The sequence below is a fragment of the Durio zibethinus genome, chromosome 7, assembly GCF_047325235.1.
Source record: "Durio zibethinus cultivar Kanyao isolate XHJ-2024 chromosome 7, ASM4732523v1, whole genome shotgun sequence".
Lineage (NCBI taxonomy): Eukaryota > Viridiplantae > Streptophyta > Magnoliopsida > Malvales > Malvaceae > Durio > Durio zibethinus.
The window spans coordinates 1,159,448-1,303,626 of NC_143168.1; positions in this window are offsets into that span (position 1 = coordinate 1,159,448).

Below are 144,179 nucleotides of genomic sequence, written 5' to 3' on the forward strand. Positions count from 1 at the left end.
GGCAGCACGCAGAGGGGGATCAGGTTTATCCTCGGCTTACGCATTATGCCTCTCCGGTGGACTGAGCACCCATAAGCTCGTTTCCTGTGTTGACTTAGGCATACGATGTTCATCCCCAATCTAAGCATACAAAGTTCATTCCCAGTCTAAGATCGGATCGGATCGAGGGTTGCGGTAGCAGGGTCGGAAGCACGCAAGAGGGATCGGGCCTATCCTCAGCTTGCGCATTTTGCCTCTCCGACCGGCTGAGCACCCGCACGCCCGTTTCATGGGTTGGCTTAGGCATTGGGAGTTCATTCCTTGTCTAAGCCCTAGCCAAATCGAGGGTTGTGGCAGCGGGATCAGCAGCACGTAGAGGGGGACCAGGCCGATCCCCGGCTTGCTCATTATGCCTCTTCGGCCGGCTCAGCGCCCGCACGCTCATTTTGTGGGTTGACTTATGCATACAAAGCTCATTCCCAGTCTAAGATCAAACCGGACAGAGGGTTGCGGTAGCAGAATCGGCAGCACGTAGGGGGGATCGGGCTGATCCCTCGCTTGTGCATACTGCCTCTCCGATCGACTGAGTGCCGCACGCTCGTTTCATGGGTTGGCTTAGGCATACGGAGTTCATTCCATGTCTAAGCATACAGAGTTCATTCCCAGTCTAAGATCAGACCGGACCAAGGTTTGCAGTAGTAGGACCAGCAGTAGGATCGGTAGCACACAGGGGGGACCAGACCGGTCCCCAACTTGCTCATTCTGCCTCTCCGACCAGCTGAGCGCCTGCTCGCTCGTTGCGTAGGTTGGCTTAGGCATACGGAGTTCATTCCATGTCTAAACCCCAACCGGATCGAGGGTTGTGGCAGTAGGACCGATAGCGGGATCGAGAGCATGCAGAGGGAGATCGGGCTGATCCCAGGCTTGCACATTATGCCTCTCCGGTCGGCTGAGCGCCCGCATGCTTGTTTGATGGGTTGACTTAGGCATACGGAGTTCATCCCCAGTCTAAGCATACGGAGTTCATTCCTAGTCTAAGATCGGATCGGACCGAGGGTTGTCGCAGTAGGATCGACATCATGCAGGGGGGACCGGGCCGATCCCTGGCTTACGCATTCTGCCTCTCCGATTGGTTGTACGCCCATACGCCCGTTTCGTGGGTTACCTTAGGCATAGGGAGTTCATTCCATGTCCAAGCCCAAGCCGAACTGATGGTTGTGGCAGCGGGACCGACAGCATGCAAAGGGGGACCAAGCTGATCATCGACTTTTGCAATATGCCTCTTCGGCCAGCTCAGCGCCTGTACACTCATTTCGTGGGTTGACTTAAGCATACGGAATTCATTCCCGGTCTAAGATTGGAACAGACCAAGGGTTGTAGCGGCAGGATTTGTAGCACGTAGGGGGGATCGGGCCGATCCCTGGCTTGCACATTTTGCCTCTCCGGCTGACTGAGCACCCGCTCGCTTGTTTTGTGGGTTGGCTTAGGCATACGGAGTTCATTCCATGTCTAAGCCCCAATCGGATCGAGGGTTGTGATAGCAGGACTGACAGCAGGATTGGCAGTGGGATCGACAGCACACAGAGAGAGATCAGACTGATCCCAGACTTACGCATTATGTCTCTCCGGCTGGCTAAACGCCTGCACGCTCATTTCGTGGGTTGACTTAGGCATACGGAGTTCATCCCCAGTCTAAGCATACAGAGTTCATTCCCAGTCTAAGATCGGACCGGACCGAGGGTTGTGGCAGCAGGATCGACAGGACGCAGGGGGCACCAGACCGATCCTTGGCTTGTGCATTCTGCCTCTCCGACCGATTGAGTGCCCGCACTCCCATTTCGTGGGTTGGCTTAGGCATAGGGAGTCATTCCATGTCTAAGCCCAAATCGGATCGATGGTTGTGGCAGCGGGATCGACAGTACGTAGAGGGGGACTGAGTCGATCCCTGGCTTGTGCATTATGCCTTTCTGGCCGACCTCTTTGGCCGACTGAGTGCCCGTACGCTTGTTCAAATCGAGGGTTGTGGCTGCAGGTCAAGCAGAGGGATCGACAGCATGCAGGGAGGGATCGAGCTGATCCCCGGCTTGCCCATTATGCCTCTTCGATTGGTTGAACGCCTGCATGCTCGTTTCGTGGGTTCACTTAGGCATACGGAGTTCATCCTAGTCTAATCATATGGAGTTCATTCCTAGTCTAAGATCGATCAGACCGAGGGTTGCAGCAGCAGGATCGACAGCACGTAGGGGGATCGGGCTGATCCCCAGCCTGCGTATTCTGCCTCTCCGACCGGTTGAGCACCCGCACACCTGTTTCGTGGGTTGGCTTAGGCATAGGGAGTTCATTCCATGTCTAAGCCCCAGTCGGACCGAGGGTTGTGGCAGCAGGACCGACAACACGCAGACTCCGATCGGCTGAGCACCCGCACGCTCGTCTCGTGGGTTGGCTTAGGCATACGGAGTTCATTCCATGTCTAATCATACGGAGTTAATTCTCAGTCTAAGATTTTGAGCCACGGTTCACATGCTGGGCTCGAGCATGTGCTGGTGTCCTATTTTTTTCACCCGGGGCACCATCTCCGAAGCATCACCGGAGAGCCTAACCGGTGGCATTGGGGGTTCTGACGATTAGGGGGCCGAGGGGTGTGTGCACATGATGTGCGATGGGTGCTGGTACTTGGCCCTTATATTGGTCTCCTATCCGTCATCAAAACTTGAGAACTCACACCCGTTTAAAGAGCATTTGAGAGTTTATAGGTTTGTTGCCAGTAGCCATTAAAGTGTCTGGAATGGGGACACTTTTTCAAATGGACATAAAATCTTCTCCACTTCGAGTTTTTAGCTTAATTGTTTTGTGCATGCCAACAAAAATACGAGGATCACCTCTACAAAATTTAGGGACAAAACTCTTTATAAAAAAATTTTAAAAAATCCCGAACTGCAAAAAATTTTGCAAATCGTGAAAAATAGAAAATGGGTCGTCTTGCCACAAAACTTCACATGAAGGCTTAGGGGACCATTGTATGAATTTACAAGCCATAAAAATGGCATTGGCATGGCAGAAATATGAAGATATGCTTGAACCCACCTACCATCCGTTCGATCCTCGGCTTACGCATCCTGCCTCTCTGGTCAGCTGAGCACCCGCACGCTCGTTTCGTGGGTTGACTTAGGCATACGGAGGTCATCCCCAGTCTAAGCATACGGAGTTCATTCCCAGTCTAAGATTGGACTGGACCGAGGGTTGCGGCAGTAGGATCGACAGCACGAAGGGGGGACCGGGTCGATCCCTGACTTACGCATTCTGCCTCTCCGGTCGGCTAAGTGCCCGCAGGCCCATTTTGTGGGTTGGCTTAGACATAGGGAGTTCATTCCATGTCTAAGCCCCAGTCGGATCGAGGGTTGTGGCAGTGGGATTGGCAGCACACAGAGGGGGACCGAGCCAATCCTCGGCTTGCGCATTATGCCTCTTCGACCGGTTAAACGCCCGCACGCTCATTTCGTGGGTTGGCTTAGGCGTACATAGTTCATTCCCAGTCTAAGATCAGATCAGACTGAGGGTTACGGCAGTAGGATCGACAGCACGTAGGGGGGACTGGGCCAGTCCCCAGCTTGTGCATTCTGCCTCTCTGGCCGGCTGAGCGCCCGTACGCTCGTTTTGTGGGTTGGATTAGGCATACGGAGTTTTTTCCATGTCTAAGCCCCAGCCGGACCGAGGGTTGTGGTAGCAAGATCGACAGCGGGATCGGCAGCACGCAAAGAGGGATCGGACTGATCCCCATCTTGCACATTTCCCTCTTCGGTCGACCTTTTCGGCCGGTTGAGTGCCCGCACGCTCGTTTCGTGGGTTGACTTAGGCATACTGAGTTCATCCCTAGACTAAGCATATGGAGTTCATTCCCAGTCTAAGATCAGACTGGATCGAGGGTTACGGCAGTAGGATCGGCAGCACGCAGGGTGGACCGAGCCGATCCCCGGCTTTTGCATTCTGCCCCTCTTACCAACTGAGCGCTCACACGTCTGTTTCATGGGTTGGCTTAGGCATAAGAAAGTCATTCCATGTCTGAGCCCCAGTCAGACCGAGGGTTGTAGCAATGGGACCGACAGCACATAGAGGGGGATCAGGCCGATCCTCGACTTGCACATTATGCCTCTTTGGCCAGCTTTGCGCCCGAACGCTCGTTTCGTGGGTTGACTTTGCATACGAAGTTCATTCCCAGTCTAAGACCAAACCGGACCGAGGGTTGTGATAGCAGGATTTATAGCATGCAGAGGGGACCGGGCCGATCTCCGACTTGCGTATTTTACCTTTCCGACTGGCTTAGCGCCTGCACGATCGTTTCATGGGTTGGCTTAGGCATACAGAGTTCATTCCATCTCTAAACATACGGAGTTCATTCCCGGTCTAAGATTTTGAGCCACAATGCACATGCTGGGCTCGGGCATGTGCTGGTGTCGTATTTTTTTCAGTCGGGGCACCATCGTCGGAGCATCATCAGAGAGCCTAATCGATAGCATTGGGGGTTTCGACGATTGGGGGGGCCGGAGGGGTGTGCACACATGATGTGCGATGGGTGCTGGTACTTGGCCCTTATATTGGCCCCCTATCTGTCATCAAAACTTGAGAACTCACACCCGCTTAAAGAGCATTTGAGAGTTTATAAGTTTACTGCCAATAGCCATTAAAGTGTCTGAAATGGGGACACTTTTTTCAAACGGTCACAAAATCCTCTCCGCTTCGAGTTTTTAGCTGAATTGTTTTGTGCATGCCAACAAAAATACAAGGATCACCTTTACAAAATTTAGGGACAAAAATCTTTCTAAGAAAATTTTAAAAAATCCCGAACCGTAAAAAGTTTTGAAAATCATGAAAAATAGAAAACGGGTCGTCTTGCCATGAAACTTCACATGAAGGCTTAGGGGACCATTGTATGAATTTACAAGCCATAAAAATGGCATTGGCACAGCAGAAATATGAAGATATGCTTGAACCCACCTACCATCCGTTCGATCCCCGACTTGCGCATCCTGCCTCTCCAGTCGATTAAGCGCCCGCACGCGTATTTCGTGGGTTGGCTTAGGCATACAGAGTTCACTCCATGTCTAAGCCCCAGCCGAACCGAGGGTTGTGGCAGCAGGACCGACAGCGGGATCAACAGCACGTAGAGGGGGACCAGGCTGGTCCTCGACTTATGCATCATGCCTCTCCGGGAGGCCTCTTCGGCCAACTGAGCACCCGCACGCTCGTTTCGTGGGTTGACTTAGGCATACGGAGTTCATCCCCAATCTAAGCTGGGTTCGGGCATGTGCTAGTGCCATATTTTTTTTGCCTGGGGCACCATCGCCAGAGCATCGCCAGAGAGCCTAATCGGCGGCATTAGGGGTTTCGACGATTGGGGGGGTCGGGGGGTGTGCGCACATGATATGTGATAGGTGCTGGTACTTGTTCCTTATATTGGCCCCCTATCCCTCGTCAAACCTTGAGAACTCACATCCCCTTAAAGAGCATTTGAGATTTTATAGGTTTGCTGCCAGTAGCCATTAAAGTGTCTGAAATGGGGACACTTTTTTCAAATGGTCACAAAATCTTCTTCACTTCGAATTTTTAGCTGAATTCTTTTATGCATGCCAAAGAAAATACAAGGACCTCCTCTACCAAATTTAGGGACATTGTATGAATTTACAAGCCATAAAAATGGCATTGGCACGGCAGAAATATGAAGTTGTGCTTGAGCCTACCTACCACCCGTTCGATCCTCAACTTGCACATCCTGCCTCTCTGGTCAGCTAAGTGCCCACACGTTCGTTTCGTGGGTTGACTTAGGCATATGGAGTTCATCCCCAGTATAAGCATAAGGAGTTCATTCCCAGTGTAAAATTGGACCGGACCGACGGTTGCGGCAGCAGGATCGGCAGCACGCAGAGAGGGATCGGGCTGATCCTTGGCTTGTGCATTATGCTTCTTCGACCAGCTGAGTGCCTGCACGCTCATTTCATGGGTTGACTTAAGCATACGAAATTCATCCCTAGTCTAAGCATACAGAGTTCATTCCCAGTCTAAGATCAGATCGGATCGAAGGTTGCGGTAGTAGGATCGGTAGCACGCAGGGGGGACCAGATCGATCCCTGGCTTGCGCATTCTGCCTCTCTGATCGACTGAGCGCCTGCACGTCCATTTCGTGGGTTGGCTTAGGGATAGGGAATTCATTCCATGTCTAAGCCCCAATCGGACTGAGGGCTGTGGTAGCGGGACTGGTAATACACAGAAGGGGACCAGGTCGATCCCCGGCTTGCGTATTATGCCTCTTCGATCGGCTCAACGCCCGTACACTCGTTTCATGGGTTGACTTATGCATACAAAGTTCATTCCAAGCTAAGATCGGATGGAACTATGGGTTACGGTAGTAGGATCAACAGCACGCAAGGGAGGACTGGGTTGATCCCCGGCTTGCGCATTCTGCCTCTCCGACCGACTGAGCGCCCGCATGCTCGTTTCGTGGGTTGGCTTAGGCATACGGAGTTCATTCCATGTCTAAGCATACAGAGTTCATTCCCAGTCTAAGATTTTGAGCCATGGTGCACATGCTGGGCTCGAGCATGTGCTGCTGCCATATTTTTTTTGCCCAGGGCACCATCGCTGGAGCATCGTCGGAGAGCCTAATAGGTGGCATTAGGGGTTCCGGCGATTGGGGGGGCCAGGGGGTGTGCGCACATGACGTGCGATGGGTGCTGGTACTTGGCCCTTATATTGGCCCCCTATTCCTTATCAAACCTTGAGAACTCACACCCCCTTAAAGAGCATTTGAGATTTTATAGGTTTGCTACCAGTAGCCATTAAAGTGTTTGAAATGGGGTCACTTTTTTCAAACGATCACAAAATCTTCTCCACTTAAAGTTTTTAGCTAAATTTTTTTGTGCATGCCAACAAAAATACAAGGATCATCTCTACCAAATTTGGGGACAAAACTCTTTCTAAAAAAATTTTAAAAAATCCCGAACAGTTAAAAGTTTCAAAAATCATGAAAAAAAGAAAACGGGTCGTCTTGCCACAAAACTTCACATGAAGGCTTAGAGGACCATTGTATGAATTTACAAGCCATTAAAATGGCATTGGCATGGTAGAAATATGAAGATGTGGTTGAAACCACCCCGACTTGGCCGATCCACGGCTTGCGCATTCTGCCTCTCCAACTGACTTGCGCATTACGCCTCTCCAGTCGGCCTCTTCGATCGGCTGAGTGCCCGCACGCTTGTTTCATGGGTTGACTTAGGCATACGGAGTTCATCCCCAGTCTAAGCATAAGAAGTTCATTCCCAGTCTAAGATCGGACCGAACCGAGGGTTGCGACAATAGGATCGACAGCACGCAGGGGGGACCGGGCCAATCCTCGACTTGCGCATTCTGCCTCTCCGGTCGGCTAAGTGTTGGCACGCTCGTTTTGTGCATTGGCTTATGCATACAGAGTACATTCCATGTCTAAGCCCCAGCCGAACCGAGTGTTGTGGCAACAAGACCGACAGCGGGATCGACAGCACTCAGAGGGGGAAAAGGCTGATCCCCGGCTTGCGCATTATGTCACTCCGGCAGACCTCTCCGGCCGACTGAGCATCTGCACACTCATTTCGTGGGTTAACTGAGGCATACATAGTTCATTCCCAGTCTAAGATCAGACCGGACTGAGGTTTGGAACACTAGGATCGACAACACGCAGGGGGGATCGGACCGATCCCCGGCTTATGTATTCTACCTCTCCGGCCGGTTGAGCGCCCACACACCCGTTTAGTGGGTTGGCTTAGGCATAGGGAGTTCATTCCATGTCTAAGCCCCAGCCGAACCGAGGGTTATGGCAGCGGGATCGGGCCGATCCTCGGCTTGTGCATTATGCCTCTTCGACTGGCTCAGCGCCCGCGTGATCGTTTTGTGGGTTGACTTATGCATACGAAGTTCATTCCCAGTCTAAGATCAAACTGGACTAAGGGTTGTGATAGTAGGATCGACAGCACACAGAAAGGGATCGGGTGGATCCCCGGCTTGCGCATTCTGCCTCTCCGACTGGCTAAGCGCTCGCACGTTCATTTCGTGGTTTGGCTTAGGCATACGGAGTTCATTCCATGTCTAAGTATACGGAGTTCATTCCATGTTTAAGCATACGGAGTTCATTCCAAGTCTAAGATTTTAAGCCACGGTGCACATGCTGGGCTCGGGCATGTGCTGCTGCCAAATTTTTTTTGCCCAATGCACCATCGCCAGAGTATCGTCGGAGAGCTTAATCGGCGGCATTGGGGGTTTCTGTGATTGGGGGGCCGGGGGGTGTACACGTAGGATCGGTAGCACGCAAAGGGGACCAGGCTGATCCTCGGGTTGCGTATTATGCCTCTCCGGCCGGCTCAGTGCCGGCACGCTCGTTTCATGGGTTAACTTAGGCATACGGAGTTCATTCCCAGTCTAAAATCGGATCAGACCAAGGGTTATGGCAGTAGGATTGACAGCATGCTGGGGAGGTCCCTGGGTTACGCATTCTACCTCTTCGGCTCATTGAGTGCCCGCACACTCATTTCACGGGTTGGCTTAGGCATACGGAGTTAATTCCATGTCTAAGCATATGGAGTTCATTCCCAATCTAAGATTGGACCGGACCGAGGGTTGTGGCAGTAGGACCAGCAGCAGGATCGACAGCACACAGGGGGGACCAGGTTGATCCCTGACTTGCATATTCTGCCTCTCCGACTGGCTGAGCGCCCGCACACTCATTTTGTGGGTTGGCTTAGGCATACGGAGTTCATCCCCAGTCTAAGCATACAGAGTTCATTCCCAGTCTAAGATCAGACCGGATCGAGGATTACGACAGCAGGATCGATAGGACGTAGGGGTGGATCGAGCCAATCCTTGATTTTTGCATTCTGCCTTTCCGACCAGCCGAGCAGTCGCACGCTCGTTTCATGGATTGGCTTAGGCATACGGAGTTTATTCCATGTCTAAGCATACAGAGTTCATTCCCAGTCTAAGATTGGATCGGACCGAGGGTTGTGGTAGCAGGACCAGCAGCAGGATCAATAGCACACAAGGGGGACCGAGTCGATCCTCAGCTTGCACATTCTACCTCTCGAGCTGGCTGAATGCCCGCACGCTCGTTTCGTGGGTTGGCTTAGGCATACGGAGTTCATCCCCAGTCTAAGCATACGGAGTTCATTCCGAGTCTAAGATCGAACCGGACTGAGCGTTGTGGTAGTAGGATCAACAGCATGTAGGGGGGACCGAGTCGATCCCCGGCTTGTGCATTCTGCCTCTCCGATCGGCTGGGTACTTGGCCCTTATATAGGTTTGCTACCAGTAGCCATTAAAGTGTCTGAAATGGGGACACTTTTTTCAAATGATCAGAAAATCTTCTCCACTACGAGTTTTTAGCTGAATTTTTTTGTGCATGCCAACAAAAATACAAGGATCACCTTTACCAAATTTGGTGACAAAACTCTTTCTAAAAAAATTTTAAAAAATCCTGAATCGCAAAAAGTTTTGAAAATCGTGAAAAATAGAAAACGGGTCGTCTTGCCATGAAACTTCACATGAAGGCTTAGGGGACCATTGTATGAATTTACAAGCCATAAAAATGGCTTTGGCATGGTAGAAATACGAAGATGTGCTTGAACCCACCTACCACCAGTTCGATCCTTGGCTTGCGCATCCTGCCTCTTTAGTCGGCACGCTCATTTCGTGGGTTGACTTAAGCATACAGAGTTCATCCCCAGTCTAAGCATACGAAGTTCATTCCCAGTCTAAGATCAGACAGACAGAGGGTTGCGATAGTAGGATCGACAGCACGCAGGAGGGACAGGACCAATCCCCAGCTTACGCATCCTGCCCCTCTGATCGGCTGAGCGTCTGCACGCTCGTTTCATGGGTTGACTTAGGCATACAGAGTTTATCCCCAGTCTAAGCATACGAAGTTCATTCCCAGTCTAAGATCGGATCGGACTGAGGGTTATGACAGCAAAATCGGTAGCACGCAGGGGGGACCGAGACGATCCTTGGCTTGCACATTCTGCCTTTCCGGCCGACTCAGCGCCCGTACGCCCGTTTCATGGGTTGGCTTAGGCATAGGGAGTTCATTCCATGTCTAAGCCCCAGTCGGACCGAGGGTTGTGGTAGCGGGACTGGCAGCACGCAAAGAGGGACTGGGTCGTCCCTAGCTTACGCATTATGCCTCTCTGACCGGCTCAGTGCCCACACGTTCGTTTCGTGGGTTGACTTAGGCATACGGAGTTCATTCCCAGTCTAAGATCAGATCGGGCTGAGGGTTGCGACAGTAGGATCGATAGCATGCAGGCGGGATCGGGTCGATCCCTAGCTTGCACATTTTGCCTCTCCGGTTGACTGAGCGATCGCACGCTCGTTTCATTGGTTGGCTTAGGCATACGGAGTTCATTCCATGTCTAAGCATACAGAGTTCATTCCCAGCCTAAGATCGGATCGGACTGAGGGTTGTGGTAGTAAGACCAGCAGCAGGATCGATAGCACACAGGGGGGACCAGGTCGATCCTTAACTTGTGCATTCTGCCTCTCCGATCGGTTGAGTGCCTGCACGCTCGTTTCATGGGTTGGCTTAGGCATAGAGAGTTCATTCCATGTCTAAGCCCCAGCCGGATTGAGGGTTGTGGCAGCAGGACCGACAGCGGGATTGGTAGCACGTAGAGTAGGATCAGGCTGATACCCAGCTTGCGTATTATGCCTCTCCGGTAGGCCTCTTCGGTCGACTGAGTGCCCGAACACTCGTTTCGTGGGTTATGGTTAGGCCGGATTGACAAGATCAGATCGGACCGAGGGTTGTGGTAGCGGGATCGATAGGACACAGGGGGGACCGGGCCGGTCCCCAGCTTGCGCATTTTGCCTCTCCGATCGACTGAGTGCCCGCACGCCCATTTCGTGGGTTGGCTTAGGCATAAGGAGTTCATTCCATGTCTAAGCCCTAGTCGAACCGAGGGTTGTGGCAGCAGGATTGGCAGCACGTAGAGGGGGATCGGGTCGATCCCCAGCTTGCGCATTATGCCTCTCTGACCGGCTCAGTGCCCGCACGCTCGTTTCGTGGGTTGATTTAGGCATACGGAGTTCACTCCCAATCTAAGATCAGACCGGATCGAGGGTTGCGGTAGTAGGATCGACAGCATGCAGGGGGGACCAGGTCGATCCCTGGCTTGTACATTCTACCTCTCCGGTCGGTTGAGTGCCCGTACGCTCGTTTCATGGGTTGGCTTAGGCATACGAAGTTCATTCCATGTCTAAGCATGCGGAGTTCATTCCCAGTCTAAGATCATATCAGACCAAGGGTTGCGGCAGTAGGACTAGCAGCAGGATCGGCAGCATGCAAGGGGGATCGGGTCGATCCCTGGCTTGCACATTCTACCTCTCTGGCCGACTGAGTGCCCGCACGCTCGTTTCGTGTGTTGGCTTAGGCATAGGGAGTTCATTCCATGTCTAAGCTCCAGCCGGATCAAGGGTTCTGGTAGCAGGATCGATAATGGGATCGGCAGAACGTAGAGGGGGACCGAGCTGATCCCCGACTTACGCATTATGCCTCTTTGGCCGACCTTTTCGGCTGGCTGAGCGCTCGCACGCTCATTTCGTAGGTTGACTTAGGCATATGGAGTTCATCCCCAGTCTAAGCAAACGGAGTTCATTCCCAATCTAAGGTCGGATTGGATTGAGTTTTGCGATAGCAGGATTGGCAGCACGCAGGGGGGATCGAGCTGATCCCCGGCTTATGCATTCTGCCTCTCCTATCGGCTGAGCGCACGCCCGCCCATTTCATTGGTTGGCTTAGGCATAGAGAGTTGATTCCATGTCTAAGCCCCAGCTGGGCAGAGGGTTGTGGCAACACACAGAGGGGGACCGGGTCGATCCCTGCTTGCGCATTATGCCTCTTCGTCCAGCTCAGTGCCCGTACGCTCGTTTTGTGGGTTGACTTATGCATACGGAGTTCATTCCCAGTCTTAGATTGGACCGAACTAAGGGCTGTGTCCGTAGGATCGACAGCACATAGGGTGAGACTGGGCGGATCCCCAGCTTGCGTATCCTGCCTCTCCGGTCGGCTGAGTGCTCGCACGCTTATTTTGTGTGTTAGCTTAGGCATATGGAGTTCATTCCATGTCTAAGCATACAGAATTCATTTACAGTCTAGGATTTTGAGCCACAGTGCACATGCTGGGCTCGGGCATGTGCTGGTGCCACATTTTTTTCGCCCAGGGAATCATCGTCGGAGCATCGTCGGAGAGCATAACAGGCGGCATTGGGGGTTCCAACGATTGGGGGTGCCGAAGGGGTGTGCGCACATGATGTGCGATGGGTGCTGGTACTTGGCCCTTGTATTGGCCCCCTATCCCTCATCAAATCTCGAGAACTTAGACCCCCTTAAAAAGCATTTGAGATTTTATAGGTTTGCTGCCAGTAGCCAATAAAGTGTCTAAAATGGGGACACTTTTTTCAAACGGTCACAAAATCTTCTCCATTTCGAGTTTTTAGCTGAATGTTTTTATGCATGCCAACAAAAATAAAAGGATCACCTCTACCAAATTTGGGGACAAAACTCTTTCTAAAAAATTTTTAAAAAATCTCAAACCGTAAAAAGTTTCAAAAATCATGAAAAATAGAAAACAGGTCGTCTTGCCACGAAACTTCACATGAAGGCTTAGGGGACCATTGTATGAATTTACAAGCCATAAAAATGGCATTGGCACAGCAAAAATATGAAGATGTGCTTGAACCCACCTACCACCTGTTCGATCTTCGGCTTGCGCATCCTGCCTCTCTAGTCGACTGAGCGCCCGCACACTCGTTTCGTGGGTTGACTTAGGCATACAAAGTTCATCCCTAGTCTAAGCATACGGAGTTCATTCCCAATCTAAGATCGAAATGGACCGAGGGTTGCGGTAGCAGGATCGGCAGCACGCAAGGGGGACCGGACCGATCTCCGTCTTATGCTTTCTGCCTCTTCGGTCGACTGAGCGGCCGCACACCCGTTTCATGGGTTAGCTTAGGCATAGGGAGTTCATTCCATGTCTAAGCCCCAGTCGGACCGAGGGTTGTGGTAACGCGACCGACAGCACGTAGAGGGGGACCGAACCGATCCCCGACTTGCGCATTATGCCTCTCCGACCGGTTCAACGCCCGTACGCTCATTTTGTGGGTTCACTTAGGCATACGAAGATCATTCCCAGTCTAAGATCGGACCAGACCGAAGGTTACGGTAGCAGGATCAATAGCACATAGGGGAGGATCGGGCCAATCCTCGGCTTGCACATTCTGCCTCTCAGGCCGGTTGAGCCCTCGCACACTCATTTCATGGGTTGGCTTAGGCATACGAAGTTCATTCCATGTCTAAGCATACGGAGTTCATTCCCAGTCTAAGATCAGATTGGACTGAGGGTTGCGGTAGTAGGACCAGCAGTAGGATCGACAGGACGCAGGAGGGATCGGGCTGATCCTCGGCTTGCGCATTCTACCTCTTTGATCGACTGAGTGCCCGCACGCTTGTTTTGTGGGTTTGCTTAGGCATACAGAGTTCATTCCATGTCTAAGCCCCAGTTAGACCGAGGGTTGTTGTAGTCGGACCGAGGGTTATGGCAGCCGAACTGAGGGTTGTGGTAGCAGGACCGGCAGTGGGATTGACAGCACGCAGAGGTAGATCAGGCTGATCCTCGGCTTGCGCATTATGCCTCTCCGACCGGCCTCTCCGGTCGACTGAGCACCCGCACGCTTGTTTCGTGGGTTGACTTAGGCATACGGAGTTCATTCCCAGTCTAAGATCAAACTGGACCGAGGGTTGCGACAGCAGGATCAGCAGCAAGTAGGGGGGACCGGACCGATCCCTAGCTTGTTCATTCTGCCTCTCCGACCGACTGAGCGCCCGCACGCCCGTTTCATGGGTTGGCTTAGGCATAGGGAGTTCATTCCATGTCTAAGCCCTGGTCGGACCGAGGGATGTGCCAGCGGGACTGGCAGCACGCAGAGGGGGACCGAGCCATTCCCTCGCTTGCGCATTATGCCTTTTCGGCCGGCTCAACGCCCGCACACTCGTTTCGTGGGTTGACTTATGCATACGGAGTTCATTCCTAGTCTAAGATCGAACCAGATCGAGGGTTGCAAAAGTAGGAATGACAGCACATGGGGGGGACCAGACCGATCCCCGGCTTGCGCATTCTGCCTCTCCGGTCGGCTGAGCGCCTGCACGCTCATTTCATGGGTTGGCTTAGGCATACGGAGTTCATTCCATGTCTAAGCATACAAAGTTCATTCCCAGTCTAAGATTTTGAGCCATGGTGCACATGCTGGGCTCGGGCATGTGCTGGTGCCACATTTTTTTCACCTGGGGCACCACCGGAGCATCATCGGAGAGCCTAACCGGTGGCACTAGAGGTTCTGACGATTGGGGGGCCGGGGGGTGTACGCACATGATGTGCGATGGGTGCTGGTACTTGGCCCTTATATTGGACCCCTATCCCTCATCAAACCTCGAGAACTCACACCCCCTTAAAGAGCATTTGAGATTTTATAGCCCGCACGCCCATTTCATGGGTTGGCTTAGGCATAGGGAGTTCATTCCATGTCTAAGCCCCAGTCGGACTGAGGGTTGAGGTAACAGGACCGACAGCACGCAGAGGGGGATCGGGTCGATCCTCGACTTGCGTATTATGCCTCTCCGATTGGCTCGATGCCCGTACGCTCATTTTGTGGGTTTACTTAGGCATACAGAGTTCATTCCTAGTCTAAGATCGGACTAGACCGGACCGAAGGTTACAGTAGGAGGACCAACGGTAGGATTGGCAGCACGCAGGGGGGATCGAGCCAATCACTGACTTCGCATTCTGCCTCTCCAACCGGTTGAGCACCCGCATGCTCGTTAAGTGGGTTGGCTTAGGCATACGGAGTTCATTCCATGTCTAAGCCCCAGTGAGATCGACAGCACGTAAAGGGGGAGTGGGCTGATCCCCGGCTTGTGCATTATGCCTCTCCGGCCGGCCTCTCCGACCAGCTGAGCGCCCATACGCTCATTTCGTGGGTTGACTTAGGCATACGGAGTTCATCCCTAGTGTAAGCATATGGAGTTCATTCCCAGTCTAAGATTGGACCAGACCGAGGGTTGCGACAGCAGGATCGGTAGCACACAGGGGGGACAGGGCCGATCCCCGACTTACGCATTCTACCTCTCCAGTCGGCTGAGCGCCTGCACGCTCGTTTCGTGGGTTGGCTTAGGTGTAAGGAGTTCATTCCATGTCTAAGCCCCAACCGGATCGAGGGTTGAGGTAGCGAGACTGACAACACACAGAGGGGGACTAGGTTGGTCCCCGACTTGTGCATTATGCCTCTCCGGCTGGCTCAGAGCTCGCATGCTCGTTTTATGGGTTAACTTAGGCGTACGGAGTTCATTCCTAGTCTAAGATCAAACCGGACCGAGGGTTACGACAGTCGGACCAGCAGCAGGATTGGTAACACGTAGGGGGGATCGAGCTGATCCTCGGCTTGCGTATTCTACCTCTTTGGCCGGCTAAGCGCCCGCACGCCCATTTCTTGGGTTAGCTTAGGTATAGGGAGTTCATTCCATGTCTAAGCCCCAGTCGGACTGAGGGTTGTGGCAGCGGGATCAGCAGCACGCAGAGTGGGACCGGGCTGATCCTCGGCTTGTGCATTATGCCTCTCCGGTCGGCTCAGTGCCCGTACGCCCGTTTCGTGGGTTGACTTATGCATACGGAATTCATTCCCCGTCTAAGATCGGACCAGACCGAGGGTTGCGGCAGCAGGATTGACAGCACGAAGGGTGGATCGGATCGATCCCCAGCTTGCTTTCTATCTCTCCGATCGATTGAGCATCCACACGCTCGTTTCGTGGGTTGGGTTAGGCATACAGAGTTCATTCCATGTCTAAGCATATGGTGTTGCATTTTTTTCGCCCAGGGCACCATCGTCGGAGCATCGCCGAGAGCCTAACCGGCGGCATTGGAGGTTCCGACAATTAGGGGGCCGGGGGGTGTGCGCTCATGATGTCGGATGGGTGCTGGTACTTGGCCATTATATTGGCCTCCTATCCCTCATCAAACCTCGAGAACTCACATCCCCTTAAAGAGCATTTGAGATTTTATAGGTTTGCTGCCAGTAGCCACTAAAGCGTCTGAAATGGGGACACTTTTTTCAAACGATCACAAAATCTTCTCCACTATGAGCTTTTAGCTGAATTGTTTTATGCATGCCAACAAAAATACAAGGATCACCTCTACCAAATTTGGGGACAAAACTCTTTCTAAAAAAATTTTTAAAAATCTCGAACTGCAAAAAATTTCAAAAATCATGAAAAATAGAAAATGGGTTGTCTTGCCACGAAACTTCACATGAACGCTTAGGGGACCATTGTATGAGTTTACAAGCCATAAAAATGGCATTGGCACGGTAGAAATATAAAGATGTGCTTGAACCCACCTACCACCCGTTCGATCCTCAGCTTGCGCATCCTGCCTCTCTGGTCGGGTTGAACGCCCGCACGCTCGTTTCGTGGGTTGACTTAGGCATAGGGAGTTTATCCCTAGTCCAAGCATATGGAGTTCATTCCCAGTCTAGGATCAGACCGGACCTAGGGTTGCGGCAGCAGGATCGACAGTATGCAGGAGGGACCGGGTCGATCCCTGGCTTGCGCATTTTGCCTCTCTGGTCGACTGAGCGCCTGCACAACAGCTTCCAGTTCAAACACAACAGCTTCCAATTCAAACACAACAGCTTTCAGTTCAAACACAACAGCTTTCAATTCAAACACAACAGCTTTCAACTCAAAAAATGTTGTCACAAAAGCACTTCTGGAAATATTAATATCTGATAAAAGTTTTTCTATCCAATCTTTTAGAGAACAACTTCTTTGCAATAAACTAATCATTTTGAGAATATTATTATTAAAAATGTTGTATTATTCTTAAAAAATATGAAAATAAATGAAGCTCATTTTAAACATTATCAAAAGAAGAATGCACACCATTTATTGTCCACTAAATAACAGAAATGCATGGACCGAGGGTTGGGGTAGTGGGACCGACAGCACGCAGAAGGGGACCGGGTTGATTCTCGGCTTGCGCTTTATGCCTCTCCGATCGACTCAGTGCCCGCATGCTCATTTCATGGGTTGACTTAGGCATACGGAGTTCATTCCTAGTCTAACATCGGATCGGACCGAGGGTTGTGGTAGCAGGATCGACAGCACGCAGCAGGGACCTGGTCGATCCCTAGCTTGTGCATTCTACCTCTCTGGCCTGCTGAGTGCCTGCACGCTCATTTCATGGGTTGGCTTAGGCATACAGAGTTCATTCCATGTCTGAGCCCCAGCCAAACAGAGGGTTGTGGTAGTAGGACCGACAACGGGATTGGTAGCACGCAAAAGGGGACCGAGCTAATCCCTAACTTACGCATTATGCCTCTCCGACTGGCTAAACGCCCGCACGTTCATTTCGTGGGTTGACTTAGGCATACGAAGTTCATTACCAATCTAAGATCAGACCGGACTGAGGGTTGCGGTAGCAGGACCAGCAGCAGGATTGGTAGCACATAGGGGGGATCGAGCCGATCCTCAGCTTACGCATTCTGCCTCCCCGGCCGGCTGAGCGTCTGCATGCTCATTTCGTGAGTTGGCTTAGGCATATGGAGTTCATTCCATGTCTAAGCATACAAAGTTCATTCCCAGTCTAAGATCAGACCAGACTGAGAGTTACGGCAGTAGGACCAACAGTAGGATTGGTAGCACGTAGGACGGGAGCAGGCCGATCCCCGGCTTGTGCATTCTGCCTCTCCGGTCAACTGAGTGCCCGTACGCTCGTTTCATGGGTTGGCTTAGGCATACGGAGTTCATTCCATGTCTAAGCCCCAGCTGAACCGAGGGTTGTGGCAGCAGGACCGGTAACGAGATCGGCAGCACGCAGAGGGGGACCGGGTTGATCTCCAGCTTGCGCATTATGCCTCTCCGACCGACTGAGCGCCCGCACGCTCGTTTCGTGGGTTGACTTAGGCATACGAAGTTCATCCCCAGTCTAAGCATACGGAGTTCACTCCCAGTCTATGCATATGGTGTTCACTCCCAGTCTAAGATCGGATCAAATCGAGGGTTGCGATAGCAGGATCGATAGCATGTAGGGGGGACCGGGCCGATCCCCGACTTGCGCATTCTACCTCTCTGATCGGTTGAGCACCCACACGCCTGTTTTGTGGGTTGGCTTAGGCATAGGGAGTTCATTCCATGTCTAAGCCCCAGCCGGACCGAGGGTTGTGGTAGTGGGACCGACAGCATGCAGACGGGGACTGGGCCGATCCCCGGCTTACGCATTATGTCTCTTCGATCGGCTCAGCGGCCACACGCTCGTTTCGTGGGTTGACTTATGCATCCGGAGTTCATTCCCAGTCTAAGATCAAACCAGACCGAGGGTTACAACAGCAGGATCGACAGCACGCAAGGGGGGACTGAGTCGATCCCTGGCTTGCGCATTTTGCCTCTCCGACCGGCTGAGCACCCGTACGCTCGTTTCGTGGGTTGGCTTAGGCATACGGAGTTCATTCCATGTCTAAGCATATGGAGTCCATTCAAAGTGTAAGATTTTGAGCCACGGTGCACATGCTGGGCTCAGGCATGTGCTGGTGCCGCATTTTTTTGCTCGGGGCACCATCGCCGGAGCATCGTCGGAGAGCCTAACCAACGGCATTGGAGGGTCCGGTGATTGGGGGGGCCAGGGGGTGTGCGAACATGATGTGAGATGAGTGCTGGTACTTGGCCCATATATTGGGCCCCTATCCCTCATCAAACCTCGAGAACTCGCACCCCCTAAAATAGCATTTGAGATTTTATAGGTTTGCTGCCAGTAACCATTAAAGTGTCCGAAATGGGGACACTTTTTTCAAACGATCACAAAATCTTCTCCACTTCGAGTTTTTAGCTGAATTTTTTTGTGCATGCCAAAAAAAATACAAGGATCAACTCTACCAAATTTGGGGACAAAACTCTTTCTAAAAAAATTTTAAAAAATCTCGAACCGTAAAAAGTTTCAAAAATCATGAAAAAAGAAAATGGGTCGTCTTGCAATGAAACTTCACATGAAGGCTTAGGGGACCATTGTATGAATTTGCAAGCCATAAAAATGGTTTTGGCATATCAAAAATATGAAGATGTCCTTGAACCCACCTACTACACGTTCGATCCCCGACTTGCACATCCTACCTCTCTGGTCGGCTGAGCGCCCGTATGCTCATTTCGTGGGTTGACTTAGGCATACAGAGTTCATCCCTAGTCTAAGCATACAGAGTTCATTACCAGTCTAAGACCAGACCGGATCGAGGGTTGCGACAGTAGGATCGGTAACACACAGGGGGGACCAGGCCGATCCCAGCTTACGCATTCTACCTCTCCAGTCGACTGAGCGTCCGTAAGCCCGTTTCGTGGGTTGGCTTAGGCATAGGGAGTTCATTCCATGTCTAAGCCCCAGTCAGACTGAGGGTTGTGGCAGCAGGACCGACAGCAGGTAAAGAGGGACCGAGCCTATCCCCGACTTGTGCATTATGCCTCTCCGACCTACTCAACGCCCGTACGCTCGTTTCATGGGTTCACTTAGGCATACGGAGTTCATTCCTAGTCTAAGATCGGACTGGACCGAGGGTTGCATAGCAGGATCGATAGCACGCAGGGGGACCAGGTCGATCCCCAACTTACGCATTCTACCTCTCCGGTCGGTTGAGCTCCCGCACGCTCGTTTCATGGGTTGGCTTAGGCATATGGAGTTCATTCCATGTCTAAGCATACGGAGTTCATTCGTAGTCTAAGATTGGACCAGACCGAGGGTTGCGACAGCAGGACCAGCAGCAGGATCGATAGCATACAGAGGGAGACCAAATCAATCCTTGGCTTGCGCATTCTGCCTCTCCAGCCAACTGAGCACCCACACACTCATTTCATGGGTTGGCTTAGGCATAAGGAGTTCATTCCATGTCTAAGCCCCAGTCGGACCGAGGGTTATGGCAGTAGGACGGACAGCAGGATCGACAGCACGTAGAGAGGGATCGGCCTGATCCTCGACTTGTGCATTATGCCTCTCCGATCGGCCTCTCCGACCGACTGAGCGCCCACACGCTCGTTTCATTGGTTGACTTAGGCATACGGAGTTCATCCCCAGTTTAAGCATATAGAGTTCATTCCCAGTCTAAGATCGGACTTGACTGAGGGTCGTGACAGCAGGATCGATAGCATGCTGGGGGGATCGAGTTGATCCCCGGCTTGCACATTCTGCCTCTCCGGCTGGCTGAGCGTCCGCACGCCCGTTTCATGGGTTGGCTTAGGCATAGGGAGTTCATTCCATGTCTAAGCCCCAATCGGACCGAGGTTTGTGCCAGTGGGATCGACTACACACAAAGGGGGACCGATCTGATCCTCGACTTACGCATTATGCCTCTTCGACTGGCTCAGCGCCCGTATGCTCATTTCGTGGGTTGACTTATGCATACGGAGTTCATTCCAGTCTAAGATCAGACTAGATCGAGGGTTACGACAGCAGGTAGGGGGACCGACTAATCCCCGGCTTACGTATTTGCCTTTTCGACTGGCTAAGCGCCCGAACGCTTGTTTAGTGGGTTGGATTAGACATACGGAGTTCATTCCATGTCTAAGCATACGGAGTTCATTCCCAATCTAAGATCAGACCAGAACGAGGGTTGCGACAGTAGGACCAGCAGCAGGATCGGCCACACGCCAGGGGGGACCGGGTCAATCCTCAGCTTATGGATTCTACCTCTTCCGTCGGTTGAGCGCCCGCAAGCCCATTTCATGGGTTGGCTTAGGCATAGGGAGTTCATTCCATGTCTAAGCCCCAGCTGGACTAAGGGTTGTGGCAGCGGGACTGGCAGCGCGCAGAGGGGGATCGGGTCGATCCCCGGCTTGTGCATTATGTCTCTTTGACCGGCTCAGCGCCCATACGTTCATTTCGTGGGCTGACTTATGCATCCTGAGTTCATTCCCAGTCTAAGATCGGACCAGACTGAGGGTTGTGGTAGTAGGATCGATAGCACACAAGAGGGGACTGAGCCGATCCCCAGCTTGCGCATTCTGCCTTTTCGATCGGCTGAGCGCCCGCACGCTCGTTTCATGGGTTGGCTTAGGCATACGAAGTTCATTCCATGTCTAAGCATACGGAGTTCATTCCCAGTCTAATATTTTGAGCCACGGTGCACATGATAGGCTCAGGCATGTGCTAGTGCTACATTTTTTTCGCCCGGGTCACCACCGTCGGAGCATCGCCGGAGAGCCTAACCAGCGACATTGAGGGTTCCAACAATTGGGGGGCCGGGGGGTGTGCGCACATGATGTGTGATGGGTGCTGGTACTTGGCCCTTATATTGGCCCCTTATCCCTCATCAAACCTCGAGAACTCACACCCCCTTAAAGAGCATTTGAGATTTTATAGGTTTGCTGCCAGTAGCCATTAAAGTGCCTGAAATGGGGACACTTTTTTCAAACGATCACAAAATCTTCTCCACTTCGAGTTTTTGGCTGAATTTTTTTGTGCATGCCAACAAAAATAAAAGGATCACCTCTACCAAATTTGGGGACAAAAATGTTACTAAAAAAATTTCAAAAGATCCCAAACCATAAAAAGTTTCAAAAATCATGAAAAATAGAAAACGGGTCGTCCTGCCACGAAACTTCACATGAAGGCTTAGGGGACCATTGTATGAATTTACAAGAGAATAAAAATTGCATTGGCATGGCAGAAATATGGAGATGTGCTTGAACTCACCTACCACCCAATCGATCCCTGGCTTGCACATCCTGCCTCTCTGGTCGACTGAGCGCCCGCACACTCGTTTCGTGGGTTGACTTAGGCATATGGAGTTCATCCCTAGTCTAAGCATACGGAGTTCATTCCGAGTCTAAGATCAGACCAGACCAAGGGTTGCGGTAGCAGGATCGATAGCACGCAGGGGGGACTGGGCCGATCCCCGGCTTGCGCATTCTGCCTCTCTGGTAGGCTGAGCATCGGTACGCTCATTTCGTGGGTTGGCTTAGGCATAGGGAGTTTATTCCATGTCTAAACCCCAGCTGGATCGAGGGTTGTGGCAACGGGATCGGCAGCACGTAGAGGGGGACCAGGCCGATCCCTATCTTGTGCATTATGACTCTCCGACCAGCTCAGCGTCCGCACGCTCGTTTCGTGGGTTGACTAGGCATACAGAGTTCATTCCCAGTTTAAGATCAGACCAGACTTACGGTTGAGGTAGCAAGATCGATAACTCGTAGGGGGAGATCGAGTCGATCCCCAGCTTGCGCATTCTGCCTCTTCGATCGGCTCAGCGCCCGCACGCTCGTTTCGTGGGTTGGCTTAGGCATACGGAGTTCATTCCATGTATAAGCATACGAAGTTCATTCCCAGTCTAAGATCGGACCAGACCGAGGGTTGTAGTAGCAGGACCAGTAGCAAGATTGGTACACACAGGGAAACCGGGCTGATCCCCTGCTTGCGCATTCTGCCTCTTCGACCGACTGAGCGCCTGCACGCTCGTTCCATGGGTTGGCTTAGGCATAGGGAGTTCATTCCATGTTTAAGCCCTAGTCGGATCGAGGGTTGTAGCAACAGGACCGACAACGATATCGATAGCACGCAGAGGGGAGCGGGCTGATCCTCGGCTTGCAATTATGCCTCTCCAGCCAGCCTTTTCAACCGACTGAGCGCCCGTACGCTCATTTTGTGGGTTGACTTAGGCATACGGAGTTCATCCCCAGTCTAAGCATACGGAGTTCATTCCCAGTCTAAGATCAGACTAGATCGAGGGTTACGACAGCAGGATCGACAGCATGCAAGGGGGACCGGGCCAATCCCCAACTTGCGCATTCTACCTCTCTAGCTAAGCGCCCGTAGGATTGTTTCGTGGTTTGGCTTAGGCATACGGAGTTCATTCCATGTCTAAGCATACAGAGTTCATTCCCAATCTAAGATTTTGAGCCACGGTGCACATGTTGGGCTCGGACATGTGCTGGTGTCGCATTTTTTTCGCCTGGGGCACCACTGCCGGAGCATTGCCGGAGAGCCTAACCGGCGGCATTGGGGGTTCCGGCGATTGGGGGGGCTGGGGGGTGTGCGCACATGATGTCTGATGGGTGCTGGTACTTGGCCCTTATATTGGCCCCCTATCCCTCATCAAACCTCAAGAACTCACACCCCCTTAAAGAGCATTTGAGATTTTATAGGTTTGCGGCCAGTAGCCATTAAAGTGTTTGAAATGGGGACACTTTTTTCAAACGGTCACAAAATCTTCTCCACTTCGAGTTTTTGGCTAAATTTTTTTATGCATGCAAAAAAAATACAAGGATCACCTCTACCAAATTTGGGGACAAAAATCTTTCTAAAAAAATTTTAAAAAATCCCGAACCAAAAAAAGTTTTGAAAATCGTGAAAAATAGAAAACGAGTCGTCTTGCCACGAAACTTCACATGAAGGCTTAGGGGACCATTGTATGAATTTACAAGCCATAAAAATGGCATTGGCATGGTAGAAATATGAAGATGTGCTTGAACCCACCTACCACCCGTTCGATCCCCGACTTACGCATCCTGCCTCTCTGGTCGGTTGAGCGCCCGCTCGCTTATTTTGTGGGTTGACTTAGGCATACGGAGTTCATCCCCAGTCTAAGCATATGGAGTTCATTCCCAGTCAAAGATTGGACCGGATCGAGGGTTGTGACAGCAGGATCGGCAGCACGCAGGGGGGATCGGACCGATCTCTGGCTTGTACAATTTGCCTTTCTGACTGGCTGAGCGCCCGTACGCCCATTTCGTGGGTTGGCTTAAGCATACGAAGTTCATTCCTAGTCTAAAGATCAGATCGGATTGAGGGTTGCAACAGTAGGATCGACAGCACGCAGAGGGGGATCGGGCCGATCCCCGATTTACGCATTTTGCCTCTCCGGTCGACTGAGCACCCACACGCTCGTTTCATGGGTTGGCTTAGGCATACGGAGTTCATTCCATGTCTAAGCCCAAGCCGGACCAAGGGTTATGGCAGCGGGACCGACAGCACACAATGGGGGACCGGGCCAATCCTCGACTTACGCATTATGCCTTTTCAATCGGCTCAGTGCCCGCACGCTCGCTTCGTGGGTTGACTTAGGCATACGGAGTTCATTCCCAGTCTAACATCAGACCAGACCGAGGGTTGCAGCAGTAGGATCGACAGCACGCATTGGGGACTTGGTCAGTCCCCGGCTTGAGCATCTGTCTTTCCAGTCATCTGAGTGCCTGCACGCTCATTTCGTGGGTTGGCTTAGGCATACAGAGTTCATTCCATGTCTAAGCATATGGAGTTCATTCCCAGTTTAAGATCGGATCAGACCGAAGGTTACGACAGTAGGACCAGCAACAGGATCGACAGCACGCAGGGGGGATCGGACCGATCCCCGACTTGCGTATTCTACCTTTTCAGCTGGTTGAGCACCCACACACTCGTTTATGGGTTGGCTTAGGCATACAGAGTTCATTCCATGTCAAGCCCCAGTCGGACCGAGGGTTGTGGCAGCAGGACCGGTAGCGAGATCGGCAGCACGCTGAGGGCAATCGGGCTGATCCCTGGCTTGCACATTATGCCTCTCCGATTGGCCTCTCGGGCTGGCTGAGTGCCCGCATGCTCGTTTCGTGGGTTGACTTAGGGATACAGAGTTCATACAGAGTTCATTCCCAGTCTGAGATCGGATCGGGTCGAGGGTTGTGGCAGCAGGATAGGCAGCACGTAGGGGGGACCAAGCCGATCCCCGGCCTACGCATTCTGCCTCTTTGGTCGGTTGAGTACCCGCATGCCCGTTTCGTGGGTTGGCTTAGGTATAGGGAGTTCATTCCATGTCTAAGCCCCAGCCGGACCAAGGGTTGTGGCAGAGGGACCGGTAACACGTAGAGGGGGACCGGGCTGATCCCGGCTTGCGCATTATGCCTCTTCGACTGGCTCAGTGCCCACATGCTTGTTTCATGGGTTGACTTATGCATACGGAGTTCATTCCCAGTCTAAGATCGGACCAGACCAAGAGTTGCGACAGTAGGATCGACAAGACACAAGAGAGACCAGATCGATCCCCGGTTGTGCATTCTGCCTCTCCGATCAGTTGAGCACCCGCACGCTCGTTTCATTGGTTGACTTAGGCATACGGAGTTCATTCCCAGTCTAAGATCAAACTAAATCGAGGGTTGCAGTTGCAGGATTGATAGCATGCAGGAGGAACTGGGTCAGTCCCCAGCTTACGCATTCTGCCTCTTTGGTCGGTTGAGCGCCCGTACGCTCGTTTCGTGGGTTGACTTAGGTATACAGAGTTCATTCCATTTCTAAGCATACGAAGTTCATTCCCAGTCTAAAATCAGACCGGACCGAAGGTTGTGGCAGCAGGACCAGCAACAGGATCGCCAGCACGCAAGGGGGAACCGGGTTGATCCCCGGCTTGTGCATTCTGCCTTTCGACCTGCTGAGCACCCGCACGCTCATTTCATGGGTTGGCTTAGGCATACGAAGTTCATTCCATGTCTAAGCCCCAGTCGGACCGAGGGTTATGGTAGCAGGACCGGCTGCGGGATCGGCAGCACGCAGAGGGGGACTGGGTTGGTCCCCGGCTTACGCATTATGCCTCTTCGATCTACCTCTCTGGCCGATTGAGTGCCCGCACACTCATTTCATGGGTTGAATTAGGCATACAGAGTTCATCCCCAGTCTAAGCATACGGAGTTCATTCCCAATCCAAGATCAGATCGGATCGAGGGTTGTGACAGCAAGATCGACAGCACACAGGGGGGACCAGGCTGAGCCCCCGACTTACGCATTCTGCCTCTTTGGCCGACTGAGCTCCCGCACGTCGGTTTCATGGGTTGGCTTAGGCATAGGGAGTTTATTCAATGTCTAAGCCCCAACCGGACTGAGGGTTGTGGCAACGGGATCGGCAGCACGTAGAGGGGACCGAGCCAATCCTCGACTTGTGCATTATGCCTCTCTGACCGGCTCAGCTCCCGAGCGTTCGTTTCATGGGTTGACTTAGGCATACGGAGTTCATTCCCAGTCTAAGATCGGACTAGATCAAGGGTTATACAGTAGGATCGATAGCACGCAAGGGGGATCGGGCCAGTCCTCGGCTTATGCATTCTACCTATCCGATCGGCTGAGTGCTCACACGCTTGTTTCGCGGGTTGGCTTAGGCATACAGAGTTCATTCCATGTCTAAGCATACAGAGTTCATTCCCAGTCTAAGATCAGATTGAATCGAGGGTTTCGATAGCAGGACCAGCAGCAGGATTGGCAGCACGTAAGGGGGGACTAGGTCGACCCCCGACTTGCGCATTCTACCTCTCCAATCGACCTCTTCGACCGACTGAGCGCCTGCACGCTCTTTTCGTGGGTTGACTTAGGCATATAGAGTTCATCCCTAGTCTAAGCATACGGAGTTCATTGCCAGTCTAAGATTGGACTGGATCGAGGGTTGCTACAGTAGGATCGGTAGCACGCAAGGTGGACTGGGCCGATCCCTGGCTTGCAAATTTTACATCTTCGATCGGCTGAGCGCCCGTACGCCCGTTTCGTGGGTTTGCCTAGACATAGGGAGTTCATTCCATGTCTAAGCCCCAGTTGGATCGAGGTTTGTGGTAGTAGGACCGGCAACACGCAGAGGGGGACCAGGTCAATCCCCGACCTGCGTATTTTGCCTTTCCGACCGGCTGAGCGCCCATACGCTCGTTTCATGGGTTAGCTTAAGCATACGGAGTTCATTCCATGTCTAAGCATACGGAGTTCATTCCCAGTCTAAGAGTTTGAGCCACGATGCACATGCTGGGCTCGGGCATTTGCTGGTGCCACATTTTTTTCGCACGGGGCACCATCGCTAGAGCATCATCGGAGCATCGTCGAAGAGCCTAACTGGCGGCATTAGGGGTTTCGATGATTGGGGGGCCGGGGGCTGTGCGCACATGATCTGTGATGGGTGTTGGTACTTGGCCCTTAGATTGGCCCCCTATCCCTCATCAAACCTCAAGAACTCACACCCCCTTAAAGAGCATTTGAGATTTTATAGGTTTGTTGCCAGTAGCCATTAAAGTGTTTAGAATGGGGACACTTTTTTCAAACGGTCACAAAATCTTTTCCACTTCTAGTTTTTAGCTAAATTTTTTTGTGCACGCCAACAAAAATACAAGGTTCACCTCTACCAAATTTGGGGACAAAACTCTTTCTAAAAAAATTTTAAAAAATCCCGAACCACAAAAAGTTTTAAAAATCGTGAAAAATAGAAAATGGGTCATCTTGCCATGAAACTTCACGTGAAGGCTTAGGGGACCATTTATGAATTTACAAGCCATAAAAATGGCATTGGCATGGTAGAAATATGAAGATGTGCTTGAACCCACCTACCACTCGTTTGATCCCCGGCTTGCGATCCGGCCTCTCTGGTGGGCTGAGCATTCGCACGTTCATTTCATGGGTTGACTTAGGCATACAGAGTTCATCCCCAGTCTAAAGCATATGGAGTTCATTCTCAGTCTAAGATCGGATCAGATTGAGGGTTGCAGCAGCAGGATTGATAGCACGTAAGGGGGATCGAGTCGATCCCCGGCTTGCGTATTCTGCCTCTCCAACCGGCTGAGCACCTGCACGCCTATTTCGTGGGTTAGCTTAGGCATACGGAGTTCATTCCATGTCTAAGCCCTAGCTAGACCGATGGTTGTGGCAGCCATACTGATAGCACGTAGATGGGGACTGGGTCGATCTTCGGCTTGCGCATTCTGCCTCTCTGGCCAGCTGAGCACCCGCACGCTTGTTTCGTGGGTTGGCTTAGGTATACAGAGTTCAATCCATGTCTAAGCCCCAGTCAGACCGAGGGTTGTGGCAGCGGGACCGGCAGCACGTAGAGGGGGATCGGGTCGATCGTCGGCTTGCGCATTATGCCTCTCCGGCCGACTCAGGGCCTGCACGCTCATTTCATGGGTTGAGTTAGGCATACGAAGTTCATTCCCAGTCTAAGATCAGACCAGATTGAGGGTTACGATAGTAGGATCGACAGCATGTAGGGGGGACCGGGTCGGTCCCCGGCTTACGCATTCTGCCTCTCCGACCGGTTGAGCGCCCGCACGCTCGTTTCGTGGGTTGGCTTAGGCATACGGAGTTCATTCCATGTCTAAGCATACGGAGTTCATTCCCAGTCTAAGATTGGACCAGACCGAGGGTTATGGTAGCAGGATCAACAGCATGCAGGAGGGATCAGGCCGATCCCCAGCTTGCGCATTCTGCCTCTTCGGCCGGTTGAGCGCCCGTACACCCGTTTCATGGGTTGGCTTAGGCATAGGGAGTTCATTCCATGTCTAAGCCCCAGTCGGATCGAGGGCTGTGGCAGTGGGACCGAAGCATGTAGAGAGGGACCAGGTCGATCCCCGGCTTACGCATTCTACCTCTCCGGTCGGTTGAGTGCTCATACGCTTGTTTCGTGGGTTGACTTAGGCATACGGAGTTCATATCCAGTCTAATCATACAGAGTTCATTTGCAGTCTAAGATTAGACCGGATAGAGGGTTACAGCAGCAGGATCGGTGGCATGCAGGGGGGATCGAGCTGATCCTCGGCTTGCGCATTCTACCTCTTCGACCGACTGAGCACCTACATGCACATTTCATGGGTTGCCTTAGGCATAGGGAGTTCATTCCATTCCCCAACGAGATTGAGGGTTATGGTAGTGAGACCGACAGCATGCAGAGGGGGACCAGGCTGATCCCCGAGTTGCTCATTCTACCTCTCCGATCGGCTGAACGTCCATACACTCATTTCGTGGGTTGACTTAGGCATACAGAGTTCATCCCCAGTCTAAGCATACGGAGTTCATTCCCAGTCTAAGATCAGACCAGACCGAGGGTTACGGTAGCAGGATCAGTAGCACGCATAAGGGACAGGGCCGATCCCTGACTTGTGCATTCTGCCTCTCCGGTCGGCTGAGCGCCTGTACGCTCATTTCATGAGTTGGCTTAGGCATACGGAGTTCATTCCATGTCTAAGCATACGGAGTTCATTTGCAATCTAAGATTTTGAGCCACGGTGGACATGTTGGGTTCGGGCATGTGCTCGTGCCACAGTTTTTTGGTCTAGGACACCATCGTCGGAGCATCACCGGAGAGCCTAACCGACGGCATTGGGGGTTCGACGATTGGGTGGCTGGGGGGTGCACGCACATGATGTGCGATAGGTGCTGGTACTTGGCCCTTATATTGGCCCCCTATCCCTCATCAAACCTCAAGGACTCACACCCCCTTAAAGAGCATTTGAGATTTTATAGGTTTACTGCCAGTAGCCATTAAAGTGTCTGAAATGGGGATACTTTTTTGAAACAGTCACAAAATCTTCTCCACTTCGATTGTTTAGCTGAATTTTTTTGTGCATGCCAACAAAAATAAAAGGATCACCTCTACCAAATTTGGGGACAAAACTCTTTCTGAAAAAATTTTAAAAAATCTCGAACTGCAAAAAGTTTCAAAAATCGTGAAAAATAGAAAACGGGTCGTCTTGCCACGAAACTTTGCATGAAGGCTTAGGGGACTATTGTATGAATTTACAAGCCATAAAATGGCATTGGCATGGTAGAAATATGAAGATGTGCCTGAACCCACCTACCACCCGTTCGATCCCTAGCTTGCGCATCCTGCCTCTCTGGTCGACTGAACGCCCGCACGTTCGTTTCCTGGGTTGACTTAGGCATACGGAGTTCATCCCCAGTCTAAGGATACGGAGTTCATTCCCAGTATAAGATCAAACTAGATCGAGGGTTGCGACAGCAGGATCGACAGCACGCAAGGGGGATCGGGTCGATCCCCGGCTTACGCATTCTGCCTCTTCGGCCGATTGAACGCCCGCATAACCATTTCACGGGTTGACTTAGGCATAGGGAGTTCATTCCATGTCTAAGCCCCAATTAGACCGAGGGTTGTGCTAGCGGGACCGACAGCACGCAGAAGGGGATCGGGTCGATCCTCGCCTTGCGTATTATGCCTCTTCGGCTGGCTCAGCGTCGACACGCTCGTTCCATGGGTTGGCTTAGGCATACGGAGTTCATTCCATGTCTAAGCATACGAAGTTCATTCCCAGTCTAAGATTGGACTAGATCGAGGGTTGCGGTAGCAGGACCAGCAGCAGGATCGACAGCATATAGGAGGGACAGGGTCGATCCTCGGCTTAGGCATTCTGACTCTCCGGCTGGCTGAATGCCCGTATGCTCGTTTCATGGGTTGGCTTAGGCATACGAAGTTCATTCCATGTCTAGGCCCCAGCCGAACCGAGGGTTGTGGTAGTAGGACCCACAACGAGATTGATAGCACGTAGAAGGGGACTGGGCTGATCCCTGGCTTGTGCATTTTGCCTCTCCGTCCGGCCTCTCCGACCGGCTGAGCGCCTGCACGCTCATTTCGTGGGTTGACTTAGGCATACGGAGTTCATCCTCAGTCTAAGCATACGAAGTTCATTCTCAGTCTAAGATCAGACCAGACCAAGGGTTGCAGCAGCAGGATCGACAACACGTAAGGGGGACTGGGCCAATCCCCGGTTTACGCATTCTGCCTCTCCGATCGGCTGGCACCCGGACGCCTGTTTCGTGGGTTGGCTTAGGCATAGGGAGTTCATTCCATGTCTAAGCCCTAGCCAGACCGAGGGTTGTGGTAGCGGGACTGACAGCACGCAGAGGAGGATCGGGTCGATCTCTGGCTTGTGCATTATGCCTCTCCGACTGGCTCAACACCTGTACGCTCGTTTCATGGGTTGACTTAGGCATACGGAGTTTATTCCCAATCTAAGATTGGACCAGATCGAGGGTTGCGGCGGTATGATCAGCAGCATGCGGGGGGGACCGAGCCGATCTGTGGCTTGCACATTCTACCTCTCCGGCCAACTGAGCACCCGCACGCTCGTTTCGTGGGTTGGCTTAGGCATACGAAGTCTATTCCATGTCTAAGCCCTAGCCGAACCGAGGGTTGTGGCAACAGGACCGACAGCAGGATCGGCAGCACGTAAAGGGGGATCGGGCTGATCCCCGGCTTGCGCATTATGCCTCTCCGTTCGGCCTCTCCAACCGACTGAGCACCCGCACGCTCGTTTCGTGGGTTGACTTAGGCATACGGAGTTCATCCCTAGTCAAAGCATACGGAGTTCATTCCCAGTCTAAGATCGGACCGGATCGAGGGTTGCAGCAGCAAGATCGGTAGCACGCAAAGGGGATCGGGTCGATTCCCAGCTTACGCATTCTGCCTCTCCGACCGGCTGAGTGCCAGTACGCCTATTTCTTGGGTTGGCTTAGGCATAGGGAGTTCATTGCATGTCAAAGCCCCAGCTGGATTGAGGGTTGTGGCTACGAGATCGGTAGCACGTAGAGGGGGATCGGGCCAATCCCCTGCTTGCGCATTATGCCTCTCCATCTAGCCCAACACCCGCACGCTCGTTTCGTGGGTTGACTTAGGCATACGAAGTTCATTCCTAGTCTAAGATCGGACCAGACCGAGGGTTGCAGTAGCAGGATCGACAACACGTAGGGGGGATCGGGTTGATCCCCGACTTGCACATTCTGCCTCTCCGATCGACTGAGCGCCCGCACACTCGTTTCGTGGGTTGGCTTAGGCATACAGAGTTCATTCCATGTCTAAGCATACGGAGTTCATTCCCAGTCTAAGATTTTGAGCCACGATGCACATGCTGGGCTCGGGCATGTGCTGGTGCCACATTTTTGTTGCCCAGGGCACCATCGTCGAAGCATCACTGAAGCATCGTCGGAGAGCCTAACCGGCGGCATTGGGGTTTCCGACGATTGGGGGGCCGGGGGGTGTGCGCACATGATGTGCGATGGGTGCTGGTACTTGTGTCACGGGCTCCGACCTTAGACATAGAAACCGTGCAATCTTAGGCTTGGAATCTCCTCCTTTATGCCTAAGTCAGCCTAAAACACAAGCGTACGGGCACAAGAACAACGGAAAGGACTGATTACGCAAGTTAAAGAGAAATAGGATAAGAAGGTAGAATTCTAGAAATGCTCTTGTACTCACTGAAACAGAAGTGTTTGATGGTGTACAAATGAGGGAGGAGCAGCCCTCTATTTATAGTTGAGGCTCCAGCTTACACTTAATGGCAATATCCCTAGAATAAAGGCTAAAATCATGGGATTATATATAAAGGCTAAAATCATGGGCTGGCCTGCAAGTTGGGCGGGCGTTCTGAACTCGTTTGCTAGGCTTTCCGTGTAGATACCCACCAGCACGCTTGGTCTACGGGCCTCAACCTTTGGCTCACCTGTTGGCTTGCCTGATGTGCCTGGTGCACCCGCCTAGGGCATGACATTCTCCCCTACCTGATTGCGTAACACCCTCTTTACGTCTTCTGCATGGTACTGCCTGATCTGGTCCCCGAATTGCCATAAGTCATCTGCTAGTTCCCAGCTCACCTCACTGTCTGAAAGTCCCTTCTAGCGCACCAAGTACTCTTGTCTTGGCTGATAGTTCTTCTGTCTCACCTCTCGGTCAGCTATGATGCTATAGACCTCCTTTTCATATGAGGCCCTTGCTCTCAATGGCGCACGCTTTGACTCTGCCCATCCTGGATCTCCTTCACCCTCATGGAATGGCTTGATCATGCTCAGATGGAACACCGGGTGTACCCTCAGCTTGGGTGGCATATCCAGCTTGTAGGCAACCTTGCCTACCCTCTTGACTACTCGAAAAGATCCCTCATACCTATGGACTAGGCCTTTGTGCAGCCCCCTATGGCGTACAATGGGATGTAGCTTCACCAACACCAAGTCTCTAACCTGGAACTGCACGTCCCGTCTATTCTGGTCTGCCTACTTCTTCGACCTCTTGGTCGCCTTATGTAGACAAACTCTGGCCAAGTCAGTTTGCTCTTGCCATGCCTTGGCAAACTTGTATGCTACTGGATTTGACCCTGTATAACCTGCAGTAATCGAACTGGGTGTTAGTGGTTGTTGCCTTGTCACAACCTCAAATGGGCTCTGGTTCGTTGCCTCGCTCCTTTGCAAGTTGTAGGAAAACTGCACAATATCTAGTAGCTTTGGCCAGTCCCTTTGTGTGGCACTCACATAGTGCCTGAGGTAGACCTCCAATAGTCCATTCACTCATTCTATCTGCCCATCGGTCTGCAGATGCATGCTGGTGGAAAAGTTCAAGTCTGACCCCAATAGCTTGAACTACTCAGTCCAGAACCTGCTCGTGAAATGCCCGTCTCGATCACTAACAATGGTCCTCGGCACTCCCCAGTACTTAACCATGTTCTTCAAGAACAATCGAGCTGCCTCCTCGGCTGGGCACTCCTTGGTTGCTAGAATGAAGATTTCATACTTGGAAAACCTGTCCACCACTACCATGATGCTTCCAAACCCTTCTACTTTGGGTAGACCGACTATAAAGTCCAAAGAAACACTCTCCCATGGTCGCTCTGGCACTGGCAATGGCTCCAAGAGACCGCCTGGTTTCTTGAGCTCCACCTTGTCCTATTGGCACACAAGATAAGTCTTCACATAGGCCTCCACATCGTCCCTCATGTGCGGCCAGTAGTACCAGTCCTCGATCAGCACCAAGGTACGGCTCACTTCGGGGTGTCCAGCCCACCTTGAATCATGGCATTCTTGCAAAACTTCCTTACGGAGCTTTCCGTGCTGTGACACAAATAGTCTACTGCCCCTGGTGTACAGCAAGCCATCATGTAACCAAAACCACCTAGTCTTACCTTGCTGGGTGTACTCCATCAAAGCCTTGGCTGTAGGATCATGCGTAAGTCCCTTCTTGATGCATGACACCAGTGACCCCTCTGGTTGGCTAATGGTAGCAAGGTTAGCCTTCCTGCTCAGGGCATCTGCCACTAGGTTCGCCTGCCTCTACTTGTACTCCATCTGGAAATCAAATTTCGTAAGAAAATCTTGCCATCTCACTTGCTTGGGGGATAGCTTTTTCTGTGTTTGGAAGTAGCTGGTTGCCACATTGTCCATCCTAACCACGAACCTCGACCCCAACAAGTAATGGTGTGAAGTGCCCAAGTAGTGCACCACTACAATCATCTCTTTCTCTTGGACTGTGTACTTGCACTCAGTCTCATTCAGCTTCCTGCTCTTAAACGCGACTGGACGTCCCTTCTGCATCAACATGCCCCCTATGGCAAAGTCTGATGCATCCGTATGCACCTCATACGGCTTGGCATGGTCTGGCAAGGCCAAGACTGGCTCCTCAGTCACAGCCCGCTTCAACCTATCAAAGGCTTCCTGGCACCCTGCGCTTCACTCCCATGCTTTCCCTTTCTTGAGCAAGTCAGTCAATGGCGTGGCTATTGCTGAGTGACCTTTGATGAAGTGCTTGTAGTAATTGACCAGCCCAAGGAATGATCTCAACTCAGTGACCTTGGCTGGCGGTTGCCACTCCAGGATGGTGTGTATCTTGCCTTCATCCATGCGTATCCTGCCACCTCCCACTATGTGGCCAAGGAACGGGATCTCCTGCTGGGCGAATGAGCACTTCTCCCTCTTCACAAACAGCTTGTGCACCCACAACACCTCGAACACCTGTCTCAAGTGGTCTACATGCTCTCCCAAAGTCTGGCTGTAGATCACAATGTATCCAAATAAACCACAAAAAACCGATCAAGGAATGACTAAAGTACCTTGTTCATAAGGGTGCAAAATGTTGCTGGGGCATTCGTGAGTCCGAAAGGCATCACCAAGAACTCATACGAACTATACCAAGTGACACATGCTGTCTTTGGCTCATCTCCCTTCACGATCCTGACTTGATAGTATCCTGACCTCAAATCCAGCTTGGTGAACCACCTTACGCTCCCAAGTTGATCGAACAAGTCCGCAATGAGTGGGATGGGGTATTTGTTCTTGATGGTTAGCTTGTTCAAAGCTCGATAGTCTATGCACAACCACAACGACCCATCACGCTTGCGCTGAAATAGAACCGGTGCACCATTGGGTGCCTTCGATGGCCTGATGAAGCCAGCATCAACTAACTCTTTGAGTTACTTCCTTAACTCTTCCAACTCTGGTGGAGACATTCGGTAAGGGGCTCTAGCTGGTGGCTTGGCCTCGGACATCAGCTCGATCTTGTGGTCCACTTCCTTCTTAGGTGGTAGCTTGCTAGGTAGCTTTACGGGCATCACATCACTAAAGGTCTTCAGCACCTTTAGCACCTTCAAGGGTGACTCGATCTCTTTCTCCCTTGGCCCATCATATTTTAGGGCTGCCAAGAAGGTGTCTTCTTATCTGCTTACCACCTTGGCAAATTGGATGGCTGACACCACCCGTGACCCAACTCCAGACCCTCTCCTCAATGGCACTAGGCATTGGCACCGTGCATCCAAGATGCAAAACACAATCAGCAAAAGGCACAAGGAGGGCATTAATCAGAACAAGGAAATCCAACCCAATCACAAACTCATAGTCGTCAAAGGGTATTACCTCAATGGTCTTCTTACTTTTCCAGTCTCCAAGCTGTAACTCCACTCCCCGCGCTACTCCAATGGCTGGAACTTCCTTGGAGTTCACCATTTTGATGGTACCAGTCCCTTTCTGCACCTTTAGTCCGAGCTTCCAGGCTCCATCACCTGAAATAAAAAGATGTAAGGCACCTGTGTCCACTAGTGCACTCACCTTCTAACTCGCAACCATCAGATCCGCAAACATCAAGCCCTTTGGCTTACGGCTCCCCTTACTCTGTACAGTATTGAGCACCAACGACCCAAGCTTTGCTGCCCCTGACTCTAGCTCCTCATCAGATTCCTTGTCTACAGCAACCAGCTTGCCCTTCTGTGGGCAATTGCATGCTATGTGGCTCCCTCCACATAGGTAGCATGCTAGTGGCTCTCGGCCCCTTTGCTTTCCACTTGCCTACTAGTGGCTTCCTCTTGCCATTCTTGGTTGAATGGTCTCAGTCTCTATCCTTGGACTCCCGATCATGGTCTTTCCCCTTGGACTGCTTCTTTCGATCCCTATCGTCCCTGTCCTTACCCTTGTGCTTGGTAAACTCGAACTTGTTCAAAGGCTTGAACTCTATCAAGGCCTCGACAGTAGTCATAGCTTTAGCCAAGTCATGAACTCCTCTCCTTTGTAGCTCATGCTTCACCCACAGCTTCAGCCCATCCATGAAAGCAAATAAGGCATCCTTCTCGCCTAGATCTGAGATCTGTAGCATCAGTTTAGAGAATTTCTGGACATACTCCCTTATGTCCCCTTGCTGGCTCAGCTTGTGCAACTTTGCCCGCGCCTCATCATCGACATACTTCGGGTAAAATTATTCTCTGAACTCTTTTCGAAACTCTACCCAGGTTTTAATCTTGGTGCTCCCACACCTGACATCATCACACCTGCTCCTCCACCACAATAAGGCTACATCAGTGAGATACATAGCAGCGGTGCTTACCTTTATCGCCTCGTCTTGCATGCCCATGGCCTGGAAGTACTGCTCCATACCCCAAAGGTAGTTATCTACTTCCTTGGCCACCCTAGTCCCCTTGAACTCCTTAGGCTTGGGGACATCCAATCTGGACTTGGACACTCCAGCAAACATGCCATTCCCAATGGCAGTCTTGCAAGCAACGAGCTCACTGGTAAGCTCCTCCATCCGTGGCGCATCGCCTCCATGCCATCGTGCAAGGTCAGCACTTCAGCCTCCAAGGTCTGATTCTTTTGGGTGAACACGTCCAAGCCTTTGTTGAGAGCAGCTTGCAGCTCACTTTGGATCTCCTCCCCCATGGAGTCTAGTGATGCAATGTGAGTCTTTACCCCTTCAAACTTCTCCCCCATGTCACCCATGGTCGCCTCCACCTTGGCCAGCCTACCATCCATGGTAGACTAGATATTTTTAGAACTGGCTTTCTTTCTTTTTCCATGCCCATGCTCCTGGGCCTCTGGTAGTTGGGTAGCAGTGTCACTTTGGGATGCCATCTCCTCTAACCTGCACAGCACAAACACGTAGAATCAAACTTGCTCTAATACCAACTGTCACAGGCTCCGACCTTAGACTCAGAAACCATCCGGCCTTAGGCTTGGAATCTCCTCCTTTATGCCTAAGTCAACCTAAAACACAAGCGTACGAGCACTAGAACAACGGGAAGGGCTGATTACGCAAGTTAAAGAGAAATAGGATAAGAAGGCAGAATTCTGGAAATGCTCTTGTATTCACTGAAACAGAAGTGTTTGATGGTGTACAAATGAGGGAGGAGCTGCCCTCCATTTATAGTTAAGGCTCCAGCTTACACTTAATGGCAATATCCCTAGAATAAAGGCTAAAATCATGGGATTATACAGATTACAATCCATCAGGATGCTAACTCCTGATTTTCAGGGTCAACCAAATCTGCCAAGATGCTGCTGCTGATCCTACCTGCTTCTAGAAGCTTCCATTCCGTGTCCAGCACCTTGGGCCCTTTTGGATGTGGTGCGGGCAGCTTGTATGCCAGGCCTTGGTCTCACGGGCTGGCCTGCAAGTTGGGCGGGGGTTCTAAACTCGTTTGCTAGGCTTTCCGCGTAGATACCCGCTAGCACGCCTTGTCTGTGGGCTGGCCTGCTGGTGCGCCTGATGCATCGGGCATGCCCCCTTAGGGAATGACACTTGGCCCTTATATTGGTCCCCTATCCCACATCAAACCTCAAGAACTTACACCCCCTTAAAGAGCATTTGAGATTTTATAGGTTTGCTGTCAGTAGCCATTAAAGTGTCTGGAATGCGGACACTTTTTTCAAACGGTCACAAAATCTTCTCCACTTCAAGTTTTTAGCTGAATTTTTTTGTGCATGCCAAAAAATATACAAGGATCATCTCTACCAAATTTGGGGACAAAACCCTTTCTAAAAAATTTTAAAAAATCCCGAACTGTAAAAAGTTTTGAAAATCATGAAAAATAGAAAACGGATCGTCTTGCCACGAAACTTCACATGAAGGCTTAGGGGACCATTGTATGAATTTACAAGCTATAAAAACGGCATTGGCATGGCAGAAATATAAAGATGTACTTGAACCCACCTACCACCCGTTCGATCCCCGGGTTGTACATCCTACCTCTCTAGTCGACTGAGTGCCTGTACGCTCGTTTCATGGGTTGACTTCGGCATACGGAGTTCATCCCCAGTCTAAGCACACGAAGTTCATTCCCAGTCTAAGATCGAACCAGATCGAGGGTTGCGGCAGTAGGATCGATAGCACGCAGGGGGGATTGGGTCGATCCCCAGCTTGCGCATTCTGCCTTTTCGGCTGGCTGAGCGCCCGTACGCTTGTTTCGTGGGTTGGCTGAGGCATACGAAGTTCATTCCATGTCTAAGCCCCAGCTAGACCGAGGGTTGTGGCAGCGGGACCGACAGCACATAGAGGGGGATCGGGCCGATCCCCAGCTTGTACATTATGCCTCTCCATCCGACTCAGCGCCTGCATGCTCGTTTCGGGGTTTGGCTTAGGCTTACGGAGTTCATTCCATGTCTAAGCCCCAGCCGGACCGAGGGTTGTGGTAGCAGGACTGGTAGCAAGATCGGCAGCATGCAGAGGAGGACTGGGTTGATCCCTGACTTGCGCATTATGTCTCTCCGACTGGCCACTCCGGTTGGCTGAGCGCCCGAACGCTCGTTTCGTGGGTTGACTTAGGCATACGGAGTTCATCCCTAGTCTAAGCATATGGAGTTCATTCCCAGTATAAGATCGGACTGGATCGAGGGTTACGACAGTAGGAGTGATAGCATGCAGGGGGGACCAAGCCGATCCCTGGCTTATGCATTCCACCTTTTCGATCGGCTGAGTGCTCGTACGCCCCTTTCATGGGTTGGCTTAGGCATAGGGAGTTCATTCCATGCTAAGCCCTAGCTAGACCGAGGGTTGTGGCAGCAAGACCAGCAACGGGATCGGTAACACGTAGAGGGGGATCGAGCTAATCCCTGGCTTGTGCATTATGCCTCTCCGATCGGCCTCTCCAGCCGGATGAGCGCCTGCACGCTCGTTTCATAGGTTGACTTAGGCGTACAGAGTTCATCCCCGGTGTAAGCATACGGAGTTCATTCTGAGTCTAAGATCGGATTGGATCAAGGGTTGCGGCAGCAAGATCAGTAGCACATAGAGGGAACGGGTCGATCCCCGGCTTGCGCATTCTACCTCTCCGGTAGGCTGAGTACCCGCACGTCCGTTTCGTGGGTTGGCTTAGGCATAGGGAGTTCATTCCATGTCTAAAACCCAGTCAGACCGATGGTTGTGGCAGCGGGACCGATAGCACGCAGAGGGGGATCGGGTCGATCCCCGATTGCGCATTATGCCTCTCCGGTCGGCTCAGCACCCGCACGCTCATTTCATGGTTTGGCTTAGGCATACGGAGTTCATTCCATGTCTAAGCCCCAGTCGAACCGAGGGTTGTGGCAGTAGGCCCGATAGCGGGATTGACAGCATGTAGAGGGAGACCGGGCTGATCCCCGACTTGCGCATTATGCCTCTCCGGTTGGCCTCTTCGATCGGCTGAGTGCCCGCACGCTCGTTTCATGGGTTGACTTAGGCATACGGAGTTCATCCTCATTCTAAGCATACGAAGTTCATTCCCAGTCTAAGATCAGACCGAATCGAGGGTTACGGCGGTAGGATCAGTAGCACGCAAGGGGGACCAGGTCGATCCCCGGCTTGCGTATTCTGCCTCTCCGACCGACTGAGCACCCGCCCGCTTGTTTCGTGGGTTGGCTTAGGCATAGGGAGTTCATTCCATGCCTAAGCCCCAACCGGACTGAGGATTTTGATAGTAGGACCGGCAGCGGGATCGGTAGCACGCAGAGGGGGACCGAGTTGATCCCCGGATTGCACATTATGCCTCTCCGGTTGGCCTTTCCAGCCAGCTGAGTGCCCGTATGCTCGTTTTGTGGGTTGACTTAGGCATAAAGAGTTCATCCCTGATGTAAGCATACAGAGTTCATTCTGAGTCTAAGATCGAACCGGATCGAAGGTTACGAAAGTAGGATCGACAGCACATAGGGGGGACCGAGCCGATCCCTGGCTTGCGCATTCTACCTCTCCAACCGATTGAGCACCTGTACATCCATTTCGTGGGTGGGCATAGGCATAGGGAGTTCATTCCATGTCTAAGCCCTAGCCAGACTGAGGGTTATGGCAGTAGGACCGACAGCACGTAAAGGGGGATCGGGCTGATCCCCGGCTTGCGCATTATGCCTCTTCGACCGGCTCAGCGTCCGCACGCTTGTTTCGTGGGTTGACTTACGCATACAGAGTTCATTCCTAGTGTAAGATCATACCGGATCAAGGGTTACAGTAGTAGGATCGATAGCATGCAGGGGGGACCGAGTCGATCCCCAGCTTGCGCATTCTACCTCTTCGATCGACTGAGTGCCCGCACACTCGTTCCGTGGGTTGGCTTAGGCATACGGAGTTCATTCCTTGTCTAAGCATACGGAGTTCACTCACAGTCTAAGATTTTGAGCCAACGTGCACATTCTGGGCTCGGGCATGTGTTGGTGCTGTATTTTTTTCACTCGGGGCACCATCACCGGAGCATTGTCGGAGAGCCTAACCGAAGGCATTTAGGGTTTCGACGATTGGGGGACTGGGGGGTGTGCGCACATGATGTGTGATGGGTACTGGTACTTGGCCCTTATATTGAACCCCTATCCCTCATCAAACCTCGAGAACTCACACCCCTTTAAAGAGCATTTGAGATTTTATAGGTTTGCTGCCAGTAGCCATTAAAGTGTCTGAAGTGGGACACTTTTTTCAAACGGTCACAAAATCTTCTCCACTTTGAGCTTTTAGCTGAATGTTTTTGTGCATACCAACAAAAATACAAGGATCACCTCTACCAAATTTGGGGACAAAACTCTTTCTAAAAAAATTTTAAAAAATCCCGAACCTCAAAAAGTTTTGAAAATCGTGAAAAATAGAAAATGGGTCGTCTTGCCACGAAACTTCACATGAAGGCGTAGGGGACCATTGTATGAATTTACAAGCCATAAAAATGGCATTGGCATCGTAGAAATATGAAGATGTGCTAGAACCCACCAACCACCCGTTCGATCCCCAGCTTACGCATCTTACCTCTCTGGTCGGCTGAGCGCCCGTACGCTCATTTCGTGGGTTGACTTGGGCATTCCTAGTTCATCCCCAATCTAAACATATGGAGTTCATTCTCAGTCTAAGATTGAGCTGAACCGAGGGTTGCGACAGCAGGATCGGTAGCACGTAAGGGGGACCGGGTCGATCCCCGGCTTGCTCATTCTGCCTCTCCAGCAGGCTGAGCGCCCACACGCCTGTTTCGTGGCTTGGCTTAGGCATTGGCAGTTCATTCCATGTCTAAGCCCCAGTCAAACCGAGGGTTGTGGTAGCGGGACCGGCAGCATGCAAAAGGGGATCGGGTCGATCCCCGACTTGCGCATTATGCCTCTCCGATCGGCTCAGCACCCGCACGCTCGTTTCATGGTTCGACTTAGGCATACGGAGTTCATTCCATGTCTAAGCCCCAGCTGGACCAAGGGTTGTGGTAGCAGGACCGACAGCGGGTTCGACAGCACGCATAGGGGGGCCGAGTTGATCCCTGACTTATGCATTATGCCTCTCCAGTCGGCCTCTCCAGCCAGCTGAGCGTCCGTACGCTCGCTTCATGGGTTGACTTAGGCATATGGAGTTCATCCCCAGTCTAAGCATACGGAGTTCATTCCCAGTCTAAGATTGAACCGGACCGAGGGTTGCGGCAACAGGATCGGTAGCATGCAGGGGGGACCGGGCTGATCCCCGACTTGCGTATTCTGCCTCTCCGACCGACTGAGTGCCTGTACGCCCGTTTCATGGGTTGGCTTAGGCATAGGGAGTTCATTCTACGTCTAAGCCCCAGCCGGATTGAGGGTTGTGGTAGCGGGACCGATAGCACGCAGAGAGGGATCGGGCTGATCCTCGACTTACGCATTATGCTGCTTCAGCCGACTCAATGCCCACATGCTCGTTTCGTGGGTTGGCTTATGCATACGGAGTTCATTCCCAGTGTAAGATTAGACCGGACCAAGGGTTGCGGCAGTAGGATCATCAGTATGCAGAGGGGATCGGGTCGATCCCCGGCTTGCACATTTTGCCTCTCCGACCGACTGAACGCCCTCACGCTCATTTCATTGGTTGGCTTAGGCATACGGAGTTCATTCCATGTCTAAGCATAAGGAGTTCATTCCCAGTCTAAGATTTTGAGCCACGGTGCACATGCTAGGCTCGGGCATGTGCTGGTGCCACAGTTTTTTCGCTCGAGGCACCATCGTCAGAGCATCACTGAAGCATCGTCGGAGAGCCTAACCGACGGTATTAGGGTTCCGGCGATTGGGGGGGCTGGGGGGTGTACGCACATGATGTGCGATGGGTGCTGGTACTTGGCCCTTATATTGGCCCCCTATCCCTCATCAAACTTGAGAACTCACACCCCCTTAAAGAGCATTTGAGATTTTATAGGTTTGCTGCCAGTAGCCATTAAAGTTTCTTAAATGGGGACACTTTTTTCAATCGGTCACAAAATCTTCTCCACTTCAAATTTTTTAGCTGAATTTTTTTATGCATGCCAAAAAAAAATACAAGGATGACCTCTACCAAATTTGGGGACAAAACTCTTTCTAAAAAAATTTTAAAAAATCCCGAACCACAAAAAGTTTCAAAAATCCTGAAAAATAGAAAATGGGTCGTCTTGCCACGAAACTTCACATGAAGGCTTAGGGGACCATTGTATGAATTTACAAGCCATAAAAATTGCATTGGCATGGTAGAAATATAAAGATGTGCTTGAACCCACCTACCACCCGTTCGATCCCCGGCTTGCGATCCGACCTCTCTGGTGGGTTGAGCATCAGCACGCTCGTTTCATGGGTTGACTTAGACATACAGAGTTCATCCCCAATCTAAGCATACAGAGTTCATTCCCAGTCTAAGAGTAGATTGGATCGAGGGTTGCGACAGCAGGATCGGTAGCACGCAGAGGGGACCGAGTCGATCCTCGGCTTACGCATTCTGCCTCTCCGGCCAGCTGAGCACCTGCACACCTGTTTCATGGGTTAGCTTAGGCATAGGGAGTTCATTCCATGTCTAAGCCCTAGCCAGACCGATGGTTGTGGCAGCGGTACCGACAGCATGCAGATGGGGACTGGGTCGATCCCCGGCTTGCGCATTCTGCCTCTCCGGCCATCTGAGCACCCGCACACTTGTTTCGTGGGTTGGCTTAGGCATACGGAGTTCATTCCATGTCTAACCCCAGTCAGACCGAGGGTTGTGGTAGCACGACCGACAACACGCAGAGGGGGATCGGGTCGATCCCTGGCTTGCGCATTATGCCTCTCTGGCCGGTTCAGCACCCGCACGCTCATTTCATGGGTTGAGTTAGGGATACGGAGTTCATTCCCAGTCTAAGATCAAACCAGATTGAGGGTTCTGGTAGCAGGATCGACAGCACGCTGGAGGGATCGGGCCGGTCCCCGGCTTACGCATTCTGCCTCTCCGGCTGGCTGAGCACCCGTACGCTCGTTTCGTTGGTTGGCTTAGGCATACGGAGTTCATTCCATGTCTAAGCATATGGAGTTCATTCCCAGTCTAAGATTGGATCGGATCGAGGTTTACGGTAGCAGGATCGACAGCATGCAGGGGGGATCAGGCCGATCCCCAGCTTGCGCATTTTGCCTCTTCAGCCGATTGAGCGCCCGTACGCTCGTTTTGTGGGTTGGCTTAGGCATAGGGAGTTCATTCCATGTTTAAGCCTCAGTCGGACCGAGGGTTATGGTAGCGGGACTGAAGCACGCAGAGGGGGACCAGGCCGATCCTCGACTTGAGCATCCTGTCTCTCTAGTCGACTAAGTGCCCACACACTCGTTTCTTGGGTTGACTTAGGCATACGGAGTTCATCGCCAGTCTAAGCATACAGAGTTCATTCCCAGTCTAAGATCGAATTGGACCGAAGGTTGCGACAGCAGGATCTATAGCATGCAGGAGGGACCGAGCTGATCCCCGGCTTGCGCATTCTGCCTCTCCAGTCGGTTGAACCCCCGCACGCTTGTTTCATGGGTTGGCTTAGGCATACAGAGTTCATTCCATGCCTAAGCACCAGTCAGACTGAGGGTTGTCGCAACAGGATCGGCAGCACAAAGAGGGGGATCGGACCGATCCTCGACTTACGCATTATGCCTCTCCGACTGACTCAGCGCCCGCACGCTCGTTTTGTGGGTTGGCTTAGGCATACGGAGTTCATTCCATGTCTAAGCCCAGCTGGACTGAGGGTTATGGCAGCGGGATCGATAGCACGCAAAGGGGGATCGGGTCGATCCCCAGCTTATGCATTATGCCTCTCCGATCGACTCAGCACCTGCACACTCATTTCGTGGGTTGGCTTAGGCATACAGAGTTCATTCCATGTCTAAGCCCCAGTCGGACCGAGGGTTATGGCAGCAGGATCGGCAGCGGGATCGATAGCACGTAGAAGGGGATTGGGTTGATCCTCAGCTTGTGCATTTTGCCTCTCAGGTCAGCCTCTCCAGCCAGCTGAGCGCCCGTACGCTCGTTTCATGGGTTGACTTAGGCATACGGAGTTCATCCCCAGTCTAAGCATATGGAGTTCATTCCTAGTCTAAGATCGTACCGAACCGAGGGTTCATGGGTTAACTTAGGCATACGGAGTTCATCCCCAGTCTAAGCATATGGAGTTCATTCCTAGTCTAAGATCGTACCGAACCGAGGGTTGCGGCAATAGGATCGATAGCACGCAGGGGGGATCGGGTCGATCCCCGACTGAGTGCCCGCACACCCATTTCGTGGGTTGGCTTAGGCATAGGGAGTTCATTCCATGTCTAAGCCCCAGCTGGACTGAGGGTTGTGGCAGCGGGCCCGACAGCACGCAGAGGGGGACCGGTCTGATCCTCGGCTTATGCATTATGCCTCTTCGGTCGGCTGAGTGCCCGTACGCTCATTTCATGGGTTGACTTAGGCATTTTGAGTTCATCCCCAGTCTAAGCATACGGAGTTCATTCCCAGTCTAAGATCGGATTGGACCGAGGGTTGCGGTAGCAGGATCGATAGCATGCAAGGGGGACCGGACCGATCCCTGACTTTCGCATTTTGCCTCTCCAGCCGGTTGAGCCTCCACACGCTCGTTTCATATGTTGACTTAGTTATAGGGAGTTCATTCCATGTCTAAGCCCCAACCGAACAGAGGGTTGTGGCAGTGGGATCGATAGCAAGCAGAAGGGGACCGGGCTGATTCCCGGCTTACGCATTATGCATCTTCGATCGGCTCAGCACCCATACACTCGTTTTGTGGTTTGACTTATGCATACGGAGTTCATTTCCAGTGTAAGATCGGATCAAACTGAGGGTTGTGGTAGCAGGATCGACAGCATTTAGGGGGGACTGGGTCGATCCCCTACTTGCGCATTTTGCCTCTTCGGTCGACTGAGCGCATGTACGTTTGTTTCGTGGGTTGGCTTAGGCATACGGAGTTCATTCCAAGTCTAAGCATATGGAGTTCATTCCCAGTCTAAGATTTTGAGCCACGGTGCACATGCTGGGCTCGGGCATATGCTGGTGCCGCATTTTTTTAGCCCGGGGTACCATCGTCGGATCATCGCCAGAGAGCCTAACCAACGGCATTGGGGGTTCCAACGATTGGGCGACCGGTGGGTGTGCGCACATGATGTGCGATGGGTGCTGGTACTTGGCCCTTATATTGGCCCCCTATCCCTTATCAAACCTCGAGAACTCACACCCCCTTAAAGAGCATTTGAGATTTTATAAGTTTGCTGTCAGTAGCCATTAAAGTGTCTTAAATGGGGACACTTTATTCAAACGGTCACAAAATCTTCTCCACTTCGAGTTTTTAATTAAATTGTTTTGTGCATGCCAACAAAAATACATGGATCACCTCTACCAAATTTGGGGACAAAACTCTTTCTAAAAAAATTTTAAAAAATCTCGAACCGTAAAAAGTTTCAAAAATCGTGAGAAATAGAAAACGGGTCGTCTTGCCACGAAACTTCACATGAAGGCTTAGGGGACCATTGTATGAATTTAGAAGCCATAAAAATGGCTTTGGGATGACAGAAATATGAAGATGTGCTTGAACCCACATACCACCCGTTTGATCCCCGGTTGTGCATCCTGCCTCTCTGGTCGGCTGAGCGCCCGCACGCTCGTTTCGTTGGCTGACTTAGGCATACGGAGTTCATCCCCAGTCTAAGCATACGGAGTTCATTCCTAGTCTAAGATCAGATCGAACCGAGGGTTGTGGCAGTAGGATCGACAGCATGCAGGGGGGATCGAGTCGATCCCCGGCTTACGCATTCTACCTCTCCGGCAGGCTCAACGCCCGTACACCCATTTCGTGGGTTGGCTTAGGCATAGGGAGTTCATTCCATGTCTAAGCCCCAGCCGGATCGAGGGTTGTGACAGCAGGACTGACAGCATTCTGAGGCATAATGGGTCGATCCCTGGCTTGCGCATTATGCCTCTCCAGCCGGCTCAGCGCCTACACGCTCGTTTCATGGGTGGGCTTAGGCATATAGAGTTCATTCCTTATCTAAGCCCTAGCCGAACCGAGGGTTGTGGCAACAGGATCGGCAGTGGGATCGGCAGCACGCAGAGGGGGACCGAGCTGATCCCCGGCTTGCACATTATGCCTCTCCGGCCAGCTGAGCACCCGTATGCTCATTTCATGGGTTGACTTAGGCATACGGAGTTCATCCCCAGTCTAAGCATACGAAGTTCAGCGCCGACACGCTCGTTTCTTTTTTACTTATACACACGGAGTTCATTTCCAGTGTAAGATCAGACTGGACCGATGGTTGTGGCAGCAGGATCGACAACATGTAGGGGGGACTGGGTCGATCCCCAGCTTGCGCATTCTGCCTCTCCGATCGGCTGAGCGCCCGCACGCTCATTTCATGGGTTGGCTTAGGCATACGGAGTTGATTCCATGTCTGAGCATACGGAGTTCATTCTCAGTCCAAGATTTTGAGCCACGGTGCACATGCTAGCCTCGGGCATGTGCTGGTGCCAAATTTTTTTTCACCCGGGGCACCATCGCCGGAGAGCCTAACCGACGGCATTAGGGGTTCCGACGATTGGGGGGGCCGGGGGGTGTGTGCACATGATGTATGATGGGTGCTGGTAATTGGCCCTTATATTGGCCCCCTATCCCTCATCAAACCTCAACAACTCACACCCCTTAAAGAGCATTTGAGATTTTATAGGTTTGCTGCCAGTAGCCATTAAAGTGTCTGAAATGGGGACACTTTTTTCAAACGATCACAAAATCTTCTCCACTTCAAGTTTTTAGCTAAATTTTTTTGTGCATGCCAACAAAAATACAAGGATCACCTCTACCATATTTGGAGACAAAACACTTTCTAAAAAGGTTTTAAAAAATCTCGAACTGTAAAAAGTTTTAAAAAGCATGAAAAATAGAAAACGGGTCGTCTTGCCACGAAACTTCACATGAAGGCTTAGGGGACCATTGTATGAATTTACAAGCCATAAAAATGGCATTGGCACGGTAGAAATATGAAGATATGCTTGAACCCACCTACCACCCGTTCGATCCCCGACTTTCGCATCCTGCCTCTTTGGTCCGTTGAGCGCCCGCACGCTCGTTTCGTGGGTTGACTTAGGCATACGGAGTTCATTCACAGTCTAAGCATATGGAGTTCATTCCCAGTCTAAGATTGGACCAGACCGAGGGTTGTGGCAACAAGATCGACAGCACGCAGGGGGCATCGGGCCGATCCCCAGCTTGTGCATTCTACCTCTCCGGCCGGTTTAGCACCCGCACGCTCGTTTCATGGGTTGGCTTAGGCATATGGAGTTCATTCCATGTCTAAGCCCTAGCCAGACCGAGGGTTGTGGCAGCAGGACCGACAGCAAGATCGACAGCACGCAGAGAGGGATCGGGCTGATCCTGACTTGCGTATTATACCTTTTCGGGCGGCTCAGTGCCAGCACGCTCGTTTCATGGGTTGACTTACGCATATGGAGTTCATTTCCAGTGTAAGATCAGACCGAACTGACGGTTGTGGCAGCAGGATCGATAGCACATAGGGGGACCGAGTCGATCCCCAGCTTGCGCATTCTGCCTCTCCGGTCGACTGAGCGCCTGCACGCTCGTTTCATGGGTTAGCTTAGGCATACGGAGTTCATTCCATGTCTAAGCAAGCGGAGTTCATTCCCAGTCTAAGATTTTGAGCCATGGTGCACATGCTGGGCTTGGGCTTGTGTTGGTGCCACATTTTTTTTGCTTAGGGCACCATCACCGGAGCATCACTGGAGCATTGCTGGAGAGCCTAACCTGCAGCATTGGGGGTTTTGGCGGTTGGGGGGGTCGGGGGGTGTGCGCACATGATGTGTGATGGGTGCTGGTAATTGGCCTTTATATTGGCCCCCTATCCCTTATCAAACCTCGAGAACTCACACCCCTTAAAGAGCATTTGAGATTTTATAGGTTTGCTGCCAGTAGCCATTAAAGTGTCTGAAATAGGGACACTTTTTTCAAACGATCACAAAATCTTCTCCACTTCAAGTTTTTAGCTAAATTTTTTTATGCATGCCAACAAAAATACAAGGATCACCTCTACCAAATTTGGGGATAAAACACTTTCTCAAAAAATTTAAAAAAATCTCGAATCGCAAAAAGTTTCAAAAATCATGAAAAATAGAAAACGGGACGTCTTGCCACGAAACTTCACATGAAGGCTTAGGGGACCATTGTATGAATTTACAAGCCATAAAAATGGCATTGGCATGGTAGAAATATGATGATATGCTTGAACCCACTTACCATCTGTTTAATCCCCGACTTGCGCATCCTGCCTCTCTGGTCGACTGAGCGCCTGTATGCTCGTTTCGTGGGTTGACTTAGGCATACGGAGTTCATCCCCAGTCTAAGCATAAGGAGTTCATTCCCAATCTAAGATTAGACCGGATCGAGGCTTACGGTAGCAGGATCGATAGCATGTAGGGGGGACCGAGCTGATCCCCGACTTGCGCATTCTGCCTCTTCGATCGGCTGAGCACCCGCAGGCCCATTTTGTGGGTTGGCTTAGGCACAGGGAGTTCATTCCATGTCTAAGCCCTAGCTGGATTGAGGGTTGTGGCAGAGGAACTGGCAGCATGCGGAGGAGGGCCAGGCCAATCCCCGGCTTACGCATTATGCCTCTCCAGTCGGCTTAGTGCCCGTACACTCATTTTGTGGGTTGGCTTAGGCATACGGAATTCATTCCATGTCTAAGCCCCAGCCGGACCGAAGGTTGTGGCAGTAGGATCGATAGCGAGATTGGCTGCACACAGAGAGTGACTGGGTTGATCCTCGACTTGCACATTATGCCTCTCCGACTGGCCTCCTTTCATGGGTTGACTTAGGCATACGGAGTTTATCCCCAGTCTAAGCCTACGGAGTTCATTCCCAGTCTAAGATTGGACTGGATCGAGGGTTGCGATAGCAAGATCGACAGCACGTAAGGGGGATCGAGTCGATCCATGGCTTGCGCATTCTACCTCTACGGCCGGCTGAGCGCCCGCATACCCATTTCATAGGTTGGCTTAGGAATAAGGAGTTCATTCCATGTCTAAGCCCCAACCGGATCGAGGGTTGTGGCAGAGGGACCGACAGCATGCAGAGGGGGGCCAGACCGATCCCTGGCATGTGCATTATGCCTCTCCGGGTGGCTTAGTGCCCGTACGTTCGTTTCGTGGGTTGGTTTAGGCATACGGAGTTAATTCCATGTCTAAGCCCCAGCTAGACCGAGGGTTGTGGTAGCAGGACCGGTAGTGGGCTCAGTAGCACGTAGAGGGGGACCAGGCTGATCCCCAGCTTGTGCATTATGCCTCTCCGGTCGGTTGAGCGCCCGTATGCTCGTTTCATGGGTTGACTTAGGCATACGGAGTTCATCCCCAATCTAAGCATATGGAGTTCATTCCCAGCCTAAGATCGGACCGGACTGAGGGTTGCACAGCAGGATTTGTAGCACACAGGGGGGACCGGGCCGATCCCTGGCTTGCGCATTCTACCTCTATGGCCGACTGAGCGTCCGCACGCCCGTTTCATGGGTTGGCTTAGGCATAGGAAGTTCATTCCATGTGTAAGCCCCAACTGGATCGAGGGTTGTGGCAGTAGGATCGGCAGCACGCAGAGGGGGACCGGGCTGATCCCCGACTTGCACATTATGCCTTTTCATCCGGCTCAGCACCCGCACGCTCATTTCGTAGGTTAACTTATGCATACTGAGTTCATTCCCAGTGTAAGATCGGACCGGATCGAGGGTTGCGGCAGCAGGATCGACAGCACGCAGGGGAGACCGGGTTGATCCCCGGCTTGTGCGTTCTACCTCTCTGGCCGACTGAGCGCCCGCACGCTCATTTCGTGGGTTGGCTTAGGCATACGGAGTTCATTCATGTCTAAGCATACAGAGTTCATTTTCAGTCGAAGATTTTGAGCCATGGTGCACATGCTGGGCTTGGGCATGTGCTGGTGTCACATTTTTTTCGCCCGGGGCACCATCGCCAGAGCATCATCGGAGAGCCTAACCGACGGTATTGGGGGTTCCGACGATTAGTGGGGCCAGGGGGTGTGCGCACATGATGTGCGATTGGTGCAGGTACTTGGCCCTTATATTGGCCCCCTATCCCTCATCAAACCTCAAGAACTCACACCCCCTTAAAAAGTATTTGAGATTTTATAGGTTTGCTGCAGTAGCCATTAAAGTGTCTGAAATGGGGACACTTTTTTCAAACGGTCACAAAATCTTCTCCACTTTGAGTTTTTAGCTGAATTGTTTTGTGCATGCCAACAAAAATACAAGGATCACCTCTACCAATTTTGCGAACAAAACTCTTTCTAAAAAAATTTTAAAAAATCTCGAACCGTAAAAAGTTTCAAAAATCATGAAAAATAGAGAACGGGTCATCTTGAAACGAAACTTAACATGAAGGCTTAGGGGACCATTATATGAATTTACAAGCCATAAAAATGGCATTGGCATGGTAGAAATATGAAGATGTGCTTGAACCCACCTACCACCCATTCGATCCTCGACTTGCACATCCTGCCTCTCTGGTCAGCTGAGTGCCCGCACGCTCATTTCGTGGGCTGATCCCCAGCTTGCACATTATGCCTCTTCATCTGGCTTAGAACCCGCACGCTCGTTTCATGGGTTGACTTATGCATACGGAGTTCATTCCCAGTGTAAGATTGGATCGGACTGAGGGTTGCAGTAGCAGGATCGATAGCACGCAGGGGGGACCAAGTCGATCCCCGACTTGCACATTCTACCTCTCCGGCCGGCTAAGCACCCGCACGTTCGTTTCGTGGGTTGGCTTAGGCATACGGAGTTCATTCCATGTCTAAGCATACAGAGTTCATTGCCAGTCTAAGATTTTGAGCCACGGTGCACATGCTGGGCTCGAGCATGTGCTGGTACCGCATTTTTTTCGGCTAGGCACCATCGTCGGAGCATCGTTGAAGCATCACCGGAGAGCCTAACCGGCAGCATTGTGGGTTTCGACGATTGGGGGGCCGGGGGGTGTGCGCACATGATGTGCGATGGGTGCTGGTACTTGGCCCTAATATTGGCCCCCTATCCCTCATCAAACCATGAGAACTCACACCCCTTTAAAGAGCATTTGAGATTTTATAGGTTTGCTGTCAGTAGCCATTAAAGTGCCTGAAATGCAGACACTTTTTTCAAACGTTCACAAAATCTTCTCCACTTCGAGTTTTTAGCTGAATTTTTTAGGGTTGATTTAGGCTCATTTCATGGGTTGACTTAGGCATACGGAGTTCATCCCCAGTCTAAGCATACGAAGTTCAGCGCCGGCACGCTCGTTTCTTGGGTTGACTTATGCATACGGAGTTCATTTCCAGTGTAAGATCAGACTGGACCGATGGTTGTGGCAGCAGGATCGACAACATGTAGGGGGGACTGGGTCGATCCCCGGCTTGCGCATTATGCCTCTCCGACCGGCTGAGCGCAGCACGCTCATTTCATGGGTTGACTTAGGTATACGGAGTTCATCCCCAGTCTAAGATCAGACTGGACCGAGGGTTGTAGTAGCAGGATCGGCAGCATGCAGGGGGCTCGAGCCGATCCCCGACTTACGCATTCTACCTCTCCGACCGGCTGAGCGCCCACACGCCCATTTTGTGGGTTGGCTTAGTCATAGGGAGTTCATTCCATGTTTAAGCCCCAGTCGGAACAGCGAGACTGGCAGCATGCAGAGAGGGATCGGGCTTATCCCTGGCTTGCGCATTATGCCTCTTCGGCCGGCTCAGCAACCACACCCTTGTTTCATGGGTTGACTTATTCATACAGAGTTCATTCCCAGTCTAAGATCAGACCAGACCGATGGTTGTGGTAGCAGGATCGATAGCACGCAGGGGGGGACCCGGTCGATCCCTGGCTTGTGCATTCTGCCTCTCCGATTGGCTGAACGCCCGTATGCTCGTTTCATGGGTTGGCTTAGGCATACGGAGTTCATTCCATGTCTAAGCATACGGAGTTCATTCCTAGTCTAAGACTTTGAGCCATGGTGCACATGCTGGACTCGAGCATGTGCTGGTGTCGCATTTTTTTTGCTCGGGGCACCATCACCGGAGCATTGCCGGAGAGCCTAACCCGCTGTATTGGGGGTTCCGACGATTGGGGGGGCCGAGGGGTGTGCGCAGATGATGTGCAATGGGTGCTGGATTTTGGCCCTTATATTGGCCCCCTATCCCTCAGTAAACCTCGAGAACCCACACCCCCTTAAAGAGCATTTGAGATTTTATAGGTTTGCTACCAGTAGCCGTTAATGTGTCTAAAATGGGGACACTTTTTTCAAATGGTCACAAAATCTTCTCCACATCGAGTTTTTTGATGAATTTTTTTGTGTATGCCAATGAAAATACAAGGATCACCTCTACCAAATTTGGGAACAAAATCTTTCTAAAAAAATTTTAAAAAATCCCGAACCGCAAAAAGTTTTGAAAATCATGAAAAATAGAAAACGGATCGTCTTGCCACGAAACTTCACATGAAGGCTTAGGGGACCATTGTATGAATTTACAAGCCATTAAAATGGCATTGGCAGGGCAAAAATATGAAGATGTGCTTGTGTCACGGGCTCCGACCTTATACTCAGAATCCGTGCGACGTTAGGCTTGAAATCTCGTCCTTTGTGCCTAAGTCAGCCTAAAACACAAGCGTGCGGGCACTAGAACAATGGGAAGGGCTGATTACACAAGTTAAAGAGAAACAGGATGAACAAGATAGAATTTTGGAAATGCTCTTGTATTCACTGAAACAGAAGTGTTTGATGGTGTACAAATAAGGGTGGAGCAGCCCTCTTTTTATAGTTGAGGCTCCAGCTACAACTTAATGGCAATATCCCTAGAATAAAGGCTAAAATCATGGGATTACAATCAATCAGGATGCTAACTCATGATTTTCAGGGTCAACCAAATCTGCCAGGATGCTCCTGCTGACCTACCTGCTTCCAGAAGCTTCCCTTGCGTGTCTAGCACCTTGGGCCCTTCTGGATGTGGTGCGGGCAGCTTGTATGCCAGGCCTTGGTCTCACGGGCTGGCCTGCAAGTTGGGTGGGCGTTCTAAACTCGTTTACTAGGCTTTGCGTGTAGATACCCGCCAGCACACCTGGTCTGCGGGCCTTAACTTCTGGCTCGCCTACTGGTGCACCTGATGTGCCTGGCACGCCTGCCCAGGGCACGACATTCTCCCCCACCTGATTGTGCAATGCCTTTGTTGTGTCTTTTGCATGGTACTACCTGATTTGGTCCTCGAACTACCATAAGTCATCTGCTGGTTCCCAGCTCACCTCATTGTCTAGAAGTCCCTTCCAGCGCACCAAGTACTCTTGTCTTGGCTGATAATTCTTCCATCTTACCTCTTGGTCAGCTATGATGCTGTGGACCTCCTTCTCATATGAGGCCCTTGCTTCCAATGGCACACGCTTTGACTCTGCCTGTCCTGGATCTCCCTCATCCTCATGGAACGGCTTGAGCATGCTCACATGGAACATCGGGTGTACCCTCGGCTTGGGTGGCATATCCAGCTTGTAGGCAACCTTGCCTACCCTCTTGACTACTCGAAAAGTTCTCTCATACCTCTGGACTAGGCCTTTGTGCAGCCCCCTATGGTGCACAATAGGATGCAGTTTCACCAACACCAAGTCTCCAACCTGGAACTGTACATCCCGCCTCTTTTGGTCTGCCCACTTCTTCGACCTCTTGGCCGCCTTGTGTAGACAAACTCTGGCCAAGTCAGTTTGCTCTTGCCATGCCTTGGTAAACTTGTATGCTACTGGATTCATCCCTGTATAACCTACGACAATCGAACCGGGTGTTAGTGGTTGTTGCCCTATCATAGCTTTAAATGGGCTCTGGTTCATTGCCTCGCTCCTTTGCAAGTTGTAGGAAAATTGCGCAATATCTAGCAGCTTTGGCTAGTCCCTTTGTGTGGCACTCACATAGTGCCTGAGGTAGACCTCCAATAGTCCATTCACTCATTCTATCTGCCCATCGGTCTGCGGATGCATGCTGGTGGAAAAGTTCAAGTCTGACCCTAACAGCTTGAACAACTCTGTCCAGAACCTGCCCGTGAAATGCCCATCCCGATCACTAACAATGGTCCTGGGCACTCCCCAGTACTTAACCATGTTTTTCAAGAACAATCGAGCTGCCTCCTTGGCTGGGCACTCCTTGGTTGCTGGAATGAAAATTCCATACTTGGAAAACTTGTCTGCCACTACCATGATGCTTCCAAACCCTTCTGCTTTAGGTAGACCGACTATAAAGTCCAGAGAAACACTCTCCCATGGTCACTCCGGCACTGGCAATGGCTCTAAGAGACCGCCTGGTTTCTTGAGCTCCACCTTGTTCTGTTGGCACACAAGACAAGTCTTCCTATAGGCCTCCACATCGTCCTTCATGTGCGGCCAGTAGTACCGGTCCTTGATCAGCACCAAGGCTTGGCTCACTCCGGGGTGTCCAGCCCACCTTGCATCATGGCATTCTTGTAAAACTTCCTTGCGGAGCTTCCCATGCTGTGGCACAAATAGTCTACTACCTTTGGTGTACAACAAGCCATCTTGTAACCAAAACCGCCTAGTCTTACCTTGCTGGGCGTACTCCATCAAAGCCTTGGCTGTAGGATCATGTGTAAGTCCCTCTTTGATGTGCAGCACCAGTGACCTCTCTGGTTGGCTACTGGCAGTAAGGTTAGCCTTTCTGCTCAAGGCGTCTGCCACTAAGTTCGCCCGTCCTGGCTTGTACTCCATCTGGAAATCAAATTCTACAAGAAAATCTTGTCATCTCGCCTGCTTGGGGGATAGCTTCTTCTGTATCTGGAAGTAGTTGGTCACCACATTGTCCGTCCTCACCATGAACCTCGACCCCAACAGGTAATGGCACCAAGTGCACAAGCAGTGCACCACTGCAGTCATCTCTTTCTCTTGGACTATGTACCTGTATTCAGTCTCGTTCAGCTTCCTGCTCTCGAACATGACTAGACGTCCCTCCTGCATCAACACGCCCCCTATGGTAAAGTCTGATGCATCTGTATGTACCTCATACAGCTTGGCATGGTCTAGCAAGGCCAAGACTGGCTCTTCGATCATGGCCCACTTTAACCTGTTAAAGGCTTCCTAGCACCCTACGCTCCACTCCCATGCTCTCTCTTTCTTGAGCAAGTTGATTAATGGCGTGGCTATCTCTGAGTGACCTTTGATGAAGCGCCTATAGTAGTTAACCAGCCCAAGGAACGATCTCAACTTAGTGACCTTGGTTGGTAGTTGCCACTCTAGGATGACGTGTATCTTGCCTTCATCCATGCGTATCCTGCCACCTCCCACTATGTGGCCCAGGAACGGGATCTCCTGCTGGGTGAATGAGCACTTTTCCCTCTTGAAAAACAACTTGTGCACCCTCAACACCTCGAACACCTGTCTCAAGTGGTCTACATGCTCTCCCAAAGTCTGGCTGTAGATCATAATGTCATCCAAATAAACCACAACAAACCGATCAAAGAATGACTGAAGTACTTTGTTCATACAGGTGCAGAATGTTGCTGAGGTGTTCGTGAGTCCGAAAGGCATCACCAAGAACTCATACGAACCATACCAAGTGACACATGCTATCTTTGGCTTATCTCCCTCCATGATCTTGACTTGATAGTAGCCTGACCTCAAATGCAGCTTGGTGAACCACCTTGCGCTCCCAAGTTGATCGAACAAGTCCGCAATGAGTGGGATGGGGTACTTGTTCTTGATGGTCAGCTTGTTCAAAGCCCGGTAGTCTATGCACAGCCGCAATGACCCATCATGCTTGTGCTGGAATAGAACCGGTGCACCATAGGGTGCCTTCGATGGCCTGATGAAGCCAGTATCAACTAACTCTTTGAGTTACTTCCTTAACTCCTCCAACTCTGGTGGAGATATTCGGTAAGGGGCTCTGGCTGGTGGCTTGGCCTCAAACACCAGCTCGATCTTATGGTCCACCTCCCTCTTAGGCGGTAGCTTGCTAGGCAGCTTTGCGGGCATCATCACTAAAAGTCTTCAACACCTTTAGCACCTCCAAGGGTGACTCGATCTCCTTCTCCCTTGGCTCATCATATTTCAAGGCTGCCAAAAAGGTGTTTTCTTATCTGTTTACTGCCTTGGCAAATTGGATGGTTAACACCACCCGTGACCCAACTCCAGACCCTCTCCTCAATGGCACTAGGCATTGGCACTGTGCATCCAAGATGCAAACACAATCGGCAAAAGGCACAAGGAGGGTGTTAATCCGAACAAGGAAATCCAACCCAATCACAAACTCATAGTCGTTAAGGGGTATTACCTCAATGTTCTCCTTGCCTTTCCAGTCTCTAAGCTGCAACTCCAGTCCTTGTGCTACTCCAATGGTTGGAACCTCTTTAGAGTTCACCATTTTAATGGTACCAATCCCTTTCTGCACCTTTAGTCCGAGCTTTTGGGCTCTATCACCTAAAATAAAAAGATGTGAGACACCTGTGTCCACTAGTGCGCTCACCTTCTTACCCGTAACTATCAGATCCACAAATATCAAGCCCTTTGGCTTGTGGCTCCCCTTACTCTAGACAGCATTGAACACCAATGACCAAAGCTTTGCTACCCCTGACTCTGGCTCCTCGTCAGACTCCTTGTCTACAGTAGCTAGCTTACCCTTCTGCGGGTAATTGCATGCTATGTGGCTCCCTCCACATAGGTAGCATGCTAGTGGCTCTCGATCCCCTTTTGCTTTCCACTTGCCTGCTGGTGGCTTTCTCTCACCATCTTTGGTTGAATGGTCTCAGTCCCCATCCTTGGACTCCCGATCATGGTCCTTCCCCTTGGACTACTTCTTTCGGTCCCTATCGTCCCTGCCCTTACCCTTGGGATTGGAAAACTCAAACTTGTTCAGAGGCTTGAACTCTATCAAGGCCTTGGCAGTAGTCATGGCTTTAGCCAAGTCATGAACTCCTCTCCTTTGTAGCTCATGCTTCACCCACGACTTCTACCCATCCATGAAAGCAAATAAGGCATCCTTCTCACCTAGATTCGAGATCTGTAGCATCAGTTCAAAGAATTTCTGGACATACTCCCTTATGTCCCATTGCTGGCTCAGCCTGCGCAACTTTGCCCCGTGCCTCATCATCGGCATACTCCGACTAAAATTGTTCTCTGAACTCCTTTTGGAACTCTGCCCAGGTTCCAATCTTGGCGCTTCCACACTTGACATCATCACACCTACGCCTCCACCATAATAAGGCTACATTAGTGAGATACATAGCAGCGGTGCTTACCTTTATCGCCTTGTCTTGCATGCCCATGGCCTGGAAGTACTGCTTCATACCCCAAAGGTAGTTGTCTACTTCCTTAGCCGCCCTAGTCCCCTTGAACTCCTTAGGCTTGGGGACATCCAATCTGGACTTGGACACTCCAGCAAACATGCCATTCCCAATGGCAGTCTTGCAAGCAACGAGCTCACCGGTAAGCTCTTTCATCTGCTGGAGCATGGCCTCCATGCCATCACGTAAGGTCAGCACTTCAGCCTCCAAGGCCTTATTCTTCTGGGTGATCATGTCTATGCCTTTGTTGAGAGCAGCTTCTAGCTCACTTGGGATCTCTTTCCCTATGGAGTCTAGCGATACAATGTGAGTCTCTACCTCCTCAAGCTTCTCCCTCACCTCCACCTTGGCCAGCCTATCATCCATGGTAGACCAGATATCTCTAGAACTGACTTTCTTGCCTCTTCCACACCCATGCTTCGGGGCCTCTGGTTGTTGGCTAGCAACGTCGCTTTGGGATGCCATCTCCTCAATCACGATCTAACTTGCACAACACAAACACGTAGAATCAAACTTGCTCTGATACCAATTGTCACGGGCTCCGACCTTAGACTCAGAATCCATGCGGCCTTAGGCTTGGAATCTCCTCCTTTGTGCCTAAGTTAGCCTAAAACACAAGCGTGCGGGCACTAGAACAATGGGAAGGGCTGATTATGCAAGTTAAAGAGAAACAGGATGAACAAGATAGAATTCTGGAAATGCTCTTGTATTCACTAAAACAGAAGTGTTTGATGGTGTACAAATGAGGGTGGAGCAGCCCTCTACTTATAGTTGAGGCTCCAACTACAACTTAATGGCAATATCCCTAGAATAAAGGCTAAAATCATGGGATTACAATCAATCAGGATGCTAACTCCTAATTTTTAGGGTCAACCAAATCTGCCAGGATGCTCCTACTGATCCTGCCTACTTCCAGAGGCTTCCCTTGCATGTCCAGCACCTTGGGCCCTTCTGGATGTGGTGCGGGCAGCTTGTATGCCAGGCCTTCGTCTCACGGGCTGGCCTGCAAGTCGGGCGGCCGTTCTGAACTCGTTTGCTAGGCTTTGCATGCAGATACCAGCCAGCACGCCTGGTCTGCGGGCCTTAACTTTTGGCTCACCTACTGGTGTGCCGGATGTGCCTGGGGCACCCGCCCAGGGCGTGACACTTGAACCCACCTACCACCCGTTCGATCTTTGGCTTACGCATCCTGCCTCTCTAGTCAGCTGAGCACCAGCACGCTCGTTTCATGGGTTGACTTAGGCATACGGAGTTCATCCCTAGTCTAAGCATACAGAGTTCATTCCCAGTCTAAGATCGGACCGGACCAAAGGTTGCGGCAGCAGGATCGGCAACATGCAGGGGGGGTCGGGCCGATCCCCGGCTTGCGCATTCTACCTCTCCGGCCGACTGAGCACTCACACACTCGTTTCATGGGTTGGCTTAGGCATACGGAGTTCATTCCATGTCTAAGCCCCAGCCAGACTGAGGGTTGTGGCAGCAAGACCGACAGCATTATAGGGGGACTGGGCTGATCACTGGCTTGCGCATTATGCCTCTCCGATCGGCTCAGCGCCCTCACGCTTATTTCGTGTGTTGACTTAGGCATACGGAGTTCATTCCCAGTCTAAGATCGGACCAGATCGGGTTGCGACATCAAGATCGATAGCAGGCAGGGGGGATCGGGCCAATCCATGGCTTACGCATTCTGCCTCTCCAGCCGACTGAGCGCCCCCACTCTCGTTTCGTGGGTTGGCTTAGGCATACGGAGTTCATTCCTTGTCTAAGCCCCAGTCAGACCGAGGGTTGTGGCAATGGGACCGATAGCACGCAGTGGGGGATCGGGCAGATCCCCAGCTTGCGCATTATGCCGCTCCAGCCTGTTCAGCACCCGTACGTTCGTTTCGTGGGTTGACTTAGGCATACGGAGTTCATTCCTAGTCTAAGATCGAACCGGACTGAGGGTTGCAGCAGCAGGATCGACAACACGTAAGGGGGGACCGGGCTGATCCTTGGCTTGTGCATTCTACCTCTCCGGCTGGCTGACCGCCTGCACGCTTATTTCGTGGGTTTGCTTAGGCATAGGGAGTTCATTTCATGTTTAAGCCCTAGCCGGACCGACGGTTGTGGCAGCCAGACCAGCAGCACGTAGAGGGGGACCGGGCCGATCCCCGGCTTGTGCATTATGCCTCTTTAGCCAGCTCAGCGCCTACACACTCGTTTCGTGGGTTGACTTATGCATACGAAGTTCATTCCCAGTCTAAGATCAGACCAAATCGAGGGTTGCGGCAGCAGGATTGATAGCATGCAAGAGGGATCGGGCCGTTCCCCGGCTTGTGCATTCCGCCTCTCTAGTCAGTTGAGCACCCTAGTTCATTCCCAGTCTAAGATTTTGAGCCACGATGCACATGCTGCGCTCGGGCATGTGCTGGTGCCATATTTTTTTCGCCCGGGGCACGATCGTCGGAGCATCATCAGAGAGCCTAATCGACGACATTGGGGGTTCCAGCAATAGGGGGGCCAGGGGGTGTGCGTACATGATGTGCAATGGGTGCTGGCACTTGGCCCTTATATTGGCCCCCTATCCCTCATCAAACCTCGAGAACTCACACCCCCTTAAAGAGCATTTGAGATTTTATAGGTTTGCTGCTAGTAGCCATTAAAGTGTCTGAAATAGGGACACTTTTTTCAAACGGTCACAAAATCTTCTCCACTTCAAGTTTTTAGCTGATTTTTTTTGTGCATGATAGAAATATGAAGATGTGCTTGAACCCACCTACTATCCGTTCCATCCCTGGCTTGCGTATCCTGCCTCTCTAGTCGGCTGAGCGCCCGCATGCTCATTTCATGGGTTGACTTAGGCATATGGAGTTAATCCCCAGTCTAAGCATACGAAGTTCATTCCCAGTCTAAGATCAGACCAGACCGAGGGTTGTGGTAGCAGGATCGACACCATACAGGGGGGACTGGGTCGATCCCCAGCTTACGCATTCTGCCTCTCCGGCCAGCTAAGCGCCCGCACGCCCGTTTCGTGGGTTGGCTTAGGCATAGGGAGTTCATTCCATGTCTAACCCCAGTCGGATCAAGGGTTATGGTAGTGGGACCGACAGCATGCAGAGGGGGACCGGGCTGATCCCCTACGTGCGCATTATGCCTCTTCGGCTAGCTCAATGCCCGTACACTCATTTCATGGTTTGACTTAGGCATACGAAATTCATTCCCAGTCTAAGATCAGATCAGACCGAGGGTTGTGATAGTAGGATCGATAGCACGTAGGGGGGACCGGGTCGATCCTCGGCTTGTGCATTCTGCCTCTCCGATCGACTGAGTGGTCGATAACTCGTTTCGTGGGTTGGCTTAGGCATACGGAGTTCATTCCTTGTCTAAGCGTATGGAGTTCATTCCCAGTCTAAGATCGGATCGTGGGTTGCGATAGCAGGACCAGCAGTAGGATCGACAGCACGCAGAGGGAGATCGGGTTAATCCTCGGCTTGTGCATTCTGCCTCTCCAGCCCACTGAGCACCCGTATGTTCATTTTATGGGTTGGCTTAGGCATACCGAGTTCATTCCATATCTAAGCCCCAGCCAGATCGAGGGTTGTGGTAGCAGGATTGGTAACAGGATCAACAGCACGCAGAGGGGGACCGGGTTGATCCTCGACTTGCGCATTATACCTCTCCGTCTGGCATCTCTGACGGATTGAGCGCCCCCACTCTCGTTTCATGGGTTGACTTAGGCATACGGAGTTCATTCCCAGTCTAAGATTGGATCGGGTCGAGGGTTGAGGCAGCAAGATCGGCAGCACACAAGGGGGATCGGGTCGATCCCCAACTTGCGCATTCTGCCTCTCCGATCGACTGAGCACCCACTTGCCCATTTCGTGGGTTGGCTTAGGCATAGGGAGTTCATTCCAAGTTTAAGCCCCAGTAGGACCGAGGGTTGTGGTAGCGGGACCGGCAGCACGCAGAGGGGGACCGAGCTGATCCCCGGCTTGCGCATTATGCCTCTTCGATCGACTCAGTGCCCGTACGCTCGTTTTGTGGGTTGACTTATGCATACGAAATTCATTACCAGTCTAAGATCAGACTGAAATAAGGGTTGCAGTAGCAGGATTGACAGCACGTAGGGGGGATCCGACCGTTCCCCAGCTTGCGCATTCTACCTCTTCGGCCGGCTGAGCGCCCACACGCTCGTTTCGTGGGTTGGCTTAGGCATACGGAGTTCATTCCATGTCTAAGCATACGGAGTTCATTCCCAATCTAAGATTTTGTGCCACAGTGCACATGCTGGGCTTGGGCATGTGCTGGTGCCGCATTTTTTTTGCCCGGGGCACCATCGTCGGAGCATCATCGGAGAGCCTAACCGGTGGGATTGAGGTTTTCAACGATTGGGGGGCAGGGGGTGTGCGCACATGATGTGCGATGGGTACTGGTGCTTGGCCCTTATATTGGCCCCCTATCCCTCATCAAACCTCAAGAACTCACACCGCCTTAAAGAGCATTTAAGATTTTATAGGTTTGCTGCCAGTAGCCGTTAAATTGTCTGAAATGGGGACACTTTTTTCAAACGGTCACAAAATCTTCTCCACTTCGAGTTTTTAGCTGAATTTTTTTATGCATGCCAAAAAAAATACAAGCATCACCTCTGCCAAATTTGGGGACAAAAATCTTTCTAAAAAAAATTTTAAAAAATCCCGAACCGCAAAAAGTTTCAAAAATCGTGAAAAATAGAAAACGGATTGTCTTGCCACGAAACTTCACATGAAGGCTTAGGGGACCATTGTATGAATTTACAAGCCATAAAAATGGCATTGGCATGGCAGAAATATGAAGATGTGCTTGAACCCACCTACCACCCATTTGATTCCTGGCTTGCGCATTCTACCTCTCCGGTCGGTTGAGCGCTCGCACACTCGTTTAATAGGTTGACTTAGGCATACGGAGTTTATCCCTAGTCTAAGCATATGGAGTTCATTCCCAGTCTAAGATCAGACCAGACCAAGGGTTGCGGCAGCAAGATTAGCAGCACACAGAGGGGACCGAGCCGATCCCCGGCATGCACATTCTGCCTCTCCGGCCCGCTGAGCGCCCGTACGCTCGTTTCATGGGTTGGCTTAGGCATAGGGAGTTCATTCCATGTCTAAGCCCCAGTCAGACTGAGGGTTGTGGCAGCGAGACCGGCAACACGCAGAGGGGGACCGAGCCGATCCCTGGCTTGCGCATTATGCCTCTTCGGCCAGCTCAGCGCCCGCACGCTCATTTTGTGGGTTGACTTATGCATACGAAGTTCATTCCCAGTCTAAGATTGGATCGGATCGAGGGTTGCAACAGCAAGATCGACAGCACGTAGGGAGGGACCGAGTCGATCCCCGACTGGCGCATTCTGCCTCTCCGACCGGCTGAGCGCCCGCACGCTCATTCCATGTCTAAGCATGCGGAGTTCCTTCCCAGTCTAATATTTTGAGCCATGATGCACATGCTGGGCTTGGGCATGTGCTGGTGATGCATTTTTTTCGCTCGGGGCACCATCGCCAGAGCATCGCCGAAGAGCCTAACCAAAGGCATTGGAGGGCCGAGGGTGTGCACACATGATGTGCGATGGGTGCTGGTACTTGGCCCTTATATTGTCCCCCTATCCCTCATCAAACCTTGAGAACTCACACCCCTTTAAAGAGCATTTGAGATTTTATAGGTTTGCTGTCAGTAGCCATTAAAGTGCCTGAAATGCGGACACTTTTTTCAAACGATCACAAAATCTTCTCCACTTCGAGTTTTTAGCTGAATTTTTTTGTGCACACCAACAAAAATACAAGGATCACCTGTACCAAATTTAGGGGCAAAAATCTTTCTAAAAAATTCCGAACTGCAAAAAGTTTCAAAAATCATGAAAAATAGAAAACGGGTCGTCTTGCCATGAAACTTCACATGAAGGCTTAGGGGACCAGTGTATGAATTTATAAGCCATAAAAATGGCATTGGCATGGCAAAAATATGAAGATGTGCTTGAACCCACCTACCACCCATTCGATCCCTAGCTTGTGCTTCCTGTCTCTCTGGCTGGCTGAGCGCCCACATGCTCGTTTCGTGGGTTGACTTAGGTATATGGAGTTCATCTCCAGTCTAAGCATACAAAGTTCATTCTCAGTCTAAGATCGGACCGGACTGAGGGTTGCGATAGTAGGATCGACAGCACGCAAGGGGACCGAACCGATCCCCAGCTTACGCATTCTGCCTTTTCGATCGGCTGAGCACCCGACGCCCATTTCATGGGTTGGCTTAGGCATAGGGAGTTCATTTCATGTCTAAGCCCTAGCAGGACTGAGGGTTGTGGCAGCGGGATCGACAGCACGCAGAGGGGGACCAAGTCGATCCCCGGCTTGTGCATTATGCCTCTTCGATCGGCTCAGCGCCTATACGCTCGTTTCATGGGTTGACTTAGGCATACGGAGTTCATTCCCAGTCTAAGATTGGATCGGACCGTGGGTTGCGAAGCAAGATAGACAGCACGCAGGAAGGACCCGACCGATCCCCGGCTTGCGCATTCCGCCTCTCCGACCGGCTGAGCCCTCGCACACTCATTTCGTGGGTTGGCTTAGGCATACAGAGTTCATTCCATGTCTAAGAATACGGAGTTCATTCCTAGTCTAAGATCGGATCGGATCGAGGGTTGCGGTAGCAGGACCAGCAACAGGATCGATAGCACGCAGGGGGGATTGGGCCGATCCCTGACTTGTGCATTCTGCCTCCCCGACCAGCTGAGCGCCCGTACGCTCATTTCGTGGGTTGGCTTAGGCATACGGAGTTCATTCCATGTCTGAGCCCCAGTTGGACCAAGGGTTGTGGCAGCAGGACCAGTAGCGGGATCGGTAGCACACAGAGGGGGATCGAGCTGATCCTCGACTTACGCATTATGCCTCTCCGACCGGTCTCTTCAGCCGGCTGAGCGTCCGTACGCTCGTTTCGTGGGTTGACTTAGGCATACGAAGTTCATCCCCAGTCTAAGGATACAAAATTTATTCCCAGTCTAAGATCGGATCGGATCAAGGGTTGCGACAGTAGGATCGGTAGCATACAGGGGGGACCGAGCCGATCCCCAACTTGTGCATTTTGCCTCTCCGGTCGGCTAAGTCCCACACGCCCGTTTCGTGGGTTGCCTTAGGCATAGGGAGTTCAATCCATGTCTAAGCCCCGGCCGGATAGAGGGTTGTGGCAACGGGACCTACAGTACGCAGAGGGGGACCGGGCTAATCCCCGACTTGCGCCTTATGCCTCTTCGATCGGTTCAGCACTCGTATGCTCATTTCGTGGGTTGACTTATGCATACGGAGTTCATTCCCAGTCTAAGATCGGATCAGACTGAGGGTTATGGTAGCAGGATCGATAGCACACAGGGGGGATCGGGTTGATCCCTGGCTTACGCATTCTACCTCTCCGGTTGGCTGAGCGCCCGTACGCTCGTTCATGGGTTGGCTTAGGCATACGGAGTTCATTCCATGTCTAAGCATATGAAGTTCATTCCTAGTCTAAGATTTTGAGCCACGGTGCACATGATGGGCGCAGGCATATGCTGGTGCCGTATTTTTTTTGCCCGGGGCACCATCACCAGAGAGCCTAACCGACGGCATTGGGGGTTCTGACGATTGGGGGGCCCGGGGGGGTGTGCGCACATGATGTGCGATGGGTGCTGGTATTTGGCCCTTATATTAGCCCCCTATCCCTCATCAAACCTTGAGAACTCACACCCCCTTAAAGAGCATTTGAGATTTTATAGGTTTACTGCCAGTAGCCATTAAAGTGTCTGAAATGGGGACACTTTTTTCAAACGTTCACAAAATCTTCTCCATTTGGAGTTTTTAGTTGAATTTTTTTATGCATGGTAAAAAGAATACAGGGATGACCTCTACCATTTTTGGGGACAAAACTCTTTCTAAAAAAATTTTAAAAGATCTCGAACCGTAAAAAGTTTCAAAAATCATGAAAAATAGAAAACGGGTCGTCTTGCCACGAAACTTCACATGAAGGCTTAGGGGACCATTGTATGAATTTACAAGGGATATAAATGGCATTGGCATGATAGAAATATGAAGATGTGCTTGAACCCACCTACCACTCGTTCGATTCTCGGCTTGCGCATCTTGCCTCTCTGGTCAGCTGAGCACCCGCACGCTCATTTCATGGGTTGACTTAGGCATACGGAGTCCATCCCTAGTCTAAGCATATGGAGTTCATTCCCAGTCTAAGATCGACCCAGACCGAGGGTTTCGGCAGTAGGATCGGTAGCACGCAGGGGGAATCGGACCGATCCCCGGCTTGCGCATTCTACCTCTCTGATCGGCTGAGCGCCCACACGCCCGTTTCGTGGGTTGGCTTAGGCATAGGGAGTTCATTCCATGTCTAAGCCCCAGCCGAACCAAGGGTTGTGGTAGCGGGACTGGCAGCACGTAGAAGGGGGGTCGATCCCCGGTTTGCGCATTATGCCTCTTCGATTGGCTCAGCGCCCGGACGCTCGTTTAATGGGTTGACTTTGGCATACGGAGTTCATTCCCAATCTAAGAATGGATCAAACTGAGGGTTGCGGCAGCAAGATAGACAGTACGTAGAGGTGTACCGGGCTGATCCCCGACTTGTGCATTCTGCCTCTTCGGTCGGCTGAGCGCCTGCACGTTCGTTTCATGGGTTGGCTTAGGCATACAGAGTTCATTCCATGTCTAAGCAGACAGAGTTCATTCCCAGTCTAGGATTGGATCAGATCGAGGGTTGCATTAGCAGGACCAACAGCACGCAGGGGGGATCGGGTCGATCCCCGGTTTACGCATTCTGCCTCTCCGGCCGACTGAGCGCCCGCACGCTCATTTCGTGAGTTGGCTTAGGCATACGGAGTTTATTCCATGTCTAAGCATACAGAGTTCATTCCCAGTCTAAGAATGGACCGGACTAAGGGTTATGGTAAGAGGATCAGTAGCATGCAGGGGGGATCGGGCTGATCCCCAGCTTGCACATTCTGCCTCTACGAGGGGTTGAGCGCCCGCACGTTCGTTTCATGGGTTGGCTTAGGCATACGGAGTTCATTCCATGTCTAAGCCCCAGCTGGACCGAGGGTTGTGGTAGTAGGACCGGCAGTGGGATCGGCAGCACGTAGAGGTTGTCGGGCTAATTCGTGGCTTGCGCATTATGGCTCTCTGGCTAGCCTCTCTGGCCGACCTCTCCGGCCGATTGAGCACCCGCACGCTCGTCTCGTGGGTTGACTTAGGCATATGGAGTTCATCCCCAGTCTAAGCATAGGGAGTTCATTCCCAGCCTAAGATCGGACCGGACCGAGGGTTGTGGCAGCAGGATCGACAGAATGTAGGGGGGACCGAGCTGATCCCCAGCTTACGCATTCTAACTCTCCAGCTAGCTGAGTGCCCGTACGCCTGTTTCATGGGTTGGCTTAGGCATAGGGAGTTCATTCCATATCTAAGCCCCAGCCAGACTGAGGGTTGTGGCAGCAGGATCGGTAGAATGCAGAGGGGGACCGGGTCGATCCTAGGCTTGCGTATTTTTCCTTTTCGGTCAGCTGAGCGCCCGCACGCCCGTTTCGTGGGTTGGCTCAGGCATAAGGAGTTCATTCCATGTCTAAGCCCCAGCCGGACTGAGGGTTATGGTTGCGGGACCGACAGCATGCATAGGAAGGTCGGGCCTATCCCCAGCTTGTGCTAGTCCCCGTCTTGTGCATTTTGCCTCTTAATCGGTTGAGCGCCCGCACGCTCATTTCGTGGGTTAGCTTAGGCATACGGAGTTCATTCCATGTCTAAGCATACGGAGTTCATTCCCAGTCTAAGATTTTGAACCATGATGCACATGCTGGGCTCGGGCATGTGCTGGTGCCACATTTTTTTCGCCCGGGGCACCATCGTCAGAGCATCGTCGGAGAGCCTTATCGACGTCATTGGGGGTTCCAACGATTGGGGGGGCCGGGGGGTGTACGCACATGATGTACGATGGGTGCTGGTATTTGGCCCTTATATTGGCCCCCTATCCCTCATCAAACCATGAGAACTCACACCCCCTTAAAGAGCATTTGAGAATTTATAGGTTTGCTGCCAGTAGCCATTAAAGTGTCTAAAATGGGGACACTTTTTTCAAACGATCACAAAATCTTCTCCACTTCGAGTTTTTAGCTGAATTTTTTTATGCATGCCAACAAAAATACAAGGATCGCCTTTACTGAATTTGGGGACAAAATTCTTTCTAAAAAAAATTAAAAAAATCCTGAACCGTAAAAAGTTTTGAAAATCGTGAAAAATAGAAAACAGGTCGTCTTGCCACGAAACTTCACATGAAGGCTTAGGGGACAATTTTATGAATTTACAAGCCATAAAAATGGCATTGGCATGAAAGAAATATGAAGATGTGCTTGAACCCACCTACCACCCGTTCGATCCCCGGCTTACGCATCTTGCCTCTCTGGTCGGCTGAGCGTCCATACGCTCGTTTTGTGGGTTGACTTAGGCATACAAAATTCATCTCCAGTCTAAGCATACAGAGTTCATTCCCAGTCTAAGATCAGACTGGATCGAGGGTCACGATAGCAGGATCGACAGCACATGGGGGGACCGGGCCGATCCCCGACTTGCGCATTCTGCCTCTCCAGTCGGCTGAGCGCCCACACGTCCATTTCATGGGTTGGCTTAGGCATAGGGAGTTCATTTAATGTCTAAGCCCCAGCCGGATCGAGGGTTGTGGCAGCGGGACCGACAGCACGCAGAAGGGGAACGGGCTGATCCCCGACTTGCGTATTATGCCTCTTCGGCTGACTCAACTCCCGTTCGCTTGTTTCGTGGGTTGACTTAGGCATACGGAGTTCATTCCCTATCTAAGATCAAACCAGACTGAGGGTTGCGGCAGTAGGATCGACAGCACGCAGGGGGATCGAGCTAGTCCCTGGCTTGCACATTCTACCTCTCCAACCGGCTGAGTGGCCACACGCTCGTTTTATGGGTTGGCTTAGGCATACGGAGTTCATTGCATGTCTAAGCATATGGAGTTCATTCCCAGTCTAAGATCAGACTGGACAGAAGGTTGCGATAGCAGGACCAGTAGCAGGATCGGCATCATGCAAGGGGGATCGGATCGATCCCAGGCTTGCGCATTCTGCCTTTTCGGTCGACTGAGCAATCGCACGCTCATTTCGTGGGTTGCCTTAGGCATACAGAGTTCATTCCATGTCTAAGCCCCAGCCGGATCGAGGGTTGTGGTAGCAGGACCAACAGTGGGATCGGCAGCATGCAGAGGGGGATCGAGCGGATCCCCGGTTGGTTCATTATGCCTCTCTTACCGACCTCTCCGGCTGGCTGAGCACTCATACACTCATTTCATGGGTTGACTTAGACATACGGAGTTCATCCCCAGTCTAAGTATACAGAGTTCATTCCCAGTCTAAGATCGAACCGGACTGGGGGTTGTGGCATCAGGATCCACAGCACGTAGGGGGGACAGGGTCGATCCTCGGCTTGCGTATTCTACCTCTCCGATCGGCTGAGTGACCGCATGCCCATTTCGTGGGTTGGCTTATGCATATGGAGTTCATTCCATGTCTAAGCCCCAACCGGACTGAAGGTTGTGGCAGTAGGACCGACAGCACGTAGAGGGGGATCGGGCCAATCCTCGGCTTGCACATTATGCCTCTTCGACTGGTTCAGAGCCCGCATGCTCGTTTCGTGGGTTGACTTATAAGTACGGAGTTCATTCCCAGTCTAAGATCAGACCGGACCAAGAGTTGAGGTAGCAAGATCAACAGCACGCAGGAGGGGATCGGGTCAAACCCTAGATTGCGCATTCTGCCTCTCCAACCAGATGGGTACCGCACGCTCATTTCGTGGGTTGGCTTAGGCATGCGAAGTTCATTCCATTTCTAAGCATACGAAGGTCATTACCAGTCTAAGATTTTGAGCCACGTTGCACATGCTGGGCTTGGGCATGTGCTGGTGCCCCATTTTTTTTCGCCCGGGGCACCATCATCGGAGCATCACCGGAGAGCTTAACCGGCGGCATTGAGGGTTCCGGCGATTGGGGGGTCGGGGAGGGGTGCGCACATGATGTGCGATGGGTGCTGGTACTTGGCCCTTATATTGGCCCCCTATCCCTCATCAAACCTCGAGAACTCACACCCCCTTAAAGAGCTTTTGAGATTTTATAGGTTTGCTGTGAGTAGCCATTAAAGTGTCTGAAATAGGGACTTTTTTCAAATGGCCACAAAATCTTCTCCACTTCGAGTTTTTAGCTGAATTGTTTTATGCAAGCCAACAAAAATACAAGGATCACCTCTACCAAATTTGGGGACAAAACTCTTTCTAAAAAAATTTTAAAAAATCTCGAACCGCAAAAAGTTTCAAAAATCGTGAAAAATAGAAAATAGATCATCTTGCCACGAAACTTCACATGAAGGCTTAGGGGACCAATGTATGAATTTACAAGCCATAAAAATGGCATTGGCAGGCAGAAATATGACGATGTGCTTGAACCCACCTACCACCCGTTCAATCCCCAGCTTACGCTTCCTGCCTCTCTAGTCGGCTGAGCATCCGCACGCTCATTTCATGGGTTGACTTAGGCAAACAGAGTTCATCCCCAGTCTAAGCATACGGAGTTCATTCCCAGTCTAAGATTGAACTGGATTGAGGGTTGCGACAGCAGGATCGACAGCACATAGGGGAGATCGGGCCATCCCCGACTTACGCATTATGCCTCTCCAGTTGGCTGAGCGCCTGCACGCCTGTTTCATGGGTTGGCTTAGGCATAGGGAGTTCATTCCATCTCTAAGCCCCAGTCGAACCGAGGGTTGTGGCAGCGGGACCTGTTAGCATGCAGAGGGGGACTGAGTCGATCCCCGACTTGCGCATTATGCTTCCTCGACCGGCTCAGCACCCGCACGCTCGTTTCATGGGTTGACTTAGGCATCGAAGTTCATTCCCAGTCTAAGATCAAACCGGACCGAGGGTTGCGTTGTAGGATCAACAGTACGCAGGGGGGATCGGACGAGTCCCCGGCTTGCGTATTTTGCCTCTACGGTTGGGTGAGCGCCCGCATGCTCGTTTCGTGGGTTGGCTTAGGCATACAGAGTTCATTCCATGTCTAAGCATACAGAGTTCATTCCCAGTCTAAGATCAAACCAGATCGAGGGTTGCAGTAGCAGGACCAACTGTAGGATCGGCAGCACGTAGGGGGTGACTGGGCCGATCCTCGACTTGCACATTCTGCCTCCCGGTCGGCTGAGCGCCTGAACGCTCATTTCATAGGTTGGCTTAAGCATACAGAGTTCATTCCATGTCTAAGCATACAGAGTTCATTCCCAATCTAAGATCAGATCGGATCGAGAGTTATGGTAGCAGGACCAGTAGTAGGATTGACAGCATACAAGGGGGATCGAGCTAATCCTCGGCTTACGCATTCTGCCTCTCCAGTCAACTGGGCGTCCGCACGCTCGTTTCGTGGGTTGGCTTAGGCATACGGAGTTCATTTTATGTCTAAGACCGGAGAGATAGAATGCGTAAGCCGAGGATCGGCCCGGTCCCCCCTGCGTGCTATCGATCCTGCTATCGCAACCCTCAGTCAGGTCCAATCTTAGACAGGGAATGAACTCCATATGCTTAGATTGGGGATTAACTCCATTTGCCTAAGTCAACCCATGAAACGAGCGTACGGGCACTCAGTCGACCAGAGAGGTCGATTAGAAAGGCATAATGCGTAAGCCAGGGATCAGCCCGATCCCCCTCTGCGTGTTGTCGGTCCCACTGCCAGAACCCTCGGTCCGGTTGGGGCTTAGACATGGAATGAACTCTCTATGCCTAAGCCAACCCACAAAACAGGCGTGCGGCGTTAAGCCGGTTGGGGAGGCAGAATGCGCAAGCCGGGGATCGACCTGGTCTCCCCTGCGTGCTGTCGATCTTGCTGTCGTAACCTTCGGTCCGGTCCAATCTTAGACTAGGAATGAACTCCATATGCTTAGACTAGGGATGAACTCCGTATGCCTAAGTCAACCCACAAAACAAGTGTACAGCCGCTCAACCGGCCAAAGAAGCTGGATGGAGAGGCATAATGCGTAAGCTGGGGATCAGCCCAGTCACCCTCTGTGTGCTACCGATCCCGCTGTCGATCTTACTGTCACAACCCTTGGTCTGGCTGGGGCTTAGACATGGAATGAACTATGTATGGCTAAGCCAACCCATGAAATGAGCCTGTGGATGCTCATCCAGTCGAAGAGGCATAATGCGCAAGTCGGGGATCGGCCTGGTTCCCCCCTACGTGCTACCGATCCTGCTGCTGGTCTTGTTGTCGCAACCCTCGGTCTGGTCCGATCTTAGACTTGGAATGAACTTCGTATGCTTAGACATGGAATGAACTCCGTATGCCTAAGACAACCCATGAAACGAGCGTGCGGGCGCTCAGCCGGCCGGAGAGGCAGAATGCACAAGCGGGGAATGGCTTGATTCCCCCTACGTGCTATCGATCCTACTGCCACAACCCTCGGTCCGGTCTGATCTTAGACTAGGAATGAACTCCGTACGCTTAGACTGGGGATGAACTCCATATGCCTAAGTCAACCCACAAAATGAGCGTGCGGGCGTTCAATCGAACAGAGATGCAGGGTGCACAAGCTGGGGATCGAACGGGTGGTCGGTTCAAGCCCATCTTCATATTTCTGCCGTGCCAATGCCATTTTTATGGCTTGTAAATTCATACAATGGTCCCCTAAGCCTTCATGTGAAGTTTCATGGTAAGATGACCCGTTTTCTATTTTTCATGATTTTTAAAACTTTTTACGGTTTGTGATTTTTTAAAATTTTTTTAGAAAGCGTTTTGTCCCAAATTTGGTAGAGGTGATCCTTGTATTTTTGTTGGCATGCACAGAAAAATTCAGCTAAAAACTAGAGGTGGAGAAGATTTTGTGACCGTTTGAAAAAAGTGTCCCCATTTTAGACACTTTAATTGTTACTGGCAGCAAACCTATAAAATCTCAAACGCTCTTTAAGGGGATGTGAGTTCTCAAGGTTTGATGAGGGATAGGGGGCCAATATAAGGGCCAAGTACCAGCACCCATCACACATCATGTGCGCACACCCCCCGGACCCCCCAATCGATGGAAGCCCCAATACTACCGATTAGGCTCTCCGGCCATGGTGCCTCTGGTGAAAAAAAAACGACACCAGCACATGCCCGAGCCCAGCATGTGCACCATGGCTCAAAATCTTAAACTGGGAATGAACTCTGTATGCTTAGACATGGAATGCACTCCGTATGCCTAAGCAACCCACGAAACGAGTGTGAGGGCTCTCAGCCGACCGGATAGGTAGAATGCGTAAGTTGTGGATCAGCTCGATTCCTCTCTACATGCTGTCGATCTCGCTGCTGGTCCTGCTGCCACAACCCTTGGTCCGACTAGGGCTTAGACATGGAATGAACTCCGTATGCCTAAGCCAACCCACAAAATGAGCGTGCGGGCGCTCAGCCAGTCGGAGAGGTAGAATGCATAAGCCAAGGATCAGCCCTACCCCCCTGCGTGCTGCTGATCCTGCTGCTGGTCCTGCTGTCACAAACCTAGGTCCAGTCTGATCTTAGACTGGGAATGAACTCCATATGCTTAGACATGGAATGAACTCTGTATGCCTAAGCCAACCTATGAAACGAGCATGCGGGCACTCAGCAGGTCAGAGAGACAAAATGCACATGCAGGGGACCGGCCTGGTCCCCCCTGTGTTCTGTCAATCCTGTTGTCGCAACCCTCGATCCGGTCTGATCATAGACTGGGAATGAACTCCATTTACTGAACTCATCCTACGAAATGAGCGTACGGGTGCTGAGTCGACCGGAGAGGCATAATGCGCAGGCCGGGGATCGACTGCGTTCTACCAGTCTCGTTGCCACAACACACGGTTTGGCTGGGGATTAGACATGGACTGAACTCCCTATGCCTAAGCCAATCCATGAAACGGGCATGCAGGCACTCAACTGATCGAAAAGGTAGAATGCGTAAGTCGGGGATCGACCCGGTCCCCCCTGCGTGCTGCTGATCCTGCTACCGCAACCCTCGGTCCGATCCGATCTTAGACTAGGAATTAACTTCATAAGCTTAGACTGGAGATGAACTTCGTATGCCTAAGTCAACCCACGAAACGAGCATGCAGGCGCTCAGCCAACCAGAGAGGCAAGATGCACAAGCCGGGGATCGAACGGGTGGTAGGTGGGTTCAAGCACATCTTCATATTTCTGCCATGCCAATGCCATTTTTATGGCTTGTAAATTCATACAATGGTCCCCTAAGCCTTCATGTGAAGTTTCATGGCAAGACGACCCGTTTTCTATTTTTCATGATTTGTGAAACTTTTATCGGTTCAAGATTTTTTAAAATTTTTTTAGAAATATTTTTGTCCCCAAATTTGGTAGAGATGATCCTTGTATTTTTTTTGGCATGCACAAAAAAATTCAGCTAAAAACTTGATGTTGAGAAGATTTTGTGACCGTTTGAAAAAAGTGTCCCCATTTCAAACACTTTAATGGCTACTGGCAGCAAACCTATAAAATCTCAAATGCTTTTTAAGGGGTGTGAGCTCTCGAGGTTTGATGAGGGATAGGGGGCCAATATAAGGGCCAAGTACCAGCACCCATCACACATCATGTGCGCACACCCCCCGGCCCCTCCAATCGTCGGAACCCCCAATGCCGTCGTTTAGGCTCTCCGATGATGCTCTGACGATGCTCTGGCGATGGTGCCCCGGGTGAAAAAAAATGTGGCACCAGCACATACCCGAGCCCAGCATGTGCACCATGGCTTAAAATCTTAGACTGGGAGTGAACTCTGTATGCTTGGACATGGAATGAACTCCGTATGCCTAAGCCAACCCACGAAACGAGCGCACGGGCGCTCAGCCGGCCGGAGAGGCAGAATGTGCAAGCCCGGGATCAACCCGATCCTCCCCTACGTGCTATTGATCTTGCTGCCACAACCCTCAGTCTGATCTGATCTTAGACTGGGAATGAACTCCGTATGCATAAGTCAACCCATGGAACGAGCGTGCGGGAGTTGAGCCAACCGAAGAGGCATAATGCGCAATCCGGGGACCAACCCGATCCCCTCGCATGCTATCGATCCTACTATCGTAACACTCGATTCGATCTGATCTTAGACTGGGAAAGAACTCTGTATACTTAGACTGGGCATGAACTCCGTATGCCTAAGTCAACCCACGAAACGAGCGTTCGGGCGCTCAGCCGATCGAAGATCCGATAGGAAAGGCATAATGCGCAAGCAGAGGATCAGCTTGGTCCCACTCTGCGTGCTGTCGATCCTGCTGCCGGTCCTGCTGCCACAACCCTCGGTCCGACTGGGGCTTAGACATGGAATGAACTCCGTATGCCTAAGCCAACCCATTAAACGAACGTGCGGGCGTTCAACCGGCCGAAGAGGTAGAATGCGTAAGCCGGGGACCGACCCGGTCCCCCCTGCGTGCTATTGATCTTGCTGTCGCAACCTTCAGTCCGGTCTGATATTAGACAAGGAATGAATTCCGTATGCATAAGTCAACCCAAGAAATGAGCGTGCGGGCACTGAGACTAGGAGTGAACTCTGTATGCCTAAGACAACCCACGAAACAAGCGTGCGGGCATTCAACCGATCGGAGAGGCAGAATGCGCAAGCCGAGGATCGGCCCGATCCCCCCTGTATGCTACCGATCCTGCTACTGGTCCTGCTACTGCAACCCTCAGTCTGGTTCGATCTTAGACTGGGAATGAACTCTGTATGCTTAGACATGGAATGAACTCCGTATGCCTAAGACAACCTGCGAAACGAGTGTGCGGGTACTCAATCGACCAAAGAGGCAGAATGCGTAAGTCAGGGATCGGCCCGATCCCCCCCTGCGTGCTGTCGATCCTGCTGCCACAACCCATGGTCTGATCCGATCTTAGACTGGGAATGAACTCTGTATGCCTAAGTCAAACAAAGAAATGAGTGTGCGGGTGCTAAGCCAGCCGCAGAGGCATAATGCACAAGTCGGGGATCAGCCCGATCCCCCTCTACGTGTTGTCGGTCTCGATGCCACAACCCTCGGTCTGGCTGGGTCTTAGACATGGAATGTACTCCCTATGCCTAAGCTAACCCATGAAACGGGTGTACGGGCGCTCAACCGGTCGGAGAGGTAAAATGCGCAAGTCGAGTACTGGCTCGGTCCCCCTACGTGCTGTCGATCCTGCTATCGCAACCCTCGATCCGGTCCGATCTTAGACTGGGAATGAACTTCGTATGCTTACATGGGGGATGAACTTCGTATGCCTAAGTCAACCTATGAAACGAGCTTACGGCCGCTCAACCGACCAGAGAGGCAGGATCCGTATGTCGGGGATCGAATGGGTGGTAGCTAGGTTCAAGCACATCTTCATATTTCTGCCGTGCCAATGCCATTTTTATGGCTTGTAAATGCATACAATGGTCCCCTAAGCCTTCATGTGAAGTTTCGTGGCAAGACAACCCGTTTTCTATTTTTCATGATTTTTGAATCTTTTTTCGGTTCAAGATTTTTTAAAATTTTTTTAGAAAGAATTTTGTCCCCAAATTTGGTAGAGGTGATCCTTGTATTTTTTTTGGCATGCACAAAAACATTCAGCTAAAAATTCGAAGTGGAGAAGATTTTGTGACCGTTTGAAAAAAGTGTCCCCATTTTAGACACTTTAATGGCTACTGGGAGCAAACCTATAAAATCTGAAATGCTCTTTAATGGGGTGTGAGTTCTCGAGGTTTGATGAGGGATAGAGGGCCAATATAAGGAACAAGTACCAGCACCCATCGCACATCATGTGTGCACACCCCCCGCCCCCCCAATCGCTAGAACCCCCAATGTCATTAGTTAGGCTCTCCGGCGATGCTCAAACGATGCTCCGACGATGGTGCCCCGGGTGAAAAAATGCGGCACCAGCACATGCCCTAGCCTAACATGTGCATCGTGGCTCAAAATCTTAGACTGGAATGAACTCCATATGCTTAGACATGGAATGAACTCTGTATGCCTAAGCCAACCCAAGAAACGAACGTGCGGGCGTTCAACCGGCCGAAGAGGCAGAATGCACAAGCCGAGGATCAGCCTAGTCCCCCCCTTCATGCTTTTGATCCTGCTACCGCAACCCTTGGTCCGGTCTGATCTTAGACTGGGAATAAACTTTGTATGCATAAGTCAACCCATGAAACGAGCATGCGGGCGTTGAACCGGTTGATAAGGCATAATGCGCAAGCCGGAGATCAGCCCGATCCCCCTCTGCGTGCTGTTGGTCCCGCTGCTATAACCCTCAGTTCAGCTAGGGCTTAGACATTGAATGAACTCCCTATGCCTAAGCAAACCCATGAAACGGGCATGTAGGCACTCAGACGATCGGAGAGGCAGAATGCAAAAGTCGGGGATCGGCCTGGTCCCCCCTGCATGCTGTCGATCATGCTGTCGCGACCTTCAGTCCGGTTCGATCTTAGACTGGGAATGAACTCTGTATGCTTAGACTAGGGATGAACTCCGTACATCTAAGTCAACCTATGAAATGAGCGTGCGGGCGCTCAGCCGGTCCGATAGGTATAATTCGCAAGCCAGGGATCAGCCTGGTCTCCCTCTGTGTGTTACGGATCCCATTGTCGGTCTTGTTGCCACAACCCTTGATCCGACTGGGGCTTAGACATGAAATGAACTCCGTATGCCTATGCCAACCCATGAAACGAGCGTGTGGGTGCTCAGCCAGTCGAAAAGGCAAAATGCGCAAGTCGAGGATCAGCCTGGTCCCTCCTGCGTGCTGCCGATCTTACTGGTGGTCTTGCTGTCGCAACCCTTGGTCTGGTCTAATCTTAAACTGGGAATGAACTCCGTATGCTTAGACATGGAATGACCTCCGTATGCTTAGACATGGAATGACCTCCGTATGCCTAAGCCAACCCATGAAACGAACGTGCGGTGGCTCAGCCGACCGGAGAGGCAGAATGCGTAACCCGGGGTCGGCCCGATCCCCCCTGCGTGGTGTCGATCCTGCTGCTGGTCCTGCTACCATAACCCTAAGTCTGGTCTGTTCTTAGATTGGGAATGACCTTCGTATGCCTAAGCCAACCCACGAAATGAGCGTGCGAGCGCTCAGCCGGTCGAAAAGGTAGAATGCGCAAGCCGAGGATCGGCCCAATCCCCCTCTGTGAGCTGTCAATCCTGCTACCGCAACCATTGGTCCGATCTGATCTTAGACTGGAATGAACTCCGTATGCTTAAGTCAACCCACGAAACGAGTGTGCCGACGCTGAACCGGCCAGATAGGCATAATGCGCAAGCCGAGGATCAACCCAGTCCCCTTCTGCGTGCTGTCGGTCCCGCTACCACAACCCTCGGTCCGATTGGGGCTTAGACATGGAATGAACTCCCTATGTCTAAGGCAACCCATGAAGCGGTCGTACGGGTGCTTAGTCGGTCGGATAGGCAGAATGCGCAAGCGGGGGATCGACTCGGTCCCCCTTGTGTGCTATTGATCCTGCTGTCGCAACCCTCGATCCGATCCGATCTTAGACTGGGAATGAACTCCGTATGCTTAGACTGGGGATGAACTCTGTATGCCTAAGTCAACCCACGAAATGAGCGTGTGGGCGCTCAGCCATGCCAATGCCAATGCCAATGCCATTTTTATGGCTTGTAAATTCATATTTCTGCCATTTTTATGCCAATGCCATGCCATTCATATTTCTGCCATGCCAATGCCATTTTTATGGCTTGTAAATTCATACAATGGCCCCTAAGCCTTCATGTGAAGTTTCATGGCAAGACGACCTGTTTTCTATTTCTCACGATTTTTAAAACTTTTTACGGTTCGAAATTTTTTAAAAATTTGTTAGAAAGAGTTTTGTCCCCAAATTTGGTACAGGTGATCCTTGTATTTTTTTTTTTGGAATGCACAAAAAAATTCAGCTAAAAACTCGAAGTGGAGAAGATTTTGTGACCGTTTGAAAAAAGTGTCCCCATTTCTGACACTTTAATGGCTACTGGCAGCAAACCTATATAAAATCTCAAATGCTCTTTAAAGGGGTGTGAGTTCTCGAGGTTTGATGAGGGATAGGGGGCCAATATAAGGAACAAGTACCAGCACCCATCACACATCATGTGCACACACCCCCCGGCCCCTCCAATCGCTAGAACCCCCAATGACGTCAGTTAAGCTCTCCGGTGATGCTCCGACGATGGTGCCCCGGGCAAAAAAATTATGGCACCAGCACATGCCCGAGCCCAGCATGTGCACCGTGGCTCAAAATCTTACACTGGGAATGAACTCCGTATGCTTAGACAAGGAATGAACTCCGTATGCCTAAGCCAACCCACGAAACAAGCATGCGGGCGCTCAGTCGATCGGAGAGGTAGAATTCGCAAGTTGGCGATCGGTTCGATCCCCCCTGTTTGCTATCGATCCTGTTGTTCCAACCCTCGATCCGATCTGATCTTAGTCTGGGAATGAACTTTGTATGCCTAAGCCAACCCACGAAACGAGCGTGCTAGCGCTCAGCCGGTCGGAGAGGCAGAATGCATAAGTCGAGGATCGGCTCAATTCCCCCCTGCTTGCTATCGATCCTACTGCCGCAACCCTCGGTTCGGTCTGATCTTAGACTTGGAATGAATTTCGTATGCCTAAGTCAACCCATGAAACAAGTGTGCGGGTGCTGAGCTGGCTGGAGAGGCATAATACGCATGCCGGGGATCGGCTCGGTCCCCTTCTACGTGCTGCCAGTCTTGCTACCACAGCCCTCGGTCCGACTGGGGCTTAGACATGGAATGAACTCCCTATGCCTAAGCCAACCCATGAAACGGGCGTGCTGGTGCTCAGCTGGCCAAGGAGGTAGAATGCGCAAGTCAGGGATCGGCCCGGTCCCTCCTGCATGCTGTCGATCCTGCTACCACAACCCTCGGTTCGATCCGATCTTAGACTGGGAATGAACTCTGTATGCTTAGACTGGGGATAAACTCCGTACACCTAAGTCAACCCATGAAACGTTTGTGCGGGTGCTCAACTGGCCGGAGAGGCATAATGCGCAAGCCAGGGATCAGCCCGATCCCCCTCTGCGTGCTGTTGATCCCTCTATAGGTCCTGCTACCACAACCCTCGATCCGACTGGGGGTTAGACATGGAATGAACTCTGTATGCCTATGCCAAGCCATGAAACAAGCGTACGGTCGCTCAGTCGACCGGAAAGGTAGAATGCGCAAGCCGGGGATCGACTCGATCCCCCTGCGTCCTGCCAATCCTGCTGTTGGTCTTGCTACCGCAACCTCGATCCAGTCCAATCTTAGTCTAGGAATGAACTTCGTATGCTTAGACATGGAATGAGCTCCGTATGCCAAAGCCAACATACGAAATTAGCGTGCGGGCACTCAGTTGATCTGGAGAGGCAGAATGCGCAAGCCGAAGATCAGCCCGATCCCCCCTGCGTGCTACGGATCCTGCTGCCGCAACCCTCAGTCTAGTCTAATCTTAGACTGGGAATGAACTCCGTATGCTTAGACTGGGGATGAACTCCGTATGCCTAAGTAAACCCACGAAACGAGCGTGCGGGCGCTCAGTCGACCAGAGAGGGAGGATGTGCAAGCCGGAGATCGAACGGGTGGTAGGTGGGTTCAAGCACATCTTCATATTTCTACCATTCCAATGCCATTTTTATGGCTTGTAAATTCATACAATGGTCCCCTAAGCCTTCATGTGGAGTTTCGTGGCAAGATGACCCATTTTCTATTTTTCATGATTTTTGAAACTTTTTGTGATTCGGTGTTTTTTTAAATTTTTTTAGAAAAGAGTTTTGTCTCCAAATTTGGTAGAGGTGATCCCTGTATTTTTGTTGGAATGCACAAAAAAATTCAGCTAAAAACTCGAAGTGGAGAAGATTTTGTGACCGTTTGAAAAAAGTGTCCCCATTTCAGACACTTTAATGGCTACTAGCAGCAAACCTATAAAATCTCAAATGCTCTTTAAGGGGGTGCAAGTTCTCAAGGTTTGATGAGGGATAGGGGGCCAATATAAGGGCCAAGTACCAGCACCCATTGCACATCACGTGCACACACCCCCGGCCCCCCAATCACCGGAACCCCCAATGCCACCAGTGAAGCTCTCTGACGATGGTGCCCCGGGCGAAAAAAATGCAACACAAGTACATGCTCGAGCCCAGCATGTGCACCGTGGCTCAAAATCTTAGACTGGGAATGAACTCCGTATGCTTAGACATGGAATAAACTCCGTATGCCTAAGCCAACCCATGGAACGAGCATGCGGGCGCTCAGCCGGTCGGAGAGGCAAAATGCACAAGCCGGGGATTGACCTGATCCCCCCTGTGTGCTATCAATCCTGCTGTCGCAACCCTCAGTTCGGTCCAATCTTAGACTAGGAATGAACTTCGTATGCATAAGTCAACCCACGAAACGAGCGTGCGGGTGCTGAGTCGGCCAAAGAGGCATAATGTGCAAGTCGGGGATCGGCCCGGTCCCCCTCTGCGTGCTGCCGGTCCTGCTGCCACAACCCTCGGTCTGGCTGGGGCTTAGACATGGAATGAACTCCCTATGCCTAAGCCAACCCACGAAACGAGTGTGCGAGAGCTCAGCCGATTGGAGAGGCAGAATGCGCAAGCCAGGGATCGGCCCGGTCACCCTTACGTGCTGCCAATCCTGTTGCCGCAACCCTCAGTCCAGTCCGATCTTAGACTGGGAATGAACTTCGTATGCTTAGATTGGGGATGAACATCGTATGCATAAGTCAACCCACAAAATGAGCGTGAGGGCGCTCAGCTGGCTCCAGAGAGGCATAATACGCAAGCTGAGGATCAGCCCAGTCCCCCTCTGTATGCTACCGATCCCACTGTTGGTCCTGCTGCCATAACCCTTGGTTCGGCTGGGGCTTAGATATGGAATAAACTCCGCATACCTAAGTCAACCCACAAAACGAACGTGTGGGTGCTCAACCGATCGAAGAGGCAGAATGCACAAGCCGAGGATTGGCCTGATCCCACTCTGCGTACTACCGGTCCTGCTGCCACAACCCTCAGTCTGGCTGAGGCTTAGACATGGAATGAACTTTGTATGCCTAAGCCAACATACGAAACGAGCGTGCGGGCACTCAGCCGATCGGAGAGGGAGAATGCGCAAGTCGGGGATCGACCTGATCCCTCCTACGTGCTACCAATCCTGCTGCCGTAACCCCCGGTCTGATCCGATCTTAGACTAGGAATGAACTCCATATGCTTAGACTGGGGATGAACTCCGTATTCCTAAGTCAACCCACGAAATGAGCGTGCGGGCACTCAACAGACTGGAGTGGCAGGATGCGCAAGCCGGGGATCGAATGAGTGGTAGGTGGGTTCAAGCACATCTTCATATTTCTGCCTTGCCAATGCCATTTTTATGGCTTGTAAATTCATACAATGGTCTTCTAAGCCCTCATGTGAAGTTTCGTGGCAAGACGACCCATTTTCTATTTTTCACGATTTTTGAAACTTTTTGCAGTTCGAGATTTTTTAAAATTTTTTTAGAAAGAGTTTTGTCCCCAAATTTGGTAGAGGTGATCCTTTTATTTTTTTTGGCATGCACAAAAAAATTCAGCTAAAAACTCGAAGTGGAGAAGATTTTGTGACCATTTGAAAAAAGTGTCCCCATTTCAGATACTTTAATGGCTACTAGCAGCAAACCTATAAAATCTCAAATGCTCTTTAAGGGGGTGTGAGTTCTCGAGCTTTGATGAGGGATAGGGGGCCAATATAAGGGCCAAGTACCAGCACCCATCGCACATCATGTGCACACACCCCCCGGCCCCCCCAATCACCGGAACCCCCAATGCCGTCGGTTAGGCTCTCCGACGATGCTCTGACGATGGTGCCCCGGGTGAAAAAAATGCGGCACCAGCACATGCCCGAGCCCAGCATGTGCACCGTGGCTCAGAATCTTAGATTGGGAATGAACTCCATATGCTTAGACAAGGAATGAACTCCGTATGCCTAAGCTAACCCACGAAACAGCTTGCGAGTGCTCAGCCAGCCAGAGAGGCAGAATGCACAAGCCAGGGATCGACTTGATCCCCCCTTGCGTGCTATCGATCCTACTATCGTAACCCTCGGTCCAGTCTAATTTAGACTGGGAATGAACTCCGTATGCATAAGTCAACCCACGAAACGAGCGTGCGGGCGCTGAGCTGGCCGAAGAAGCATAATGCGCAAGCCGAGGATCAACCCGGTCCCACTCTGCGTGCTGCCGGTCCCGCTGCCACAACCCTCCGTCAGCTGGGGCTTAGACATGGAATGAACTCCCTATGCCTAAGCCAACCCACGAAATGGACGTGCAGGCGCTCAGCCGATCAGAGAGGCAGAATGCGCAAGTCGGGGATCAGCCTAGTCCCCCCTACGTGCTATTGATCCTGCTGCCACAACCCTCAGTTCGATCCGATCTTAGATTGAGAATGAACTCTCTATGCTTAGACTGGGGATGAACTCCGTATGCCTAAGTCAACCCATGAATTGAGCATGCGAGCGCTCAACCGACCAGAGTGGCAGGATGCGCAAGCCGGGGATCGAACAGGTGGTAGGTGGGTTCAAGCACATCTTCATATTTCTGCCATGCCAATGCCATTTTTATGGCTTGTAAATTCATACAATGGTCCTCTAAGCCTTCATGTGAAGTTTTCTATTTTTCACGATTTTTGAAACTTTTTGCAGTTCGAGATTTTTTAAAATTTTTTTAGAAAGAGTTTTGTCCCCAAATTTGGTAGAGGTGATCCTTTTATTTTTTTTTGGCATGCACAAAAAAATTCACCTAAAAAATTGAAGTGGAGAAGATTTTGTGACCGTTTGAAAAAAGTGTCCCCATTTTAGACACTTTAATGGCTACTGGCAGCAAACCTATAAAATCTCAAATGCTCTTTAAGGGGGTGTGAGTTCTCGAGGTTTGATGAGGGATAGGGGGCCAATATGAGGGCAACGTACCAGCACCCATCGCACATCATGTGCGCACATCCCCCGGCCCCCCCAATTGCCGGAACCCCCAATGCCGTCGGTTAGGCTCTCCGACGATGCTCCGACGATGGTGTCTCGGGTGAAAAAAATGTGGCACCAGCACATGCCCGAGCCCAACATGTGCACCGTGGCTCAGAATCTTATACTGGGAATGAACTCCATATGCTTAGACATGGAATGAACTCCGTATGCCTAAGCCAACCACAAAATGAGCGTGCGGGCGCTCAGCCGACCGGAGAGGCAGATGCGCAAGCCGGGGATCAACCTGATCTCCCCTGCATGCTGTCGATCCTACTGCCGCAACCCTCGGTCCGATCCTATTTAGACTGGGAATGAACTCCGTATGCATAAATCAACCCATAATGCGCAAGCCGAGGATCAACCTGATCCCACTCTGCGTGCTGCTGGTCCCGCTAACACAACCCTCCATCCGACTGGGGCTTAGACATGGAATGAACTCCCTATGCCTAAGCCAACCCACGAAATGGGCATGCAGGCACTCAGCCAGTCAGAGAGGCAGAATGCGCAAGCCAGGGATCGGCCTGGTCCCCCCTGCGTGCTGCCGATCCTGCTACCGCAACCCTTAATCTGATCCGATCTTAGACTGGGAATGAACTCTATATGCCTAGACTAGGGATGAACTCCGTATGCCTAAGTCAACCCACGAAACGAGTGTACGAGCGCTTAGCCGGCCGGAGAGGCATAATGCGTAAGCTGGGGATTAGCCCGATGCCACTCTACGTGCTGTCGATCCTGCTGTCGGTCCTGCTGCCACAACCCTCGGTCTGACTGGGGCTTAGGCATGGAATGAACTCCGTATGCCTAAGGCGATCCACGAAACGAGCGTACGGGTGCTCAGCCGGTCCTGCTGCCACAACCCTCTACGTAGGGCCGATCCTACTACCACAACCCTCGATCCGATCCGATCTTAGACTGGGAATGAACTCTGTATGCTTAGATTAGGGATGAACTAAGTATGCCTACGACAACCCATGAAACGAGCGTGCGGGCGCTTAGCCGACTAGAGAGGCAGGATGCGCAAGTCGGGGATCGAACGGGTGGTAGGTGGTTCAAGCACATCTTCATATTTCTGCCATGCCAATGCCATTTTTATGGCTTGTAAATTCATACAATGGTCCCCTAAGCCTTCATGTGAAGTTTTCTGGCAAGACGACCCATTTTCTATTTTTCATGATTTCTGAAACTTTTTACGGTTTGGGATTTTTTAAAATTTTTTTAGAAAGAATTTTGTCCCCAAATTTGATAGAGGTGATCCTTGTATTTTTGTTGGCATGCACAAAAAAATTCAGCTAAAAACTCGAAGTGGAGAAGATTTTGTGATCGTTTGAAAAAAGTGTCCCCATCTCAGATGCTTTAATGGCTACTGGCAGCAAACCTATAAAATCTCAAATGCTCTTTAAGGGGGTGTGAGTTCTCAAGGTTTGATGAGGGATAGGGGGCCAATATAAGGGCCAAGTACCAGCACCCATCGCACATCATGTGCGCACATCACCCGGCCCCCCAATCGCCGGAACCCCCAATGCTACAGGTCAGGCTCTCCGGTGATGCTCCGGCAATGCTCTGGCGATGGTGCCTTGGGCAAAAAAAATGCGGCACCAGCACATGACCGAGCCCAGCATATGCACCGTGGCTCAAAATCTTAGACTGGGAATGAACTCCATATGCTTACACATGGAATGAACTCCGTATGCCTAAGCCAACCCATGAAACGAGCGTGCAGACGCTCAGCCGACCGAAGAGGCAGAATGCGCAGGCCGAGGATTGACCTGGTTCCCCAACGTGCTGTCAATCCTACTACTGTAACCCTCGGTCCAGTCCTATCTTGGACTAGGAATGACCTCCGTATGCATAAGTCAACCCACGAAACGAGAGTGCGGGCGCTGACCCGGCCAAAGAGGCATAATGCGCAAGCCTGGGATCAGCTCGGTCCCCCTCTGCGTGCTACCGATCCTGCTACCCCAACCCTCAGTCAGACTGGGACTTAGACATGGAATGAACTCCCTATGCCTAAGCTAAACCATGAAACGGGCGTGCGGGCGCTCAGCCGACCAGAGAGGCAGAATGCGCAAGCTGGGGATCGGCCCGGTCCCCCCTGCGTGCTGCCGTAACCCTCGGTCCGGTCCGATCTTAGACTGGGAATGAACTTTGTATGCTTAGACAAGGGATGAACTCCGTATGCCTAAGTCAACCCACGAAACGAGCGTGCGGGACCAGAGAGGCAGGATGCGCAAGTCGGGGATCGAACGGGTGGTAGGTGGGTTCAAGCACATCTTCATATTTCTGCCATGCCAATGACATTTTTATGGCTTGTAAATTCATACAATGGTCCCCTAAGCCTTCATGTGAAGTTTCGTGGCAAGAAGACCCATTTTCTATTTTTCATGATTTTTGAAACTTTTTGCGGTTCTAGATTTTTTAAAATTTTTTTAGAAAGAGTTTTATCCCCAAATTTGGTAGAGGTGATCCTTGTATTTTTGGTGACATGCACAAAACAATTCACCTAAAAACTCGAAGTGGAGAAGATTTTGTGACCGTTTGAAAAAAGTGTCCCCATTTCAGATACTTTAATGGCTACTGGCAGCAAACCTATAAAATCTCAAATGCTCTTTAAGGGGGTGCGAATTCTCAAGGTTTGATGAGGGATAGGGGGCCAATATAAGGGCCAAGTACCAGCACCCATCGCACATCATGTGCGCACATCATCCGGCCCCCCCAATCGCCGGAACCCCCAATGCTGCAGGCAGGCTCTCCGACGATGCTCCGGCAATGCTCTGGCGATGCTGCCTTGGGCAAAAAAAATGTGGCACCAGCACATGCCCGAGCCCAGCATATGCACCGTGGCTCAAAATCTTAGACTGGGAATGAACTCCATATGCTTAGACATGGAATGAACTCTGTATGCCTAAGCCAACCCATGAAACGAGCGTGCAGATGCTCAGCCAGCCGGAGAGGCAGAATGTGCAAGCTGAGGATCAACCTGGTTCCCCCGACGTGCTGTCGATCCTACTACTGTAACCCTCGGTCCAGTCCGATCTTGGACTAGGAATGAACTCTGTATGCATAAGTCAACCCACGAAACGAGTGTGCGGGCGCTGACCCGGCCGAAGAGGCATAATGCGCAAGCCTGGGATCAGCTCGGTCCCCCTCTGCGTGCTACCGATCTCGCTACCACAACCCTCGGTCAGACTGGGACTTAGACATGGAATGAACTCCCTATGCCTAAGCCAAACCACGAAACGGGCGTCCAGGCGCTCAGCCGGCCAGAGAGGCAGAATGCGCAAGCTGGGGATCGGCTCGGTCCCCCTGTGTGCTGTCGATCCTACTACCGTAACCCTCGGTCCGGTCCGATCTTAGACTGGGAATGAACTTTGTATGCTTAGACAAGGGATGAACTCCATATGCCTAAGTCAACCCACGAAACGAGCATGCGGGCGCTTAGCCGACCAAAGATGTAGGATGCGCAAGTCGGGGATCGAACGGGTGGTAGGTGGGTTCAAGCACATCTTCATATTTCTGCCATGCCAATGCCATTTTTATGGCTTGTAAATTCATACAATGGTCCCCTAAGCCTTCATGTGAAGTTTCGTGGCAAGAAGACCCATTTTCTATTTTTCATGATTTTTGAAACTTTTTGCGGTTCTAGATTTTTTAAAATTTTTTTAGAAAGAGTTTTATCCCCAAATTTGGTAGAGGCGATCCTTGTATTTTTGGTGACATGCACAAAAAAAGTCACCTAAAAACTCGAAATGGAGAAGATTTTGTGACCGTTTGAAAAAAGTGTCCCCATTTCAGACACTTTAATGGCTACTAGCAGCAAACCTATAAAATCTCAAATGCTCTTTAAGGGGGTGCGAGTTCTCGAGGTTTGATGAGGGATAGGGGGCCAATATAAGGGCCAAGTACCAGCACCCATTGCACATTATGTGCGCACACCCCCCAGCCCCCCCAATTGTCGGAACCTCTAATGCCATCGGTTAGGCTCTCCGACGATGCTCGAGCGATTCTCCGGCGATGGTGCCCTGGGCAAAAAAAATATGGCACCAGCACATGCCTGAGCCCAGCATGTGCACCGTGGCTCAAAATCTTAGACTGGGAATGAACTTTGTATGCTTAGACATGGAATGAACTCTGTATGCGTAAGCCAAACCATGAAACGAGCGTGCGGGCGCTCAGCCGGCCGGAGAGGCAGAATGTGCAAGTCGGGGATCGACCCAATCCCCCCCTGTGTGCTGTCGATCCTACTGCCACAACCCTCAATCCGGTCTGATCTTAGATTGGGAATGAACTCCATATGCATAATTCAACCCACGAAATGAGCGTGCGGGCGCTAAGCCGGCCAAAGAGGCATAATGCGCAAGTCGGGGATCGGCCCGTCCCCCTCTGCGTGCTGTCGGTCCTACTGCCACAACCCTTGGTTTGGTTGGGGCTTAGACATGGAATCAACTCCCTATGCCTAAGCCAACCCACGAAACGGGCGTGCGGGCACAGAGCCAGTTGGAGAGGCAAAATGTGCAAGCCGGGGATCGACTCGGTCCACCCTATGTGCTGTCGATCCTGCTTTCACAACCCTCGGTCCGATTCGATCTTAGATTGGGAATGAACTCCGTATGCCTAAGTCAACCCATGAAATGAGCGTACGGGTGCTGAGCCGGTCAGAGAGGCATAATGCGCAAGCCGAGGATCAGCCCGGTCCACCTCTGCATGCTGCCAGTCCCGCTGCCACAACCCTCGGTCTGGCTAGGGCTTAGACATGGAATGAACTCCCTATGCCTAAGCCAACCCACGAAATGCCCGTGCGAGCGCTTAGCCGGCTGGAAAGGCAGAATGCGCAAGCCAGGGATCAGTCCGGTCCCTCCGGCGTGTTATGAATCCTACTGCCCCAACCCTCGATCCGGTCTAATCTTAGACTGGGAATGAACTCCATATGCTTAAATTAGGGATGAACTCCGTATGCCTAAGTCCACCCACGAAATGAGCGTGCGGGCGCTCAGCCGACCAGAAAGGCAGGATGCACAAGTAGGGGATCGAATGGGTGGTAGGTGGGTTCAAGCACATCTTAATATTTATGCCATGCCAATGCCATTTTTATGGCTTGTAAATTCATACAATGGTCCCTTGAGCCTTCATGTGAAGTTTCGTGGCAAGACGACCCGTTTTCTATTTTTCACGATTTTTGAAACTTTTTACGGTTCGAGATTTTTTAAAATTTTTTTAGAGAGTGTTTTGTCCCCAAATTTGGTAGAGGTAATCCTTGTATTTTTGTTGGTATGCACAAAAAAATTCTGCTAAAAACTCAGAGTGGAGAAGATTTTGTGACCGTTTGAAAAAAGTGTCCCAATTTCAGACACTTTAATTGCTACTGGCAGCAAACCTATAAAATCTCAAATGCTCTTCAAGGGGGTGTGAGTTCTCAAGGTTTGATGAGGGATAGGGGGCCAATATAAGGGCCATGTACCAGCACCCATCGCACATCATGTGCGCACACCCCCCGGCCCTCCCAATCGTCGGAACCCCCAATGCCGTCGGTTAGGCTCTCCAGCGATGCTCCGACGATGCTCTGGTGATGGTGCCTCGGGCAAAAAAAATGTGGCACAAGCACATGCCCGAGCCCAGCATGTGCACCGTGGCTTAAAATCTTAGACTGGGAATGAACTCCGTATGCTTAGACATGGAATGAACTCCGTATGCCTAAGCCAACCCACGAAACGAGCATGCGGGCGTTCAACTGGTCGAAGAGGCTGAATGCGCATGCCGGGGATCGGCCTGGTCCCCCCTGCGTGCTGTCGATCCTGCTACCACAACCGTCGGTCTGGTCCAAACTTAGACTGGCAATGAACTTCGTATGCATAAGTCAACCCACGAAACGAGCGTGCGGGCGCTGAGCTAGCCAAAGAGGCATAATGAGCAAGCCAGGGATCGACCCGGTCCCCACTGCGTGTTGTTGGTCCCGCTGCCACAACCCTTAGTCCGGCTGGGGTATAGACATGGAATGAACTCCCTATGCCTAAGCCAACCCACGAAATGGGCGTTCGGTCGCTCAGCCACCGAAGAGGTGGAATGCACAACCCGAGGAACGGCCCGATCCCCCTAGCGTGCTATCGATCCTGCTACCGCAACCCTCGATCCGATCTGATCTTAGACTGGGAATGAACTCCATACGCTTAGACTAGGGATGAACTCCGTATGCCTAAGTCAACCCATGAAATGAGCGTGCGGGCACTCATCTTGTCGAAGAGGCTCACCGAAGAGGCATAATGCGTAAGCCTAGGATCAGCCCAATCCCCCTCTGCGTGCTGCCGATCCCACTGTAGTTCTTGCTACCACAACCCTCGGTCCGGCTAGGGCTTAGGCATGGAATGAACTCTGTATGCCTAAGCCAACCCAGGAAATGAGCGTGCGGGTGCTCAGCCGATCGGAGAGGCAGAATGCGTAAGTCAAGGATCGACCCGATCCCACTCTGCATGCTGTCGATCTCGCTGTGACAACCCTCGGTCTGACTGGGGCTTAGACATGGAATGAACTCCTTATGCCTAAGCCAACCCATGAAACGGGCGTTCAGGCGCTCAATCGACCGGAGTGGTAGAATGCGCAAGTTGGGGATCAGCCCGGTCCCCTCTGCGTGCTGTCGATCCTACTGCCACAACCCTCGGTCTGGTCTGATCTTATTCTAGGAATGAATTCTGTATGCTTAGACTGGGGATGAACTCCGTATGCCTAAGTCAACCCACGAAATGAACGTGCGGGCACTCAGCCGACCAGAGAGGCAAGATGCGCAAGCTGAGATTCGAACGGGTGGTAAGTGGGTTCAAGCACATCTTCATATTTCTACCATGCCAATGCCATTTTTATGGCTTGTAAATTCATACAATGGTCCCCTAAGCCTTCATGTGAAGTTTCATGGCAAGACGACCCATTTTCTATTTTTCACGATTTTCAAAACTTTTTGTGGTTCGAGATTTTTTAAAATTTTTTTAGAAAGATTTTTGTCCCCAAGTTTGGTAGAGGTGATCCTTGTATTTTTTTTGGCGTGCACAAAAATTTTCAGCTAAAAACTCGAAGTGGAGAAGATTTTGTGACCGTTTGAAAAAAATGTCCCCATTACAAACACTTTAATGGCTACTTGTAGCAAACCTATAAAATCTCAAATGCTCTTTAAGGGGGTGTGAGTCATTGAAGTTTGATGAGGGATAGGGGTCCAATATAAGGGCCAAGTACCAGCACCCATCGCACATCATGTGCGCACACCCCCCGGCCCCCCAATCGTTGGAACCCCCAATGCCGTCGGTTAGGCTCTCCGGTGATGCTCTGGCGATTGTGCCCCACGCGAAAAAAATGTGGCACCAGCTCATGCGCGAGCCCAGCTTGTGCACCATGGCTTAAAATCTTAGACTGGGTATGAACTACGTATGCTTAGACATAAAAATGAACTCCATATGCCTAAGCCAAACCACGAAACAAGCGTGCGGGCGCTCAGCCGGTCGGAGAGACAGAATGCACAAGCCGGGGATCGGCCTAGTCCCCCCCTACGTGTTGTCGATCCTGCTACCGTAACCCTCGGTCTGATCTGATCTTAGACTAGAAATGAACTCTGTATGCATAAGTCAACCTACGAAATGAGCGTACAGGCGCTGAGCTGGCCGAAGAGGCATAATGTGCAAGCCGAGGATCGATCCGGTCCAATCTTAGACTGGGAATGAACTATGTATGCTTAGACTGGGGATGAACTCTGTATGCCTAAGTCAACCCATGAAATGAGCATGCGGGCGCTCAGCTGGCCAGAGAGGCAGAATGCACAAGCTGGGGATCAGCCTGGTCCCCCTTGCATGCTGTCGATCCTGCTACCGCAACCCTCTGTCCGGTTCGATCTTAGACTGGAAATGAACTCCGCATGCCTAAGTCAACCCACGAAATGAACGTACGGGAGCTGAGCCGGCCGGAGAGGCATAATGCACAAGCCAGGGATCGACCCGGTTCCCCTCTGCGTGCTAACGATCCCGCTGCCACAAAGCTCGGTATGGCTGGGGATTAGACATGGAATGAACTCCCTATGACTAAGCCAACCCATGAAACGGGCATGCGGGCGCTCAGTCGGTCGGAGAGGTAGAATGCACAAGCCAGGGATCGACTCGGTCCCCCTTCCATTCTGTCGATCCTGCTACCGCAACCCTCGGTCCAATCTGATCTTAGACTAGGAATGAACTCCGTATGCTTAAGTCAACCCGCAAAAAGAGCGTGCGGGCGTTGAGCCGACTACAGAGGCATAATCTACAAGCCAGGGATCTACCTGATCCCTCTCTGTATGCTGTCAATCCTGTTGTCGCAACCGTTAGTCCGGTCTGATCTTAAAATGGGAATGAACTCTGTATGCTTAGACTAGGGATGAACTCCGTATGCCTAAGTCAACACATGAAATGAGAGTGTGGGTGCTGAGCCAGCCGAAGAGGCATAATGCGCAAGCTGGGGATCGGTTCGATCCGATCTTAGACTGGGAATGAACTTCGTATGCTTAGGTTGGGGATGAACTCCGTATGCCCAAGTCAACCCATGAAATGAGCATACGGGGTGCTCAGTCGGCCGGAGAGGCAGGATGCGCAAGCCAGGGATCAGCCTGATCCCTCTTGCGTGCTGTCAATCTTGCTATCGTAACCCTCCATTCGATATGATCTTAGACTAGGAATGAACTCCGTATGCCTAAGTCAACCCATGAAATGAGCCTGTGGGAGCTGAGCCGATCAGAGAGGCATAATGCACAAGCCAGGGATCAGCCCGGTCCCCCTCTGCGTGCTGTCGATCCTGTTGCCACAACCCTCGATCCAGCTAGGGCTTAGACATGGAATGAACTTCGTATGCCTAAGCCAACCCACAAAACGAGCGTGCGGGCGTTCAACAGGCCGGAGAGGCAGAATGCGCAACCCGGGGATCGACCCGGTCTGCCCTGCATGCTGTCGATCCCGCTGTCGGTCCTACTACCAGAACCCTCGGTCCGGCTGGGGCTTAGACATGGAATGAACTTCGTATGCCTAAGCCAACCCACGAAATGAGCGTGCAGGCACTCAGCCGATCGGAGAGGTAGAATGCGTAAGCCAGGGATCGGCTTGGTCCGCCCTACGTGCTGTCGATCCTGCTACTGGTCCTGCTGTCGCAACCTCAATCCGGCCTGATCTTAGATTGGGAATGAACTCCATATGCTTAGACATGGAATGAACTCCCTATGCCTAAGCCAACCCACGAAATGAGCGTGCAGATGCTCAACCGAGCGGAGAGGCATAATGCGTAAGCCAGGGATCAGCCCGATCCCTCTCTGCGTGCTGTCGATCCTGATGCTGGTCCTACTATCACAACCCTCGGTCTGGTCCTATCTTAGACTGGGAATGAACTCTGTATGCTTAGACATGGAATGAACTCCGTTTGCCTAAGCCAACCCACGAAACAAGCGTGTGCACACTCAGCTGGCTGGAAAGGTAGAATGCGTAAGTCAAGGACCGACTCGGTCCCCCTCTGTGTTATGTCGATCCTGCTGCCACAACCCTTGCTCCGATCCGATCTTAGACTAGTAACGAACTCCGTATGCCTAGGTCAACTCACGAAATGAGCGTGCGGGCGCTCGGTCGACCAGACACGCAGGATGCGGAAGCCAGGTATCGAACGGGTGGTAGGTGGGTTCAAACACATTTTCATATTTTTGTCGTGCTAATGCAATTTTTATGGCTTGTAAATTCATACAATGGTCCCCTAAGCCTTCATGTGAAGTTTCGTGGCAAGATGACCCGTTTTCTATTTTTCATGATTTTGAAAACTTTTTACGGATTGGGATTTTTTAAACTTTTTTAGAAAGAGTTTTGTCCCCAAATTTGGTAGAGGTGATCCTTTTATTTTTTTTGGCATGCATAAAAAAATTCAGCTAAAAACTCAAAGTGGAGAAGATTTTGTGACCGTTTGAAAAAAATGTCCCCATTTTAGACACTTTAATGGCTACTGGCAGCAAACCTATAAAATCTCAAATGCCCTTTAAGGGGGTGAGTTCTCGAGGTTTGATGAGGGATAGAGGGCCAATATAACGGCCAAGTAACAGCACCCATCGCACATCATGTGCGCACACCCCCCGACCCCCCAATCATCGGAACCCCCAATGCCGCCGGTTAGACTCTCTGACGATGCTCCAACAATGGTGCCCCGGGCGAAAAAAATGTGACACCAGCACATGCTCGAGCCTAGCATGTGCACCATGGCTCAAAATCTTAGACTGGGAATTAACTCCGTATGCTTAGACATGGAATGAACTCCGTATGCCTACGCCAACCCATGAAACGAGCGTCCGAGCGCTCAGCTGGTCGGAGAGGCAAAATGCGCAAGCTGGGGATCGGCTCATCCCCTTCTATGTGCTATCGATCCTACTGTTGTAACCCTCGATCCGATCAAATCTTAGACTAAGAATGAACTTCGTATGCATAAGTCAACCCATGAAATGAGCGTGCAGGCGCTGAGCCGGCCGAAGGGCATAATGCACAAGCCGAGGATCGGATCGGTCCCCCTCTGCGTACTGTCGATCCCGCTGCCAGAACCCTCAGTTCGGCTGGGGCTTAGACATGGAATGAACTCCCTATGCCTAAGCCAACCCACGAAACGGGCGTGCGGGCGCTCAGCAGGCCGGAGAGGTAGAATGCGCAAGCCGGGGATTGGCCCGGTCCCCCCTGCGTGCTGTCACAACCCTCGGTCTGATCCGATCTTAGACTGAGAATGAACTCCGTATGCTTAGACTGGGGATGAACTCTGTTTGCCTATGTCAACCCAAGAAACGAGCATGTGGGCGTTCAGCTGACCGGAGAGGTTGGTCGAAGAGGCATAATGCACAAGTCGGAGATCAGCCTGGGCCCCCTCTACGTGCTGCTGATCCCGCTGCCGGTCCTACTGCCACAACCCTTGGTCTGGCTGGTGCTTAGACATGGAATGAACTCCGTATGCCTATGCCAACCCACGAAATGAGCGTACGAGCACTTAGCCAGTCGGAGAGGTAGAATGTGCAAGTTGGGGATAGGCCCGATCCCTCCCTACTTGCTGCCGATCCTGCTGTCGGTCCTGCTACCTCAACCCTCGGTCCAGTCCGATCTTAGACTGAGAATGAACTTCGTATGCTTAGACATGGAATGAACTCCGTATGCCTAAGTCCACTCACGAAACGAGCGTGCGGGCGCTCAGTTGGTCAGAGAGGCAGAATGCGTAAGCCGAGGACCAACTCGGTCCCCCCTGTGTGCTGTCGATCTTGCTACCACAACCCTCGATTCGGTCTGATCTTAGACTAGGAATGAACTCCGTATGCCTAAGTCAACCCATGAAACGACCGTGCGGGTGCTGAACCGGTCGGAGAGGCATAATGCACAAGTCGGGGATTGGCCTGGTCCCCCTCTCCGTGCTGCCGGTTCCGCTGCCACAACCCTCGATCCAGCTGGGGCTTAGACATGGAATGAACTCCCTATGCCTAAGCCAACTCATGAAACAGGTGTGCTGGTGCTCAGCCGGCTGGAGAGGCAGAATGTGCAAGACAGGGATTGGCCTGGTCCCCCTTGCGTGCTGCCGATCTTGCTATCGCAACCCTCGATCTGGTTCGATCTTAGACTGGGAATGAACTCTGTATGCTTAGACTGGGGATGAACTCCGTATGCCTAAGTCAACCCGTAAAACGAGCGTGCGGGCGCTCAGTCGACCAGAGAGGCAAGATGTGCAAGCCGAGGATTGAATAGGTGATAGGTGGGTTCAAGCACATCTTCATATTTCTGCCTTGCCAATGCCATTTTTATGGCTTGTAAATTCATACAATGGTCCCCTAAGCCTTCATGTGATGTTTCGTGGCAAGACGACCCATTTTCTATGTTTCATGATTTTTGAAACTTTTTACGGTTCGGGATTTTTTAAAATTTTTTTAGAAAGAGTTTTGTCCCTAAATTTGGTAGAGGTTATCCTTGTATTTTTTTTGGCATGCACAAAAAAATTCAGCTAAAAACTCAAAGTGGAGAAGATTTTGTGACCATTTGAAAAAAGTGTCCCCATTTCGAACACTTTAATGGCTACTGGTAGCAAACCTGTAAAATCTCAAATGCTCTTTAAGGGGGTGTGAGTTCTCAAGGTTTGATGAGGGATAGGGGGCCAATATAAGGGCCAAGTACCAGCACCCATCACACATCATGTGCACTCACCCCCCCGGCCCCCCAATCGTCGGAACCCCCAATGTCGTCGGTTAGGCTCTCCGGCAATGCTCCGACGATGCTCCGATGATGGTGCCCCAGGCAAAAAAAATGCGGCACTAGCACATGCCCGAGCCCAGCATGTGCACCATGGCTCAAAATCTTAGACTGGGAATGAACTCCATATGCTTAGACATGGAATGAACTCCGTATGCCAAAGCCAACCCATGAAACAAGCATGCGGGTGCTCAGTCGGCCGGAGAGGAGAATGCGCAAGCCAGGGACCGGCCTGGTGCTCCAATATGTGCTGCCAATCCTACTACCATAACCATCAGTCTGGTTTGATCTTAGATTGGGAATGAACTCCGTATGCATAAGTCAACCCACGAAATGAGCGTGCGGGCGTTGAGCCGACCGAAGAGGCATAATGCACAACCCGGGGATCGACCCGGTCCCCCTCTACGTACTGCCGGTCCCGCTGCCACAACCCTCGGTCCGGCTAGAGCTTAGACATGGAATGAACTCCCTATGCCTAAGCCAACCCACGAAACGGACGTGCGGGTGCTCAGTCGACCGGAGAGGCAGAATGCGCAAGCCGGGGATTGGCTCGATCCCCCCTGCGTGCTGTCGATCCTACTGCCGCAACCCTCAGTCCGGTTTGATCTTACACTGGAATGAACTCCGTATGCATAAGTGAAACCACAAAACGAGCGTGCGGGCGCTGAGCCAACCGAAGAGGCATAATGCGCAAGTCGGGGATCGACCCGATCCCCCACTGCGTGCTGTCGGTCCCACTGCCATAACCCTCGGTCCGGCTAGGGCTTAAACATGGAATGAACTCCCTATGCCTAAGCCAACCCACGAAACGGGCGTGCGAGCGTTCAACTGGCCGGAGAGGTAGAATGTGCAAGCCAGGGATCGACCCGATCCCCTCTGCCTACTGTCGATCCTGCTGTCGCAACCCTTGGTCCGATTCGATCTTAGACTGGGAATGAACTCCGTATGCTTAAACTGAGGATAAACTCCGTATGCCTAAGTCAACGCACGAAATGAGCGTGGGCCGGTCGGAGAGGCATAATGCACAAGCCGAGGATCAACCCGATCCCCCTCTACGTGCTGTCGATCCCGCTGTCGGTTCTGCTGCTACAACCCTCGGTCCGACTGGGGCTTAGACATGGAATGAACTCCGTATGCCTAAGCCTACCCATAAAACGAGCGTGCGGGTGCCCAACCGATCGGAGAGGCAAAATGCGTAAGCCAGGGATCAGCTCGATCCACCTTGCATGCTATCGATCCTACTGTCGTAACCCTCGGTTCGGTTCGATCTTAGACTGGGAATGAACTCCATATGCTTAGACATTGAATGAACTCTGTATGCCTAAACCAACCTATGAAACAAGCGTGCGGGCGCTCAGCCAGCCGAAGAGGCAGAATGTGTAAGCCCGAGATCAGCTCGGTTGCCTCATACGTGCTGTCGATCCCGTTACTGGTCCTGCTACCGCAACCCTGGGTCCAGTCCGATTTTCGACTGGGAATGAACTCCGTATGCTTAGACATGAAATGACCTTCGTATGCCTAAGCCAACCCACGAAACAAGTGTGCGGGCGCTCAGCAGGTCGGAGAGGCAGAATGTGCAAGCTAGGGACCGGCCTGGTCCCCCCTACGTGCTGTCGATCCTGCTACTGCAACGCTCAGTTTGGTCTGATCTTAGACTACGAATGAACTCCGTATGCCTAAGTTATCCCATGAAATGAGCGTGTGGGTGCTGAACTGGCCGAAGAGGCATAATGCACAACCGGGGATCGGCCCGATCCCCCTCTACATGCTATTGGTCCCGCTGCCACAACACTCGGTCTGACTGGGGCTTAGACATGGAATGAACTCCCTATGCCTAAGCTAACCCACGAAACAAGTGTTCGGGCACTCGACCGACCGGAGAGGCAAAAGGCGCAAGCCGGGGATCGGCCCGATCTCCCTTGCGTGCTGTCGATCCTACTGCCGTAACCCTCGATCGGTCCGATCTTAGACTGGGAATGAACTCCGTACGCTTAGACTGGGGATGAACTCCGTATGCCTAAGTCAACCCACAAAACAAGCATACGGGCGCTCAGTCGACCGGAAGGCATAATGCATAAGTCGGGGATTAGCCTGGTCCCCTTCTACGTGCTGTCGATCGCGCTGTCGGTCCTGCTACCACAACCCTCGATCTGGCTGGGGCTTAGACATGGAATGAACTCCGTATGCCAAAGCCAACCCATGAGACGAGCGCACGGGCGCTGAGCTGATCAGAGAGGCATAATGCGCAAGCCGGGGATTGGCCCAATCCCACTCTCCGTGCTGTCGGTCTCGCTGCCACAACCCTCGGTTCGGCTGGGGCTTAGACATGGAATGAACTCCCTATGCCTAAGCCAACCCATGAAACGGGTGTACGAGTGCTCAATCGGTCAGAGAGACAGAATACGTAAGCCGGGGATCGACCCGATCTCCCCTGTGTGCTACCGATCCTGCTATCGTAACCTTCGGTCTGGTCCTATCTTAGACTGGGAATGAACTCTGTATGCCTAAGTCAATCCATGAAATGAGCGTGCGGGCGTTGAACCGGCTGGAGAGGCATAATGCGCAAGCCAGGGATCGGCCCGATCCCCCTCTGTGTGCTACCGGTCCTGCTGCCACAACCCTCGATTCAGTTGGGGCTTAGACATGGAATGAACTCCCTATGCCTAAGCCAACCCACGAAACGGGCGTGCGGGCGCTCAATCGATCGAAGAGTCAGAATGCACAAGCCAAGGATCAGTCTGATCCCCCCTACGTGCTACTTATCCTACTACCGCAAGCCTTAGATCGTCCGATCTTAGACTGGGAATGAACTTTGTATGCTTAGACTAGGAATGAACTCCGTATGCCTAAGCTAACCCACGAAACGAGCGTACGGGCGCTCAGTCGACCGAAGAGGCAAAATACACAAGCCGGGGATCGACCCGATCCCCCCTGCATGCTGTCGATCCTGCTGCCACAACCCTTGGTCTAGTCTGATCTTAGACTAGGAATGAACTCCATATGCCTAAGTCAACCCACGAAAGGAGCGTGCAGGCGTTGAGCCGATCGAAGAGGCATAATGCACAAGCCAGGGACCGACCCGATCCCCTTCTGTGTGCTACTAGTCCCGTTGCCACAACCCTCAGTCTGACTGGGGCTTAGTCCTGGAATGAACTCTCTATGCCTAAGCCAACCCACGAAACGGGTGTGCAGGTGCTCAGCTGGCCGGAGAGGCAGAATGCGCAAGCCGGGGATCGGCCTGGTCCCCCCTGCGTGCTGTCGATCTTACTATCGCAAGCCTCGATCTGGTCTGATCTTAAGCTGGGAATGAACTCCGTACGCTTAGCTGGGGATGAACTCCGAATGCCTCAGTCAACCCATGAAACGAGCGTACGGGCGCTCAACCGACCGGATAGGCCGGTCAGAGAGGCATAATGTGCAAGCTGGGGATCAGCTCGGTCTCCTTCTGCGTGCTGCGGATCCCACTGCCAGTCCTACTGCCACAACCCTCGGTTCAGCTGGGGCTTAGACATGGAATGAACTCTGAATGCCTAAGCCAACCCATGAAACAAGCGTACGGGCGCTCAACCGACCGGAGAGGTAGAATGTGCACGTCGGGGATCGGCCTGGTCCCCCCTGCTTGCTGCCGATCCTGCTATCGTAGCCCTCAGTCCGGTTTGATCTTGGACTGGGAATGAACTCTGTATTCTTAGACTAGGAATGAACTCCGTGTGCCTAAGTCAACCCACAAAACAAGCGTGCAGGCGTTCAGTCGACCAAAGAGGCAGGATGCGCAAGCCGGGGATCGAACAGGTGGTAGGTGGGTTCAAGCACATCTTCATATTTCTACCTTGCCAATGAATTTTTATGGCTTGTAAATTTATACAATGGTCCCCTAAGCCTTTATGTGAAGTTTCGTGGCAAGACGACCCGTTTTCTATTTTTCATGATTTTTGAAACTTTTTACGGTTCAGGATATTTTAAAATTTTTTTAGAAAGGGTTTTGTCCCCAAATTTGGTAGAGGTGATCCTTGAATTTTTTTTGGCATGCACAAAAAAATTCAGCTATAAACTCGAAGTGGAGAAGATTTTGTGATCTTTTGAAAAAAGTGTCCTCATTTTGGACACTTTAATGGCTACTGGCAGCAAACCTATAAAATCTCAAATGCTCTTTAAGGGGGTGTGAGTTCTCGAGGTTTGATGAGGGATAGCAGGCCAATATAAGGGCCAAGTACCAGCACCCATCGCACATCATATGCGTACACCCCCCGACCCCCCAATCATCGGAACCCCTAATGCCGTCGGTGAGGCTCTCCGACGATGGTGCCCCGGGTGAAAAAAATGCAGCACCAGCACATGCCCGAGCCTAGTATGTGCACCGTGTCTCAAAATCTTAGACTGAGAATGAACTCAGTATGCTTAGACATGGAATGAACTTCGTATGACTAAGCCAACCTACGAAACGAGCGTGCGGGCGCTCAGCCGACCGGAGAGGCAGAATGCGCAAGCCGGGGATCGACCTGGTCCCCCCAGCGTGCTATCTATCCTGCTGCCGCAACCCTCGATCCAGTCTGATCTTACACTGGAATTAACTCCGTATGCATAAGTCAACCCACGAAACAAGCATGCAGGAGTTGAGCCAGTCGAAGAGGCATAATGTGCAAGTCGAGGATCGGCCTGATCCCCCTCTGCGTGCTGTTGGTCCCGCTACCACAACCGTCGGTCTGGCTGGGGCTTAGAAATGGAATGAACTCCATATGTCTAAGCCAACCCACGAAACGGGCGTGCGGGCACTTAACCGATGAAGTGACAGAATGCGCAAGCCAGGGATCGGCCCTGTCCCCCCTGCGTGCTATCGATCTTACTGTCACAACCCTCGGTCTGGTTCGATATTAGACTAGGAATGAACTCCATATGCTTAGACTGGGGATGAACTCCGTATGCCGAAGTCAACCCATGAAACGAGCGTGTGAGTGCTCAGTTGACCGACGAGGCCGATCGGAGAGGCATAATGCGCAAGCCGGGGATCAGCCCGATCCCCCTCTGTGTGCTACCAATCCCGCTACCGGTCTTGCTGCCACAACCCTCGGTCTGACTGGGGCTTAGCCATGTAATGAACTCTGTATGCCTAAGCCAACCCATGAAAAGAGCATGTGGGCATTCAGCTGACTGGAGAGGCAGAATGCATAAGCTGGGGATCGGCCCAGTCCCCTCTTGCGTGCTACCGATCCTGCTATCACAACCCTCAATCTGGTCTGATCTTAGACTGGGAATGAACTCCGTATGCTTAGACATGGAATAAACTCTATATGCCTAAGCCAACCCACAAAACGAATGTGCGGGCACTCAGTCGGTCGGAGAGGCAGAATGTGCAAGTCGGGGATTGGTCCGATCCCCCCTGTATGCTGTCGATCCTGCTACTGGTTTTGCTATCGTAACCCTCGGTCCAATCCAATCTTAGATTAGGAATGAACTCCGTATGCTTAGACATGGAATGAACTCCATATGCCTAAGCCAACCCACGAAACGAACGTGCAGGCGCTCAGCCGACCGGAAAGGCAGAATGCGTAAGTCGGGTGTCATGAGCGAACCTTGTATAGGGCCATGATTGGGACTTAGGTTGCCATGAGCCACTCATGTATAGGGCCATGGCCGGGTAGATCCCTTGTGCTAGGAAAAGTGTCCCCATTTCAAAAATTGTAATGTTTACTGGTAGCATAGCTTTAAAATCTCTAAGGCTCTTTAGGGGTGTGAGCCGACAGCATAGTGTTGGGCTGTCTCACCGGGTGCTATGCCAGCCTAGGCCACCCACCAAGGGCTGCCCCCTGGCCTTGGTGATGGTGGGAGGTCCTGATGTATGATTCCCGATTATAATAAAACTCACCCTGATTGAATGTCCCAATTGTTACCTCGATGTGTTTTTCTTTTTCTCGATGCGAATATGCCTTCTTGTGTGTGTGCTTGAGATTGATCTCGATATATTGTGTCTTATTGTGAATGCTTGGGACTAACCATGGCTTATGGTTATTTGTTTAGATATCGATCTATTGAAGGCTGACTTGGTTGGGAGCGCCCATTCAAGTGCTGCATGATCTATTGCTTGTTGAGAGAAAGCTTAGTCCGTGACACGTGGTATCAGAACACGGTTGAGAAGTGCTAGAAAAATAGATGAGATGGCCACAAGTGGTGGACCCAATCATCAACAGAGAATTGAAGAACTTGAGGCCGCGGTGGCCACAATGAAAACTCATATGGCGACTAAAGACTAAGTGAGAGAGATTGAGACAACCCAACGGGAGTTGTCTGATACTCTCCACAACGTGAGCGAAGAGGCTAGAGATGCCTTGAACATTCTCCAAAAGGAGTTTGAGGAGCTCAGAGTGCAGGTGAGCATCCTACAATGGCTATGGCCAGATCGGGTTCAAGCTCAATAGAAAGGGGGAAAAAGCCCAAGGTGCCGGAGCCTCGATGCTATGAGGGGGCAAGGGATGCTAAGAAACTTGAAAATTTCTTGTTTGACATGGAGTAGTACTTCTGAGCTGTACACACGGATTCAGAGGAAGACAAGGTAGCAATGGCATCGATGTACCTCGCAGGGGATGCCAAGCTGTGGTGGCGCTCCAAGTTTGTCAATGATGAGTGCCCGATTAAGACTTGGATGGATCTGAAGCGAGAATTGAAAACCAGTTTTTCCCTAAGAATGTGGAGTATATGGCTCGAAGGAGACTTCGAGAATTGGTGCAAACAAGAATGGTGCGAGAGTTTGTAAGGAGCTTTTCTGCCCTGATGTTGGATATTCGAGATGTGTCTGAAAAGGACAAGATGTTCTATTTTCTTGAGGGCCTCAAGCCTTGGGCGAGGACAGAACTACAAAGGTAGAAAGTGCAAGACGTGGCCACGACCATGGCTGCAGCTGAACATCTCCACGATTACAATGATGGCTCCTCAAAATGGAAAAATCATCCATCAGCTGGCAGTAGCTTCAACTTTGGGAGTAGGGGAAAGATGACTAGGTTGGACCGGCCCTTCAGTGGGGGATCAGACAGGAGGTCCTTTGGTCGAGATAGCACCCAACCCAAGATAAGCAACGCAGTGATTTTCAAGCCTAGGCAACCGCTAGCTTGCTTTCTTTGCAAAGGGCCGCATCGAGTGGCTGAATGCCCGCACAGGAGAGCCCTTAATGCCTTAAGGACCTCATCCCAAGAGTCCACAAAAGCACCAGAGAGCGTTGAAGAAGCTGAAAAGGAGCCAGCCAGGATGGGTTCAATAAGGTTCCTCAATGCCCTCTGCACCCAATTGAACACTATAAAGAAAGAGCAAAGTAGAGGCTTGATGTATGTGAACTTGACGATCAATGAGAAAGCCACCAAGGCCATGGTGGATACGGGTTCAACCGACACTTTCATCACATCAAAAGAGGCAACAAGGTGTGGTCTTCAAATTAGTAAAGACTGTGGATGAATGAAGGCGGTCAATTCGCCAGCCTTTACGATCAATGAAAGCTCCAAGAGTGTGACAACCCGATTGGGGCCATGGGAAGAGAAGGTAGACTTTACAGTTTCCACCATGGATGACGTTGATGTTGTTTTCGGATTGGACTTTATGATGTTGGCTCAGGTCATCCCTATCCCCATCGCTAGCTGCTTGTTGTTCTTAGGGGAACACCCATGTGTGGTGCCAGCCAACATCGTGCCAAAGAGTGGGAAGAAAATGATTTCAGCTTTGCAGTTCAAGAAAAGGGTAAAGAGAGAGGAACCCTCTTTTGTGGCTATGTCGATTTACAAAGAAGGGTCGAAAGTAGAACCAATACCTGATGGTGTGGAAAAAGTGTTGGAAGAATTTGAAGAGGTGATGCCAAAGATGTTGCCTAAGGTTCTACCCCCTCGACGAGCAGTAGACCATGAAATTAAGCTCCTCTCAGGAGTGAAACCCCATGCTAAAGCTCCTTACCACATGGCCCCGCCAGAGTTGGTCAAACTAAGAAAATAGTTGGATAAGCTGCTACAAGCCGGGTTCATCAGACCATCAAAGGCTCCTTTCAGAATGCCAGTGCTATTTCAGAAGAAGCATGATGGAAGTTTGTGATTATGTGTTGACTACAGGGCCCTGAACAAAGTCACCGTAAGAAACAAATATCCTATCCCCCTTATAGCAGACTTGTTTGATCAATTGAGCCGGGCCAAGTACTTTTTCAAATTGGACCTGAGATCTGGCTACCATCAGGTCAAAATTGTTGAGGGAGATGAGCCAAAGACCACTTGTGTGACACGGTATGGTGCATTTGAATTTCTTGTTATGCCCTTTGGACTGACCAATGCTCCTGCCACATTTTGTACATTGATGAATCAGGTGTTCCATGACTACCTAGATAAATTTGTAGTCATCTATTTAGATGATCTAGTGGTATATAGCTCCACCTTGGAAGAACATCAAGAACACCTGTGCCAGGTACTTTAAAGATTACAGGACCACCAGTTATACATAAATAGGGAGAAGTGTGCATTTACTCAGACCCAAATCCATTTTCTCGGTCACATTGTCGAACGTGGCCATATTCGAATGGACATAGAAAAGGTTAGGGCCATCAAGGAGTGGACAACACCGAAGAACGTTAGTGAGCTCCGCTCATTTTTGGGACTAGCCAACTATTATAGAAGGTTTGTGGAAGGGTACTCTCATAAGACCATGGCCCTCACAGAGCTATTGAAGAAGGAGCATAAATGGTGTTGGACGAGTGAGTGCCAAAAAGCCTTTGAGGGATTGAAGGATGCTATTATAAAGGACCCCATCTTAGCTCTCCTTGATATTGAAAAGCCTTTCGAAGTTCAAATGGATGCATTTGATTTTGCTATTGGAGGAGTGCTTTTACAACAACATCACCCGATAGCATTTGAAAGTAGGAAGCTAAGTGAAGCTGAAAAGAAATATACAACCCAAGAAAAAGAACTCCTAGTGGTGGTTCATTACTTGAGGGCTTGGTGACATTACTTGTTAGGCTCACACTTTGTCGTGAAGACAGACAATGTGGCCGTTAGCCATTTTTTCACCCAACCAAGGCTTACGGCAAAACAAGCTAGATGGCAAGAATTTTTAACAGAGTTCACCTTTTGTTTTGAGCACACCACTGGAAAGACCAATCATGTGGCCGATGCATTGAGTAGACGAGCAGATTTAGTAGCCCTTAGAAGAATTACCCCAATGGCGGCTAGCAGAGCCACTACAAACATTCACAAGTTGATTGGAGATCACTTAGGGAAGGACCCGTAAGCTTGTGCCATCTTGAAGCTAGTGGAAGAAGGGAAGTCCAAGTACTTCTGGCAAGAAATGGGGTCTTATGGACCAAGGGGCCTTGAGTGTTTGTGCCAAGAGTAGAAGGTCTAAGACAGATGCTGATGAGGGAATGTCATGACACACCATGGGCGAGACACTTGGGCTGGCAATGCACTTTGGCCTTATTGAAATAGGGATACTATTGGCCTCACATGTGACAAGATGTGATGGACTATATGAAGACTTGCCACATTTGCCAACAAGACAAGGTTAAAAGGAGGAAAGCTACAGGAATGCTTGAACCACTACCAGTACCTGCCAAACCGTGGGAAAGCAGCTCCCTCGATTTCATTTCGAGCCTACCCAAGGTTGGTGACCTTGGAGCTATTTTGGTGGTGATTGACCGATTCTCTAAGTATGCCACATTCATTCTCGCTCACAAGTATTGCACAGCGGAAGACACAGCTCAACTATTATTCAAACATGTGGTCAAATACTGGAGCCTCCCTTAAAACATTGTCAGTGATCGAGATCCGAGATTCACGGGGTCTTTCTGGAGAGAACTTTTCAAGATATTGGGTTCCCAACTCAACATCTCCTCAAGCTATCACCCTCAAACCGATGATCAAATGGAACGGTTCAATGAATTATTAGAGGAATACTTGAGGCACTTTGTTCAAGCCAATCAAAAAGACTGGCTTTCATTATTGGATGTGGCTAAACTCTGCTTTAATTCTAGCAAAAGCTCTTCTACCAATAAGAGCCCATTTGAGGTGGTCACCGGACAATTACCAAGGCTACCCCACACTTTCTTGGAACAATATAGAGGAAAAAATCTGAGAGCCTTCAATCTCAGCAAGGAGTGAAAACAAAACACAGAGATTGCGTAAGCCTACTTGGAGAAAGCAACAAAACGGATGAAGAAATTGGCAGACAAGGGTCGTAAGGCTCAACAATTTCAAGTTGGTGATTTGGTTCTTGTCCGACTAGTTCCTGAACAAACCAGGTTCTTAAGAAAAAGAGATCGTAGACTGGTGCACAAATATGAAGGTCCAGTAAGGGTCCTTTCCAAGGTAGGGAATGCTTCTTACAAAATTAACCCACCAAAGTGGATGAAGGTGCACCCAGTATTTCATGTGAGCAACCTAAAACCTTTTCATGCAGATCCTACAGATGCTAGTCGAAGGGAGCAAACCAGAGCCGCCATCACTATAAAACCACCCTCAGAGCGTTGAGTCGAAGAGATCTTAGCTGACAGGGAAACCAAGATATCTCGAAGACTAGTTCAGGAGTACTTAGTGAAGTGGGAGGGATTAGGACTAGAAGAAACTAGATGGGAGAGGGAACACGACCTCCAGAGATTTCAAAGAAAGATCAAAGAATTTTAAGCTAGCAAGTCGACGAGGACGTCAATAGAATAGATGGGGGGAGGATGTCATGAGCCAACCTTGTATAGGGCCATGACAGGGACTTAGGTTGCCATGAGCCACCCATGTATAGGGCCATGGCCGGGTAGATCCCTTGTGCTAGGAAAAGTGTCCCCATTTCAAACATTGTAATGGTTACTGGTAGTATAGCTCTAAAATCTCTAAGGCTCTTTAGGGGGGTGAGCCGACAGCGTAGTGTTGGGCTATCTCACCAGGTGCTATGTGAGCCTAGGCCACCCACCAAGGGCTGCCCCCTGGCCCTGGTGATGGTGGGAGGTCCCGATGTATGATTCCCGATTATAATAAAACTCACCTCGATTGAATGTCCTAATTGTTACCTCGATGTGTTTTTCTTTTTCTCGATACGAATATGCCTTCTTATGTGTGTGCTTGAGATTGATCTCGATATATTATGTCTTATTGAGAATACTTGGGACTAACCATGGCTTATGGTTATTTGTTTAGATATTGATCTATTGAAGGCTAACTTGGTTGGGAGTAAACATTCAACTGCCACACGGTCTATTGCTTGCTGAGAGAAAGCTTAGTCCGTGACACCGGGATCGACCCAAACCCCCCTGCATGCTATCGATCCTACTATTGCAACCCTTGGTTTAGTCCGATCTTAGACTGGGAATGAACTCCGTATGCCTAAGTCAACCCATGAAACGAGCGTGCAAGCGTTGAACCGGTCAGAAAGGCATAATGCGCAAATCGGGGATCGACCTGGTCCCCCTCTGCATCGTGTCGATCTCACTGCCACAACCTTTGGTTCGACTGGGGCTTAGACATGGAATGAACTCCCCATGCCTAAGCCAACCCATGAAATGGGCTTGCAGGCGCTCAGCAAGCCGGAGAGGCAAAATGCGCAAGCCAAGGATCGGCCCGATCCCCTGCACATGCTACCGATCCTACTACGCAACCCTCATTTCGGTCCAATCTTAGACTGGGAATGAACTTCGTATGCCTAAGTCAACCCATGAAACGAGCGTGCGGGCGCTCAGTCGACCAGAGAGGTAGGATGTGCAAGCCGGGGGTCGAACAAGTGGTAGGTGGGTTCAAGCACATCTTCATATTTCTGCATTGCCAATACCATTTTTATGGCTTGTAAATTCACACAATGGTCCCCTAAGCCTTCATGTGAAGTTTCGTGGCAAGACGAGCCATTTTCTATTTTTCACAATTTTTGAAACTTTTTATGGTTCAAGATTTTTTAAAATTTTTTTAGAAAGAGTTTTGTCCCCAAATTTGGTAGAGGTGATCCTTGTATTTTTGTTGGCATGGACAAAAGAATTCAGCTAAAAACTCAAAAATGGAGAAGATTTTGTGACCGTTTGAAAAAAGTGTCCCTATTTCAGACACTTTAATTGCTACTGGCAGCAAACTTATAAAATCTTAAATGCTCTTTAAGGGTGTGTCAGTTCTCGAGGTTTGATGAGGGATAGAGGGCCAATATAAGGGCCAAGTCCCAGCACCCATCGCACATCATGTGTGCACACACCCCGGCCCCCCCAATCATCGAAACCCCCAATGCTGCCGGTTAGGCTCTCCGGCGATGCTCTGGCGATGGTGCGTCGAGCGAAAAAATGTGGCACTAGCACATGTCGGAGCCCAGCATGTGCACCGTGGCTCAAAATCTTAGACTAGGAATGAACTCTGTATGCTTATACATGGAATGAACTCCGTATGCCTAGGCCAACCCATGAAATGAACGTGCGGGCGCTCAGTCGGTCGGAGAGGCAGAATGCGCAAGTAGGGGATTGACCCGATCCCCCCTGCATGCTGTCGATCTTGCTATCACAATCCTCAGTCCGATCCGATCTTACAATGGGAATGAACACCATATGCATAAGTCAAACCACGAAGTGAACGTGCGGGCGCTAAGCAAGCTGAAGAGGCATAATGCGCAAGTCGGGGATCGACTCGATCACCATCTGCGTGCTGCCGATCCCGTAGCTGTAACCCTTGGTCTGGTAGGGGCTTAGACATGGAATGAACTACCTATGCCTAAGCCAACCCATGAAACGGGCGTGCAGGCGCTTAGCCGGCCAGAGAGGCAGAATGCGCAAGATGGGGATCGGCCCGGTCCCCCCTGCGTGCTGCCGATCCTGCTGTCGCAACCCTCGGTCCGATCTGATCTTAGACTGAGAATGAACTCCATATGCTTTGACTTGGGATGAACTCCGTATGCCTAAGTCAACCTATGAAACGAGCGTGCGGGCCCTCAGCCAGCCGGAGAGGTCGGCCTGAGAGGCATAATGCGCAAGCTGGGGATCAGCTTGGTCCCCCTCTACATGCTGTCGATCCCGTTGTCGGTCCCGCTACCACAACCCTCGGTCTGGTTGGGCTTAGACATGGAATGAACTCCGTATGCCTAAGCCAACCCATAAAACGAGCGTACGAGCGCTCAACCGACCGGAGAGGTAGAATGTGCAAGCCGGGGATCGACTCGATCCCCCCCAGCATGCTGTCGAACCTGCTGCCGCAACCCTCAGTCCGGTCTGATCTTACACTGGGAATGAACTCTGTATGCATAAGTCAACCCACGAAACCAGCACGCGGGCACTGAGCCGACCGAAGAGGCATAATGCACAAGCCGAGGATCAACCCTGGCATTCAACCGGCCAGAGAGGCAGACTGTGTAAGTCGGGGATCGGCTCGATCCCCCCTACGTGTTGCTGATCCTGCTGCTGCAACCCTCGGTCCGGTCAGATCTTAGATAGGGAATGAACTTTGTATGCCTAAGTCAACCCACGAAACGAGCGTTCGGGCGCTCAGCCGATCGAAGAGGCTGATCGAAGTGGCATAATCGTAAGCTGGGGATCAGGCTGGTCCCCCTCTGCATACTATCGATCCCGCTATCAGACCTGCTGCCACAACCCTCGATCTGACAGGGGCTTAGACATGGAATGAACTTCGTATGCCAGTTGGAGAGGCAGAATACGCAAGCTGGGGGTCGACTGGGTTCCCTCTTGTGTGCTGTCGATCCTGCTGCCGCAACCCTCAGTCTGGTCCGATCTTAGACTAGAAATGAACTTCGTATGCTTAGACATAGAATGAACTCTGTATGCCTAAACCAACCAACGAAATGAGCGTACGGGCGTTCAGCCGACCGAAAAGGTAGAACGTGCAAGCCGAGGATCGACCCGGTCCCCCCCTGCATTCTGTCGATCCTGCTGCTGGTCTTACTGTCACAACCCTCGATCCGATCTAATCTTAGACTGGAAATGAACTCCGTATACTTAGAGATGGAATGAACTCCGTATGCCTAACCCAACCTATAAAATGAGTGTGCGGGCACTCAACCGGCCGGAAAGGTAGAATACGCAAGCCGGGGATCGGCCTAGTCCCCCTTGTATGCTGTCGATCCTGCTACTGGTCCTACTACCGTAACCCTCAGTCTGATCTGATCTTAGACTGGGAATGAACTCCGTACGCTTAGACTGGGAATAAACTCTGTATGCCTAAGTCAACCCATGAAACAAGCGTACAGGCACTCAGCCGGCTGGAGAGGCCGACCAGATAGGCATAATGCACAAGCCAGGGATCAAGCCAATCTCCCTCTGCGTGCTACCGGTCCTGCTGCCACAACCCTCGGTCCGACAGGGGCTTAGACATGGAATGAACTTCATATGCCTAAGCCAACCCACGAAACGAGCGTGTGGGGGCTGAGCAGGCCGGAGAGGCATAATGCGCAAGCCAGAGATCGACTCGGTCCCCCTCTGCGTGCTATTGATCCCGTTGCCACAACCCTTGGTCCGGCTGGGGCTTAGACATGGAATGAACTCCCTATGCCTAAGCCAACCCACGAAACGGGCGTGCGGACGGGTAGCTGACTGGAGAGGCAAAATGTACAAGCCGAGGATCGACCCGATCCCTCCTGCGTGCTACCACAACCCTTAGTCTAGCTAGGGCTTAGACATGGAATGAACTTCGTATGCCTAAGCCAACCCGTGAAACGAATGTACGGGTGGTGACCCGATCGGAGAGGCATAATGCACAAGCTGGGGATCAGCCCGATCCCCCTCTGCGTGCTACTGGTTCTGCTGCCACAACCCTTGGTTCAGCTGGGGCTTAGACATGGAATGAACTCCCTATGCCTAAGCCAACCCACGAAACAGGCGTACGGGAGCTCAGCCGGCTGGAGAGGTAGATGCGTAAGTCAGGGATCGACTCGGTCCCCCCTGCGTGCTACGGATTCTGTTACCGCAACCCTCGATCCAATCTGATCTTAGACTGGGAATGAACTTCTTATGCTTAGACTGGGGATGAACTTTGTATGACTAAGTCAACCCACAAAACGAGCATGCGGGCGCTCAGCCGACCAGAGAGGCAGGATGTGCAAGTCGAGGATCAAACGGGTGGTAGGTGGGTTCAAGCACATCTTCATATTTCTATCCTGCCAATGCCATTTTTGTCTTGTAAATTCATACAATGGTCCACTAAGCCTTCATGTGAAGTTTCGTGGCAAGACGACCTGTTTTCTATTTTTCATGATTTTCAAAACTTTTTACGGTTCAAGATTTTTTAAAAGTTTTTTGGAAAGAATTTTGTCCCCAAATTTGGTAGAGGTGATCCTTGTACTTTTGTCGGCATGCAAAAAAAAACTCAACTACAAACTCGAAGTGGAGAAGATTTTGTGACCATTTGAAAAAAGTGTCCCCATTTCAGACACTTTAATGGCTTCTGACAGCAAACCTATAAAATCTCAAATGCTCTTTAAGGGGGTGTGAGATCTCGAGGTTTGATGAGGGATAGGGGCCCAATGTAAGGGCCAAGTACCAGCACCCATCGTACATCATATGCGCACACCCCCCGGCCCCTCCAATCGTCGAAACCCCCAATGCCGCCGATTAGGCTCTTCGGTGATGCTCTGACGATGCTCTAGCGGTGGTGGCCTGGTTGAAAAAAATGCGGCACCAGCACATGGTCGAGCCCAACATGTGCACTGTGGCTAAAAATCTTAGACTGGGAATGAACTCCGTATGCTTAGACAAGGAATGAACTCCGTATGCCTAGGCCAATCCACGAAACGAGCGTGCGGGCACTCAACCGGCTGGAGAGGTAGAATGCACAAGCCGGGGATCGACCCGGTCCCCCCTACGTGCTATCGATCCTACTACCATAACCCTTGCTCTGGTTTGATCTTACACTGGGAATGAACTCCGTATGCATAAGTCAATCGACGAAACGAATGTACGGGCGCTCAATCGACCGAAGGGGCATAATGCGCAAGCCGGGGATCAGCCCGATCACCCTCTGCGTGCTACCGATTCCACTGCCAATACTGCTGCCACAACCCTCGGTCTAGTTGGGGCTTAGACATGGAATGAACTCCGTATGCCTAAGCCAACCCATGAAACGAGTGGCGAGCGTTGAGCTGGCTGGAGAGGCATAATACGCAAGCCAGGGATCGGCCCGGTCCCCCTCTGTGTGCTGCTAATCCCGCTGCCACAACCCTCTGTCTAACTGGGGCTTAGACATGGAATGAACTCCCTATGCCTAAGCCAACCCATGAAACGGGCATACGGGCACTTAGCCGGTCGGAGAAGCAGAATGGGCAAGCTGGGATCGGTTCGATCTTAGACTGGGAATGAACTCCTATGCTTAGACTGGGGATGAACTCCGTATGCCTAAGTCAACCCACAAAATGAGCATACGAGCGCTCAGCCGGCCAGAGAGGCAGAATGCGTAAGCCGGGGATCGAACGAATGGTAGGTGGGTTCAAGCACATCTTCATATTTCTGCCATGCCAACACCATTTTTATGGCTTGTAAATTCATACAATGGTCCCCTAAACCTTCATGTGAAGTTTCGTGGCAAGACGACCCGTTTTCTATTTGTCATGATTTTTGAAAGTTTTTACGGTTTGGGATTTTTTGAAATTTTTTTAGAAAGATTTTTGTTCCCAAATTTGGTAGAGGTGATCCTTGTATTTTTGTTGGCATGGAGAAAAAAATTCGGCTAAAAACTCAATGTGGAGAAGATTTTGTGATCATTTGAAAAAAGTGTCCCCATTTCAAACACTTTAATGGCTACTGGCAGCAAACCTATAAAATCTCAAATGCTCTTTAAAGGGGTGTGAGTTTTTGAGGTTTGATAAGGGATAGGGGGCCAATATAAGGGCCAAGTACCAGCACCCATCACACATCATGTGCGGATACCCCCTCGCCCCCCAATCGTCGGAACCCCTAATACCGCTAGTTAGGGTCTTCGACGATGGTGCCCCGGGTGAAAAAAATGTGGCACCAGCACGTGCCTGAGCCCAGCATGTGCACCGTGGCTCAAAATCTTAGACTAGGAATGAACTCCATATGCTTAGACATCGAAGGAACTCCGTATGCCCAAGCCAACCCACGAATTGAGCGTGTGGGCACTCAGCTGGCTGGAGAGGCAGAATGTGCAAGCCGGGGATCGACCTGGTCCCCCCCTACATGCTGTCGATCCTGCCACCACAACCCTCAGTCCGATCTGATCTTACACTGAGAATGAACTCCGTATGCATAAGTCAACCCATGAAACGAGCGTACGGGCGCTGAGCTAGCTGAAGAGGCATAATGCGCAAGCCGGGGATCAGCCCGGTCCCCCTATGTGAGCTGTCGATCCCGTTGCCATAACCCTCGATCTGGCTGGGGCTTAGACATGGAATGAACTCCCTATGCCTAAGCCAACCCATTAAACAGACGTGTGGGCGCTTAGCTGGCCGGAGAGGTAGAATGTGCAAGCCGGGGATCGGCCCGGTCCCCCATGCATGCTACCTATCCTCCTGCCGCAACCCTTGGTTTGGTTCGATATTAGACTGGAAATGAACTCCGTATGCTTAGACTAGGGATGAACTCTGTATGCCTATGTCAACCCACAAAATGAGCATACGGGCGCTCAGCCGATCGGAGAGGCATAATGCGTAAGCCGGCAATCAACCCGGTCCCCCTCAGCATGCTACTGATCCTGCTGCCAGTACTGCTGCCATAACCCTCGGTCCGGCTGGGACCTAGACATAGAATGAACTTCGTATGCCTAAGCCAACCCATGAAACGAGCGTACGGGCGTTGAGTCGGCTGGAGAGGCATAATACGCAAGCAAGGGATCGGCCCGGTCCCCCTCTGCGTGCTGCCAGTCCCGTTGCCACAACCCTCGGTCCGACTGGGGCTTAGACATGGAATGAACTCCCTATACCTAGGCCAACCCATGAAACGGGTGTGCGGGCGCTCAGTCGGCTGAAGAAGCAGAATGTGCAAGCCGGGGATCAGCCCGGTCTCCCTTGCGTGCTGTCGATCCTACTGCCACAACCCTTGGTCCGGTTCAATCTTAGACTAGGAATGAACTCCTATGCTTAGACTAGGGATGAACTCTGTATGCCTAAGTCAACCCACGAAATGAGCGTGCGGGCGTTCAGCCGACCAGAGAGGCAGGATGCGTAAGCCGGGGATCGAACGGGTGGTAGGTGGATTCAAGCACATCTTCATATTTCTGCCATGCCAATGCCATTTTTATGGCTTCTAATTTCATACAATGGTCCCCTAAGCCTTCATGTGAAGTTTCATGGCAAGACGACCCGTTTTCTATTTCCACGATATTTGAAACTTTTTACGGTTTGGGATTTTTTTAAATTTCTTTAGAAAGAGTTTTGTCCCCAAATTTGGTAGAGGTGATCCTTGTATTTTTTTTGGCAAGCATAAAAACATTCAGCTAAAAACTCGAAGTGGAGAAGATTTTGTGATCATTTGAAAAAAGTGTCCCCATTTCAAACACTTTAATGACTACTGGCAGCAAACCTATAAAATCTCAAATGCTCTTGAAAGGAGTGTGAGTTCTCGAGGTTTGATGAGGGTAGGGGGCCAATATAAGGGCCAAGTACCAGCACCCATCGCATATCATGTGCGCACACCACTTGGCCCCCCAATCGTCGGAACCCCCAATGTCATCGGTTAGGCTCTCCGACAATGGTGCCCCGAGCGAAAAAAATGCGGCACCAACACATGCTCGAGCCCAGCATGTGCACCGTGGTTCAAAATATTAGACTGGGAATGAACTCCATATGCTTAGACATGGAATGAACTCTGTATGCCCATGCTAACCCACGAAACGAGCGTGCGGGCGCTCAACCGGCTGAAGCGGTAGAATGCGCAAGCCAGGGATTGACCCGGTCCCCCCTGCTTGCTGTCGATCCTGCTGCCACAACCCTCACTCCGGTCTGATCTTACACTGGGAATGAACTCCGTATGCATAAGTTAACCCATGAAACGAGTGTACGGGCGCTGAGCGACCGAAGAGGCATAATGCGCAAATCGGGGATCAGCCCGGTCCCCCTCTGCGTGCTGTCCGTCCCACTGCCACAACCCTCAGTTCGGCTAGGGCTTAGACATGGAATGAACTCCCTATGCCTAAGCCAACCCACGAAACAGGCGTGCGGGTGCTCAGCTGGTCGGAGAAGCAGAATGCGCAAGTCGGGGATCGGCCCAGTCCCCCTTTCATGCTGCCTATCCTGCTACCGCAAGCCTCGGTCCAGTCCGATCTTAGACTGGGAATGAACTTCGTATGCTTAGACTGGGGATGAACTTCGTATGCCTAAGTCAACCCATGAAATGAGCATACGGGCGCTCAGTCGGCCGGAGAGGCATAATACGTAAGTCGAGGATCAGCCCGATCCCCCTCTGCATGCTGTCGATTCCGCTACCGGTACTGCTGCCACAACCCTCGATCCGGCTGGGGCATAGACATGGAATGAACTCCGTATGTCTAAGCCAACCCAAGAAATGAGTGTGCGGGCATTGAGCCAGCCGAAGAGGCATAATACGTAAGCCAGGGATGGGCCCGATCCTCCTATGCGTACTGTCGGTCCCGCTACCAACCAGAGAAGCAGAATGTACAAGCCGGGGATCGGCCCGGTCCCCCCTACGTGCTATCGATCCTGCTGTCGTAACCTTCAGTCCGGTTCAATCTTAGACTGGGGATGAACTCCGTATGCCTAAGTCAACCCACGAAACGAGCGTGCGGGCACTCAGCCGACCAGAGAGGCAGGATGCGTAAGTTGGGGATCGAACGGGTGGTATTTGGGTTCAAGCACATCTTCATATTTCTGCCATGCCAATGCCATTTTTATGGCTTGTAAATTCAAACAATGGTCCCCGAAGCCTTTATGTGAAGTTTCGTGGCAAGACGACCAGTTTTCTATTTTTCACAATTTTGGAAACCTTTTACAGTTTGAGATTTTTTAAAATTTTTTTAGAAAGGGTTTTGTCCCCAAATTTGGTAGAGGTGATCCTTTATTTTTGTTGGCATGCACAAAAAAATTCAACTAAAAACTCGAAGTGGAGAAGATTTTGCGACCGTTTGAAAAAAGTGTCCCTATTTCAGAGACTTTAATGGCTACTAGTAGTAAACCTATAAACTCTCAAATGCTCTTTAAGGGGGTGTGAGTTCTTGAGGTTTGATGAGGGAGAGGGGGCCTATATAAGAGCCAAGTACCAGCACCAATCGCACATCATGTGCACACACCCCCCGGCCCCTCAATCGTCGAAACCCTTAATGTCGTCGGTTAGGCTCTCCGATGGTGGTGCCCCAAGCGAAACAAATGCGGCACCAGCACATGCCCGAGCCCAACATGTGCACCGTGGCTCAAAATCTTAGACTGGGAATGAACTATGTATGCTGAGACATGGAATGAACTCCGTATGCCTAAGCCAACCCACAGAACGAGCGTGCGGGTGCTCAATCGACTGGAAAAGCAGAATGCATAAGCCAAGCGTCGACCCGGTCCCCTCTAGCATGCTATCAATCCTGCTGCCACAACCCTCAGTCCGGTCTGATCTTACTCTGGGAATGAACTCCGTATGCATAAGTCAACTCACAAAACGAGTGTACAGGTGCTAAGTCGGCCGGAGAGGTGTAATGCGTAAGTCGAGGATCAGCCCGATCCCCCTTTGCGTGCTACCGGTCCCACTACCATAACCCTCGGTCTGACTGGGGCTTAGACATGGAATGAGCTCTCTATGCCCAAGCCAAACCATGAAACGGGCGTGCGGGCGCTTAGCCGGTCGGAGAGGCAGAATGCGCAAGTCGGGGATCGACCCGGTCCCCCTTGCGTGTTGTCGATCCTGCTGCCGTAACCCTCAGTCCGATCTGATAATAGACTGGGAATTAACTCTGTATGCTTAGACTGGGGATGAACTCCGTATGCCTAAGTCAACCCACGAAACGAGCGTGCGGGCGCTCAATCGACCAGAGAGGCAGGATCAGTAAGCCGGGGATCGAACGAGTGGTAGGTGGGTTCTAGCACATCTTCATATTTCTACCATGCCAATACCATTTTTATGGCCTGTAAATTCATGCAATGGTCCCCTAAGCCTTCATGTGAAGTTTCATGGCAAGACGACCCGTTCGCTATGTTTCACAATTTTTGAAACTTTTTGAGGTTTGAGATTTTTTAAAATTTTTTTAGAAAGAGTTTTGTCCCCAAATTTGGTAGAGGTGACCCTTGTATTTTTTTTGGCATGGACAAGAAAATTCAGCTAAAAACTCGAAGTGGAGAAGATTTTGTGACCGTTTGAAAAAAGTGTCCCCATTTCAAACACTTTAATGGCTACTGGCAGCAAACCTATAAAATGTCAAATGCTCTTTAAGGGGGTGTCAGTTCTCGAGGTTTGATGGGGGATAGGGGGCCAATATAAGGGCCAAGTACCAGCACCCATCGCACATCATGTGCGCATACCCCCCGGCCCCCCAATTGCCGAAACCCCCAATGCTGTCAGTTAGGCTCTCCGACGATGCTCCAGCGATGCTCCGACGATGGTGCCCCGGGCGAAAAAAATGTAGCACCAACACATGCCCAAGCCCAGCATGTGCACCGTGGCTCAAAATCTTAGACTAAGAGTGAACTCCGTATGCTTAGACAAGGAATGAACTTCGTATGCGTAAGCTAACCCACGAAACGAGCTTGCGGGCACTCAGTCGGCCGAAGGGGTAGAATGCGTAAGTTGAGGATTGACCCAGTCCTCCCCTACATGCTGTCGATCCTGCTGCTGCAACCCTCGGTCCGGTTCAATCTTACGCTGGGAATGAACTCCGTATGCATAAGTCAACCCACGAAACGTGCGTGCGGGCGCTGAGCCGGCTGAAGAGGCATAATGCACAAGCTGAGGATCAGCCCGATCCCCTTCTGCGTGCTGCCGATCCCGCTGCCACAACCCTCGATCCGACTGGGGCTTAGTCATGGAATGAACTCCCTATGCCTAAGCAAATCCATGAAACGGACATGCGGGCGCTCAGTCGGCCAGAGAGGCAGAATGCGCAAGTTGGGGATCGGCTCGATCCCCCCTGTGTGCTGTCGATCCTACTGCCGCAACCCTCGGTCCGATCCGATCTTAGACTCAGAATGAACTCTGTATGCTTGCACCGAGGATGAACTCTGTATGCCTAAGTCAACCCATGGAACGAGCGTGCAGGTGCTCAGTCGGTCAAGAGGCCGGTCGGAGAGGCATAATGTGCAAGCTGGGGATCAGCCTGGTCTATCTATGCGTGCTGCCAATCTCGCTGCCGATCCTGCTACCACAACCCTCAGTCCGGCTGGGGCTTAGACATGGAATGAACTCCGTATGCCTAAGCCAACCCATGAAACGAGCGTGCGGGCGCTCAGCTAGCTGGAGATGTAGAATGCGTAAGCCGAGGATCGACCTAGTTCCCTTCTGTGTGATGTCGATCCTGCTGCCGCAACCTTCGGTTCAATCCCATCTTAGACTGGGAATGAATTTTGTATGCTTAGATTGGGGATGAACTCCGTATGCCTAAGTCAACCCACAAAACAAGCGTACGGGTGCTCAGCCGACCGAAGAGGCCAGTCGAAGAGGAATAATGCACAAGCCAAGGATCAGCCCGATCCCCCTCTGCGTGCTACCGATCCCACTTTCGGTGCTGCTGCCACAACCCTTGATCCAGCTAGGGCTTAGACATGGAATGAACTCCGTATGCCTAAGCTAACCCATGAAATAAGCGTGTGGGTGCTCAGCCGGCCAGAAAGGTAGAATGCACAAGCCGAGGATAAACCCGGTCCCCTCTACGTGCTGTCGATCCTGCTGTCGCAACCCTCGATCCGATTCGATCTTAGACTAGGAATGAACTTCATATGCTTAGACTGGGGATGAACTCCGTATGCCTAAGTCAACCCACGAAACGAGTGTGCGGGCGCTAAGCCGACCAGAGAGGTAGGATGCACATGCAGGGGATTGAACGGGTGGTAGGTGGGTTCAAGCACATCTTCATATCTCTGCCATGCCAATGCCATTTTTATGGCTTGTAAATTCATACAATGGTCCCCTAAGCCTTCATGTGAAGTTTCAAGGCAAGACGACCCGTTTTCTATTTTTCACGATTTTTGAAACTTTTTACGATTCGGGATTTCTTAAAAATTTTTTAAAAAGAGTTTTGTCCCCAAATTTGGTAGAGGTGATCCTTGTATTTTTGTTGGCATGTACAAAAGAATTGAGCTAAAAACTCGAAGTGGAAAAGATTTTGTGACCATTTGAAAAAGTGTCCCCATTTCAGACACTTTAATGGCTACTGGCAGCAAACCTATAAAATCTCAAATGCTTTTTAAGGAGGTGTGAGTTCTCGAGGTTTGATGAGGGAGAGGGGGCCAATATAAGGGCCAAGTACCAGCACCCATCACACATCATGTGCGTACACCTCACGGCCCCCCCAATCGTCGGAACCCCCAATGTCGTCGGTTAGGCTCTCCAGCGATACTCCGACGTTGCTTCGGTGATGGTGCCTCGGGCGAAGAAAATGCTGCACCAGCACATGCTCGAGCCTAGCATGTGCACCGTGGCTCAAAATCTTAGACTGGAAAGAACTCTGTATGCCTAAGCCAATCCACGAAACGAGCGTGCAGGCGCTCAGCCGGCCGGAGAGGTAGAATGTGCAAGCCGAGGATCGACCCGCTCCCCTCCTGCGTACTGTAATCCCACTGTCGTAACCCTTGGTCCAATCCGATCTTACATTGGGAATAAACTCTGTATGCATAAGTCAACCCATCAAATGAGCGTGCGGGCATTGAACCGGCCGCAGAGGCATAATGCGCAAGCCGGGGATCAACCCGATCCCCCTTTACGTGCTATCGGTCCCGCTGCCACAACCCTCAGTCCAACTGGGGCTTAGAAATGGAATGAACTCCCTATCCCTAAGCCAGCCCACAAAACGGGCGTACGGGCACTCAGCCGATCGGAGAGGCAGAATACGCAAGCTGGGGATCGACCTGGCCCCCCTGCGTGCAGCCGATCCCGCTGTCGCAATCCTCGATCCAGTCCGATCTTAGACTGGGAATGAACTCCTTATGCTTAGACTGGGGATGAACTCCGTATGCCTAAGTCAACCCACGAAACGAGCGTGCGGGCGCTCAGTCGACCAAAGAGGCATAATGCGCAAGTCGGGGATCAGCCGGATCCCTCTTTGCATGCTGCCGATCCCGCTGCCGGTCCTTCTGCCACAACCCTCGGTCCGGCTGGGGTTAGACATGGAATGAACTCCGTATGCCTAAGCCAACCCAGGAAATGAGCGTGCAGGCGCTCAACCGGCCAGAGAGGCAGAATGCCCAAGTCGGGGATCGGCACGGTCCCCCCTGCATGCTATCGATCCTGCTACGGTAACCCTCAGTCCGGTCTGATCTTAGATTGGAAATGAACTCCGTATCCTTAGACATGGAATGAACTCCGTATGCCTAAGCCAACCCATGAAACGAGCGTGCGGGCATTCAGTCGACTGGAGAGGTAGAATGCGCAAATCAGGGATCAGCCCGGTCCCCCCCTGCTTGCTTCCACAACCCTCAGTCCGGTTCGATCTTAGACTGGGAATGAACTCCATATGCTTAGACATGGAATGAACTCTGTATGCCTAAGCCAACCCACGAAACGATAGTGCAGGTGCTCAACCGATCGGGGAGGTAGACTGCGTAAGCGGAGGATTGACCCGATCCCTCCTGCGTGCTGTGGATCCTACTATCGCAACCTTCAGTCCGATCCGATCTTAGACTGGGAATGAACTTCGTATGCCTAAGTGAACCGATGAAACGAGCGTGTGGGCGCTGAGCCAACCAGAGAGGCATAACGCGTAAGCCGGGGATTAGCCCAGTCCCCTTCTACGTGCTGTCGATCCCGCTACCACAACCCTTGGTTCGGCTGGGGCTTAGACATGGAGTGAACTCCCTATGCCTAAGCCAACCCACGAAACGGGCATACGATCGCTCAGCTGGATGAAGAGGCAGAATGTGCAAGTCGGGGATCAGCCCGGTCCCCCCTGTGTGCTGCCGATCCTGCTACCGCAACCCTTGGTTCAGACCGATCTTAGACTCGAAATGAACTCCATATGCTTAGACTGGGGATGAACTCCGTATGCCTAAGTCAACCCATGAAACGAGCGTGCAGGCACTCAGCCGATCGGATAGGCATAATGCATAAGCCGGGGATTAGCCCGGTCCCCTTCTGCATGCTTTCGATCTCGCTACCGATCCTGCTGCCACAACCCTCGGTCCGGCTGGGGCTTAGACATGGAATGAACTCCATATGCCTAAGCCAACCCACGAAATGAGCGTGCGGGTGCTCAACCGGCTGGAGAGGTAGAATGCACAAGCCGGGGATCGACCCGGTCCCCCCTATGTGCTATCAATCCTGCTGTCGTAACCCTCAGTCCAGTCCAATCTTAGACTGGGAATGAACTCCGTATGCTTAGACAAGGAATAAACTTCGTATGCCTAAACCAACCCATGAAACGAACATGCGGGCACTCAGTTGGCCAGAGAGGCAGAATGCACAAGCCGGGCATCAGCCTGGTCCCCCCTGTGTGCTGTCGATCCTGCTGCCGCAACCCTTAATCCGGTCCAATCTTAGACTGGGAATGAACTCCATATGCCTAAGTCAACCCACGAAATGAGCATGCGGGCGCGGAGCCGACCGGAGAGGTAGAATGCGCAAGTCGGGAATCGACCCATTCCTCCTCTACGTGCTGTCGGTCCCACTACCACAACCCTCGGTTTGACTGGGGCTTAGCCATGGAATGAACTTCCTATGCCTAAGCCAACAAATGAAATGGGCGTGCGGGTGCTCAGCCGACCAGAGGGGCAGAATGCGCAAGTCGGGGATCGGCCCTGTCCCCCCTGCGTGCTGTCGATCCTACTGTCGCAACTCTCGGTCCAGTCCGATCTTAGATTGGGAATGAACTTAGTATGCTTAGACTGGGGATGAACTTCGTATGCCTAAGTCAACCCATGAAACGAGTGTACGGGCGCTCAGTAGGCCGGAGAGGCCGGCCAGAGAGGCATAATGTGCAAGCCGGGGATCAGCCTGGTCCCCCTCTACATGTTGCCAATCCCGCTGCCAGTTCTGCTACCACAGCCCTCGGTCCAGCTAGGGCTTAGACATGGAATGAACTCCGTATGCCTAAGCCAACCCATGAAACGAGTGTGCGGGCACTGAGCTGACCAGAGTGGCATAATGTGCAAGTCGGGGATCAGCTTGATCCCCCTCTGCATGCTGCCAGTCCCACTGCCACAACCCTCGGTTCGGCTAGGGCTTAGACATGGAATGAACTCCCTATGCCTAAGCTAACCCATGAAACGGGCGTACGATCGCTCAGCCAGTCGGAGAGGCAGAATGCGCAAGCCAAGGATCGACCCGGTCCCCCCTACGTGCTGTCGATCCTACTGTCGCAACCCTCCGTCCAGTATGATCTTAGACTGGGAATGAACTCTATATGCCTAAGTTAATGTACGGAACAAACGTGCGGGCGCTGAGCTAGCCGGAGAGGCTTAATGCGCAAGCCGGGGATCAGCCCGGTCCTTCATGCGTGCTGTCGATCCTGCAGCCGCAACCCTCGGTTCGGTCCAATCTTAGACTGGGAATGAACTCCGTATGCTTAGACTGGGGATGAACTCCGTATGCCTAAGTCAACCCATGAAACGAGCATACGGGCGCTCAACCGGTCGAAGAGGTCGGGCGGAGAGGCATAATACGTAAGTCGAGGATCAACCCAACCCCCTTCTGCGTGCTACCGATCCCACTGTCGGTCTTATTGCCATAACCCTCGGTCCAACTAGGGCTTAGACATGGAATGAACTCTGTATGCCTAAGCCAACCCACGAAACGAGCTTGCGGGCACTCAACCGGCTGGAGAGGTAGAATGCACAAGCCGAGAATCGGCCCGATCCCTCCTGCGTGCTGCCGATCCTGCTGCCGTAAGCCTTGGTCCGGTCAGATCTTAGACTAGGAATGAACTCCGTATGCTTAGACTAGGGATGAACTCCGTATGCCTAAGTCAACCCATAAAATGAGCGTGCGGGCACTCAGCCGACCAAAAAGGCAAGATGCGCAAGCCGGTGATCGAACGGGTGGTAGGTGGGTTCAAGTGTCACGGACTCTGACCTTAGACTCAGAATCTGTGCGGCCTTAGGCTTGGAATCTCCTTCTTTGTGCCTAAGTCAGCCTAAAACACAAGCGTACGGGCACTAGAACAATGGGAAGGGCTGATTACGCAAGTTAAAGAGAAACTGGATGAACAAGACAAAATTCTGGATGTGCCTGCTTTCAAAAGCTTCCCTTGCGTGTCCAGCACCTTGGGCCCTTCTGGATGTGGTGCAGGCAGCTTGTATGCCAGGCCTTGGTCTCACGAGCTAGCCAGCATGTCGGGCGGGCATTCTGAACTCGTTTGCTAGGCTTTGCACGGAGATACCCGCCAGCACGTCTGGTCTGCGGGCCTCAACCTCTGGCTCACCTGTCGGTCTGCCTGATGTGCCTGACGCGCCAACCCAGGGCATGACATTCTCCCCCACCTGATTGCGTAATGCCCTCATTGTGTCTTCTACATGGTACTGCTTGATCTGATCCCTGAACTGCCATAAGTCCTCTGCTGGTTCCCAGCTCACCTCACTATCTGGAAGTCCCTTCCAGCGCACCAAGTACTCATGTCTTGGTTGATAGTTCTTTTGTCTCACCTTCTAGTCAGCCATGATGCTATGGACCTCCTTCTCATATGAGGCTCTTGCTCCCAATGGCGCACGCTTTGACTCTGCCCATCCTGGATCTCCCTCATCCTCATGGAACGGCTTGAGCATGCTCACATGGAACACCAGGTGTACCCTCGGCTTGGGTGGCATATCCAGCTTGTAGGCAACCTTGCCTACCCTTTTGACTACTCAGAAAAGTCCCTCATACCTTCAGACTAGGCCTTTGTGCAGCCCCCTATGGTGCACAATGGGATGCAGCTTCACCAACACCAAGTCTCCAACCTAAAACTACACATCTCGCCTCATCTGGTCTACCCACTTCTTTGACCTCTTAGCCGCCTTATGTAGACAAACTTTGGCCAAGTCAGTTTGCTCCTGCCATACCTTGGCAAACTTGTATGCTGCTGGATTCGGCCCTGTATAACCTGCAGCAATTGAATCGGGTGTTAGTGGTTGTTGCCCTGTTACAACCTTAAATGGGCTCTGGTTCATTGCCTCGCTCCTTTGCAAGTTGTAGGAAAACTGTGCAATATCTAGCAGCTTTGGCCAATCCCTTTGTGTGGCACTCATATAGTGCCTGAGGTAGACCTCCAATAGTCCATTTACTCGCTCTGTCTGCCCATCGATCTGTGGATGCATGCTGGTGGAAAAGTTCAAGTCTGACCCCAACAGCTTGAACAACTCAGTCTAGAACCTGCTCGTGAAACGCCCATCCTGATCACTAACAATGGTCCTTGGCACTCCCCAGTACTTAACCATCTTCTTCAGGAACAATCGAGCTACCTCCTCAGCTGGGCACTCCTTGGTTGCTGGAATGAAGATTCCATACTTGGAAAACCTATCCACCACTACCATGATGCTTCCAAACCCTTCTGCTTTGGGTAGACCGACTATAAAGTCCAAAGAAACACTCTCCCATGGTCGCTCTGGCACTGGCAATGGCTCTAAGAGACCTCCTGGTTTCTTGAGCTCCATCTTGTCCTGTTGGCACACAAGATAAGTCTTTACATAGGCCTCTACATCATCTCTCATGTGCGGCCAGTAGTACCGATCGCCTAGTCTTACCTTGCTGGGCGTGCTCTATCAAAGCCTTGGTTGTAGGATCATGCGTAAGTCCCTCCCTGATGCACGGCACCAGTGACCTCTCTGGTTGGCTAATGGTAGCAGGGTTAGCCTTCCTGCTCAGGGCATCTGCCACTAGGTTCGCCCGTCTTGGCTTGTAGTCCATCTGGAAATCAAATTCTGCAAGAAAATTTTACCATCTCACCTGCTTGGGGGACAGCTTCTTCTACGTCTGGAAGTAGCTGGTCACCACATTGTCCATCCTAACCATGAACCTTGACCCCAATAGGTAATGGCACCAAGTGCACAAGCAGTGCACCACTACAGTCACCTCTTTCTCTTGGATCATGTACCTACATTCAGTCTCATTCAGCTTCTTGCTCTCGAACACGACTGGACGTCCCTCCTGCATCAACACGCCCCCTATGGCAAAGTCTAATGCATCCGTATGCACCTCATACATTTTGGCATGGTTTGGTAAGGCCAAGATTGGCTCCTCGATCATAGCCCGTTTCAACCTGTCAAAGGCTTCCTGGCACCCTGCGCTCCACTCTCATGCTTTTCGTTTCTTGAGCAAGTCAGTCAATGGTGTGGCTATTGCTGAGTGACCTTTGATGAAGCACCTGTAGTAGTTAACCAGCCCAAGGAACGATCTCAACTCAGTGACCTTGGCTGGCGGTTGCCACTCCAAGATGGCGTGTATCTTGCCTTCATCCATGCGTATCCTACCACCTCCCACTATGTGGCCAAGGAACGGGATCTCCTGCTGGGCGAATGAGCACTTCTCCCTCTTGACAAATAGCTTATGCACCCACAACACCTCGAACACCTGTCTCAAGTGGTCTACATGCTCTCCCAAAGTCTGGCTGTAGATCACAATGTCATCCAAATAAACCACAACAAATCGATCAAGGAATGACTGAAGTACCTTGTTCATAAGGGTGTAAAATGTTGCTGGGGCATTCGTGAGTCTGAAAGGCATCACCAAGAACTCATATGAACCATACTGAGTCACAAGCTATCTTTGGCTCATCTCCCTCCACGATCCTGACTTGATAGTAGCTTGACCTCAATTCCAGCTTGGTGAACCACCTTGCGCTCCCAAGTTGATCGAACAAGTCCGTAATGAGTGGGATGGGGTACTTGTTCTTGATGGTCAGCTTGTTCAAAGCCCGGTAGTCTATGCACAGCCACAATGACCCATCATGCTTACGCTGGAATAGAACCGGTGCACCATAGGGTGCCTTCGATGGCCTGATGAAGCTAGCATTAACTAACTCCTTGAGCTGTTTCCTCAACTCCTCTAACTCTTGTGGAGACATTCGGTAAGGGGCTCTGGCTGGTGGCTTGGCCTCGGACACCAGCTCGATCTTGTGGTCCACCTTCCTCTTAGGTGGTAGCTTCTTAGGTAGCATTGCGGGCATCACATCACTAAAGGTCTTCAGCACCTTTAGCACCTCCAAGGGTGACTCAGTCTCCTTCTCCCTTGGCTCATCATATTTTAGGGTTGCCAAGAACGTATCTTCTTGTTTGCTTACCGCCTTGGCAAATTGGATGGCTGACACCACCCGCGACCCAACTCCAGACCCTCTCCTCAATGGCACTAGGCATTGGCACGGTGCATCCAAGATGCAAACACAATCAGCAAAAGGCACAAGGAGGGCATTAATCTGAACAAGGAAATCCAACCCAATCACAAACTCATTGTCGTCAAGGGGTATTACCTCTATGGTCTCCTTGCCTTTCCAATCTCCAAGTTGCAACTCCACTCCCCGTGCTACTCCAATGGCTGGAACCTTCTTGAAGTTCACTGTTTTAATGGTACTAGTCCCTTTCTACACCTTTAGTCTGAGCTTCCGGGCTCCATCACCTTAAATAAAAAGATGTGAGGCACCTGTGTCCACTAGTATGCTCACTTTCTGACCCACAACCATCAGATCTGTAAACATCAAGCCCTTTGGCTTGTGACTCCCCTTACTTTAGACAGCATTGAGCACCAACAACCCAAGCTTTTCTGCCCCTTACTCTGGCTCTTTGTCAGACTCTTTGTCTACAGTAGCCAACTTGCCCTTCTGTGGGCAATTGCGTGTTATGTGGCTCCCTCCACATAGGTAGCATGCTAGTGGCTCTCGGTCCCCTTTTGCTTTCCACTTGCCTGCTGGTGGCTTCCTCTCCCATCCTTGGTTAAACAGTCTCGATCTCCATCCTTGGACTCCCGATCACGGTCCTTCCCCTTGGACTGCTTCTTTCGATCCCTATCGTCCCTACCCTTACCCTTGGGCTTGGAAGACTCGAACTTGTTCAGAGGCTTGAACTCTATCAAGGCCTCGGCAGTAGTCATGAGTTTAGCCAAGTCATGAACTCCTCTCCTTTGTAGCTCATGCTTCACCCACGGTTTCAGCCCATCCATGAAAGCAAAGAAGGTATCCTTCTCACCTAGATCCGAGATCTATAGCATTAGTTCAGAGAATTTCTGGACATACTCCTTTATGTCCCCCTGCTGGCTCAGCCTGCGCAACTTTGCTCTCACCTTATCATTGGCATACTCCAGGTAAAATTATTCTCTGAACTCTTTTTGGAACTCTGCCCAGGTTCTAATCTTGGCACTCTCATGCCTGACATCATCACACTTGCACCTCCACTATAATAAGGCTACATCAGTGAGATAAATAGCAGCGGTGCTTACCTTTATCACCTCGTCTTGCATGCCCATAGCCTGGAAGTACTGCTCCATACCCCAAAGGTAGTTGTCTACTTCCTTGGCCACCATAGTCCCCTTAAACTCCTTAGGCTTGGGGACATCCAATCTGGATTTGGACACTCCAGCAAACATGCCATTCCCAATGGCAGTCTTGCAAGCAACAAGCTCACTGGCAAGCTCTTCCATCTGCTAGCATGGCCTCCATGCCATCACGCAAGGTCAGCACTTCAACCTCCAAGGTCTGATTCTTTCGGGTGAACACATCCAAGCCTTTGTTGAGAGTAGCTTCCAGCTCACTTTGGATCTCTTCTCCCATGGAGTCTAGCGATGCAATGTAAGTCTCTACCTCCTCAAGCTTCTCCCCCATGTTGCCTACGGTCACCTCCACCTTGGCTAGCCTACCGTCTATGGTAGACCAGATATCTCTAGAATTGGCTTTCTTGCCTCTTCCACGCCCATGCTCTTGGGCCTCTGGTTGTTGGCTAGCAATGTCACTTTGGGATGCCATCTCCTTAATCATGATCTAACCTGTACAACACAAACAGGTAGAATCAAACTTGCTCTGATACCAACTGTCATGGGCTCCGACCTTAGACTCAGAATTCGTGCGGCCTTAGGCTTGGAATCTCTTCCTTTGTGCCTAAGTCAGCCTAAAACACAAGTGTGTGGGCACTACAACAATGGGAAGGGTTGATTACACAAGTTAAAGAGAAACAGGATAAACAAGATAGAATGCTAGAAATGCTCTTGTATTCACTGAAATAGAAGTGTTTGATGGTGTACAAATGAGGGTGAAGCAGCCCTCTATTTATAGTTAAGGCTCCAGCTACAACTTAATGGCAATATCCCTAGAATAAAGGCTAAAATCATGGGATTACAATCAATCAGGATGCTAACTCCTGATTTTCAGGGTCAACCAAATCTGCCCGGATGCTCCTGCTGATCCTGCCTGCTTCCAGAAGCTTCCCTTGCGTGTCCAGCACCTTGGGCCCATTTGGATGTGGTACAGGCAGCTTGTATGCTAGGCCTTGGTCTCACTGGCTGCCCTGCAAGTCAGGCAGGCGTTCTGAACTCGTTTGCTAGGCTTTACGCGCAGAGACCCCCCAGCAGGCCTGGTCTGCGGGCCTCAACCTCTGGCTCGCCAGCTGGTCCGCCTGATGTGCCTAGCGCGCTTGCCCAGGGCATGACACAAGCACATCTTCATATTTCTGCCATGCCAATGCCATTTTTATGGCTTGTAAATTCATACAATGGTCCCCTAAGCCTTCATGTGAAGTTTCATGGCAAGACGACCCTTTTTCTATTTTTCATGATTTTGAAAACTTTTTACGGTTCAAGATTTTTTTAAAATTTTTTTAGAAAGAGTTTTATCCACAAATTTGGTAGAGGTGATCCTTGTATTTTTGTTCACATGCACAAAACAATTCAACTAAAAACTCGAAGTGGAGAAGATTTTGTGACCGTTTGAAAAAAGTGTCCCCATTTCAGACACTTTAATGGCTACTGACAGCAAACCTATAAAATCTGAAATGCTCTTAAAGGGGGTGTGAGTTCTCGAGGTTGGATGAGGGATAGGAGGCTAATTTAAGGGCCAAGTACCAGCACCCATCGCACATCATGTGTGCACACCCCCCGGCACCCCCAATCACTGGAACCCCCAATGCCGCTGGTTAGGCTCTCCGATGACGCTCCGACGATGCTCTGACGATGGTGCCCAGGCGAAAAAAATGCTGCACCAGCACATGCCCGAGCCCAGCATGTGCACCGTGGCTCAAAATCATAGACTGAGAATGAACTTCGTATGCTTAGACATGGAATGAACTTTGTATGCCTAAGCCAACCCACGAAACGAGCGTGCAAGTGTTCAGCCGATCGGAGAGGTAGAATGCACAAGCCGGGGATCGACCTGATCCCCCCTACATGCTATCGATCCTGCTACCACAACCCTCGGTCCGGTCGATCTTACACTGGGAATGAACTCCGTATCCATAAATCAACCCACGAAATGAGCGTGCGGGTGCTAAGCCGGTGGAAGAGGCATAATGCGCAAGCCGAGGATTGGCTCGATCCTCCTCTGCGTGCGGTCGGTCCCCCTCTGCGTGCGACAGGTCCTGCTACCACAACCCTCGGTCTGGCTGGGGCTTAGACATGGAATGACTTCCCTATGTCTAAGCCAACCCATGAAACGGGCATGCGGGTGCTCAGCCAGTCGAAGAGGCAGAATGTGCAAGCCGGGGATTGACCCGATCCCCCCTGCGTGCTGCCGATCTAGCTATTGCAACACTCGGTCCAGTCCGATCTTAGACTGAGAATGAACTCCGTATGCTTAGACTGGAGATGAACTTTGTATGCCTAAGTCAACCCACGAAACGAGCGTGTAGGTGCTCAGTCGACCGAAGAGGCCTGTCGGAGAGGCATAATGCGTACGTCGGGGATCAGCCTAGTCCCCCGCTATGTGCTGTCGATCTCGCTGCTGGTCTTGCAGTCACAACCCTCGGTCCGACTGGGGCTTGGAATGGAATGAACTCTGTATGCCTAAGCCAACCCACAAAATGAGCGTACGGGTGCTGAGACGACCGAAGAGGCATAATGCACAACCCGGGGATCGGCTCGATCCCCCTCTGCATGCTGCCAGTCCCACTACCATAACCCTCAGTCCGATTGGGGCTTAGACATGGAATGAACTCCTTATGCCTAAGCCAACCCACGAAACGACCGTGCGGGTGCTCAGCCGGCCGGAAAGGCAAAATGCAAAAGTCGAGGATCGACCCAGTCCCCCTACGTGCTGTCAATCCTACTGCCGCAACCTTTGGTTCGGTCCAATCTTAGACTGGGAATGAACTCTGTATGCCTAAGTCAACCCACGAAACAAGCGTGCGGGTACTCAGCCGACCGGAGAGGCATAATGCACAAGCCGGGGATCAGCTCGGTCCCCCTCTGTAAGCTGTCGATCACACTGCCGGTCCTGCTACCACAACCCTCGGTCTGGCTGGGGCTTAGACATGGAATGAACTCCGTATGCCTAAGCCAACCCATAGAAGGAGCGTGCAGGCGCTCAACCGACCGGAGAGGTAGAATACGCAAGCTGGGGATCGGCCCGATCCCTCCCTACGTGCTACCGATCCTGCTACCGTAACCCTCAGTTCGGTGCGATCTTAGACTGGGAATGAACTCCGTATGCTTAGACATGGAATGAACTTCGTATGCCTAAGCCAACCCATAAAACAAGCGTGCTGGCGCTCAGCCAATCGGAGAGGCAGAATGCGTAAGCCGCGGATCGACCCAATCCCCCCCGCATTCTGCAGATCCTGCTGCTGGTTTTGCTGCCGTAACCCTCGGTCCGGTCCGATCTTAGACTGAGAATGAACTCCATATGCTTAGACAAGGATTGAACTCCGTATGCCTAAGCCAACCCATGAAACAAGCGTACGGGCGCTTAGCCGGTCGAAGAGGCAGAATACGTAAGCCGGGGATCGACCCGATCCCCCTTGCGTGTTGTCAATCCTGCTGTCACAACCCTCAGTCTGGTTCAATCTTAGAATGGGAATGAACTTCGTATGCCTAAGTCAACCCACGAAATGAGCGTGCAGGTGCTGAGCCGATCGGAGAGGCATAATGCGCAAGCTGAGTATCGGCCCGGTCCCCCTCTGCGTGCTACTGATCCCACTGCCACAACCCTCGATCTAGCTGGGGCTTAGACATGGAATGAACTCCCTATGCCTAAGCTAACCCATGAAACGGACGTACAGGCACTCAACCGATCGGAGAGGCTGAATGTGCAAGCCGGGGATAGGCCCGATCCCCCCTACATGCTGCCGATCTTGTTGCCGTAACCCTCGGTCCAGTCTGATCTTAAACTATGAATGAACTCTGTATGCTTAGATTGGGAATGAACTCCGTATGCCTAAGTCAACCCATGAAATGAGCGTACAGGCACTCAGCCGGCTGGAGAGGTCGACCGGAGAGGCCGACCGGAGAGGCATAATACGCAAGTCAGGGATCGGCCCGATCCCTCTTACGTGCTGCCGATCCTGCTACTGCAACCCTCGGTCCAGTCCGATCTTAGGCTATGAATGAACTCCGTATGCTTAGACTGGCGATGAAATCCATATGCCTAAGTCAACCCACGAAATGGGCGTACGGGCGTTCAGCCAACTAGAGAGGCCGGCCGGAGAGACATAATGCGCAAGCCGAGGATCAGCTCGATCCTCCTCTGCGTGCTGCCGATCTTGCTGCCAGTCTTGCTGCCACAACCCTTCGTCCGACTGGGGCTTAGACATGGAATGAACTCCGTATGCTAAGCCAACCCATGAAACGAGCATGCGGGCGCTCAGTCGACTGGAGAGGCAGAATGCGCAAGTGGGGGATTAGCACGATCCCTCTTACGTGCTACCGATCCGACTACCGCAACCCTCAGTTCGATCTGATCTTAGACTAGGAATGAACTTCATATGCTTAGGCTAGGGATGAACTCCATATGCCTAAGTCAACCCGCGAAACGAATGTGCGGGCGCTCAGCCGACCAAAGAGGTAGGATGCGTAAGCTAGGGACCGGATGGGTGGTAGGTGGGTTCAAGCACATCTAAATATTTCTACCATGCCAATGCCAATTTTATGGCTTGTAAATTCATACAATGGTCCCCTAAGCCTTCATATGAGGTTTCGTGCCAAGATGACTTGTTTTCTATTTTTCACGATTTTTGAAACTTTTACGGTTTGGGATTTTTTAAAATTTTTTTAGAAACAGTTTTGTCCCCAAAATTGGTAGAGGTGATCCTTGTATTTTTGTTGGCATGCACAAAACAATTCAGCTAAGAACTCGAAGTGGAGAATATTTTGTGACCGTTTGAAAAAAGTGTCCCCATTTCAGACACTTTAATGGTTGCTAGCAACAAACCTATAAAATCTGAAATGTTCTTTAAGGGGGTGTGAGTTCTCGAGGTTTGATGAGGGATAGGGGGCCAATATAAGGGCCAAGTACCAGCACCCATCGCACATCATGTGCGCACACCCCCTGGCCCCCCCAATCACCGGAACCCCCAATGCTGTCGGTTAGGCTCTCCGACGATGCTCTGACGATGGTGCCCTGGGCGAAAAACATGCTCTACCAGCACATGCCCGAGCCCAGCATGTGCACCATGGCTCAAAATCTTAGACTGGAAATGAACTCTGTATGCTTAGACATGGAATGAACTCCGTATGCCTCAGCCAACCCACGAAACGAGCGTGCGGGCGCTCAATCGGTCGAAAAGGCAGAATGCACAAGCCAGGGATCGACCCGATCCCCCTGTGTGCTATCGATTCTACTATCACAACCCTCGGTCTGATCCGATCTTACACTAGGAATGAAGTCCGTATGCATAAGTCAACCCATGAAACGAGCGTGCGGGCGCTGAACCGGCCGAAGAAGCACAATACGTAAGCCAAGGATCGGCTTGGTCCCCCTCTACATGCTGTCGGTCTCGCTAACCCTTGATCCAGCTGGGGCTTAGACATGGAATGAATTCCCTATGCCTAAGCCAACCCACGAAACGGGCGTGCAGGCGCTAAACCAACCTGAGAGGCAGAATGCACAAGCCGGGGATTGGCCAGGTCCCCCCTGCGTGCTACAGATCCTGCTACCGCAGCCTTCGATCCGATTCAATCTTACACTGGGAATGAACTTCATATTCTTAGACTGATGATGAACTCCGTATGCCTAAGTCAACCCATGAAATGTGCGTACGGGTGCTCAGCCTACCGAAAAGGCCGATCGAAGAGGCATAATGCGCAAGCTGAGGATCAGCCCAGTCCCCCTCTACGTGCTGCTGATCCCACTGCCGATCTTGCTGCCACAACCCTCGGTCCGACAGGGGCTTGGACATGGAATGAACTCCGTATGCCTCAGCCAACCCATGAAATGAGTGTACGGGCGATGAGTCGATCGGAGAGGCATAATGCACAAGTCGGGGATCGGCCCGATCCACCTCTGCGTGCTGCCAGTCCCGCTACCACAACCCTCGGTTCAGCTGAGGCTTAGACATGGAATGAACTCCCTATGCCTAAGCCAACCCACGAAACGGTCGTGCGAGCCCTCAGTCTGTTGGAAAGGCAGAATGCAAAAGCCAAGGATCGGCCTGGTCCCCCTGCGTGCTGTCGATCCTATTGCTATAACCCTCGGTCTGATCCGATCTTAGACTGGGAATGAACTCCGTATGCCTAACTCAACCCACGAAATGAGCGTACGGGCGCTGAGCCAGCCGGAGAGGCATAATGCGCAAGTCGGGGAGTGGCCCGATCCCCTTTTGCGTGCTGTCGGTCCCGCTGCCACAACCCCCAGTCCGATTAGGGCTCAGACATGGAATGAACTCCTTATGCCTAAGCCAACCCATGAAATGGGCTTACGGGTGCTCAGCAGATCGGAGAGGCAGAATGCGTAAGCCAGAGATCGGCCCGATCCCTCCTACGTGTTACCGATCCGACTATCGCAACCCTCGATCCGATCCGATCTTAGACTGGGAATGAACTCTATATGCCTAAGTCAATCCACGAAACGAGCGTGCGGGCGCTGAGCCAGCCGGAGAGGCATAATGCACAAGACGGTGATCGACCTGGTCCCCCTCTGCGTGCTACCGGTCCCGCTGCCACCACCCTCGATCTGACTGGGGCTTAGATATGGAATGAACTCCGTATGCCTAAGTCATCCACAAAATGAGCGTGTGGGTGCTCAACCGATCGGAGAGGCAGAATGCACAAGTCGAGGATCAGCCCGATCCTCCTTGTATGCTGTCGATCCTGCTGTCGCAACCCTCAGTCCGGTCTGATCTTAGATTGGGAATGAACTCCATATTCTTAGACATGGAATGAACTCCGTATGTCTAAGACAACCCACAAAACGAGTGTGCGGGTGCTCAGCTGGTCGAAGAGGTAGAATGCGCAAGTCGGGGATCGGCTCGATTCCCCCCTGCATGCTGCCGATCCTATTATTAGTCCTACTGCCGCAACCCTTGGTCCGGTCCGATCTTAGACTAGGAATGAACTCCATATGCTTAGACAAGGAATGAACTCCGTATGCCTAAACCAACCCAAGAAACGAGCGTGTAGGTGCTCAGCCGGTCGGAGAGGCAGAATGCGGAAGCCGGGGATCGGCCCGATCCCTCCCTGCGTGCTGTCGATCCTACTTCTGTAACCCTCGGTCCAATCTGATCTTAGGCTGGGAATGAACTCTGTATGCCTAAGTCAACCCACGGAATGAACGTGCGGGAACTGAGCCGACCGGAGAGGCATAATTCGCGAGCCGGGGATCGACCCGATCCCTCTCTACGTGCTGTCGGTCTTACTGCCACAACCCTCGGTCCAGCTGGGGCTTAGACATGGAATGAACTCCCTATGCCTAAGCCAACCCACGAAATGGGCGTGCGGGTGCTCAGCTGGCTGGAGAGGTAGAATGCGCAAGCCGGGGATCGGCCCGGTCCCCCCACGTGCTGTCGATCCTGCTATCGAAACACTCGGTCTGATCCGATCTTAGACTGAGAATGAACTTTGTATGCTTAGACTGGGGACAAACTTCGTATGCCTAAGTCAACCCACGAAACGAGCATGCAGGCGCTCAGCCGACCAGAGAGGCAGGATGCGCAAGCCGGGGATTGAACGAGTGGTAGGTGGGTTCAAGCACATCTTCATATTTCTGCCATGCCAATGCCATTTTTATGGCTTGTAAATTCATACAATGGTCCCCTAAGCCTTCATGTGAAGTTTCGTGGCAAGACGACCCGTTTTCTATTTTTCGTAATTTTTGAAATTTTTACGGTTCGAGATTTTTTAAATTTTTTTTAGAAAGAGTTTTGTCTCCAAATTTGGTAGAGGTGATCCTTGTATTTTTTTTGGCATGCACAAAAAACTTCAGCCAAAAACTCAAAGTGGAGAAGATTTTGTGACCGTTTGAAAAAAGTGTCCCCATTTAGACACTTTAATGGCTACTGGTAGCAAACCTATAAAATCTCAAATGCTCTTTAAGGGGGTGTGAGTTCTCGAGGTTTGATGAGGGATAGGGGGCCAATATAAGGCCCAAGTCACACATCATGTGCGCACACCCCCCAGACCCCAATCACCGAAACCCCCAATGTCGTCGGTTAGGCTCTCTGGTGATGCTCCGACGATAGTGCCCCAGGCGAAAAAAATGTGGCACCAGCACAAGCCCGAGCCCAACATGTGCACCATGGCTCAAACTCTTATACTGGGAATGAACTCTGTAGGCTTGGACATGGAATGAACTCTGTATGCCTAAGCCAACCCATGAAATGAGCGTGCGAGTGCTCAGCCGGCCGGAGAGGTAGAATGCGCAAGTCGGGGATCGACCCAATCCCCCTGCGTGCTGTCGATCCTGCTGCCACAACCCTCAATCCGATCCGATCTTACACTAGGAATGAACTCCATATGCATAAGTCAACCCACGAAATGAGCGTGTGGGCGCTGAGTTGACCAAAGAGCCATAATGCATAAGTTCGGGATCAGCCCGATCCCCCTCTGCGTGCTACCGGTCCCACTGTCACAACCCTCGATCTGACTGGGCTTAGACATGGAATGAACTCCCTATGCCTAAGCCAACCCATGAAACGGACGTGCGGGCGCTCAGTCGGCCGAAGAGGCTGAATGTGCAAGCTGGTGATCGACCCGATCCCTCCTGCATGCTGTCGATCTTGCTACCATAACCCTCGGTCCGGTCTGACCTTAGACTGGGAATGAACTCTGTATGCTTAGACTAGGGATGAACTCTGTATGCCTAAGTCAACCCATGAAATGACTGTGCGGGCGCTCAGTCGATCGGAGAGGTCGGCCAGAGAGGCATAATGTGCAAGCCAGGGATCAGCTTGGTCCCCCTCTGCATGCTGCCAATCCCACTGCCAGTCTTGCTGCCATGACCCTCGGTCCGACTGGGGCTTGGACATGGAATGAACTCCATATGCCTAAGCCAACCCATAAAACGAGCGTACGGGTGCTGAGCAGGTCGGAGAGGCATAATGCGCAAGTCGAGGATCGGCTCGGTCCCCCTCTGCGTGCTGGCAGTCCCGCTGCCACAACCCTCGGTCTGGCTGGGGCTTAGACATGGAATGAACTCCCTATACCTAAGCCAACCCAAGAAACGGGCATGCGGGCGCTCAACAGACCGGAGAGGCAGAATGAGCAAGCCGGGGATCGACCCGATCCCCCCTGCGTGCTATCGATCCTGCTATTGCAACCCTCTGTCTGGTTCGATCTTAGACTGGGAATGAACTCCGTATGCCTAAGTCAACCCATGAAATGAGCATGCGGGCCCTGAGCCGATCGGAGAGGCATAATGCACAAGCCGAGGATTGGCCCGGTCCCCTTATGCATGCTGCCGGTCTCGCTGCCACAACCCTCGATCTGACTGGGGCTTAGAGATGGAATGAACTGCCAATGCCTAAGACAACCCACGAAACAGGCATGCGGGTGCTTAGCCAGTCGGATAGGTAGAATGCGTAAGCCAAGGATCGACCCGGTCCCCCCTGCTTCTATCAATCCTTCTACCGTAACCCTAGGTCTGGTCTGATCTTAGACTAGGAATGGACTCCATATGCTTAGATTGGGGAAGAACTCCGTATGCCTAAGTCAGCCCATGAAACGAGCGTGCGGGTGCTTAGTCAACCAGAGAGGTCGGTCGGAGAGGCATAATGCACAAGTCGAGAATCAGCCCGATCCCCCTCTATGTGCTGTCGATCCCGCTGTCGATCCTGCTGCCACAACCCTCTGTTCGACTGGGGCTTAGACATGAAATGAACTCCGTATGCCTAAGCTAACCCATGAAATGAGCGTGCAAGCGCTCAACCGGTCGGAGAGGCAGAATGCATAAACCGGGGATCAACCTGGTCCCCCCTGTGTACTGTTGATCCTACTGCCACAACCCTCGGTCTGATCTGATCTTACGCTGGTAATGAACTCCGTATGCATAAGTCAACCCACGAAACGAGTGTGTGGGTGTTAAGCCAACCGAAGAGGCATAATGCACAAGTCAGGGACCAGCTCGTTCCCCTTTTGCATGCTATCAGTCCCGCTGCCACAACCCTCGATCCGATTGAGGCTTATAAAAATGGAATGAACTCCCTATGCCTAAGCCAACCCATGAAACGGGCGTGCGGGCACTCAGCCGGTTAAAGAGGCAGAATTTGCAAGTCACAACCCTCGGTCTGGTCCAATCTTAAACTAGGAATGAACTCCGTATGCCTAAGTCAACCCACGCAATAACTGTACGGGTGCTCAGCCGACCGGAGAGGCCGACTGGAAAGGCACAATACGCAAGTCGGGGATCAGCCCGATCCCCCTCTATGCGCTGTCGATCCCACTACCGGTCCTGCTGCCATAACCCTCGGTCCGGTTGGGGCTTAGACATGGAATGAACTCCATATGCCTATGCCAACCCATGAAACAAGCATACGGGCGCTGAGCTGGTCGGAGAGGCATAATGCGTGAGCTGTGGGATCAGCCCGGTGCCCTTCTGTATGCTGCCGGTCCCGCTACCACAACCCTCAATTTGGCTAGGGCTTAGACATGGAATGAACTCCCTATGCCAAAGCCAACCCATGAAATGGGTGTACGGGTGATCCGTCGGCCGGAGAGGTAGAATGCACAAGCCGGGGATCGGTCCGGTCCCCCCTACGTGCTGTCGCAACCCTCGATCCAATCTGATCTTAGACTAGGGATGAACTCTGTATGCTTAGACTAGGGATGAACTCCGTATGCCTAAGTCAACCCACGAAATGAGCGTGCGGGCGCTCAGTCGACCAGAGAGGCAGGGTGCGCAAGTCGGGGATCGAACGAGTAGTAGGTGGGTTCAAGCACATCTTCATATTTCTGCCATGCCAATGCCATTTTTATGGCTTGTAAATTCATACAATGCTCCCTTAAGCCTTCATGTGAAGTTTCGTGGCAAGACGACCCGTTTTCTATTTTTCATGATTTTTGAAACTTTTTAAGGTTTGGGGTTTTTAAAATTTTTTTAGAAAGAGTTTTGTCCCCAAATTTGGTAGAAATGATCCTTGTATTTTTGTTGGCATGCACAAAAAAATTCAGCTAAAAACTCAAAGTGGAGAAGATTTTGTGACCGTTTGAAAAAAGTGTCCCCATTTCAGACACTTTAATGTCTACTGGCAGCAAACCTATAAAATCTCAAATGCTTTTTAGGGGGTGTGAGTTCTCGAGGTTTGATGAGGGATTGGGGGCCAATATAAGGGCCAAGTACCAGCACCCATCGCACATCATGTGTGCACACCCCCCGGCCCCTCCAATCGTCGGAACCCCCAATGCCATCGGTTAGGCTCTCCGGCGATGCTCCGGCAATGGTGCCCCGGGCCAAAAAAATGCAGCACCAGCACATGCCCAAGCCTAGTATATGCACTGTGGCTCAAAATCTTAGACTGGGAATGAACTCCGTATGCTTAGACATTGAATGAACTCCGTATGCCTAAGCCAACCTACGAAACGAGCATGCAGGAGCTCAGCCAACTGGAAAGGCAGAATATGCAAGTCGAGGATCGACCTGATCCCCCCAGCATGCTGTCGATCCTACTACTGCAACCCTCAATCTGATCCGATCTTACACTGGGAATGAACTCCGTATGCATAAGTCAATCCACGAAATGAGAGTACGGGCGCTGAGCCGACCGAAAAGGCATAATGCGTAAGTCGAGGATCAGCTTGACCCCCCTCTGCGTGCTGCCAGTCCCACTGCCATAACCCTCGGTCCTGTTAGGGCTTAGACATGGAATGAACTCCCTATGCCTAAGCCAACCCATGAAACAGGTGTGCGGGTTTTTAGACGGCCAGAGAGGCAGAATGCGCAAGCCTGGGATCAACCCAGTCCCCCCTGCGTACTGTCGATCCTATTGTCGCAACCCTCAGTTTGGTCCAATCTTAGACTGGGAATGAACTCCGTATGCTTAGACTAGGGATGAACTCCGTATGCCTAAGTCAACCCATGAAATTAGTGTACAGGCGCTCAGTCGATCGGAGAGGTCGGTCAGATAGGCATAATGCACAAGCTAGGGATCAGCCCGGTCCCCCTCTGTGTGCTGCCGATCCCGCTGCTGGTCCTACTGCCATAACCCTCTGTTCGACTAGGGCTTAGACATGGAATGAACTCCGTATGCCTAAGCCAACCCACGAAATGAGCGTGCAGGCACTGAGCTGATCAGAGAGGCACAATGTGCAAGCTGGGGATCGGCCTGCTCCCCCTTTGCATGCTGCCGGTCCCACTACCACAACCCTCGGCTTGACTGGGTCTTAGACATGGAATGAACTCCCTATGCCTAAGCCAACCCACGAAACAGGCGTACGGGTGCTCAGCTAGCCGGAGAGGCAGAATGCACAAGCCAGGGATCGGCTCGGTCCCCCCTGCGTGCTGCCAATCCTGTTGCCGCAACCCTCGGTCCGGTCTGATCTTAGACTGGGAATGAACTCTGTAGGCCTAGACTGGGGATGAACTCCATATGCCTAAGTCAAGAAATGAAACGAGTGTGCGGGCACTCAGTCGACCAGAGAGGTAGGATGCGCAAGCTGGGCATCGAACGGGTGGTAGGTGGGTTCAAGCACATCTTCATATTTCTACTGTGCCAATGCCATTTTTATGGCTTGTAAATTCATACAATGGTCCTGTAAGCCTTCATGTGAAGTTTCGTGGCAAGACGATCCGTTTTCTATTTTTCATGATTTTTGAAACTTTTTAGGGTTTAGGATTTTTTAAAATTTTTTTAGAAAGAGTTTTGTCCCCAAATTTGGTAGAGATGATCCTTGTATCTTTGTTGGCATGCACAAAAAAATTCAGCTAAAAACTTGGAGTGGAGAAGATTTTGTGAACGTTTGAAAAAGTGTCCCCATTTCAGACACTTTAATGGCTACTGGCAGCAAACCTATAAAATCTCAAATGCTCTTTAAGGGGTTGTGAGTTGTTGAGGTTTGATGAGGGATAAGGTGCCAATATAAAGGCCAAGTACCAGCACCCATCGTACATCATGGGTGCACACCCCCCGGCCCCCCAATCATTGGAACCCCCAGTGCCATCGGTTAGGCTCTCTGGCGATGCTCCGACGATGGTACCTTGGGCGAAAAAAATGTGGCACCAGGACATGCCCGAGCCTAGCATGTGCACTGTGGCTCAAAATCTTAGACTGGGAATGAACTTCGTATGCTTAGAACTGCAATGAACTCCGTATGCCTAAGCCAACCGACGAAACGAGCGTGCGGGCGCTCAGCCGACCGAAGAGACAGAATGCGCAAGCCGGGGATCGGCCTGGTCCCCCCCTGCATGCTGTCTATCCTGCTACCACAACCCTCAGTTTGGTCTGATCTTAGACTAGGAATGAACTCCGTATGCATAAGTCAACCCACGAAATGAGCGTACGGGCGCTGAGCAGGCCGAAGAGGCATAATGCGTAAGCCGAGGATCGGCTCGATCCCCTTCTGTGTGCTGTCGGTCCCGCTACCACAACCCTCGGTCTGACTGGGACTTAGTCATGGAATGAACTCCCTATGCCTAAGCCAACCCATGAAATAGGCGTGCGAGCGCTCAGTCGGTCGAAGAGGCAAAATGCGCAAGCCAGGGATCGGCTCGGTCCCCCTCCGCGTACTACCGATCCTGCTGTCGCAACCTTCGATCTAGTCTGATCTTAGATTGGGAATGAACTTCGTATGCTTAAACTGGGGATGAACGTCGTATGCTTAAGTCAACCCATGAAACGAGCGTGCGGGCACTTAACCGGCTGAAGAGGCATAATGCACAAGCCGGGGATCAGCACGGTCCCCTTCTACGTGCTGTCGATCCCGCTGTCGGTCCTGCTATGACAACCCTTAATCCGACTAGGGCTTAGACATGGAATGAACTCTGTATGCCTAAGCCAACCCACAAAACAAGCGTGCGGGCGCTCAACCAGCCGGAGAGGCAGAATGTGAAAGGTATGGATCGACTCAATCCCCCCTGCGTGCTATCGATCCTGCTGTTGGTCCTGCTGTCACAACCCTCAGTTCGGTTCGATCTTAGACTGGGAATGAACTTCGTAAGCTTAGTCATGGAATGAACTCCGTATGCCTAAGCCAACCCATGAAATGAGCGTGTGGGCGCTCAGCCGATCGGGGAGGTAGAATACATAAGCTGGGGATCTACTTGGTCCCCTACTACGTGCTATCAATCCTACTACCGCAACCCTCGATCCGGTCTAATCTTAGACTGGGAATGAACTCCGTATGCATAAGTCAACCCACGAAATGAGCGTGCGGGCGTTGAGCCGATTGAAGAGGCATAAGTCGGGGATCAGCCCGGTCCTCCTTTACGTGCTGCCGATCCCATTGCCACAACCCTCGATCCAGCTGGGGCTTAGACATGGAATGATCTCCCTATGCCTAAGCCAACCCACGAAATAGGTGTACGAGCGCTCAGTCGACTGGCGAGGTAGAATGCGTAAGCCGAGGATCAGCTCGGTCCCCCCTGCGTGCTGTCGATCCTGCTGTCGCAACCCTCGGTCTGATCCAATCTTAGACTGGGAATGAACTCCATATGCTTAGACTGGGGATAAACTCTGTATGCCTAAGTCAACCCATGAAACGAGCATGCGGGCATTCAGCCGACCGGAGAAGCCGACCAGAAAGGCATAATGCATAAGCCAAGGACAAGCCCGATCACCCTTTGCGTGCTGCCGATCCCGCTGTCGGTCTTGCTGCCATAACCCTCGGTTCGGCTGGGGTTAGACATGGAATGAACTTTGTATGCCTAAGCCAACTCCCGAAACGAGCGTGCGGGCGCTTAGTCGGTCGGAGAGGCAGAATGTGATGTCGGGGATCGGTTCGGTCCCCCCTGTTCGTCCTGCTATCGCAACCTTCGGTCTGATCCAATCTTAGATTGGGAATGAACTTCGTATGCATAAGTCAACCCATGAAATGAGCGTGCGGGTGCTGAGCCGACCGAAGAGGCATAATGCGCAAGCCAGGGATTAGCCCGGTCCCCCTCTACGTGCTACCGATCCCACTGCCACAACCCTGGTCTGGCTGGGGCTTAGACATGGAATGAACTCCCTATGCCTAAGCCAACCAATGAAATGGGTGTGCGGGCGCTCAGTCGATCGGAGAGGCAAAATGCGCAAGCCGGGGATCGACCCGGTCCCCCTTACGTGCTGTCGATCCTGCTGTCGCAACCCTCGATCTGGTTCGATCTTAGACTGGGAATGAACTTCGTATGCTTAGACCGAGTATGAACTCTGTATGCCTAAGTCAACACATGAAACGAGCGTGCGGGCACTCAATTGACCAGAGAGGCCAGTCGGATTGACATAATGCACAAATCGGGGATCAGCCCGATCCCCCTTTGCGTGTTGCCGACCCGCTGCCGGTCCGACTACCACAACCCTCGATCCAGCTGGGGCTTAGACATGGAATGAACTCCGTATACCTAAGCCAACCCATGAAACGAGCGTGCGGGCATTGAGCCGACCGGAGAGGCAGAATGCGTAAGCTAGGGATCGGCCCGATCCACCCTGCGTGCTACCGATCCTACTACCAGAACCCTCGGTCTGGTCTGATCTTAGACTGGGAATGAACTCCTTATGCATAAGTCAACCCACGAAATGAACGTACGGTGTTGAACCGACCGAAGATGCATAATGCGCAAGTCGGGGAAAAGCCCGGTCCAGCTCTACGTGCTACTGGTACAGCTACCACAACCCTCGATCCGACTGGGGCATAGACATGGAATAAACTCCCTATGCCTAAGCCAACCCATGTAACAGACGTGCGGGTGCTCCGTTGGTCGGAGAGGCAGGATCGGCTCGGTCCCCCCTGTCGATCCTGTTGTCGCAACCCTCAGTCCGGTCCGATCTTAGATTGGGAATGAACTCCTTATGCATAAGTCAACCCACGAAACGAGTGTGCGGGTGCTGAGCCGGTCGAAGAGGTAGAATGTGCAAGCCAGGGATCGACCCTGTCCACCCTGTGTGCTGCCGATCCTGCTGCCAAAACCCTCAGTCCGATCTGATCTTAGACTAGGAATGAGCTCTGTATGCATAAGTCAACCCACGAAATGAACGTGCGGGTGCTGAGCTGGCCGAAGAGGCATAATGCACAAGTCAGGGATCAGTCCGATCCCCCTCTACGTGCTGTCGGTCCCGCTGCCACCACCCTCGATCCGACTAGGGCTTAGACATGGAATGAACTCCCTATGCCTAAGCCAACCCATGAAACGGGCATGCGGGCACTCAAACAATCGGAGAGGCAGAATGCGCAAGTCGAGGATCGGCCCGATCCCCCCTGTGGGCTGTCGATCTTACTGTCGTAACCCTCGGTCTGATCCGATCTTATACTGGGAATGAACTCCGTATGCTTAGACTGGGGATGTACTCCGTATGCCTAAGTCAACCCATAAAACGAGCATGCGGCCACTCAGCCGACCAGAGAGGCTGATCAAAAAGGCATAATGCGCAAGCTGAGGATCAGCCCGATCCCCCTCTGCGTGCTGCCGATCCTGCTATCGGTCCTGCTACCACAATCCTCGGTCCGGCTGGGGCTTAGATATGGAATGAACTCCGTATACCTCAGCTAACTCATGAAATGAGCGTGCGGGCACTCAACCGATCGGAGAGGTAGAATGTG